Source organism: Sylvia atricapilla, chromosome 7, assembly GCF_009819655.1.
Source record: "Sylvia atricapilla isolate bSylAtr1 chromosome 7, bSylAtr1.pri, whole genome shotgun sequence".
NCBI lineage: Eukaryota > Metazoa > Chordata > Aves > Passeriformes > Sylviidae > Sylvia > Sylvia atricapilla.
In genome coordinates this window covers 7,578,298-7,704,310 of record NC_089146.1, presented here as the reverse complement: position 1 = coordinate 7,704,310, position 126,013 = coordinate 7,578,298, and the positions used below count along the sequence as shown (strand labels likewise).

At 39.6% G+C, this 126,013-nt stretch overlaps 5 protein-coding genes across 7 annotated transcripts; 3 read left to right on the top strand and 2 right to left on the bottom strand.

The window, feature by feature from the left end:
* Positions 1-10,618: 10,618 nt before the first annotated feature.
* Positions 10,619-16,759, top strand: MSTN (myostatin). Its single transcript, XM_066322524.1, has 3 exons — positions 10,619-11,095; positions 12,919-13,292; positions 15,375-16,759. Exons 1-3 carry the CDS (start codon positions 10,723-10,725, stop codon positions 15,753-15,755), a joined length of 1,128 nt encoding a protein of 375 aa, XP_066178621.1. The 5' UTR covers positions 10,619-10,722; the 3' UTR covers positions 15,756-16,759.
* Positions 16,760-49,139: 32,380 nt separating this feature from the next.
* Positions 49,140-93,712, bottom strand: PMS1 (PMS1 homolog 1, mismatch repair system component). Of its 2 annotated transcripts, XM_066322522.1 has the most exons (13): positions 93,656-93,712; positions 90,982-91,135; positions 87,085-87,267; positions 85,056-85,158; positions 83,771-83,934; positions 71,951-72,067; positions 68,123-68,245; positions 66,855-66,998; positions 64,768-65,663; positions 60,289-60,744; positions 59,618-59,748; positions 51,266-51,426; positions 49,140-49,515 (listed from the first exon to the last, which is right to left on the bottom strand). In XM_066322522.1, the coding sequence occupies exons 2-13, from the start codon at positions 91,111-91,113 to the stop codon at positions 49,324-49,326; spliced, it is 2,802 nt and encodes a 933-aa protein (XP_066178619.1). In that variant the 5' UTR covers positions 91,114-91,135; positions 93,656-93,712; the 3' UTR covers positions 49,140-49,323. The 2 variants fall into 2 exon arrangements, 1 of the variants encoding a protein (XP_066178619.1); XR_010743974.1 differs by lacking the exon at positions 59,618-59,748 and having other exon boundaries at positions 49,397-49,515.
* ORMDL1 (ORMDL sphingolipid biosynthesis regulator 1) lies at positions 93,604-100,189 on the top strand. The gene is made up of 5 exons (XM_066322523.1): positions 93,604-93,714; positions 93,943-94,005; positions 95,078-95,258; positions 97,646-97,797; positions 98,732-100,189. Exons 3-5 carry the CDS (start codon positions 95,085-95,087, stop codon positions 98,865-98,867), a joined length of 462 nt encoding a protein of 153 aa, XP_066178620.1. The 5' UTR covers positions 93,604-93,714; positions 93,943-94,005; positions 95,078-95,084; the 3' UTR covers positions 98,868-100,189.
* Positions 100,190-100,874: 685 nt separating this feature from the next.
* OSGEPL1 (O-sialoglycoprotein endopeptidase like 1) lies at positions 100,875-105,411 on the top strand. The gene is made up of 7 exons (XM_066322520.1): positions 100,875-101,207; positions 101,845-102,232; positions 103,099-103,303; positions 103,384-103,529; positions 104,079-104,209; positions 104,351-104,422; positions 105,274-105,411. The coding sequence occupies exons 1-7, from the start codon at positions 100,996-100,998 to the stop codon at positions 105,362-105,364; spliced, it is 1,245 nt and encodes a 414-aa protein (XP_066178617.1). The 5' UTR covers positions 100,875-100,995; the 3' UTR covers positions 105,365-105,411.
* Positions 105,412-105,668: 257 nt separating this feature from the next.
* LOC136363350 (asparagine synthetase domain-containing protein 1-like) lies at positions 105,669-112,717 on the bottom strand. Of its 2 annotated transcripts, none has more exons than XM_066322518.1 (4): positions 109,847-109,920; positions 107,716-109,272; positions 106,845-107,026; positions 105,669-105,991 (listed from the first exon to the last, which is right to left on the bottom strand). In XM_066322518.1, exons 2-4 carry the CDS (start codon positions 109,177-109,179, stop codon positions 105,730-105,732), a joined length of 1,908 nt encoding a protein of 635 aa, XP_066178615.1. In that variant the 5' UTR covers positions 109,180-109,272; positions 109,847-109,920; the 3' UTR covers positions 105,669-105,729. The 2 variants fall into 2 exon arrangements, with proteins under 2 accessions (XP_066178615.1, XP_066178616.1); XM_066322519.1 differs by lacking the exons at positions 105,669-105,991; positions 106,845-107,026 and adding exons at positions 110,436-110,489; positions 112,585-112,717 and having other exon boundaries at positions 109,067-109,272; positions 109,847-109,922.
* Positions 112,718-126,013: the final 13,296 nt, after the last annotated feature.

Here is a 126,013-nt window from a genome sequence, read left to right as displayed (position 1 = left end):
CCCCTTGAATCTGATGAAAAAGAAGCCCATAAATTTTAAGGAATTAGCAATTAGTAAGCCCAGAAATATAAACCAACTGAATGTTAATATTTAGGAACCTAAATGGCTCAATTAGATCCAAGAATACAACTCTGAGAGTTGGCAATGAGATATTGAAAAGATACTTGCATTAAATCTTTACAAAAGCAGAGAAACCTTACCAGGCTTGTTTCAATAGGAATGAAAGCAACTTGAATTCCTGGCTCCCAAGGATTTTATCAAACAGATGCAAAGCCTGCTCTGGAGGCATGAGACTCCTCAGATCCTCACAAGAGCTGCCCCAACCCCATTAGCTTTTTGGTTGATTACAACCCATTAAGAAGATTTGTGTTTTATTGTGGTCTTCTATTTAAACATCTGCTCTTACTCTATCCTTTGTAGAGTGCCAAAAGAGATTTTCCAGGAAAACCCGAAACCAAATCCACTCTATTTTATAATGGCTACTGCAACTGCCACGGAAATTTGTGAATGGAGTACCTGGATGCAAACTGAGATAGATATTTCCGCTGTGCTGTGGGGGGAAAATGAATCAGTGGAGATAAGATAAATTTCAGTTCTTTAGCCATGTCTCAGACCAACCTCCAGCACCAGCTGAGCTGAGCCAGTGCCAGTGTATTGGGGCAAGCTTGTTCCAGGTCCTCAGTTTTCCCCTTGCTTTTGGTTCCCTTCTTGACACTTCTCAGGAATAAAACATGTGAGGAAAGTGTCACTCAAGGCAAAACTGGAAAACATACTTGTCCTCAGAGGAAATCTGACTTCCCCCCAAGTTAAAGGCAAAATAATACACTGCAATCTCAATTCACTGCTAGAAGATGGAGAAATATTTGTCCAGCATCACCACAGCCTGCAGCTGGGAGAAGAGGAGCCACCATTCCCATGCTCCATAGCTGTTACTTCACAAACCAGAGAGCTGCAGAGTCCATGTTGATCTCCCCTTATCCTCAACAAATTTCCGGGATTGGGAATGCTTGTGTTGTGTGTTCTTGTGCTGTCTGCTTTTATACTGAAAGACAAACTCCATGGGGACAGTGCTGTGAGAAAACTGAAGTGGAAACACACCCCTGTACCATTGGCTGATTTTTCTTATTCTGTACAGAAAGAAGAAAGGTTTGGCCAGGTCACCAGGACCCTTCTCGTGTGAGGTCATCCTTTGTTGTGTTTCTGTTAAGGGTGTGGGGTCCCTGATTGCCTGCCCTTCCAGCACAGCCAGCCATGCTCTGGTCCCAGTGCCTGTTATTTTCCCAAGAAAGAAGGATATGGGAAAGGTTTACTGTGATTTATATGCTGCAGATGGCAAACACTTATTTGAGAGGGAAGAGGTGCATAAAGCATGACGGGTGTGTTGTAGAAATTGCATATTAATGCCAGTTCCCAAAGAGCAGCTCGACCCCAATGACTGACAGCTTAGGAAGATGGCTGTTTTCAGGAAGCAAAATCCTTTCCAAATGCTGCAAACACTCAGAGCATTCTGGGGCTCTAATCCTTTATATGCTAACTAAAAAGAACACACCTCTTACCTTGCTGTATGGAAAAAATACTGAGAGATGTGACTTCCTGTCTGCAAACCACAAATGATACCATTATACTGAAAACCACTTTTCAATTAGATTCTCACTAGAAAATAAAAATTAAATTTTATGCTATGCAATGGATTTTGCTGGTATTATCCTCCGAGTTTGTACTTGCTGCACTGTTCTGTTTCACTCTGGGCTAACACAGCTTGGGGGCATTCAAAGAGCTTCTTGAAACACAGAACATCATAATGCAAAACTAACATCCTTTCCCTTGTAATATGCTCATTTTAAAATTACTCACAGAAGAGGCTACAAAGTTGCCTACCAGCATTCTGCTTCTTGTTCTTCTTTATTAGTTGTAACTGGCTGAAAGAACATGAAATTTAGCCCTATACAGCAACGTTTAACTTAAAACCCCCCAAAACCTGTTAATCTGAGTTATTATTAAAAATTATTAGCTTATGTCAATATCAGGTGACTCTAAATGTTAGCCCAAAGTACAAGATGTTCATATCACCAAATAATTAGCATTTCTAGGTACAGTCTTCCTATATGAACTGTAAATACAAATTGCATACCATTCCAGATCCACACTGAAATAAGTAATTTCTTCACATTATTTTGATAAACCTTATTTCTTGTAAGAAACATACAGAATTGGTCAGGCAGGACAACTGTGGAAACTATTTTGTGCCATTATGAACCCCCAGCTAATGTCTGATTAAATTAGACTTGAATGTCTAATTAAACATATCTATATGGAATATATGTACACAAACCCTATAACTATAAATATACCAGCATAGTAACTTCTAACATCATTTAGGATCTACTGAAACAATTTCTCTCTACCAAGTTATTATGGGGATGCTAAAATTTATGCTTTCTCAGAGTTACTCATATAAATTATTAGATACATCAATTAAAGTTTAGAATTAGCAAAGCAGGCAACTGCACAATTCAATAGTTCTTCATTAATTTTCCTTTGTTCTAGAGGCTTTGGACAAAATGACAAAATGCTTCCATTTCTTAATGTTGAGCTACTTCAGTAAATTGTAGAAAGTATAATAAAGTAATTTGATGTAGTCAATTTTATTTCCTTTTTGCATTGCATTCCTAATTGTACTATCAATCGCTTTTATTAGTATGCTCTGGAAAGCTTTAAGTTGGTCAAGTGGTTATATTTTTAATTGATCATAACCTCGGCTTCTTGCGCAGCAAGTCTTTTTTTCTTCTCAAAACTTCAGAAGCAGTTGTGAAGTTCCTCAGATTTATGTACTGGGAAAACCCTGGTACAAAGTTCACACAACATAAAAAAAGCTTTGTGTAGTTATCACAAAGTCAGTACCAAACAAATAACTCTGTATCTATTAATCTGGGTATCCATGGAATATTTCTCTCCGTTAACTCTTCCAGATCTACTCACTAAAAGCCACTCTCCAGCCTTCATTCTGCTAGGATATCTTAAAACTAAACTTTGAAGCAACAGCCACTGTAACAATTTCAGATTTCCTATGTGAATTCTGATTTGTATGCATCCTTTCAGTCATTTGCATCGCCAACAGAGAATATAAAATCTTTGTGTGATTTCCATGAGTGTAGGCATATAGCCATGGATACAGTGAGAGTTGGGCTCTTTGCTATGAGGGGTTAATTCTTAAGTAGTTTTAAACTGCAGAATGGTTGAGGGGGTTTGAAAGTCTGTTACTGAAGGTAAAACCCCCAAACAGTCAATTCCCTTGTGGTTTATCTTTGTTTCCTAACAACCAGTAGGCTAATGCTGCCAACAAGCAGGCTGATGGGAGAGAAAAACTTGAAATCCCAAGGATAAAAAACAAAACCCAAAAGCAAATTTGTACATTTTTAAAGCATAAGCCTTTAAAATTGTTAGGAATTGGAAGTGTCTGCTAGAACAGCCAGAGAAAATTCCCAAGAGAAAAGGGCAGAAAAGCAAAAGCTTTAGCCAGTATAGGCAGCTTTTCTTCAGTTGATACTCTTATGTGATCCTTCCTAATGGAGCTCACAAATAGGGAACATCTTTGCTGCATCAGCAGGGAGTGAACAACAAATAAGATATAAATAAAGGAGGGAGAGTAAATAGTGAGTTTCTTCTTGGATGCCCTTTAAACAGTTGTACCAGTTATGTGAAAATCTTCAAAGGCGCCTAATTTATTACAAAAAATTAGCATTTATGTCCTTTTCCTCCAAATGAAAATCAAATACATCAAGAAATTTTACACAGTCTCTGATCTGCTCTTTATCTTCCGAAACCCTAAAGCAGCTTATGTGATTTCCTGTCTCTGCATTATTTTGTAGAGGCGTTTTCATAAATACCTGATTCTTCAGCGTCTTACTTTAAAAGAAGCATCTTCCTCAGAAATCACAGTCTTTTGTGCCTGCTTTTCCCTATAATACACATATGACATTAAATGACTTTGTAGGGTTATACATTTGTAATATGTTACACTTCATCATAAAACAGATGATTCACTTTTTTCTATAGGGTTATTAAAAATTTACGTTACCAGAGGTTTTAATGTCAGGGTTGAATCGGGTAGCCAAGCTATAAGTCATAAATTTGACCTCTGCTGATGAATATGCCAGATTCAAAGGCTTTCTTGGATGAATGCAGATCTGAGTGTTGCTTGATTTCTTGGAGAATGTTACCACCACTTTTCATTCAATCCTAGTGGCAGTTGCCTCAAATTAGCCTGTCTAAAGCTGACCAGCACATCAGGAAGGAAAGAAGCTTAATTTTGCCATGATTTTACCTTATTGATAGAATTCACCTTCCTCAAAGGTCTTTGTTATGAGCCAGAAGGGCTGATTGACAGAGCTTTAAAGCAGAGTTGAAGGGAGAGGGGATAATGTCAGGATTGGCCATGACAAGCTGTGGGATGACATGCCAGGGTTAAAGGAATGGGATGCAAACGAGAGCCCTGAGCTGATGGCTCCAAGACACACTGGCTGTGCTGGAGCACACTTGAACTCTATGGAGATGAGCCAGGGGACTGTGAGGAGATCAGAGCCAAGATGGAAACACCAGAGAGTTATAATCGCTATGTATTAATTAAAAAAGAAGAAGAAAAATAAGGGGAAAAGAAAAAAAAAAAAAAAAGGAAAGGAAAAAGAAACAGGAAAAGGAAAGAGACTCTTCAGAGCTGCGGCCCTCGCTTCCCAGCAGATGCTGTTCCAGAAGAACCCAGCAGAGGACAGGCCACTCACACAAAATCACTGACCTCCTGGGGTGAAAATCCACTTCGAAGAGCTGTGCCTCGGAGAAAATACAAGCATTCTTGTAGCTAGTGATGCTGAGACAAAGTATTTTGGTATTTCAAACACTTTGATTGTGAAAATGCACAAGTGAAACCTCTCCAAGCACAGTAACAACTCTTGAGAGGAATCCAAGGTTTCCCATCCGCGATGCAGCAGCTGATGCAGCTATTTTAAAAGACATTGAAGATGAAAGTCAGGATGAATGTCAGGAATTTTAGATAAAACCAGAAAACCTGAAACTGTAAAGAAAATAAATAAAAGACAGCATCCTTTAAGAAGGGCAGAACTCTTAGAATTAAGTAGATATTTAACAGGGCTCTTTTACAAGATATATGTTAAGATAGATAGACACCATAGTAAAGGCTGCAGAATAAAATCCTGAATACAAAAGAACTCAGAAAAACTGGAAGCTTTCACTATAGCTGCATTCTTCCTTTAAAGTTCTTGATCTACTTTATATACTTCCCCATCTGCTTCTAGGTTTAATTTCAACTATTTTATCTCTGGAGCACGATGTACTGGAACACGCAGGACAGGAAAAAGCAACAGGGCATTTTTGGCCTAATTCCACAATTATGCACAGCAACACAAAAGCTGCAGGCAGGAGAGAGATGGCCAAAAGCTGAAGGTAATCCTATACAACTTCCCCAAAACCTACATGCAGCAGCATCTCTTGGGCAAGCCAAGGGGTCCATCATGGGCTGAAATGGGCACAGCAGCCCTTTGCCTCCAGATTTACCAGTTTCCCACATTTTATCCATTGCACAATTGCACATCGTGGCTTGTGAGACACTCCTTAGCAGGCAGGACTCACTAGTGCAACACCCATAGCTCCTGAGTGGAGGAAATCATCTGCCAGAGGGATATTTTGTCCTGGTACTCAAACTACAGACCCAAGTACACCTCAGGGGTGACCACTCAAAACCCCAAATTGCTTAATGTCTTGGTCTTCCTGGGAAAGCTACCTGCCAGCAGGGGGTTGAGAAGGAGTTGCAGGATACTCCATCCAGATGACAGTCTACCAAGGCATCCATACCCTGAGCCACACCTGCTCTTCTCCTGTGTGAAATAGGAGATCTAGAACTCAGAACTGGTAAAACCAAGGTGGATTTCTTTCTTGGTAAGCTGAGGGAATTAAATATTCATACCATCAATATCTATGAAGTTGACTTCCAGTAGCTGATAGAAGCAGAATGTTTAGAAGGTTACCTATGACTACTTTTTTAGGGGAAAAAAAAGTATAGCAAAAACCAAAGTTTTTCAGGCCATTTGTTTCAGAGCTCTCATGTTCAAGAACTCACACGAGTTACAGATTTCATATTTTAATTCATGGTAACAACTTTAAAAGTAGTTCTGTTTGCCTTACAGTAGATGCATTTACATAATGCAATTGCAATGATGTTTCCATTGGCATTTTGTTATTCCAAGAGTTCTTTCTAGGTGTTTTATAGATAAGGCCTTATATCTGCTTTGTGGTTCAAAGTAATGCATTTATCTTATGATTCAGGTGGCTAAGAGAAAGCACCTCACAGTTAAGCACTTGAAACACCCTACTTCCAATACATTTTATGACGTCTGAATTTTTCTATTCAAATTTAACTGTTCCAAACAAACAAACAAAAAAAACCTTAACAAACATTATCCCAGGTTATAGCAGCAAAGAGAGAGATGAGTCTAGTAAAAAAATTTAAAATGGAGTTTCTATTAATTTCATTTTGCTATTTTTGAATTTGGGCTTTGTGCTGACAAAAGTAAGAGAAAAGCTTACTCAATCAGTAAGTACCTTCCTCAGCAGCTCAGAAGGAATGTTATCTCTTCCTTATAAGCAAACCAGGGAGAAAAGCCAACTGGTTCAGAGGTAGGACTTGACACCAATGTAAACAGCAGTCACAAATTTACACTGCAACACCTGCTTTGTTTCTTCCAGTTCTACCTTCTGAGGTGAATCCATTATGAGAACTATTTCATTTAACTTAAACAACAGAATAAAGAAAAGTGAAATTCTGGTCCTGCAGGCTGTAAGGAAGTGTTTGAAAATGTAGCTTACAGCAGGACGAAGTCATCCAGTTGCTGGCAGGGTTATAACCCGTGTCCCTTTCCTCCCCTGCCAGGAAAGCAGCTCCTTCATACTCCTGCAACTCTCCCTTTTCTCAGAAATGTCCTGGTTGCCTTCCACGTCCGTTTGGTCCTCCCCCAAGACAAGCTGAGCTCTCAGCCTGCTGTCCCTGCGCGCTGCTGGCCGGGCAGGGGTGACAGGCTGGGGATGCTCCAGGGCAAGCGGCGTGCTGAGTGCTGCCGAGGGAGCACGAGCTCTCTGCCTAACGAGAGCCTGCCAAAAAGGATGGGTAATGCTTGGGCTCTGCTCGCCTTCTCCTCAGGGAGGGCATTAGTAATCTCCTTTCCCTCTGTACAGTCACTGTTTTTCCTTAGAACTTGCAGTTACAGCATGTCTTTGAGACCACTTTATCAAATTTGTAGGGGTGGGTTTGGTTTCTTTTCTCTTTTTTTAAAAAAACACTTTCTTAAGGTTTTCCAAAAGCTCGTGGTGGAAGGGGGAGAGTAGAGGAGAAGTTGCCAGGTAGACAGATGTATGCCTTTTTCCTTTACAAAGGAACATTCTTGCAGTGCTTGATTTTGGGGGCCTGAGCCATGATCTTCGCATAGTCAGGATTGGGAATACTATTCACTATTGGCAGGCACAACGGGTAGAATGACACAAATCCCAAAGATCATATTAAAATGCCATAAAGTTCAGTAAGATGTGCATTTCATTTTTAACTCTTCTTTAGTTTTGCTAGCGACAATGTGTTAGGGTTTTGTTGTTTTGGGGTTTTTTTTAGGATAGCTTTTTGCCAAATAAATTTTTTTAACAACTTTTACCTGGTCTCTTCATCACTTTTTTTTTCCTCTTCTATCACCCACTTCTGTAGTCATCACTTTTCATCACTTGTGGTCATCACAGTTTTTCCAAAAACACTACAATGCAAGTCAGTCAGAAAAATAAATCACACATTCTATTATTACCAAATAAATTAGATCCTTCAATAGCTCCTGATCAAGTTCAACTCTTCTTGCTCTTTCTTAAATTCTTGCAATTTCAGACAAAAAAGAATATGCCAGCAACCAGAAAAGATGAAAAGTATTCTACTAACAGCCTGGAGTTATTCAGAGCACATATGAAATGCATTTTATGAGGGAAATGGAAAAAAATATTGCTTCTTTTATGCAGCTGCTGGTGAATTCTGGGGTGCTTTTGTCACCCGCAGTCCCAGTGTCACCACTCCAGCTGCTCTTGCTGTCTCCTAAACAGCGGTGCTCAGCAGGGTCTGTTTGCCACCACATGTCACCTGAGAGCAAGCTGAGCCCTTGCTCAGAGCTCTCTGGGGTTTTGGGCTTACAGGAGAGGGCCTTGGTCCTGCAGCCATAAATAAATGCTGCACACAAGGGAGCAAAGGGACTCTTGCAGATTAATGGACTCTCAGCAAAAGATTGGGAAGAGAACCTTGAATCCCTGCTGGCCACCAGAGCAGGAGGACTTGCAGGAGCAGATGAGGTCCCAGCGTGGCTGCAGAGCACAGCCCAAGAGGATCACGGTGCTGAGGCACTGCTTTGCTGAGCACCTCTCTTGCCCCACTCCCTCTGGAGTGGCTTTTAGCCATGGTCTGACAGAAAATTTAATTACTTTCATATCAATGACTACATGATTATTTCCATCATTATTGATGGGTCATTATCTTAAACTGTTTCTAGTGTGAAACCTGGTACCTGTCAAAGTTTCCAATTGGGGTAGATTCCCTTCCATAGCCACAGAGCTATGTTTAGTTTAAAAAAAAGAAATAGTTTTTATGAAATTAACTGTAGAAACAGGAAACAACCTCCAACTTAAACCCTCCCCCCCAAATTCACTAACAGAAAGCTTTTCAAAAAGATTCTAACATGAATCACCCTTTGCATATTCCACAAAAAAGCATTTCTAGCACTTGAAATGCACTAAGAGTCTGTTTTAAAGATGTTATAGGCATGGCAGGCAGTCTGCACTGCAAACTCCTGACTTCTTGCTCCAATGAACCACAGCCCATCTGTGTTACCACATGTTGAGAGTAGCTGCATCAGTCTCTCAGTAAAAATCAAATGCTCAGGAGCTAAACTGCTTGCTTTAAACATGGGTTTTGGTTAAAATCAGAATATCAGGGTCTGACCCTAAAGCTAAATGCCTGGAATGTGTGAGCATGATACATCTATCACTTGCATCAACTTTACATCAGAGCAGGATGATCAATTTCTATTGAATACTTGTGATTTATGTCACTGGTTATGAGCTGAATATTAGGCTCAGTTCTGTGGTATACAGTGAATTTGCATGCCCTGGAGAGGTGATACAAAAAGAGTATGAATGACCAGGAAAAAAAATTTGAGAGCTCTGTCCACATCTTTACTTATACCAACATTTTTCCTACATGAACACATGAAAAACACCTTGTTGAACATATTTTTAGGTGTACTCAGAATGGGAAAAGAAAAGAAACTCTGTGAGAAACTGAAAACTCAGTTCTAACTTAGGAAAACTTTGGCATATTGCATGAAATTCCAGGATTTCCCTTTGCTGTAATACACAGATTCCAAATATACAAATATATACAATATATACCAATTCCAGGGTTTTTGATTTTAAGATCAAACATAAGATTTTAAAAGCCATAACCTATACAATCACAGACAGATGTATCTCATGCAGATAAAACTATAAAAGAACTATATTTTAAACTATATTAAAACTATATTTTTTAACATATAAGCAGGACATAAGAGAATTTCTAAGTATTTGAGTAGAAAGTAAAAAGCACAGAGATATCACTTATGTTGTCATAATACAGAGACATTTTGAAGAGAAATAAAAGGTTACATAGAAAAAGAGGATAGATATACAGCCGAGATTTAAACACTTTAAGTCTTTTAATGCCTTCATTAATAATGAAAAAAGAAAGTTGAACTATTCCTGTATAATACTAGAGTGAGTAGCTAAAGATATTCCTTAAAAATACCTTTGTTACTAAAGATATTTAATTTACTGCCCAGGATTCTGGTGACAGCGTGAAGAGGGGACAGACTCATTTTTCATTACTGCCTGTTAATTCAGTGCAGGATTTGTTCTGTGGATTTTGACATATGCGAAAGGGGCAAACAAATAAGACAGTCATTTGCACAATGTCAGATATGCACAAAACCTCCAATACTGCTTTAGCTAGTGTCTAGGAAAGCCCAGTAAGGTTTTCTGAAATAAAAACTGCTGAATATGTATTAGTTGCTGAACAACATAAATCAATACTCTTTGCAATCCATTTCTAAAGTATTATTTTCCTGCCTGCTAAAAAGTAACCCCTCGGGATTTCCTTTTAATTAGAACAAACTTTCAAGTCAGAAAGATTGGGAGAAGCCTAAAGCAAGTTTAGAGCAAGGTTTCTCTTGATTCATAGTACAAGTACACAGTTGGTATAATATTTAAGAATGACAGTGCTGTCTTTCAGTACTGCTGCCCACAATGCTTGGAAATATATCCTTTCAGAATGTGAAGGCATATCCTCTGTGAAGTACCCAGATAAATCAGTTCACCCTTGGCTGTAACTAAACGCTGTCTAGTGACTTGTGATCGACAGGGCTTTACCCTCTGACAGCCAGATTCATTGTTGGGACAGCAACCAATCGTCGGGTTTGACGACATGAGCCTAATCAAAGTTGGAGTATAAAAAGCCCCCTTGGAATATATAAGGTACACCAGTGTGGCAAGCTGTCTCTCAGATTGCATTTGCTTTCACGGATCTGTTTAGTGCTGAAACGGGAAGGGGGAGGGGGAAAAAAAAAAAGAAGGGAAAAGTGCTGCACTGAATGTGAGATCATGCAAAAGCTAGCGCTCTATGCTTCTATTTACCTGTTCATGCTGATTTCAGTTGATCCGGTTGCTCTTGATGACAGTAGTCAGCCCGCAGAGAACGCTGAGAAGGATGGACTGTGCAATGCTTGTACGTGGAGACAGAATACAAAATCTTCCAGAATAGAAGCCATAAAAATTCAAATCCTCAGCAAACTGCGTCTGGAACAAGCTCCTAACATTAGCAGGGATGTTATTAAACAACTTTTACCCAAGGCTCCTCCACTGCAGGAACTGATTGATCAGTATGATGTGCAGAGAGATGACAGTAGCGATGGCTCTTTGGAAGATGATGACTATCATGCCACCACCGAAACGATTATCACAATGCCTACAGAGTGTAAGTAACCCCGCTTCTTTCGCCTCCCACTGCCCCTTCGAGAGAGTTGTCTCCCTGCTGTAGAGCCACACAACTCCTCCTCAGGCTCTCCCAACAGGCTGCTGGCTGAAGTCTGCTGGAGGGAGGGAGGAGAGAGTTATTTCTAAAGAATTTGAGCCAGGTTCAGATGACCGTGTGGCGATCCTTTGTTTTACTGTTTGGTTTTCGGCTCCTTATAATGTGTGTGTGCCCTGTAGCACTCAGGATTTGCCCATTGCATTAGAAAGCAAAGGGAGACCTGCAGTTTAGTCAACTTCGTTATCTGCAGCACTCGGGGCATTTCCTCACGCAAATATAAAGTACAAGTGCAGATAATGAGAGAACTATATTTTTGTGAGGGAGGTTTCACTGGCCAGTATTTTTAGAAGCAATAGAAATCAACAGAAATGCAGCTTAGAGCACTACATCTACCTAACTGTAACATGCTACAGCAAGTGCAAGTAGAGAGTTAAATTCTTGCCTTTTGCTGATCCCATAAACTAGCACCGCCCACCTCAGAGTTAAAACTATATATTTAAAGCAAATATGTGTGTAACAGATTAAATGTAAAAATGTCCGTGCTACAGCAATCAGCTCACGTAGCCGTGCCAAGGAAGAATGAAGGCATTTACTGAATGAGCAGATTCTGAGTTATCTTCTGAGTGCTAAACATCTGCTATGGCTCCTATCAAGTATCTTTTGCACAGCTAATACTGTAGTATCTTATGTTCTTCATCAGCTAAAGTATTTGACTATGGCAGCTGTTTTTTTAAATAACACTTATGAATATGATGTCAAAAAGGAAAAATATGACAGGGCATATAAGACATGTTAGCAGTTACAGATATTGTCATGATATGCAGACTAGAATAATATCAGCTGCTCTCACCAGCTAAAAATCAACCCACAGAGGAAAAAGCAAAATTTTCAGTGACTTTTTCAACTTAGTAATTATTAAGATGGGCACTTAATAGCGTTGTTTTACTGCAGCCTTATCACAAAGCTGAGGTCTGCCTGCGTTTTTATTCCAGACTTCTATGTTCAAGGCTTTATAACTCTTTTTAATCAAACTGCTACATAGTTACAGTGACAGAAGAAAAGTCGTTGTACTTCATTGCTCTGAGTTTGTTTCCTACTTCTTATAGAAAGCCCTTGAGCTATTTTAAATGCACTAAAGAGACAGGTATCTTAAGTGATGAGATTTATGAACGTTAAAGCCCTGCACCATTTAGGATTAGTACTACCCATTTTATCCTGGCATGGAAAGATATTGCCATGACTAGGTATGACAGCTGCATCGTAGGCTACAGGAAGGAGGAATGCAGCACTGCACGTGACTTTCCTCTAATATTATTCAAATGAAAACAAAATGATCCTTATATTAATCCCCTCAATTATTTTCTTCCCACTGAGAAAAGCAATGTGTTTGTGCAGTTTGCCCAGGGCTGTATGGTCTGCAGCAGGCTGAGGCTTTGGAGTAAATTAGAAATAGCTGGATCACCACACACGTGTTGAGTCAGCTTATGCAAAGTTGCTATTCTGAATGCTTTATGAAGGTCCTCAGGAGGTGACCAGCAGAAGTGAATTAGTAGTAGGTGACAGAACAGTAATTTTGTGGACATCCAATTAAGTTGCTGTAGAGTGTAAACCATAGATAATGAATTAAGTTAAACACACTTTGTTATTGGTACTCTTTATAACATATTGTAATATTTTCTATGCAGTTTGAAAAAAAAAAGTCAGGTTTATATACGCATTTTTTCTTGTTCCCTGTTCAGTAATCTGTTCTTTCCATTCATTTATAGCTGATTTTCTTGTACAAATGGAGGGAAAACCAAAATGTTGCTTCTTTAAGTTTAGCTCTAAAATACAATATAACAAAGTAGTAAAGGCACAATTGTGGATATACTTGAGGCAAGTCCAAAAACCTACAACGGTGTTTGTGCAGATCCTGAGACTTATTAAACCCATGAAAGATGGTACAAGATATACTGGAATTCGATCTTTGAAACTTGACATGAACCCAGGCACCGGTATTTGGCAGAGTATTGATGTGAAGACAGTGTTGCAAAACTGGCTCAAACAGCCCGAATCCAATTTAGGCATCGAAATAAAAGCTTTTGATGAGAACGGACGGAATCTTGCTGTAACTTTCCCAGGACCGGGGGAAGACGGATTGGTAAGTCTATTTAGAAAAATCCCATTTGATTGAAAAGCATTTAAGCTCTTTTTTAAGGATAAAATGGATGCATTGTTTATGGAATTGAAGATAAAAGCTCTTACCCAATTCCTCAATTCTTTGCTATCTGATCATGCCAAAACTCAACAGCTTTCCTCTGCCTCAATTTCCCTATGTAAAAATGGAGAGAAATTGCAGTATTTCAGAGAGACATTGTGAGGCATTAACTAGAAAAGCTTTTGGCAATTACTGATGGATAATACTATCAAAGTAACATAGTTTTCAATTTTGAGAGCAAATATTGCTTAACAAGCAGCTATTTCACATAAAATTAAAGTCTATAGATTCTTTCACTAGTTAGGAAAGATGCCTCCAATATTTCTGAGAAGGTAAGGGAGTTCCTACACACTCTCTATGCATGCATTTTCTATTAACGACAACAAAAATTGTCTCTTTATGAAGGTGAGAACAGATCTTCTGCATAATGTTAAGATCCTTACCTTTCTGCATCTGGTAGAGTGTTTCATTCTACCTATTAGAAATGTCTAAATAGAGAAATTCTGCTTGATACAATAAATGAGTCATGATGATAAGAGCGAGCACAAAATAACTGTCTGGTTTGTTCTTATAAAAATAGATGAACAAATTACATCTGAAGTGTACCTACAAGTACACCTGAAGGAAACCTGAAGTGAAACTACAGCATTTCCCTTGCTATTTGTTCCTGTAAATCACTAATTGTTAACAACCTATACAAATTTCTGAATTTATCACAACCAAATGATGCCTCCTTTTGAATAAAGTATGAAGAATATTATTCTACTTTTACTTCTATGTAGTAGATTAATCTCTTGATCACAGAAACATAGAAATACTTAGGTTGGAAAAGACGATTGTGTCCTACCATATTTATGCAACATTTAACTTCAGAGCAGTATAATATAATTTAAAAGTGCCTAAAAGAAAAGCTCTGTGATATCTTGTCTGTACATCCAAAATAAATGTGGATCTCCTGTATTTGAAACAGGCAAACTGGATATCATGATCAGGACTGTCCTCACCACCTCCATCCATTGAAATGATGATACATAGAGATAAACCACGGCTATCATCATCCATAAATAAACATTTCCGTGGCAGAAGCAGGGTTAGAGGCACAGCTGATAATGGGAGAGGAAGTCTCTTCTCTCCTCCCTCCAGCTCCTCCTCCCAGTACAGGGGTACTCCTCTCAGCAAACACCTCCCCATATAATTTGCCTTTGGAAAGGGCACTTCCAGCAGCTCCGCAGCTCACAGGTATCTGGGGAGAGGGAAACCTGTGTAACAAAGTTAGCTGGGCTGTTACTCCTGAGGAATGGTCTCCATGGGATGGACCCATCAGTGCCAAACCCACACACGGGGCAGAAATCAGTGTGTGGAAGGGAGCAACTTGGGGAACTTTTTCAAACTTGAGATTGTGAAGGTTGCAATTTCCTCCTAGTCTTGGTGACTGTGGAAACACACCTTCGGTAGGAGGCATGTGGCTCAGAGATCTGGTGAATGTACATTCCTGGCCACAGGACTCTTCCAGGAGTCAAAATATTTAGCTGCCCCTCCAAATTCATTTAGCGATAGAGTTATTCAAGCATGACAGCAATAGAGGAACAATTTTGTCCTCCTTGGTCAAGACAAAAAATTTTCCTGGATATCCAGAAAGCCTGAATTCAGTATGATTTTAATGAAGGGAATTTCAGAAGGATTCACAAAAGCTCTTATTAAAAGAAACAGACAAACAAAATCCACATCAAAAGTAAAACTTCAGCATTCTCCAAATTTCTGAAATGTTCTTATAGCAGTTAAAGAATGCTAGCACTGAGACAATGGTGATTTCAGGGACAAATATTCAGGTCTTAAAGCTCTATATAGAGAAACAGCAGGGAAATGCAGAAATAACTATAACAGAATTGTTGGTCAAATTTTGTTTGCAAACTTCATTTCAGAATATTAATTTGATACATCTACATCTGAAATATTGCTTGCATGTTTTTAGTGAACTTGGGCTTACCTCAGAAATGATTCCAGTTCCTTCTCCTCTCCTCACAGAACCCATTTTTAGAGGTCAGAGTTACAGACACACCAAAACGGTCCCGCAGAGATTTTGGTCTTGACTGTGATGAGCACTCGACCGAATCCCGATGTTGCCGCTACCCGCTGACGGTGGATTTCGAAGCTTTCGGATGGGATTGGATTATCGCTCCTAAAAGATACAAAGCCAATTATTGCTCCGGAGAATGTGAATTTGTGTTTTTACAAAAGTACCCTCACACCCACCTCGTGCACCAAGCCAACCCCAGAGGCTCGGCGGGCCCTTGCTGCACGCCCACCAAGATGTCCCCCATCAATATGCTGTACTTCAACGGCAAAGAACAAATCATCTACGGCAAGATACCGGCCATGGTTGTAGATCGCTGCGGGTGCTCATGAGATCCTCGTTGGATCCACTGCTTCACAAAGTGTGGAAGCTACCAAAAAGGAAAAAAAAGAAAAGGAAAAAAAAAATAAAAAAGGAGAGAGAAAAAAATAGAAAAAGTTATACCCCCTCGCCAGTCTTTCAAACTGTGAAGTTACGTACACAAGGCATTGCCGACCTCCTGTGCGCTACCGGCACCAGCTACAGAACGTGAACTAAAGGACAACCTGATGGCTGCTTGTGAGCCAGCAAAAGAGGAAAGCTACAATCAAAATCAAAGGATTTAATCCACCAAGTTCTTACATTATGAGGGAATCAATATTCAGTCACTTGGATGCAAATTTATATGCAGGTTTCAGTACACACTGGTAATCAAAAGCTCCTTCTCACCTGAGGACAGGAGGAGCAAGCTTTTAGGTTCCTTTCCTCACAGCTTCACTTAATACCATATTTACAGGAACATATATACTGGTAACATATACGCCACTACACAATACCACCAGAATCATCCTTAAACACTTGAATATATAGTGCAGACTTGTGAAATGTATTAGAGGAAATTCCACATAAACGGACAAACCCTGAAATTAGGGATGGCATAGTGTATTTAGTGTGTTTCCATTCCTTTTTCTCATTAGTATGTTAGCAATCAATGGCAATGGTGCTACGTAAGCAGGCTGAGTAAATAGAAAGATAGTTATATAAGTGAAAGAATTTAGGCTTAATAATGAATTTGCCCTATCCTCAGGTACATTATTCAACATTCGCAAGAAATAGATATTTTTTAAATGAAAAGGAATAGTTTTCTAGGCATAGAAAAACAGAAGGCAGCAGAGAAATCCAACATTCAAATTGCAATCCCACATTTTAACCTGCCTTTGCAACATTACCATTTGCACTATGGTAAACCAATGCAAATAGTTGGTTGCTACAGATATTGTTTAAAAACCACTTTGATATAACTGACTTGTGTAATATGTATGCATCAATATTTTGTAAATAAATGTTTATTTTTTAATCACTGTTGGTATACGTTCATCACAAGAAAAGAATGACTTTAACCTGTATTTTAGTTTAATAAACAAACCCCAATATACTCTTCATAATATAATTTTCTGGATTTTAAGACAAATAATATGTAGGAACAATGCAACAAAGTAAACCATATGTTGAGAATTATTCTACATTTTATATGTTTTTTACATTGGTATGAGCCATTTAGGATAAATGATGGCTGTTGACATGTTTATAAGGTTCTTTGGGTTACTGTTTTTATGGTCATTTTGATCTGCAACTGAATTTCCATATTTTAAATGTTATGTTCATAAATAATGATGATACCACAAAAGATTGCTATTAAATGCATTTTATTATATTTAAAAGTTTGCAGCAAAGTATTTTCTGTATTTGAGTAAACATAGTACATGGATTTCCACACAAATTCTGTACATTTTCCTTATAGTAAAAAATTGTTAATTGAAATTAAAAAGATCTATTTACTATAAAGTCCATTTTATTTCACATGTGAAATAGAGCTGATAAACCAGGTGTTTGTTAAGGCAACACAATTACTGTGTTAAAACATCTTCATGTTAGTATGATGCACGTTTTTGTTATATTTCAGGATTCACTTTTGAATTTTCCGTTGTGTAAAACCACCCTAAAATTGCAAAACTGCTTGATTTTCTTTCCCTTCCTCTTTTATATATTTTCTGCCTTGGTGGTAAATATTTTGTATTGATTTTTTTTTTTTTTTTTACTTTTTTAAAAATTTGTATGTAAGGACATTAAAACTTAAAGTTTGAGCAATGAGGTTTGAAATTTAAAAGCAAACAGATTTTCTGCAATTTCTTTTGAGTGATTAGGAGTTCTGCTAAAGCTGTGTCCGAGCATCAAGCAGATGTTCAGCTTCTCCCGATGCAGTTCACCAGAGCAGGTCCCTGGGGCCCTTAAATACACTTTCAATTTGGTTTCCCACAAAACACCATCAGACTAAATAAAAATCTAAAAACTTTTGGAATACAGACTTCCAGTGAAGCCACAAGAATTTAAAGTACAACACAGTTCTCCTCCTAACCAAAGTTACAGAATTAAGGGAGAAATCCTCTTTTTGTTGAAGCCAATGGTAAAACTCCCACTGGCTTTAACAGAGACCAACATTTTGCCCTTTGACTTTTAACTCGTGACATTCAGGCACCAAGCAGTGCCATCCTGCTCATGTGAACTATCAATAGCATCTCCTTGCGTGAGGCTCTTAAACCATTCAGAGACTTCCAATTAACTTCCATATACCCCGTAGCTAAGCATTACTGCTTTAATTGGGCCAGTTCATATAGCAACAGCTGCAGAGATGCAGCAGCGTGGATTTTGCAGTTGATAGGGAACAAAACATATTCCCAGTCTGCACCAAAGTCCAGTTACAGCACCTGCAGGATTATTTTTAGCCATGATAGGTAAAATAAAGCTAATGCAAATCCATTTACTCCCACACAAATTACATCATTGGCTACCTGGTAATAATTGTACCCTGCAGAAAGGCAGTGCAAAAGTGATGGAATTTTTTATTCCTGGAATCAATTAAAACAAAAATTAAACCAAGAAAATAAGTAATACAGATTCCAAAAGGTGTCTACTCCAACCGGCATCCCATCTTGACACTCAGACAAATTTTATTCCATGTAGATTTTATGTAGTATGTGTCTTTTCTATTTTGTCAAACTTGAAATTATCACAGAGCAATTATGGCTCCTGTGATTTAATATTGACCTTAAGATCAGTGGCTACTCATGGAACATGCTGTGGGCTTTGATCTTGTTGATTTTAGCTACTGAATAGTTGATTATTAATGTGTTTACTGGCAATCAATTTAAGATGTCAATGGTTCCTTTTGTTCTTATTGTTACATCCTTATGTTTACAAGGCTCTGAGAGACTTCAGCAGCATTTATGACTACCTCACTGTTAAGCTGTGTATTCAGAACAATGAAAATAGCCAATGAGGGATGATATGTGAGAAACAGCATCATTTCCCTTCCTGGCATCCTAAGAATCCCAACTGAAACGAACCACGTAGAATCCAGCATTCCAAGGCAGTGTCCAAGTGCCCCAAGACACGTGCACACCTGCAGCAGGGCAGTCTCTCATCTCTCTACTGCTTCAGTTCTTCCTCTTGGCTCTACTGCCCAGCTCTTTCCCTCCCAACATGAGCCAGTCCTTTTCCAGTGCTGCTCTGCCTGTACCTCCTACCTAACTTCAGTTACCTGTAACTCAAGAAGCATTTTCCTTCCTATTTCTCACAGCCTCTCCCATCCCATCCTTCCCCAGCACACTCTGGCCCTACAGCCCCTTAAGCGAGGGGAACAGCCCCCCTGCAGCGTACTGCCCTCCTGTCCCTAGAGCAGATCCAGTGCATCCTGCTTCTGCTGGAAGCTGTGGTTAGGGGAGAAACCTTCCAATATGCTCAACAGAGCCTGTGGGGAATTTAACAGCTGAACACAGAAGTCATCACCACTAAGCATAAATGCACTCCAATTTTTCAGAGATGGACTGTTTTGCTAAATATGAGCAGATTTCAAAGGAAGAACTACAGGCCAAATCCATTCATAGCTTTAGGTAGCTTTTCCTCAATTCTGTGAAGTCTAGGTTTGGGGTTTGTGGTTGTTCATTGGGGTTTCGGGGGTTTTTGAAGGATTTTTTTGGGTGGTTTCTTTTTTAATCAGCTCTTGGATGCGAATGACCTATTTTGGCTAAACATCTCAAAAAACAAATCTGCTTGAGATTAGGTTTGGACAGCTCAGTCCAGGCAGATAGATTTTGTTAAAGCTGCAGTAAAAGAAAACAGGTTACTATAATTTGAAGTACTGTATGGACAAACTTAATAACCAAAATATCCCCACCTTAACTTATAAATTTAATAAATTTCAATAAAATAATAAGGTCAGGAAACAGTACATTATGGGAGGCACAAGCTAGAATCTTTACAAACAATGCTGTACCTATGTACCTCAGCAAAATTGTCAGGAAAAACCTGAGCAATGTGTTTTAACTGACTCAAGTTAGCTCTGTGCTTCCACTTTAGCTTCCTCCCAACAATGTTAACTGCAGCAAGTAGATATCTATACACTGATTTAACACCAGCAATGAAACCAGTAATGCAACTGCATCTGCTTTTCTGTCAAGTCTTCCCCTGCAAGGAATAAGACTATGGCTTGAAATGCAAGTGAAACATGTTTGAATCCATAAAAATGTTAACAAACTCTGAACACTAAAGCTCCAATTCTCGGATTTAGTTTATAAAAGCCCTGACAAAATCCAAAGGAAAAAGTCAGGGCTACAGGCCAACTTCTGAATTTCAATAGGCAAGAAGTAGAGCTCTATTCACTCTTGGACACTTCTAAATAATCTCAGAAAAAGTGATAGTTCTAACATCTGTTGTAGTAATCTTGCAAAACAGAAAGAAATGGAGAAATGCAAATGTGTAGCTCATTCAACAGTGAAGAACTCAAATTAATTACTAGGTGTATTGATAAATTAAACAGAATTATTCTCCTTGGTGGCTAAACAGGGTGAATTTGAGGGATGAAGAACTACTGAACTGAGTATGGAATGAAAAAACTCTGTTTTTATTGCTCCAGAACATAGATGAGAACAAGTCATGAAGCCCTCTGTAGATGAGGTGTCAAGATCAGCAACGAGCTTTGCAGCATTTTGGGTGTAAGTCTGGCTGATTTTCATCAGCCTTAGTCACTAAGGCTCTTTGAGGAAAGAGAAAGGAAAGACTGTTCCTTTTCTTTACAAGTGGACACACCTCTCACACTATACATGCTTTCAAAACAGCGCTTTCAGAAAATATAAAATAGCTTAGTGTCCACGAGTCAGCTTGTGATCTTGAACTTGTGCTCTTAATTTAGAGGCTCTCTGTGTTCTAAATCTAATTATGAATCAAAAGCAATCCGTGGTCTTAAAAGCTGTTGCAGTTTCTCCCCATAGAAATGCCATTCACCTACAAGTCAATAACCAAGTTAGATTTTAAACCTTTTCCATTGTATTTATAATACTACCTCTGTACAAGTAAAGAGAATCCCTCAAGAGCTGAAAGTATTCAGCTGGAATAAATCCTACCTGTGGAAAGGCAGAGGAACAAGCCCTGGCTCAGCAGTTCCTTTCCTGTTACTCCTGATGAAGCCTGTATGTGAGATCTTGTTAGGATTTCATAACCTTTTCTGGTTAGCAAAGAGTAAAAATGTTTGGTTTTGGCATTATGTTCTATGTTTCACCAGTAAAATTACCAAGAGCACTTAAAGGTTATGATGGCATGAGAAGAATACCCGGGAAAGCATTATGGAGATATTACTTGGTAGACAGCTTCCACTAAACTTAAAAAAAAACAAAAAGCAGTTTGAGAGACAGCTGCAACACAAACAGGACAATAACACTGAAATCATGTAAGGTGTAACAGTCATTGTAAAGCAGTCATGTGTTAACAATGGTCTACTTTTATGCATTTCAAAGAGCTGAATACAATATAAAAAGTGAAACTTAAAGGAGTTAAATAATTTAAGGGATGTAACCAAGGCAGCAGGAAAGATTTTATCTTCCCAAATCCAGGATGATACTGAAGGCATTTACTAAACTTTTACTTCTTCTATCTTAAGAATGCTTAACCTGAAAAGGTCTGCTCTTTGCCGAAATTAAAAGATGTTTTACAGCAAATCTAACTTAAGTATAATCTGTTGCATCATAATTTGAATATGTAGCAATCCAAAATATAATTACTCATAACTTGACTAATAGCTAACAGTTAAGGTTCATGATTCATGCACTCTTTTTGCAGAAATCCTTACTAGTTTTTTACCTACGAGAGGAGCAATTATCTTCCCGACCAAGCCATAGTAGCAGGGAGGTAGAGCATGATTTCAGGGCACTTCGTGGCACCCAATTCGGCATTCCTAAACATCATACACAACAGCATGAAGAGCGAAGATTTTCTACATGCTTTAGCATCTGTGCATTTGCAGAGAAGGTTTATTCTGATTTCAGTCAAACAGCAATCTTCCCTCCTACTAACGTTTTCATCATCATTTCCCCCCGTTGTTATCCCTCAAATCCGGCAGTGCTGACATACGAAGCAGCAAGCTGAACACCTGGCTGTCACGCATTATGGCATCAGGTTGCAGCTTCGCCTCTCGCGCAGCGCCAGGTGGTCGGAGGAGTGGGAGGCACGTCAAACACATGCCTTGGGGCTGAGCTCAGCTGCCTACTGTATGCTGCTGTCATGTGGGAAAGCTCAGCCTAGGTGCTGCTCCACGGGAAAGTGCCCATTGCTTCGCTGCTGTAGGTGACACCGACCACAACGTGCTGCCGGCTGGCCAGAGCTCTCTGCTCGCTTGTGTTGCTACCTACCTTGGGGTGGGACAACAAATCCCACAGGATTTCAGTCATGATCACTATGTGCCCAGAGGTACTAAAGAACATGGGTTATGCTGAAAAACAGCAGCATGACTTCATCATTTTTGAGTCTTTTCCTTCTAGAAAGGAATTATTCTAAGAGCACCCTAAAACAGAGGTGTTCCTCTCATCATGTCATGAGATGTAGCTGCAGCATCAGATTTTTGAACTCTGACTTGCAATCAGATCTCACAGTCCTCACAAAACCATGTATCAACAGTCACCAACAAAACCTGATAAATCAAACCAATAATATTTATTTAACCTGGTTTTTGCTAGTATGGCATGTCCCTATTTTCAGTTATACCATTTGCCTACAGAGATAGAAAAGGCAGCTACTCAAAATATTTTCTTCTGAGGCCACTGTATTGTCTCTGAAACGGAAATAGTCTCAGGATACTTGCCTTACCTTTTTTTTTTTTACTAGCTTGTGACTTATTTATTAATCGATTTTTTTGTACTGTTGTATTTTCAGTTCTCCAACACCTTACCAAAACTGGGAATACTACTAAAGCATCCTCACAGAACTCTCCTCTGGTTTCTAAGAGCATCTTACTCTTCTTGTTCCCAAACAACTGTCTCAACTTTTCTTTTCAACAAGTGTAGATCTAGACTCAAGCTCTAGTTACCACAAAATTATTGTAAAAAATCTGACTATCACCTTAGGGATTAATTTACTAATTTATATTTTAAATTTTCTGTTTTAAAAACATTTAAAAAATTAGAAAAGGTATTTTTTAATAAAAGCACTTTTCCACCGTAACCGTATTTTTTAGCAGGGTATTACTCTGGAAATGGATCCTACACCAAGTGGTGCCTTTTACCACAACTTTTCTTTCATCACAGTCATAGCTCTAATGCCTAGCTTCTATCAGTGTACTTGTGTGAAGACTACTGGCCTTAACAAAATGCCTCAGAAATCTGTAGCTGTCCTTTCCTGCCCACTTTACACCCACTGCACTTGTACAAGACCTCGTCTGAACAGAGTTGTAGTAATTGCTACTACCACATGAACACAAATGACAATCCTCATGGATAAAACAAACCGTGTCTATGGAAGGCACAGTGCAATCCTCAGCACCCATTGTGACTAAACTTCAGGTCTTCAGCTGAAAAACAACTGAAAATTGGTTCCACAAATTTCTCTTGACTGTGATTAAGAAGGAGCTTAGTTACAACAAAATGCAATTACTCAGTTTTGGCCACGCAGCCTTCATGAGGCTTTTCCAGATCCGCTCCCACGGACCCTAATTCTGGTTTGGAAGCCAATTGTTCCTTGGCAGCGTTGCCATGGATCTCACTCAGAGATTTAGCAACACATTCTCCACCAGCTTACAGCAAACACCAATGTCTGCAGCTCACCCACAGCTTGCTTATACCACAATTTGGAAGTTATCCATGTTAGATCCTGCCCATTATACTAACAGGGAGGGTGGAATGCTGTGCCACATGAGACGGAGCTCTTGTAGCCGTACCTGACACTGCATTTTCACAACAAAAAGTGCCTAAACACAAAGCCATACATGGAAATAAACAAGCAGGAGGAATTATGATTTTCTAGGTATTTGCAGAGCCACTGGGATCAAACTGATATCCCTAGCAAGGGAGACATCATGGGTATCTGTTACAGAACATCTAACCAGGAAATCAGGAAGCCTCCTTTAAAGAACTAGATGAAACTTCACAATTCCACGTTAACATGGGGACTTTACCCACCCCCAGCACCTGTTGGAAAAGCAATGCAGCAGGGCACCAGCAATCCTAGAGATTTCTGGAGGGTGGTTGGGATGTGCTGCACAAGACACTTTTGACTGGCACTGCTACTCACACCTTGGTAAGAAGAACGTGACGACCCAGGGTAACTGTTTTGTCCCAACCCAAGCCATTCTGTGATTCTGTGACTGACAAAGTAGGACAAAGGAAATGAGGGAGGCAGAATAACAGAGGAGCAGCTTTGGCGAAAACAAGATTCTGTGGCATCAATAAGGAAATCAGAGTCAGGCACCTTGGATTGCTAATGTTTTCGATTATTGCTACAATGATGATGGAAAAGTAAGTGTTTACTGGATTTAAAAAGCCCCTATTCCACTGGTTCTCCTACTGCACAGAGGTGGCTCACTTTAAACTTGTATTCCATAGTGAAATACATTTCTGTTTGTCTTTCTCTTTGTTTGGGTTATTTTAAGTATGGGGAAGTCTTCTAAATTCTGTATTTCTTTTCTTCTGGATGAATGTACTCTCAAGCTTTAGGAGAACTCTCCTGATAAAGTACTACTACCTAATGTAGATAAATAATTAGATAGTACTTGGAGTGATGGGAGAACGTACAGTCTCATTCACCAGAGTGGAGGAGGAGTATCATTTTCGTGCTTTGTTCCAATTAATTATGAAATCTTCTCTCACTGTTCTTCAGTGGTGGAGATCATGAGACTCCCAACAAGCACCCCAACTCTGAGCTAGGTGGACTTCAGACAAAAAAAGTTACATAATTTTTTTTTGTAAAAATAATTGTGATTTTATGAATTTTAAAAATTATTTAACCTTTTCTATTAATGCTTGACCAGCGTGAATAAGTAGAAGAATTATTTGCATTATTGCTAAAAAAACTCACAGAAAAATTCTTTTTTTTCCCCTCTGCCCAGATGGTCATATTTAAGCAAACAGTAAAATTATGAATAAAACCCCCTTGGACTCAATAACAAAATCCTGGACTGGAATCTGAATTTCATGACCATTATTTTACAAGTGAGACAAAAGACTTAAATTCCAGATTTCAGTTGTGCTAAAATACTCAAGCAATCTTTATTCTATACATGTGGAAAGAATGTAAGAAAATACTGCCACTGTGATGGTTTGCTTTAACACACTCAGAGATTATTACAAATAAATGTATTTTATCGCAGGAATTTTTTGGGAATACCAGGAAACCCACATGAGCAAATGAATGAAAACACACAAACATTGATTTGGACTGCTATTCAGAAACCAGGAGCCTAGATTTCTGGTTGGATTTTTTGTGTATGTGTTCTTAGCCCCTTTTCCTTTGGCTATAACTGCTAACAACAAAGAAGTTCCACTCTCACTGATAGGAAGACAGTAGAATTTGGCTGCTCAAAGGCAAATTTTCAGTTGGACATTTTGAATGCTTTTTTATATTTCACAGATTTGCGTTTAAGGGATAATCTGACCGTGAATAAGCCTTTAGGTGAGAAAGTGCCTTTAACACACAGCTTTGACTTCAGCATTATTCCATAGTTTCATTCCTGCTTGAGAGTTCAACAGAGCAGGCTATAATTTATAGTAAATTACACTTAAGACTACAAAATTCTGACAGTTTTACTCCTGTGTTGTTCAATGCACAAAGTGACCCTATCATGAGGCTGTTGACCTGGCACCCTTGGGAAGCACAGCAGATTTTTCTCAGCTAATGCATGGCCTCACTCAGCAAGACAGGGCAGGCTTGCTCTAAAAAAGGGCAGCACAACAACCCCGTGTTCCTGTTACCCAAACTAATGCTACACAAATGCAGAAATGAGAAAGATCCATCAGCTGAAATAAGTGTTGGAAGAAAATTCTACCATGTATTTGTCCCTTACTACTAACATTTGCACCAAAACTGTTTAGCATATAGCAGAATGATTACTCCTTAATTAAAACCATAATTAGCTGTGTATTTCAAAAAACCTATTTTTCATATAATTGTGAGCATGAACTCTGACTGCCACAGACTGGGATACACAGGCACTCTCATAAAGGGATTCCCTGTTGTCTCCTGTGCCACTGCTCAAAAACCCCAGACTGTTTCCAGATGCTAAAAGCAGACTTCATGGCTTGTAGTAATCATAGAGCCACATGAAGTACCATACCAACAAACTGAAACATAATTTAAAAAAACCCCACGGATAATTTACCAATATTAATCCCTTTATTGGTAGTTAATCTCATAATTTCCACACTAAAACCAAAAAATATTAGATACATAGATTTTGATTTATAGAATATTTTTAGAATACTTTTATTTATAGAATATTAGAATATTTTTAAAGTACTTAACCAGAAAGTCCATCCTTCCTAAGTGTGTATTGTAAATACAAACATGCATCACCAATCAGAAGATGGAACTAACAAAAATAACCTTAATGAAAATTTGAAGCATAAAAGAGCTTCTGTATCCAGCTGAAGACTTCACAATGGAATTAGGACAATCCTACACTAATGGTAGAGTCACCGAATGATTTTTCCATTCGTCTTTTCAGGAAACCTGGTATGAAATGCTGAGATCTGGAAATGCACCTCTAGTAGCTGTTCCTAACCCCACCAGAAGAGTTATGAAGCTTGAAGCAGCAACCTTTCTGTTACCCTAATTCACACTTCAATTCCCAGTTATCTCCTAAAACAAAACTATGCAAAAGTCTACCTTCAAGACTAAATCAGAAAAACATTCAAAATGACCATGACTTTAGAATGGTGAAAGGTGGGTTAGAAGCTCCAGACTTGCTCTTTTGGGGTGACTGTGACACTGGGGGGACACAAACAGCCCATCTTCCTGCAATTTCTGGTAATACACCCAGTGTTTCCCTCAGTAATGTGATGAACTGACAGAAACCCTCATTGCCCACCCCCTTGAACAACTGGGGGAAAAGGCAGAGAAAATTGGGAAGAAAGTTGAGCCTGTGAAGAAGGAACGACGGGGGAAAGATGTTTTAAGGATTTGTGTTTATTTCTCATTACCCTATTCTGGCTTGATTGGCAATAAATTCAACTCATTTCCTCCAGTCCCATCTGTTTTGCCTGTTCTGTAATAGGTGAGTGAGATCTCCCTGCCTTTATGCCAACCTGAGCCTTTTACTTTATTTTCTCTCCCCTGTCCACATGAGGGGATACAGCGAATTTGGTGGGCACCCAACATCCAGCCAGGGGAAACCCACCACAGGTAAGCCACACACTCAGATGATTGAAAATTCTAGAGATATAAATATAAAATAATTTCTCCAACTCCAAATATGCACTACATATATGCTATAATATACACTATATGCACAATAGAGCATATATTAGACTTGTGAGCTTTGACAAGCTCTATCCTCCTGGATTAAATTAGGCTCCTTACTGAAGGCGCACACTCCTACAGCAGAAGGATCCTACACCACCAAACACCTTTGAGAAAAAAAGACATTTCCTACTGAATGAGAAGCTCAAAATATCTTAAACCTTTCAGCGAGGATACTCTAGTAATGGAAATACAGTTTGCTTTTGAAAGTACTATTCCAGAAGGTGAACTGACTTCAAAAGCAGTAGGAAACTGAAATGCCCTAAAACATTTTTTCCTCCTCCCTCCATCATCATTATAGTTTACAACAGTTTAAGTGTTCTGTAGAGCCAATGTATCAGTGTACAGTGGGGATCCTAGCTGCGGAAGTCCAAGGTCCAAACAAGTAACCTGAAATAAATCCTGGCAGGGGTAAGTCCTGTAGTGTACCTCGAAGTGATACATCTACTCTGAGCATAGCACTGGGAAGATTCCCCCAGGATTTGCTCTGTTTCCAAACACTCCTCTGTGATTTGGATAAAAAGCTGCCAAGGTGTTTCCTCGGAGATTTCACATCACCCCAAAAGAATGCTGTTGACACCTAATCTCACGGCACACAGCGCCAGACATTTTCCAATCTGTCCGTTTCTCTGAAGCTCTTTGTCATCAGGTGATTACCACCCTATATTCAACTGGAAATTCAATTTTCATCCCTAGAGCTGAAAACCTATCAGGTGATAAAAAACCCAACTCATTGGTTCAAGAACACGGTTGCAAGAGACTTAGTAATGGCAGAGAATTAGTGCTACTCATCAAGAAGACAAACTGCTAACACCTCTTCAGTATAAAACATTACCAGAGAGCCATTCCAGAATAACCTCCACACATGGACATTTGTTTTAAGGATAAAGAATATGTTAATGCTAGAAGAATTACTCCTTTCAAGTGTAACATACAGAAGAAAGGGAAGAATATCTAGCAAATATGAATTATTCCTTGATGGGACAAGGATGGATAGCACCATCACCTACCCTAGAACAGGCAGGCATGTTTTTGGACAGTTGCCGGCTTCTTAGCCTTCCTCCAGGACCTTCACTCAGCGTTTGGTAATTCTTGTCTTTCCACAAAGTGGTCGTATGTTGAGCACTGATGAACACTCAACACTGATTTGCTGCTTTTAGCTTTTCTTCATATAATACCTACTGAAATTATTCGAATATGGTTAACTTGGAAGACATTTGCATGGTTTTATCACTACAATCTGTGCATAATGAAAAAGTGACAGTAAAAAAACCAAACCACATCAGTTTTTACATCAGCAGCAGAAAAAAGCAGCTTCCCAAAATAAAATTACTTGAAAGAGAATGCAATTCTGCTCTGTAAGTACAAAACTCAAGTAAACACAATTTTCCCTCATCCTTCCAAAAGTCTGTTGAACAACACATAGAGGGGTACAAAGCAGAAACTTTAAGGATTCTTCAAAGATCCATGTATCCTTCTGAATCCTATTCCTGCAATGGGAAGCCTTCCTAGTGAAAGGAGACACCTGCTTTTCCATAGTGCACAGTTCCCCTATGGGCCATGAATAATCTGATACATTTCAGGAGTGGTTTTCATCCTTCTGAATCCAGTGGTAATCCTATTTAAAATACAGAATGGATTTTCCGAGGTAATAAATTATCTGTTATTAACATAAGGGTGTTTTTTTTTTTTTTTTTTACAAGTTTGGCTTTACAAAATTAAGTACAGCTTTCTAAATACCTGGATGATTGGTTGGTTGTATTTTGATATCCTGCTCTCTCAGATTGACATTCTACTATTCAAGCAGAAACACAACTCAGACAAGGCAGGATAATATCCTGCACTCTAAAGATGATGTTTATATTTCATATGTTGAACCAAACATTTAGAAACAGCTAAGAAACTAAAAACATGGGTGAAAAGCTAAACTACATTATACATTTAGCACTTGAACAGTCATCTGTTTCTCAGGTCAAAACGTCCAAGGCTAGAAGAAATATTTATTATTAGGAACTTTTCTTAGATGTTTAAACCAAGTGGTTCTGTTCAAGTTTGCTTATGTAAGCTATACTGAACTGAAAACAGTAATCCTCAGTTAGCCAGTGATTTTCTTGCTCTCTTGCTTTTCTTCTAGCCTCAGGAATATTACAATCTCTGCTGTTCACGTTCATTTAAGGCTTATACAAGCCCAGTCATAAAAACAGATGCTCTGAATATAAGGAAGTACAAAAAGCCCAAAACCCCAAGTCAACACCACGATCTCACCAAAACTGAAGACCTTTCGCATGAACCTAGCGAAGCCAAGAAATGCAGTTTGAAAACAAACTACTGCTAATTTTATAATTAGCTTTAGTCTAGCAACTGTCCCTATCTGTCCTATATTAGCGGCAGCACCCCTGGTGCAAGTTTATGTAGCACCTTCACCAGAGTCCTAGTGCTGTAAGAGCAACACAAAAATACAATCATGAGCTGCTTTCACACTGCCTCGGTGAGTGATCCACCCCCAAACTCCACTTGGCACAAGGCAGAGCAGCAGCAGCTGCAAATTCAAGGGTAGAACCTTTTATAGCTTTAGCTCAGTTTTAAACAGGTTTAAAAAAAATTACTTGAAAACTCCATCAGCAGCCCAGAGCTCTTCAGAGGGGTTTCCACCAATATACGTTATTCACAAACAAACAAAAAAGTAATTCTAGTTTTACAAAGCTTTTTGCAAAGTCTGTTTGATGAGTTTATTTTAGTATTATTTTTACATGGCCATGCTCATTTCAACCACACTGAATGGATAATGAAAATCACTCAATATCATTGCCTTTCAGCTGTAGTTCTAGCTGAAATATTAAGCTATCACATAACAGTGGCAGCTCTCCAGACAGGGGAAAAGAGTGTTTTGCACCTGTTTACAAATGCATTTAGGCATTATTCATCATTACCTTGAATCTACATCTGATTCAATGCACTCACTTTCCCTTATGCCTGCTTCAATGCCCCCTTACAGTCTTAGGTCTTCACTTTGTAAATAACAGGGAACCCCCAAAGGCCCTTGCCATTTTGCATTCCTGGACCAGGGTGGTGGGTTCACCCTGGTTGGATGCCAGGTGCCCACCAAATTTGCTCTCAGTCCCCTCCTCATCTGGACAGGGGAGAGAAAATGTAATACAAAATATAATTAAAGGTTCATTGTCTGAAAGGCAGGAAGAGATCACTCACCCATTGCTATTGCAGGCAAAACAGACAGGACTTGAGGAAATGAGTTGAATTTATCACCAACCAAATTAGAGTAGGACACTGCAGCACCCCCACTACTAGGACCTTGCCAAGCAAATCTAATCCTCTGTGATTCAAAGAACTCCTAATATGCATTCATTTAACACTTCCTTGAAGATTTTGGAAGTCACTCATCTGCTGGCATACACCAAACACACATAATCAAACTTCCCTTAGTTGCCCCTTTCCATCAGAAACCTCATCCCTGAGGATTGTTCTCTGCTACTGAACTTACACAGTGTCAGTAACTTACATAAGCATCGTTCCAAGTACAGGCATGAAGGCAAAGGATGGTCTTACTTCTGCCAACACTGACCAATCCCTCTTCTCGTTTTTAGTATCACAATTGCTTCAGGAATTTGAATCAGGCTTGAGCTGTTTTGACAGTGTTATGTAACTTGGGAATTGAAATCATAAGTACAAACCAAACATGGTGAAAAAATTTAGTTATTTTAAAGCCATGATATAACCTAAGGAACTACTGGGAAAATTTAAAACTGATATAGTTCCTTTGCTAAGCTTTATCCAAAATACTGACATCATTGCTAAGACAGAAAAAATATGAGAGGTTATTTGAGGAGCAAATTGGACCATAATGAAAATGCAGGAATTTCACCACCCAAGATTCTGATCAATTCCAGTCAGCATTTACCAACTATGATCAATCTATTTTCCCTTTATTTGTCAGAATATCTCCTGCCCTTAAGGGAAGTGCTATGAGAAAACCTAAGTGATTTATAGAGGAATAGGTCTTGAAAATGTTTTGCCCACATTGATCTGTATAAACTGCACATTTGCTAGATGCCTGCAATTAGATTTTCTTGGCATGAATATTCCTTTGGGTGTGACTGTAGCTTGTTTGCCCTCCCTATTGCTTTACAAGGGGTAGCAGAGCTTTAACTGTACTTCAGGAGGATTGGCTGGTTGGTGGTTTTGTTTTTAACAAGACAGATGCTTCAGACTTCAGAGTTTTTAACCTATCCTTATTCAGCTAATTGGGATGATGGGGCAGGGTGGGTGGCAGAGCAAGGATCATCACAAATATACACAAATTTACTTTAAAGGTATATACATGTTTCAGAATAAATGAAATTTATTCCCCATAGACTCTCATCTATGGGATTTAAAGGCATTCTACATTGAGCTTCAGACAAAACAGTGCAATTTGAAGACTGAAGAGAGCAGACTACAAATCCTTTCTACAGTTCTGCATCAACAGGTAAAATTTTCACGCATAAACCTGATTCTAAACAGCAACATACACAAAAAACTCCAAGGAACTGCTGAAGGGAAGCAGCATGGACTGTCTGAGCCTCAGAGGAACAGGACTTTAACACGTTCCTTGTTATTTGATAGCTAGTCTTAATATAGTTAGAAGAGTCTAACAGATGAAGGCTGACTTTATCAAGACAGGATTGGTAAAAATTATTACTTTTATGGAGTAGGCAAAAGACATGGAAATAAAAATTTTATTTTTCTCTACATTGAAACACAAAAATCTTTCCACACCACAAGCACAAAATTTAGCATAGTTCAGAATAAAACAGGGGTTTTGAGAAGGGGGGGAAAAATAGAAATAATTTGGTTACACTGAAAGCCTAAAACTATCTTTTACAGAAACTAGAGAACATACCCAAATCTTATCAGAACACATGATGTGAGATATTTTCCACCAGATCCTTTCCTTAACATCTTCTCCATTTGAGGCAATAGCCGTACAGAAGACTCCACTGATCTAAAATTTCCAGTAGTGGGTAGGTGGTATCTCAGTCCAGTTACACAACAGAAATGTGAGTCCTCAGAGGCTGCCAGACTCTGATGGAGCTGTGGCTCTCCAGAGCTGCCATCAGCAGCATCTGTAAAGGACAAGAACAGCAGGGACTCTGTCTTATACCTACACTGAGCAAAGGGTGAGAAAACCACCAGACCAGGCTGAATGGAAGATGAGAAAGTGTTCAGTGAACATTTCCTCTAAATGCTCTATGGGACAGAGCCTGAAGAGCTTGCAGTGCTAAAAAGGGATACAGTCCTAGTAAGGCAAGAACAGGATCATGAAGGACATGACGAGACCTGAGGGCAAGGCAGCCTATAATATCCTTTGCAGCTAATGAGCTTTTTGAACAAGTCACTTGGCCAGCTTAACTTCACAGACAATCAAAAGGAAAACCACCCACTCACCCCCTAAAAATGACAGCACTCAACAGTGGGAAAAGTTAACAGGAACATAGCAGGAGGTAATCCTGAATGGTAACATCTCCCATCAGCAAATCTCTTTAGGTGATTTTAGGAGCCCAGCAACTCTGCCAAGGCAAACAGGGAAGATGGTACAACCTAATACAGTTACAGGGGTCTGGTTTTGTTCCTGGCCACACATGAGCCACATGGCTGTAGCTTACACCCCTTCCCAGCCCCATAGGCTTCAGCTGAGGTCCCAGCTTGACTCCAGGCTGGCCAAGAGGGGGGAAAACCTCCCCAGTCTGTGTTCTGCTGTGCACTGGTCAGCACGAGAGCCAGAAGAGCCACAGGGGAGAGAGGGAGGTTGCTGCTCCCATTTCTGCAGTGAAGGCTTTGGCCCGTGGCCGCTGCTTGCCCTCAGTGGAAAGTTAAAGAGCCAGAGTGGGAAGAAACAGGAAGGTTTTGCATTATGCTATTATTTGCCATGCCAGCAACAGCCAAAACAGATTAGTCAGTGTCCAAATTCACGAGCATGTCCTTCAGAGCCAGCTTCCCAGTTGTTCACCATTTATCTACTCCACATCTCCTCCTAAGAGAGTGTTAACTGTTTCAAACCTTAAGTAAATCACCCTCAGATTATTTATCTCAATTTCAGTTAAAGTGAGTATTACTGGCATGGCTGGTTTCCCCAAGAGCACAACAAAATTTTTGTGTAAAAATCCACCTGTCTCCACAAACAAGTTAACAAATACTTGTAAAGAAATGGAATATAGAGCAGTCATTAAAGACAACATCCCATAATGATGATGAATTTTTGGAGAAGCTACAGATACTTCTACAGTTTCACTCTAATGAATTGCAATAATAATCTATTATTCTGGGTAGACTACACAATCTCCTAAATATGAGGAAGATGGGGCTGTGAGAAAATTCACTTTAATGCTTTTTTTGAAACTTCTCAAGTATGTTTCCTGCAATGACTAGGACACTAATACTGAAAACTATTAAACCCTCCCCCAATCAACCAACCAACACCAACCCCCAACCCAAAAAAACACTCCTTAATGCAGATTCACATGTTTTTGAACATATTTTAGAATATTTAATTATCAGACTGTGTCTTTAAATAAATAAAACCACAGAAGGAAATTTGAGTTTGGAGTACTAAAAAAGATACAGGTTGAGAAAGAAGAAAATGGTGTCAATGAAGAAAAAAGAAGAGAAAAAGAGAGAAGAAATAAGTAGGAGACTAGGTGAAATAGGAACAACCCTTTTTCTTTCAACCTTAGATATGAAAGCTTCTACTGAGTGCTATAAAACTGAATTTAGTGTGCAACGAAAAGGAATTTCTCATTAAAGTTAATTAGGCCAGAAAATGCAACGGGGAATGAAGCTGTAGATAGAGAGCTTAAAAAGAACAAGCAGACAGTTCTGGGTAACAAAAGAAAAAAGAAAGTAAAAAAATTATTAATGAGTAGGAGAAAAAAGGGCACATTCCTTCTTTACAGAGGTAGAGGATGCAAGAGGCAGGAACAGCCAACAGAGAGCAAAGGAGAGAATTTACTGGAGAAAAAAAAATGTGATAGCTTTGAGGGGCAAACCACAAACAGCATAGACAATTAAAAATGCAGAGACAATTATTAAATTGTTTTTCATATTAATTTCTGAAAAATTAAATTTGATACTTAATGGAAAACAGTTGCAGATGTCAAGAAAGGAAAAAAATATACAAACCATAAAAGAACTAGAAAGATCACAGATGCACAAAATGGCTTATGCATCTCTGCAATATCTTGCTGTGAGTCACCCTCCACCTTATTCTAACAGATTACCTAAAAACATGATTCAGTAAGTTAAATATTCCTCAGGTATTAAAATGCTTGGATTTCTTATTCTGCATGAAACTTTCCAGCAATTTGTGTCTCGTCTTGGCAACAGGACCTAGTACAAAACGTGAACGGATGCTGACTTGCCAAAGCTCTAAGAAATAAAATAACATAAACACTCTAGCTTTAGAGGATGTGAAGAGATGTGAGTGTTTGTGTGAAGAGTGAGTACAGAGCTCTTGTGCCTGTCAGGAGACCATGAGTGTGAAGAAAGCTATTTATACTCATTTACACAAAGTAACTAAAAATAACGAATTTCCTTCTGTAATATATTTACAAACTAAATGTACTTTTGAAGTGCCTCGGTAAGACCAACTAGAAAGTATCATGAGAGAAACGCTTCAGAACATGGCTGTATTTTATGGAAATATTTACTATCACATATTGCCGTTAGAAACACATTGATTACAGTAATACAACTATACAAATAGCTTATTTGCATTCTAAACGGCAATCTGTTTTTAAATAAGAATACATCTGAATAGAGTACAGGCAAGAGAATTAAATTTCTTATTCTAAGTTAAAATCAATTAAAGGCACGCTGAGTGGGATTACATAGGTAATCATAAGAACATCTGGCTATGTAGTTAGTGCAGGCTCCTTTTCTAAGCAACAAGCAGCAGAGCACATTGAGCTACATTTAGTGTCAAATATTTACATTTATTTCAACTTTTATCACAGATTGGAGAGGAAGATATGTTTGTCATAATGTAGTTTTTTCACTAAAACACAATGGCAGACCTTGCAAGGACATTTTAAGCTTCAGGCTTTCAAACTATCTGTATTGTATTAGACATGTATTTTAAATTTATTTATGTAAAGAAGAGCTTTTTCATTTGGTTTATTGGCTGTTTTTACTTTTTTAACCTTAGCAGCACCAGAAAATGGTTAATGCTGGGTCAGTGCAGATCTCCAAGCATCCTGACTCAGAAGACAACACAAAGAATCCCCTCAGAAGCTCAGGTAGCACATCACATTCACTTGTGTAGGCTCATACATTGATTTTTTCCCATCTGGGACTGGAAATACATTTCTTGTGCTACCAGAAAAGTCACCTGCAAAACCTTCAACTTGCCCTTCAGCATGGTGATTAGCTCACCTTCAGGCATGTCCCTTAATTAGTGAGGACATTATGGGGCACAAATCAACATTGTTCTTTTGTTTCTGTCTGCCAATGTTCTAGGAGAGAAATATCTGATATAAACAACCTTTTAGGCTGGTAGACCAGACTAAGTGACCTCCTGAAAGAAGTGTTCAGCACACTCAGCACCTGTACAAAGATTTCCTATGTAGTACAGTTAAGCTTAGTATGAGACACTCCAAGAGTGGAGAGAAACCAGTGTTAAACTAAACAGAAGGATGCCCCCCAGCCACACTTTACCCTATTTGCACGTATCTGACATGCAAATCCCATATTTAGATAAGACTGTATGTGAAGTCTCCGTATATTTGTCACATATAGATATTCCCCACTATCTTGTTGAACACTGAGTGCTAACGACATTTTCCTGCTTATAAGCAACACTGACATTTACACGAGTCTACTCATAATTATGATGTAATACCTTGATGAAAATTAGTGTCTTTATAATAAAAAGGTTTTCCTAGTATAAAGAGGGGTAGAAAAAGAATAGCTTTTAAAACAAGAGGTTTTAGTTACTGCTCTTAAGGTTAAAACAGAATCCCTAAGCAGGAGGAATATTGACTCTACATATATATATATATATACATATATATGTATATATACACACACATTTCAATTTGTACTTCAGTTGAGGCAAAAGTCACATTAGTCTTTTTATATAGTTTGTATTCTTCCTATTTTGTGACAAATGCTTTAGAAAAGCTTCCTATACTTTTAGCTTGATCTTTTACTTTTTTTATCTAAAAAACCTCTGAGAAGAAGTTCAACAAGGAATGAGAACAGTTGTTGATGCTTTCTCATTCCAGGTCTGTTGCACACAGTTCACACTCATTCAGGGCTCAGATTAACCCAGTTCATTTTAAACAGGAGATAATTAAAAAAAAAAATAAGCATCATAAATTACATTTCATCCAAAAGGCTCTTAAAATGCTTTATAGACTCTACACACAGATCACTCCATCAGTCACCGAAAGCAAGTACCTCTGGGATGAAATGCAACAACTGTTCCACGGGGCACGGCAGAGGAGAGGAAGTGAGGAATACCAGCACATCGAATTGCAATTGCAGGGGGAATTTAGGTAGGAAGAATGTAATTACCCCGTTTGGAGCCTGGCCAGACCACGGGGGTTAACATCTTATAAAGAGCCCTCTGAGAATTTTAACAACCCCTGGTGCTCAGGACCTTTAATTTATATTAGCCCTCAGGAGCAAGGCTAACTGCTCTGCTCAACTGGGTTTGTGCACTGCAGGAAATGGGGAAAATCAACTTCTAGCTGTTCTCTGCTTCCACCCAACTACTAAGCAGATTAATGCTACTTAGGCTGCAATTTCTCATGAAAATGCAGCAGAAGGCAACAGGAATAAAAGCTGCACAGAATCAGAGCTGTTCTTAATTGATATTTCAAAAGCCACAGAGGAAAAATATGTTTCCTACTCCAAAGTTCTAACTCCTCATACACAAAGCACTCAAGATCATCTCAGATGGTATAACAATAAATAAACATTATAAAAATACACAGCTTAGGAATATAGCATCAGAAACACCTATTCCCTCTCCAACATCAGCCTCTGAGAAAGAGCATGAAACTAAAGCACACGTAGTTTCTTAAATGAAACTTGTCAGTTGTCATCAACTATTCTAACTAATATATCTCATGCATGTACATTTTCATTTTTTAAGTGAAAGAAAATTAAAGGCAACAATGAAAATAAGAAAGATGAATAGGTAAAAAAATATAAGCATGCAGTTCATCATACTTTTTGTCACTGTCACCTTAAAGCAATTAAAAAAAAAAAAAGACTTGCTTCCAAGTTTCTTTCCTCTAAAATATCAAGTGAGGCTATAATGGAGCATGGCTTTTCACTCCCATTGAACCAAAAGCATTTGAAGCAAAGTCCAAGAGACTGCCAAATATGCTTTGAAATTTCTTACATTATGTATCCGTACCCCACAGAAGTGTCTTATTTCTTCAACTAGGTTACATACAGTTCAGAGTCATTTACCTTTTTTTATTGTAGTCTAATGTTATGTAGTGCAGACATTGTTACCTCACTGTTTTTAAACTTCTGAATGTCCACAGGGTTGCATTTCCTTTGCCTTCAGCTGATTTATTTTGTCCACTTCAGACATGCATAATAATAAAAGTATTGTGGTATTCTACATAATTTTCTCTTAAAGTCCCTTATTTGTTTTATCTTATAATGAGAAACTGAAAGAAGAAACAAGAGGCTTCTCCAAATCAAGCAAAGCAGAGCCTTTTGGCTTGTAAATATTCCTTGGGCACAGCAGAGATGCTGTATATCACATGGACAACACTATTGCTGCAGGAGCTTTGTGATTTATGCTAATTAGAAAAGCCACCTTGACGAACAGAAAACAAAGGGCAGAACAGTTCAGTGCTGATGCAGATTTCGAACATTAGGTTTAAGTTTCACAGGAAATACCGAAGACCAGTGGTTACAGGAATCTCACAATGCTGGAACATATCTGGGAGTCCTCGCTGGAGGAACGTCAGTCAGAGGCACAAATCATGAGTGATTTGCATCATGCAGTCTTATCCCAGGACTCATCAGCTCTGTGTGCTCTGGGGAAGAGTGGACAGCCCCTGCTTTTTTAAGAGCATTTACAGATCAGGACTTCTGTCTACAGAAAAACCTTTCAAAGAGCACATCCTTCAGTCTTTTATGTAAGCCCATCATGCAAGACTGCTCCATCTCCCTGCAGCTATAAGGGAAAACTTCTCTTGCTACAGGTGTTAATGTTCAAACAGTTCTCAGCACTGGATTGGTGTGCTCCTCCTCCCCAAACAGCTCTGCTGCATTTCTCAAGGTTAAAGTGCTTAGGAGCCTAATATATTTTGTGAGTCTCAAGATTACATGATCTTTTTTGAGTCCCTAAGAACTAGATTTTGAAAAGCATTTAGGCGCACAAAACTTCTCACATATGCTCATCCCTGACTTCTGAGCATTTGGGAAAACCCCAGTGCTGGTTTGGAATCGGTGTGTCCTTCCTATGTTCAAGGATGACCAAATCCAAAAGTGCAACCTTTGAAAGTCCATGAAAGGCAGAAATTTTTAATTCAAGAATTCAGAATGTGCTACAGAATACAGATCTGCTCTGAGTTCCGAGTTCATTCCATGGATATAGAAACTGATACAAATGGGTAGGTTACTTTTTTGGATGATATGTATGACTCTGACCATATAAAGAATTGGTTTAAGTTAAAAACTAATTCCTTTTCCATATCTACAATGTGGAGATCATGTCAACTTGTTGGCAATAAGAGCAAAAAGCAATGACTTGAGACATGGACTTATCCCTTTATAACGATCACACGGTGCCAAGTATCATGTACACAAATGAATCTCATATTTTCACTTTTTACTTGACTGAAGTGTCACAGACCATGGAGCAATTTTTGATCTCATGATTACTAGAAACTCTGCCCCTTCCAGCACCTCTAAGTAGGAGAGCTGTGGGCATACACATTGCTTTCAAGCAATGTGCCTCACCTTGAACATAGTAAATACTGCACAAACAATTAAAGTGCTACACATGTAATGACAAAAGGCAGAACACCCTGCAGACAACTCCAGGTTGGATTTAGGAGGAGTTCCAATTACGCTCCTGTGCAGAAAACAGCTACTAAGTGTTCCTCTGCACATGAAATGGATCATCAAAATGAAAATCAATTGAAAAATGCATCAAAACAAAAGAGGCTTAAACTGCAGAAATATCTATGCCATCGAAACATAAGTAAAATCTTTTTCCAAGCAACAACAATAAAAAAGGAGCACTTATGTGATTTGCAGGGTCAGCACTGCTAATTTATAGCAAGACCATGGTGAACTCTTTTGCGTGTCTCAAAATACATGCTATCCTACAGATGCAGCCCACTGTGTCACAGATGCTCAGTAATTAAACAACGTGGACAACTTCATGTAGTCGCTTGCTACGACCTATTGAAAAAATAACAAAACCCAGCAGTTTTTAGGCTTAATACAAGGTGCAGAAAAACAAGGAGTGTATTTTGTCCCATTGGTTCAGGGGAACAAAAGTGGCCATGTATCTTAACACCTGGGAAAAGTCAGGGCATGCACAGCTGGCCGCGAGCTGGTCACACATTCCTGAGGTTACAATTACAGCCAGTGTTCTCAAACCAGCCTCACTGACAAGCAGTTGCAGATGGCCAAAACGCTAATGTATGGAAAGAGCTTTACTCAGCAAAATCTTAGAAAAATAACGTATCAATAGGAGCACTTGTATCTGTATATGTAGCACTTTCTCAGTGATGTTTTCTTCAGTTAGCCCACAGGTCATGTCACAGAAACCCCTCAAAACAGGAAAACTTTTGTGTTGCACATCATATAGATCATCTGGTGCCAGCATATAACTTTCCCCTCAAGTAGAGTCCCCATGTAGTTAAAATGGGGCAACTCTATCAGTGTGTTCAGTTCCCAGATTTGCCAAGGGCCAGCCACACAGCCAGTCCTCTTCCCAACACCCCAGTTTGATGAGGGGACAAAGGAGATCATAAGCATCATTTGTGTACACAACCTCATACTTCTGACACTCAAATGAACAGCTACCAACATTGTAAAGAATGAAAACATGACGAAAAAAAGTACTAATTTTGTCTCCCTCTTCAGCACCTACTTAAAAATACACACCTACACGAAGGCTTCTCTGAGACTTACTGAAACAATTAGAATTCAAACATGATAAAAACTGAAAAGTTACCTGCTTAGATGTGAGAACCGAAAATGATGGTTTTTGTTGTTTTCAAAACCATCCTTACAGGACACTTCTTTAAGGATGGGGTGATCATACGATTGGGTGCAGTATTTTGTGATATTGAATGCATGGACACTCAATATAAAACAAATTACAACAGTTATTACTGTGTTAAAATACAGGAGGAAAAGGTATTATAAAAATAAAATATCTAATATGTTCTTAATTAGTAGTTTTCAAGCTCCTGGAGTGTTTGGCAAAATGTATACAAGAACTGATATAACAAAAATTACTAGACTTTTCATCAAACATGGCCAGAGCCAGCAATCAGGACAACAATAACAACTGAAATTCTTACTAGGGCATTGATGACTATTTGCCAAGTAAAAACCTTTTTCATAAGAAAAGAACTGCTATATTTTCCAGAACAGAATATGCAAAAATCTCACCAAAGTATAACATTTTTTCAATAAAAACTGCAAAAATTGCAAAATTTCTTTCAATAAAAACTGCAGTAGAAGAACAGATACACAAGAGTACTGCTTGTGCCTGCTGTTCCCTGAGCCCTGTGACTGTGATTAGTACAGGGCACCACATGAACATCCTTCTGCACATGATCAGCAAGACTAAAAGGTCACTATGGTTTTAATTTACTATTTGCTATAAAACTCGTATCTTAAACTGACTTTGCATATGTTTCTCAGTTATCACGCATACCTTGAAGTCAACAAATCAGAGGTTAGATTACAAATCACTCAGTGTACACTCGTATTAATATTCTGTCTCAAACCATCTGAGAGTAGAGAAGACCTCCCCAAACTTCTGGCTGGTCACTTTATCAGGCCTTACTCTGTACTCCCTGAGACAGGGATATCTCCCTCTCTGAAGGTTAGGGAATTTTGCCAGAGTAAAGAGTACAGGACCTGACCTCTTGAACAGCAATAGCCACATAGTTCTCTTAAAATTATTAACATTTGCACACAACAAAACCTCATTATTAAAAAAGATCTAAAATAAAGTAATAAGTGTGATACTCAATTTGGTAGGTTCCTGTTTGTGAAAATCCCGAAGTCTCCTAAAAGAGAATTAGTTGTGAGGTAAACTTGAACCTGAATATTCCCTTCTGCATATTGAGCTTTTCAAAGATTATTTTATTCAGCTTGTAACTACCAGCACAAATGCTGATTCTAAATATATCTGCTGAACTCTAAATGACTTCTGTTTATAGAAATAGGACATAACAAGCTATTAAATCTTCCTTACAACAAACTGCTATGCCAAAATACTTGCTCCAGATTTTTGAGCTACAGCTAAAAGACTTAGACTGGTAACCAGAAAAAAAGAGGCAAGAGAGTTATTGCACTATATATTGTCATTTAAACCTTTCTTTAGATGGACTTGATTTTAATTAGTTCTGCGTCTGCACAGACTTAAAAAAAAAAAAAAAAAAAAAAAAAAAGAAATCTCGTGGTGCTTGAAACCTTCATTACTTAATATGATTAAGGAATTTAACCCAATGCTTTGTTGCTATAGAGCACCTAAGTAAACTCAGAAGAATCAGGACACAACAATAATGAAAAGATGCATAATTTGTGATGACTTGGATTAATACAGAGTAAGAAATTATACAGAGGGCTCCACAAGAAGTTTGCAATGAGGCGAGAATTAACTGCACACACCCACTAAACATTAGGCTCATACTCATCGTAGTAAAAGTGTAAATCTGAATTGCAGCTTTTGGAGTTTTCACCCTTGTAAACTCTGCATCCCTCTCATTGCTGACTGAGCAGTTTCTTCAGCTTCCATAACCTACAAGTGGCTGGTGCACTATTAAGTATTTTCAGATTCTACAGTGAAGAGTATAAAACACTATTATTGTTAAAGGTCAGTATCCGTTTTATTGCTGTTACAGTTGATGTATAATCACAGTTGCCCATTTGCAAACATAGATCAAAACTGAAATTTCAAAGCCACATTTCCTAAAGGAGCTGGCAGCATTTTCAATTGCTCAAAGGTCATTGTATATAAAGCATAGAAGATATGGCTCTTCTAAATGGCAATGAGATCTGGGACAACAACTTTTAGAAAAGGGCACTTTGAAGCTCAATGTGAAGCTTTGGGGGAAGGTTCTCTAACTCTGTTGTGGGAGAAGTAAGAGCAAACTACCCTGATGAGGGAACAGTTTTCTACAGTTCCACTTGTCTTCGTAACTATTAAATGGTTCCTGTTCTAAATTATACACACTTAAGGTGTCAGGGAGCGTCAGAAACGTTAACTAACCAAATAATATTTCTACTCTGCCTGCTTAAGGGAAAAATAAGACCTCCAACAAAACATTCCTTTGAAGTAATCTATTTACTACTAGTCTGTTTTGGCGAAGTCCGACAAGAATCAAACCTAGATTTGCTCCTCACAAACTGAAATTATTTGCCTTTCAAAAACTATTTCATATGAAAAACTCAAATTATTTAAAAAATAATTTTCCTTTCAATTCTATTGAATTGAGATGACAGGAGTCTTAAATCTACTTAATGGACATGAGAGGGTTTCTCCCTACTCTCCCCTCACCTTTTTTTTTAATTGAGAAAATTAACTCTCTTACCTTTCACCAGGAACATATCTAATTTATCTAATATAAGCAGTATCAAGCTAATAAGAACAAAGGAATTTAATTATTAATTTTAAAATATTTTAATAAATATTAAAATTATCAATTTTAGTTATTATGTATAATAATAATTAAATTATTTTGTATAATTTTAGATAGTTTTACCTAAGCATCTTGAAATCCTCGAAAAATAGACTGCCTGACATGAAAATTAAGACCGAATCTTAGTTCTACCAATACAATTTTACTACTGCAATGACCTGACGAGCAAACACTCACACATAAATGCTTTATAAAGCATTCCTCTGTCAAAAATGCTTGCCCCTTGTGAATATAGTAATTTATCAGGCATTTCAAGTGCTGAAGCAAAAAATATCAGTATCTCAAATATGTAAAAAATGCGATGATTCAATTAATGCTGAGTTACTCCATGCATGAATGAACAATTTGACCTGGGCTTGAATACAGTATTTTTAATAACGCAGCTGCCATATTCGTTGGTCTCTGCATTTCCTGAAAACTAATCTGCCAAACAAGTCACAGAGCATGAATCTTCTGTGCTTCCGTTCTTCGAGGGTCAGTTAGTAATGCTCCACCACCGCACGTTAGCTCACTGAAACGCTACAGGCTTCAGAACACTGCCACATGCTGCAATTCTAAAATGAACACACACATTTTCTAGTTGAGGAACTCTTACTGCCACCTCTGAGCATCTGAGGGGCCACTACAGGTTTCTAGGAAACTTCAGGTCAGTTTAGACACGAATTTGTAAATGTTTTGAAATACTTGTTTTGGTACTGTTTTCTAAGTGCATTGTATTGTGCCTGCAGTTTTGACATATTTCCTTCCAAGAGACTGTCAGATGCATAGCTTCTCTTTCTTTCAAAACTGAGGCAGCACAACACATTGGAAAATAAATTGACTAACACCATTTTCACACAAACAAACAAACAAACAGAGCCTCTCCTGTACCACCTGACTGGTGCTATTCCAACCCAACTGCAGTTCATAGCCTGAGTATAATCCCAGAAAGCTTCACCTATAATCAACTTCACATGGAGATCATATAAAATGTGTGCTAGCCCCGGACTTTAAGAGCAATTTCCCACCCACTTCCCCACTTATAAATATAGCTTGTTTCATTTCAGGTGAAATTTCAAATACAGAAATAACCTTTGAGCAAAACCAAAATCAGGGTTACTTTGAGTAGTTCAGGCCAATAATCTGACCAAAAAAACCACTTAGATTGGGTTAATAAAAGATTACAATAACTTTAGATAAACACTTAAACTTCAGATAAAAAGTGATTAAAATTGTAAGTAAATATTCTTTAACTGCAGATGACAGCAGCATTACAGTTAATATTTAATCATGACATTGTGAGAATATTGAGTAGTGGAAGACAGGATTAACATATTGCTTTAAAACATTCCATTACTTTCTGCATCTGTTTACTGATAATAAAAGAAACAGCTGTTCTAAATGTAACATTAACAGGTGTAAACCATTCATTTGAGATTTTAAAACAATAATTCTCTTCTGTTTCCTCCTTAGCTATTCTGAAATGACATTACAAACACCCCTCTTATTAGCTTACACAATTAACTCGTAATTATTTAACCTCTCTGCATGTCCCCCAAAATGTATACATGTGGAGTTAGCTTCCTTCTCCTTTTGGGCAAAAGGCTCTGTTCTCCTGCACTGCACATCCTGAACTAATGCACCAGATGTGTCCCATAAAATGGTTGGTCACACTATTCAGCAGCTTTCCTTTAGCAACTGTTCTATATCAAATTTACTGTAAAAAAGCATCATAATTATGAAGTAACACTGTATCAAATTCACAGACTGAATATCTCACTATGTTCAGTTCAACTATGAATGATAATTGAGCTTGAAATTGTATATTTACTTTAAATAAGTCCTCCAAATCATCTGCAACAATGTGTGCTTAATTCGAAGCCATTAACAAAAGATTTAACATTTCCACATTTATACTCTCCATAATTTCAGATATGATACTCCATACTTATAGAGAAAGGGAGAGAGGGGAAAAAAATAAAAGCGAGTCCTGGTAGCCTTTCATTTGCAAAATTAAATGGATGTATCTGAAATTCCTTATAATTGCTAACCCATCCTGTTAAATGCTGGGTACAAACGAAACAAAATTCTCAAGAACACTTCAATATTCTATTGCAGCCAAAAAATAAATTCAGAATTATAAGTTTATTTAACAAAAGAAAAAAAAAAACCCAGTACAAAACCAAAAGCTGACCTGCTTTACAGAAGATAAAAACAAACTCTGATGACCAAATATTACAACCCTTTCAAAAACCTAAAAAGTTGTTTGTTGAAGTCAGTTTTCATTAAAGTAATACCACTAAGTTTGCAGGGGAAAAAAAGGAATTAAATCCTTGATACTAGGGAATGTTTGCTTGTGTAACTAAATAAAGTCCTGGGGAATATCGGTTTTACTGACAAATATTTTAAAAATTCCATATCAGAATATGGAAAAAGAGAAGAATCCATTCTAACAAATCCTAAATTTCATCATTTAGAATGTACTGTTACCAATGACTGCTAGGTGCTCCTGAAATAACTGCAATGTTCCTCTGGTTTTTGCTATAGTTCTCTGAACTATACTATTCATGATAAAGGGGAAGAAAACCAAACGAGCGGGAGTCCAAACTCCTTCACATACACCCACTGGTTAACTGAAACAAAAACTTACCTTAGTAAGATTCCTACTACATTCAGAGAAGACACATGTAAAAGGCACTACCTCCATTTCACGTTTATACCGATAGTTACATGCGAGGAAATTTTTTTAAATGAGATTTCCCTGTGTTTTTAAAGATAAATTGAAATTCAGAGGTTTTTCCATGAAAGGAATGTGGAACCTCTCAGAATTTAGGTGAAGAAGACACCAGAGCTGCAAAGACACTACCAGAACCAAAACTGCCCCAACCAATCAATCCTCTGAAAAATGCAAAGCTACGTACAACCAAAAGGCTTTGGAAATTGAACTGTGAGATCATGCTTTAGTCTGGAAAGCTCCTGACTCTCCCCTAGGGAGCACTACTACCTGCACTAGGTATATTTTAGGAAAGCAAGCATGCACACCACGGAGAGCAAGGTAAGCAATAACGCTTTGACCTGCTGGAGACACAAAGCAAGGAAGGAATGATGCTCATCCATTGAGCCCCAGCCCTCAATTCAAGGCATATCTGTACAAAACCGAAATGCCAGCAGAGGGCAGTGCAAATCCGAGAAGTCCCTGGAATGCCCCAGCCCGGCCACTCGTGGGGCAGCAGCCGCGTGGGGGACAAGGGGGCTGCCACTCGCTGGCCGCTGGGACATGCCCTGCTCCGCAGCTCTTCCTCTGTGGGAAGAGGTCAAGGACAGCTGTATCCAACTCCACCCAACATTGCACATTTCAGGTTTTCTTCTTCCTTTCCAGTAAACTGCCCACGGAGCTGGGGACAGACTGACTGCAGGCAGAGACAGCCTTTGTGTGCTTTCCCGAGAGCCTTGTGAGGTTCACCGTGTAGCAGCACCCCGTGCTGATGCAATGGCAAAAACTGATGCGCCTACCCTCTCCAGAACTCCTACTTCAGGCACACCATTTAACTTCTTCAAACTTGTAAACCTAGAACTGGGGTACTTCTATTGTTTAAACAAAGCACATAAAATGGATACATCACTAGAGGCATCAGTGAAAACATCTCCAGAAACAGAACATTTCTTTTAGTTCACACTGGATAAAGCAAGGAGAGACCTCCACCTGGTCCTATCTAAAGGACCTCCCATCAGCAGAACACAAGTCTAGCTCCCAATTTCAGCTTGCAGTCCCAACCATGCGTACTGTGGTGGGGAGACACCCACACTTAAAGCTCCAAAGCCATGCTCCAGCACTTGCTGCTGGCACCCAGCCATACAACAGCCCCCAGTATCCCCCAGAGACAGAAAACAAACTGTATGTACATGTACCTAAGGAAGAAATCCAGAGCAGTTCTCTGAGGTGTAAGTCCAGCAAACGTAGCTAGGAAAGAAGGGAAGACTCAGCTCTCGATTGCCTAACCTGGTGCACCTGCACCCATCGAAAATCCTGACGCTAATTTGCTTCCATAGCAACTAAACCTGCCCTGGCACCTGTGAATACCAATTGCCAATCATGTTTTGTTTTCAGTTTAGGGCCTGAACTTGTCATCTTGATGTAGACTCAAGTGTTACCAGAGATATTAGCACTAGCTTCAGTATAATTAGGATACAGCTATCTTACCTTTTGGAAAAGAACCAGCAATTATTAATCTCATTACATACCATTATGTTTTACTCCAAACTGACTGAAAGTGGTGCACACATTAATTTAATTTCCAACAACCTTACTCAGGAGATAAACTTCCATTCTGCAGCTTGCTTCTAGCTTTTCTCAGTGCAACGGCACCTCTCTAAACTCAGAAATTGTATTCCAACAAGAATAAAAATAAACAAACTAGAACCTTCTGTATCCCATTCAAGGCTGGGATCCTGTTTCCCCATCAGAGCCAAAGGTCACGTCTCCTTCCTCTGTCTCCATCCACCTTGTCACTTCGATTCTAAAAATTCACATCTTCTGCACCGAGTGACATTTAGAGCCAAGTGTCCAGTTTGCAAGTGACATTCTCATTTTGTGCCTTGCTACCATTAAACTTGGAAAGATATCCTGCTTGTGCCCTCTGATCATCCTTGCTCTTTATGAAAAGGACAAACTTACTTTAATGACATAAAGAAATCAGCATAAAATCGCAGAATAGTTTGAGTAGTACTTTTTAAAGGTCATCTAGTTCAACTCCCCTGCAGAGAACAGTGATATCTTCACTAAATCCAGTTGCCTCATCCAACTTGACCTTGACATTGAGTATTTCCATACATGGGGCATCTACTGCCTGACTGGGTAACCTGTTCTAGTGTTTTACCACCATCATTGTAAAAAATTTCTTTCTTATACCTAATCTAGATCGATCCTCCTTCAGTTTAAACCAATTACCTCTTGTTCTGCTGCAACAGGCTCTGTGAAAAAGATAATCATTGCCTTTCAGGTCAGAATTTATATGTTATGATGTATGGCTGTGATGTGATTTCTTAAATTAGTTCACCAGTTCAGCATCAGTGATTTACATACTCAAACACTACCTTTGCTTGTCTGGTCCAACACTCCTGTCCACAAACTAACTTGCAGATGGGCCTTTCAGCAACCTTCAACCATTTACCCAGCAGCCACTGCAAAGCCAGGTCCTACCACCACATTTCCACAGTGCCTAGGTTCCCAAACAACAGCTGGGGATGGGAAGGAATTTTCAGGTGAGCTTGAAAATTTAAAGCATACTCTTCCAGAGACAAGGCATCTGCTGTGCACAGAAGGCCTAGGGGGGTAGGTTTACAGAAGTAGGCCACTACTTGAAATAGAGAAGTAAACATTGTGTTCTGGTAGAAAGAGAATGAACCAGTTTACCAAAATCAGTAGCTCTCTATATAGCAGACTATGCCCTAGTTATGCCACAAGCTTTCTGAGGGAGGACAGTTTATGTTTCCCACCCCCAAACAGTTGTTGTAGAGAGCTGCACCAATAAATATCCATGGGCACCTGATTTCAGTGCTAACCTGTGCTCCTGTGACTCACATCCATTCTGCTTGCAAGTAACTGGCCAGTTTTTGTTGATCTGTACTTCTTAAACTTCTGTACGGTACTTCAAAGAATCACACTTCTACAAGGGTAGAATTTTTGGAGATTGGATAGTAGGACTGTCAATACTAATTTACATGACCTAAGAATTTCCAAATAAAAATACGACTACTCTAGCTATAATAACTGCACATGGCAATGCCATATTTAAATACTTACAGCTATCTGGCATTCCTTTGAAAATTAACAGCTGATGTCCTTAGTATAATAAACTTTGCCATGTTCTGTTGAAAGCAACTTCTAACCACTTCACATCTAAAAAATTCTGACATACTGGTATTTCTTAAACCTGCAGCAATAAGAGAAGGAGGAAATCAGTTGAGAACATTTCTTTAATAAATTCTTCTTAAAAAAATAGTGGCGAGTTGTTTCTCTACAGTATTTATTTCCAGTTTTCAAATAGCATTTTTATTTAAATAAAGTCTATAGGAGGTGAACATGTAACAGTGAAAACTCATTATAGAAAAGCTTTGCACAAAACATACTGAAATTACAGAGTAGTGATCAAAATTAAGCAAGAGAAGTATGACCCCAAACAAAATGTTCCATTTACTGAATAATTTCCATGGAGTTGTGCTTGTCAACTTCTGGAATATCTGTTAAGTGATGAAAAAAAGGTCGACCATGAACACAGCCTTTATTTTCCTTTCCAAGCTGTTGCTTCATCCTGTAAATTGTGTTTTGCACATCTTCTTTTGACAAATGTAAGGGCAGCTGCCGAGCTAAACGTACTGCTTCTCCCTGTGGAAAGGAAAAACAAAACCAAAACCCCAATAGTTTTAAAGTACCACTTTTTAGCACATTAGCCTAGGGCCACCAGAAAGCAGGAATTAAGCACTTACTACTTAAAGGTCATCCTTTTCTTCTGCTAAATATTCCAAATCTCAGAAATCTAAATATAACTTTAAACATATCTTACTGTTCAGTTCATGACATTTCTACAATGGAGGCATGTACACACAGCCCCCTGGTTATGTCTGCACTCTTTTAGCCTACTTTTTCAAGATGCTTTGTGTTTCTGATTTCCTGATGTCACCAGCATCAGCTGTACATGTTTACCAGTTCACAAGACACATTTCACTCCACAAACTTTAGAAGTACCATAAATTTATTCAAGCAGTCACTAAGTAAAATCTGAAAAATACTACAGCAAAACTTCATAGAATTATCCATATTTACTATGGTCTATTGCATCCACTGAACATTAGGAAGAAGTGACTGCTAAAGCACCCACCCTCAAAGAACTAAGGAACTTCAAAACAAAGTTTTGTTTCCTCCTCCAAGATGGGCCTTCCTGTCACTGCCTTTTCTTCTGTACTTGTCATGTAGCCTAGACAGAAATGTGTATGGCACACGAGCTCCCTTCACACTGCACAAACCTGAGCATCATTCAAAATGATTTAATCTAAATCATCTCATTTTTTTTGTCTAAGATTTTCTCCCACTTCTCCACGTGGGAAAAGATCATTGTGGACTGTTTTATACCCTGGCAAGCTTCTGCTTCAACCATTATCCTGCATCTATTGATGCAGAAGCTGCAGCAAAAGCTGCAGACATGCTGCATGCTCAAACATGAAATGAATCATTAAAGTTGTGATTCTGAACATGAAAGTGAATGGCATTTCCAGTTTTTACCTCCCAGAAAGATCAAAAAATTCAGTGCTTATTTCTAAATAACTGTTTTTAGAGCTGTCTGGGTTTTTTTACAAACCATTCCTGTCTCAACGCTGAACTTATCCCTTCTTTAAGCTTCTTTTCTTAGTGCATGAGAGTGGTTCAGTAGTACATAACAGAACCACTTGCTGCAAAGGCAGCTTACTACTCCCAAAAGACAGGGGAAGATTTGTGTAACAATGCTTAAAAGATAAAACACATACCCTGTGTAAGTATGTACCTAGGTCCTAGTTTGAAGTAACCACATTCAGGAAGGCATGTTATAAATGCTTAAATATGAAGAGACTTCACATATATTTTGGTAATCTTTTTGAAGAGAATTGGTATTAGAGAGCATTAGTCAAACTGCTGGACAAGAAGTGATTACTACTGCTGGTTACTCCAGCTTTAACTAGTACCACATCTATTAGTTGTCTCTGAAACTTCAGGCCATTGCTGTCTCTGGATGGACAATTTATTTATTTGCACAGAAAATACTAACATGAGTCACTGCCATTTTGTGGCAGTTTTGTATCCTAACATGGAGAAATGCCTTTCTAGTCTGAAAAGTGCCTTATAGAGGAAACACTTGGTGAACATCAGCTTTTGGCACATGTTATATCACACTGTGTAACTACTTTTGGGCGTATTTGATGGAAGTATTTTGGTAAGGAATACACAACTCAGAGAGGATATGATACTCTCTTTCTCAAGAGTAACTCCTGTTTAGAACACAATGAAATTAATTAAAACACAAAGGTGAAGAACAATTTTCAAGCTGTTTCAAGAATTATTGCAAGTTCAGCTGGCTAATACTAAAAGAAAGCTTCCGTCTCACCTCCAAGTAATTTATCACTTTGAGAGGCCTACATTCATATACTTCCTTTGCATTTCTGTTAACTACTGCATGCAGAATTTCTTTCAAATCAGAAATTCCATAATATGGCAGACAATTTGCCATCCCTTCTACTTCCAGATGATTTTCTGTAGCCGAAACACCTGAAAATACAAAAACAAAATGGTAATTCATGCACTGCTGTAATTTCTATTCTATAACAATTCACAGAAAATTAAACTGATGCAAAGTCATTTAGTACTTTAGTCCAGTACAATTAGGAAACTTTTTTGTTCCTCCCTTGGAATGAAAAGCATTTATTTGCACAATGTTTCATTATGATGATGTGTGTTTATTCACATCACAAATGTCTCAGCTTACATTAATCCAAATCCTAGCTGGCACTGTTTAATGCTTAAAACATTTGCAGCATTCCCAGTCTTGAGCACAGCTTTAATTAAAGCTTCTGTGACTTTAATTAAACATACATAAAATTAAAGTTGAAGTTGGCAATAAAAAAAACTTAAAACAGTGTTGGCACTATTTCCTATGTAACTGGTTTAAACATCTGTAGAGTTCAAATGTTATCCTAACGAATTCAGATTCTACTGAAATAAAAAGCAGTTTCTTCTACAACATCTGAAGAAAAACTCAAACCCATAAAATTAAAGGCTCTGTGACTGACTTCCTATTATCATTCATATAGTATCACTGCTGGAGCAGGTAACATTCTGAGTAGGAATAATGAATAAAAAATTAAACAGCCCTTCTAACAGAGTATCTATTCAAGCACTGAGGTCTATATGATTTCCCTTCTTATTCACATTACAGGAAAAAAATCTGATTGAAGTTGTTCCTGTACAGCAACTTTTTTTCCACTCCCAGTTAGAAGCAAATTCTCTGGTGGTTAGGAGTTCTCTGGTGATCACACATTCTCATTCAGTCCTTCAGATTATCCTGTCATTCATGTTGGGTACACAGAAACAGCCCAATCTGCACAACTACCTTCCCTTTTCCTCCACTACAAGTCTAAAGGGTACAAATTTAGACACAGATAGCATAGAAAAATTGAACTACTAATGAAAATAAATCCACTCCCGTGTAATGGCTCCAGGTAGGATAAATTATCTTCAGCTCAAGTCACAACGGTTTTTGTAAAGTCAAAAGAGCTGGAGACAAATAGATTGCTCCAAGGTACATTGCACTAAAAAACTGTCACAAGGGATAATTCCTGCTCCTAATCCAAACAACAACATGAGACATTTCAGAAGAGAAAACAGATATGCAACATAAGTCAGCAAAACACACTTTCATTAGCTGTTAGAAGGAAGCTGCAGTTATCCATGTCTAGGCACAGTTTATTTGGCAATCATTAAATAAGAGCACAGGTGAGCAGGATAACTGTGAAGGTTGAAACTTTTCCTAAATATGGGTGTGTCACTGGGTAAATAATGTTCTTGGGCCTTTTTAAGCTTCATGGCATGAGATACTTTGACTAGTGGAAATTTGATATAGGGAACAGCCCCTCATCCCCTCTTCCCCTGAAACTCACATAACCTTCTTCCAGCTGTGCATTAAACTCTGCCTGCCTGTCCCTAATTGTGGCCAGCCAGCAGAGAGATATTTTTATATAATACTGTAAACTTGTGTTCCAATTCATCTTAAAGCAAAATGTTACATTATATGAAAGTTTGCCAGATATAAAGGTGAGAAAAGATGATGTACTATGTTAATATTTCCCCATGGGCAAGCCTGTCAGTAAGGGACAGGAGGAAAAGATAAAGTCTCTCTTTAAAATCTCCTTCAGCTCTTTTCTCTTAATTTTTGTTCTATTTTTGATTTAATTACAGATTAGATTTGAAGAACTATTCCAGACTATTGGATTATGCCGCTTTCTCTCTAAAATTAGAACTTAATCTGTTTCAATAATTACCCCTTTATTTGTTACCAAAGACAGAACACAAAATTTTTAAAGTTTCAAATATTTAAACATTCAGTTTAAAACCTTATATTTCCTGTACTTCCTTTTAAAATTTTATGACAGTGAGGTTCTGGATTTGCAAAACATTTCCTCCTATACTCTTCAGCTTCACCAATAGCCATTGTTCCATCTGCAAATTCTGACAGCCAGATTTGACTTCACCATTTTCCTCTCTCATCTGAAAGTCAGAGTGGGCTTGAGAGAGTTTAACATAAGAACAAACAGCACAAACCCTGGCTAAGGGAGGTTTATTTAACTGGTATTTGTTTGTGTGCCATTCTCCTTTTCTGCTAACCTTCTTTAAACTGCAAAGTAGCCCAGTTGCATGCTGATTAACAAGTATTTATCTGCAAGTCTCTGCAGAACTCTGATATTGGCAACACTTGATGATATAAGCAGATGTCCAAGCCTCAGTGTACTTGTAAATTTTTTACAAAATAAATACTAAGACTTTTGAGTATTCAAACAGCAGTCCTTAAACAGTTGCCATAGTAGTTTCTCTGAAATACTTTGCAACTTCCAAGGAAAGTTATTTCCATGAAGAAATAAACTAGCTTTCAAATGAGTAAAAATGTGGATTTCTCACTGTTACAAATTTCCCCTTTCTCCTCCTAAACTAAGTATTTACAATCCTCTTTGGATAACTCCTTCTTGATGGCCAGGAAAAACTGTTCCCTTCCAGCTGCCACCTAGATTAGGTGACACTATAACACTGTCTGTCTCCCAGTCTATGGTCAAAATCAAACTGAAAATCAATTGCAGCATGGTTTTCCACTGGTGGGTTACAAGAGCTGAGGCAGTTTATATCACCAAGAACAAAGGGTTATTTACCTATCACTGCTCTTTGAGGCCTTATAAACACATTCCTTGTACACACTCATGTTGACTACATGAGGCAGACAATTCCACCGTAAAAGCCTGCCTTGGAGCATGGCCCAAGACCTAGTATTGATACAATACCAGCTAAGGTGTGATCCTTGGTCTCAGTTCCTCTCCAGGCAAGAACTCCCATCTCTCTCTAGGCTTTTCCCAAAGGCAAACAGACAGATGTGCAGTGAAGGCACATATAATAAACACATCTTAAGAAGAACTGGACAGAAAGTAATCCATCTTACTTCTTGAAATGTTCCCTGCACGTAGGGGTCACTGTGAGCAAACAAATGCCTGGCAGGTCCCAGAACACCGAGTATTAAGTAATTTGCTTTATTAAGTAAAAGCAAACAGACTGCTCTCCCAAAGGTAGCATCACTTGAAACCTCAGTAAGGCCAGAACATGAGGGGGTGGGAGGGCAGTGGAAGACAGACTGGAGCTCAGCGTCACAGCTTTGCAAATTACAACAACTGGCACATTCCACAAAGAAACTATTGATTTTGCCTAACTGACACACTGACAGCAAGAAGTGTTTTCTTGGCTATTTCACAACATGTTTTTCACTGTGAGCTATCCAGAGAAAAATCTAGTTGAAAACTCCTTAGACGGATGAGCAATCCTGATGAACAGGGAGACAATACAAAGATCTTAGCCTACCAAAAACATGAAGCAGATGGAGCACTTCCAAAATCTAGGATACTTGGAATAACTTTGTCTGCAGTCATATAGAGTCTCTGAAGAGAGTAAAGGTAGATTACCTTTCTGTCTCCTAGCAAGAACACATTCAAAAGGCAGACTTATCCTCAAATGAAACAATAGGCAAGTAAGGCCTCCAACTCCCATACACTTGCAAAAATTAACATTCAAAGGTGCATTTGTGAAAATACAGATGTTTAAGCAGTTTTCCCACCAAAATGGCAGAACAAGAACAAAACTCCATGTGGAGCTGAGTTCTTTGTCAGGAAAAAAAACCTGCTAATTAGGCCTTTCAAAAACTTACTACGAACAGTGTATCCAAGTGCCATGTGTTGCAGAGGGGTTCAGAGCAAGGCCTGTGAGGAAGATTCCTGGTAAATTATCAGAGTAAATAAAGCTCAGAACCACTCCACTAGCTAAAAGGTACCAGCCATTAAAGAACAGTTATATTTCTACGAATTCCAAGCATTGCAAGAGAATTACATTCAATTTCTGAGTATCAATCCCAAGATTAATGCATGACTCATCTTTTATCCTATGAATGACACTGTCCCTAATGTCATCCACATAAGGAAAAAATTAATATTTCATGGGTGGTATTTTTTTCAAGTAAGAAACCACAAGAATGAAAATCTTCATTAAAAGACTCTCTGTGCCACAAGTTTCCAGAAGCTAAGATTCTGAACTGCAAAGAAGTATTTTTAAAATAGATCAGTTGAGATGCAAGCATAATGCAACACAGGAATTACTGGTCACCTTCCAAATTAAGGCAGTTGCTCAGGGTTTTTTTAAATAAATAAGCAGTCAGTTCTGTAAAACATCCCAACAGAATGAATCTACGGTTCTAAATTTAAATTTAAATGGTTACAGTCATTTAGGAAGCTGTCCTAACGGGGTGCACAATACCCCATTAGGTAAGAGGCAAGAGGGCCAGTGTTCCAAATCAGTGTCTGGGTACTATGAGTAGATTTAATATGTGGTAATGAGCAGCAATACTCTGGATCCTTCTCTTCTTCTTTGGTAGAACTTTGGTAGAACATAGAGTATCTATAGAGATTTAAACAAATAATCAGTGCAACCTACTAGACTGACAGTCCTCTTCAGAGACCAGACCACCATGGGTCAAGGAAAGCCTCCTCTATGACTAAAACAGCTGAATGTCCAAATAGAGCAGCAAAATTTTCTTTGCTCTTCTTTTGGGAGGTATCTTAGAGCTGGATGGCATTACAGACTTATTTGCATGGATCACCAGAAAGGCTTGCTGTAAAGGTAGTTTTGCAAGAAGAAATTACCAGAAATACCACTTGCATGTTGAAATTAAAATATTAAGAAATCAATCAACCAATCAATCAACAAATTTGCTTGTGAAGTAAGCTATCTCTCTGTCAGAAAAAGTAAACTTTCTGCTACAGAAAATGAAACTCTTCATTCAGGATGAAAAAGGAAGCCATGCATATTAGCAAGTGCTAGTAAGTGTCTACTAATGAAATTAGTCAGCAGTCAGAAAGGAATACCTGTTATGACTATATCAGGGCTGAAGGCCCAGAGGAAAACACAGACTTCTGAATGTGCTGCAGCAGACCCTGACAGAGAGAGCTGATAGTTCAGTTCAGTTAAGAAACAGCAAATACTAGGACTGATCCAATTAATCCAAAAAGTTAGGAAAAAATTAGTTACAAAGGTCATGTGCACAGAGAATGGGGTTCTGGTGTGCTCCTATGGATAATGCTAAGGAGAAACTCTCCAGTTACCATGGGTTAACAGCACATTTCCATTCTAGGGCCTCTCCACAGCAAGCTGTGACTTTATCATCCACCAGGCAAAGTAGGAACCTCTGGCCCAAAAAATTAACAATATATCCTAAAAAACAAAACTTTTCTGAAGGAAATTTTAGTTCAAAAACATCAGAATGCCTCCCTTTCAGGATGTGTCTGAATTTCCAAAATCCCACAAAAATAGACACTAAATACAGACAGTGAAAGAAAGTAATGCTTCTATAATGGATTGTGAAAGATGCTTTAAGAAACAAACTGGTTCTCTCAAAGCTGAGAAATCCTGCAGAATACTCAGGTCTAAGTGGGACAAATCACTCCTGGTATGCAGGTCCCTTTCTGTAAAGATTATACAAGAACCTATGAATTAATTAACCCTAAACTTCACAGTGAAATTCCCAGAGAAGGCACACTAGAAATGTTAAGAACTAATATCCGTGTCTAAAACTCAACTCTAATAAGTATTTGTAGAAGATAGTGTATTTCAGGGGCAAGTTTAAGAAATAGAGGAGAAATTGATTAAGTAGAAACCCTTGGGTCAGTTGGAAAAAAGCTAAGAGAAATTCCATTTGTTTGCTGATATTTCTACCTTCATCTACCTTCATCTACCTACAGCTCTTTTAATAAAAGAGGCTGTAACTGCTATAATGTCATCAGCAGAAGCTTCTAAACATGACTGACAAGACTCAGATGTTACTAGCTTTTCACTCAAGTAGTTAAAATAGAAGAGTAGGACAAAAGACTGAATTAAATGGCCATTCTTTACTGGGCAACTCCTATGATTCATCAACCTCCAGAGTGCTACAAAGCACTTTCACTAACTGTAAACCAAACAGAACAGTTTCCTTGAGATTTCATTGTCTTAAATTTACATCTTAGGAACAGAGGATGGGAAGACTACTTCCCAGCTACTGTGTCAAGTGTTTTGCTATTATAGTGTCACAATGTTGCTCTTCAACTAACCAAGCTGTCTTAATCAAAAGTAGTTTTCCATTTGGTTTTGGCCAAATTAGCCAATTTTGTTCACAGTAGCTAGTATGGGGCTGTTTTGGATTTGTGCAGGAAACAGTGCTGGTAACACAGGGAAGTTTTTGTTGCACTGAGCAGGGCTTACACAGCATCAAGGCCCTTTCTGCTCCTCCCTCCACCCCACCAGTGAGAAGGCTGGAGGTGCACAAGGACCTGGAGGGGACACAGCTGGGCAGCTGACCCCAGCCCACCAAAGGGACGCTCCTGACCACGTGGCAGCAGGCTCAGCACATAGAGCTGGGGCAAGGAGAAGGAAGTGGGGTGCAGTGATGATGTTTGTCCTCCCAAATCAACATTACATGGCATGCAGCCCAGCTTTTCTGGGAACAGCTTAACACCTGCTTGCCCAAGGGAAACACTGAAATAATCCCTTTTTAAATTTCATTTCTGTACACAACTTCTGCTTTACCTGTTAAACTGTATTTATAAGCCAACCCACAAGTTTTCTCACTTCTACCCTTCAAATTCTCTTCCCTATCCCACTGAGTGGGGAGTGAATGAGTGGCTGTGTGGGGCTGAGCTGCTGGCTGAGGTTAAACCATGACACATCTGCAGTACTACAAGATTGGTCAAAAACTCTTTTTTGTTGCTTAGAAATAAACTAGAAAGTAAACTCTTCACTCAGGATAAAAAACTAATTGTCTTCAAATTTTCACATTCAATTTATTCACATCTAGTTTACACTAACTAGATTTTGAGCAAACTTAGAAAATCAGGAGGTAAAAAAAAAAGTTGGTGAGCAAAACTGCTAAGCCACAATCCCTCTTTCCATATTTGCCTAGGGACGTATCATACACCTCCTCAGCTTTTGATCTGCTTATCTGAACAAACCATGGAAGAGCTGCCTCTTACAGTACATGCTTCATTTCCCTATTCATTCATTCCATGATTATTATCATGATTATTACCAACACCTCTTCTACTAAGGTGTTGGTATTTTTGTAGAGACTTAGTCAAGTCGCTGCTGTGCATGACTTAGTAAGGAAAACAGCTTTGGCTCTGCTCTTCACAAGAGCCAGCCTCAGAGTGAAGGAGTTGGTCTATATCCCCTTTTTGTACCTACCCTTAAAAGATCCCATATGTTACAGTACATCTGTCATCACTGTACATATGTGGGGATCTGTAACACATGAAGCTATAGCATTTCTAACAGCTCTTATGGCCAATCTTTTCCCTGAGCTGTCAGCTAGGTGCTACCCCCAAAGACGTTTGCTTTTCTTAGAATTCTGCTATAGAATTTGTGATTTGCAGAACCAACACTGGGTCAACCCCTGTGTTTCCAACACATCCCTAGAAATCGTTCTTCAGAAAGATGTAAAAACATTTGAGCTCTCTTGACAAAGTAAAAGAATCTTACATGAAAAGTATTTATTCTGTGATCAACAGAGAGTATACTAAAATACTGAGAAGTATACTCCTTCAAAATATATTCAGATCAAACTCTGAGAAAAGGTGTGGTGATCCTTTGACCATGTCTTTGCTGGCCCCTTTGGGCTCTAGGTTGCAATTCTAATAGAAAAGCACAACACTAACCAGGATCCAGCTCCTTACTGAACCTCCTCAACTGCTCAGCAATACAGTAGTCGTCAGCTAACTTGCAGAAGGTGCCTGGGCTAAGGAATTTTTAGTTTAATCTAAATTATGTCAGAATGGGAATTAATGATATAGGCATTGAACATTTTGAGAAAAGAAGAAAGCAGTAAGGAAAACATGGACATCAGAGCATTTTTTGAAATACTGTTAAAGTTTTCTGTTCAGTCATCAGTTTCCATTACTCAATGGTTTGTGTGAAAGACTGCAGATTGCATTCTTTCCCAAGAAACAAAATTTCAGCGTTAGGGAAAGCAGAATTCTAGTGTTTTAAAAGAGAAGGTGATGCAGAATAACATGATCCACATTAACAATAATTTCAATCATTAAATGGGAACAGGAATTAAATTAAAAAGGAATTAAATTAAATAAGAAACATGCTCCAGTGCAACTAATAGATTTTAAAACCATCATACCTTCTATCACTTTTATCTGGAATCCATTTGCTACAAGCCTTGGATCTGACAAATAACCTGATCCATGGAAACTCTGGTAATTCTTCTGCATTTTATAAAGAGCAGCCATATACTGAGATCCACCAATAAGACTGGAAAAAAAATATCCCCGAAGTGTTAAAAATCAACATTCCTTATGTGAAAATTACAAGTGTGCAAAAACCACAGAAAACGGTAGCAAGTGATAAGGAGTGACCAAGATTTTTATAAGTATTTTTGAAAAGCAGTTTGTTTAAAGAAACAAAATGAGAACTACTCACTTCTCTTAGTGAGAGACTGAACTTAGCCATACAGTAATAATTCCATCAGCCATTTCCTAATTCTTGGGAGAAAGTCAGCTACAGTGAAGTTATGAAAATGTGGAGCATTTAGTTTTCTTCTGGGGGAGGAAATTTATATTTTCTGCACTACCAATGAAACTGGTCAAAAATCATACTTACTTCAACTAGAATAAGATCAAGTGTGCTCATTACTTCAAGATGAAGTATAAAACCCAAACATCTGTTTTAATAGATAAGTGACTGCACAAATAAGCACAGCATTAACAAACTGGGCCTTGCCAGAGTTTACTGTAAATAATTATCAAATGATGTTTCAAGTAACATACACGATTTTGCTCAATAGTACTATACCTGTCTGTTAAAACAATTGGATTGTCCAGTCTCTCTACTGGAAGCTTATGGTTCACCAATAATCTCTTACAGAGCAGGGCCTCCTCCAATCTGTATGGATTCAGCAACTTTACATTTTTTTCAGTAGCAAGTATCCAGACATCAGGAAAACTCTGACGACGGATAAGGAAAAGCTCCTGCTCATCTGAAACATTTCTCGCTTGTCTCTGAAGGTGACGTCTACAGCAACTCAAAGAAAAAGGCACTGTCACGATTTTCACAGGCTGCTCCACTTTCCCCTTCTTTTCAATCTGGTTGTGAAATATCTTGTCAAGCTTCTGCTGGTCAGATGCAGAACTCTTCAGCTTGGGTTTGTGTTTGTCTGCCTCCTTTGCTGGTCGGTGCATTGGCTGTGCACTGGCTTTCTTGACCTCTCTGTTGTACCGCTCCTGGTCCTTAGTGGCTTTCATTTCATAACTTAAAGGAGAAAACAAATCAGTAACATCAGCAGATAAAAAAAGCTCCAGACCCCAACCCCAAACACACTAAAGCAGAAGGAAAGATAACCAATTCAACAGCCAAGAATCACATACATGGTCCATTCAAGTACCCACATAATTATGCTGCTCACTGTGATGGAGGTGGTGACTGCGCCTTTATTACAACACACTTTGAACAAAAGCTGGAAACTTTCCTTCAAGACAGCCAGCAAAATCTCAGTTACTGTAAGGGGGAAGACCTATTACTGTAAGGAACAGAGCACATCATATAAAGATCTACAGCAAGGTTCTTTTCACCTCAGTCCCTTGTTTAATTTGCAATTAAATACAGTGTTTTGGAAGGAGTTTTTTTGTCACAGGCATATGCAGCTCAATTCACAAAGCAGTTTAAGCTTCTAGAGCTCTACAGCCTTGCAGGGGACGTCATCGGGCTGGCAGGACTTTAGAGTTGGAATAAATTCCCAAGGCCCAGGTCTTACTTAATAAAAGTGTATTTGATTTCAAATGGCCTAAAATTAGCCATATAAAGTGTAAGAATACAGAATATGTGCGATTATCACAGAATTCTGAAAGCAATAATCAGTCTTACATTTTTCAAAAACAGTCAATAAAAAACTACTCCTAAATGCCATCTAAATGGCTAAAACATTACTACACATTAAACCTCTAAAATATGAATGGATTCTTAATGAGTTTATAAATGTCAGGGAGATAACTAAACTGTTATAGGTCCCAGGTTTATGCTTATCTACTGCATATGAATTTTATTTTTCTGAAAGCAAAGGGTTTGATTTGTTGAACTCCATCTTTTTGCTCTTATTTGATATTCTGAATTCTACAAGGTAATTCAAACCAGTCTAATCTTCAATTAAAACAAAACCAAAAAAAAGTAGTACTATCATATGTTAGTATTGGAAATAAGTGTTTTAGCTGGTCATATTTATTTATTGCTACTTGCTGGAACAGTTTGATTCAATTATGTGTATGCACGCTGGAAAATTAAGGTCAACAAAAGGGTCACCATTTGCAATTAATTATGATGTGCTAGCATTCACATATGGTACCAATATTTAGTTAACTAAAAAAGTCAGCTTAAATAGTTTCTTGCAATAAATCACGTCCTAGAAAATACGGAGCAAACATTAAGATAAAAAACATCTGCTCCTTTTAAAATGAATGGATGAAATCACTTGAACAGAATTTTTTTAATCCCAAATTCATTTACAGCTTTGACCAGATCGATAAATACTTTGTTTTGACTAGACCTAACTGTGATGCAGAAAAACACTTAAGTATGAGAAGTGAGCCTTCAGTGATCACTGATAATCTAAAATGAAAGCATTTTCAAACTAAGTCCAACATGCCTGTCAGTTTAGGCTACCACAAAAAAATTCTAGTCTTACCAACTTTGATTGTGAGCATCTTCCCAATTCATACACATCAGTTTCAGTGATTTGCCCAGAACCAAAGAAAAACTGCAGATTTACAAACTGTGGGGGAATACCTCTGCCTTTCTGAAAATCCTTCCACAGAGGATATATATAATCAACAAGTGCTACAAGAACAGCATTTCTCTGCTTTATGAATTAAGACTGCAAATTCAGGATCTTTTTCTGATGCTACAAAACCTAAAGTCAAGAAAATTTGCAAAACTGGATCTAAGCAGAGAGTGGAACACTGGAATGAAGACTAGTTTCAAAGGCAGCTTTGGTTTAACTAGAAAAATGGACCCATGATATATTCTTTCCCCCTTGCAATGTAAACTCAAACAAAATAACCAGCATACTAAAAAAGCCCTTTTAATATATATCTCTCAGCCCCTATAAGACAAATAATCTGAATTTGAGTATTTGTTGCAAACTCTGACAGCAAAGACCATGCTACCTGAAAAAAATGTTTCTCCCAAGGTACAAATCTACTCGTGAAAATTTACTGCAGAGTGCTGACAAGGTGATTTGTTAGTTCCATGACAACGTGTGTAACTTTGAACCTTTCCTACACCTTCAGGGTAACTACTCCTGCCACTGTTTATGGCACTTGGAGGGATTTCTCCCACTCCTACCTGAGCCTGATGGGCAGGAAACATTAAGGCCAGGAACACATGCAAGCTCTATTAAGCAAGAACTGAGTGAGTGCAAGGAATGAAATCCTTTGCAAAGCAGGGGGATATGTGATGCTGCCAGCATGGACATGCACGGAGCTCTCCTCCTCTATTATAACCTAAAGACCGTAACATTTGACATTCCGGTTGTGTAATAAATGCTGGCTTGTTTTGAAAAGGCCATCCTGTGTCACTACAAGACATCTGGTGCTTGTACTACTCCCAAAAGGGATTTAAATTAATTTAGACCCGATGGAGGGGCCACAGAGAGAAACAGAGATGCTGAAAGCATGCACACCCATTGCACAAGGCAGGAGTTTATCACAGAAGGATGGAGGAGTGGAGCCCGGGAATTGTGGGGTTGTGCCAGCAAGGATGCATGAAGCAGAGCTGTGGGACTCGGCTGCCCTGATGTATTTACGTTTGTTGTTACCTCTAGGTGGCCCAATTTACCCAGAGTACCTGGAGGCAAGACTTGTGCTCTCTGCCACAAGTCCTTCTGGATGTGGCTGCTCTGCAGGAAAAGTTGTCTGTGTTTCTATTTTATATGTCTGTGTTTCAATTCCTATTTGCTATTCTCTGAGGCAATTTCAAGATCATAAATGTGGAAAGGTAAACCAAAGCTGTTATCTGTAGATACAACTAGTGATGAATTCTTCATTTCCTTCAACAGCCATGGGATTCAATCTTACATATAAGGAAAAAATATATATACACTGTGTATAATCTACTGCATTCAATCCTACATATAAGGAAAACTTGATTACCAGAGAGGTCACCTTCCTGAACTAATGCAAAGTTAATCTGTAGGCACACTCTTTAACATAACAGTTGTGCCAGGAAAGCAACCATGAAATCTCAAAAGCTAAAGTAGAGCAAATTAAAATTTTCTGAAACAGCTGGCAGAACCTTTTGTTTCATTTCATTAAAAGCATTAATATAATTGGAGTAGATTTCTACTATTATATTAATATTTCTGCTTATGCAGAGATGGACAAAACACCTTCTTACATGTATGGGTTTATGACCATGGCATGTTGCTTGCATAGTAAACTTGAAATTAGGTAAACCAGAAGCTAGGTGAAAAGTTTACACTTAACTCTGACATAGCTGATATTCAGAACAATGCAGATGTCTTATTAAACTATTTCTTTCAGATGAATTTCAAAACCTTACTAACAATTCATTTTAGAAAAAGATGGAATTTAGCTATTATGGTTGCAACCTAGGAAGAGATTTGGTCTTGTTTGAAACAGATTAAAATTTAGATTGTGCTACAGTCAACCAGCACTGGAATAGCTGTTCAGGTAATTCTTTGTTCAGGTAATTACTTGTTCAGCTGAACAAGTAATTCTTTGTATCATTTGACTGGGTTTTGCAAATAAAATTCTGAGGTAGCCTAGGTTGGGATACAAATGAAATTTAGAGGAATGGAATTTATCCAGTGTTCGAGTACCAAAGTTCCCAAGAGAGAATTCTCACTTCATAGTAATGAAAGCTGAAAAACCTCTGAATAACTCTACAGTGCCTCATCCATCACCATGCTGGTTTTCAAGGACACTGCACTGGGAGTGATACAGTAAAGGCTGCCCCTAGAAGTTTGTAGGATTTAAACAGCCACTTTCCTGCCTGTTATCTTAAATAACTATTCAGCAAAACTACTGCTGTCCCTAATCTAACTGCTGCACAGCACAGGGGCAAAATGAGTAATTCCAACCAGCAGTGCACAACTGCACACAGCAAAACACAACAACTCACAACACTGATTCTGATCTTGAGAAGTCAAAAATCATTATCTATTTTTTCATAAATAACTGGAACATAGCAATTTTTTAAACTCATTGCAAGTGACTCTTTGGTAGCTTCCAGATTCAGAAGCAAGACACAGCCTGAACTTACTTCTGTTTTTCCTCTTCATTCAAATTCTTCCACTGCTCTTCAATTGTCAGCAGGATGTCATTCATGCTGGTCTTTGGATTATCATTTATCAATTTTGGACGACATTCATGTGTGAAAAATTCAAACGCAGACTTTGGTTTCTTTATTATTCTGCTATTAATTAAGTCATAAGCTGTCACATGTCCAAATTTTTCACTTATCAGATTTTTTTTCTTTATGCTTTGATTTGAGCTTTGTGAATCACTGCTTTTTTCACCTGTGTATTCATTTTGCTTTTTAGTTGCCCCTCCAACTTCAGGAATCAAAATTTTAACAGGTTCCAGCTTGTCTCCTAGACTGTCTTTAAATGCACTTCCCGTACTCCAACTATCAGCAGAGATTTCAGGTAAGTCCTTAGGGACTAAGGCTTCCTCATTTTTATCTATTTTGTCAATATTATCAGAACTCAACAGATGCTCATGGGCTTTTTTAGACTCAGGGTCCACAGGAACACTCTTACTTTGAGTATCAGCCATATTCTGTCCATTCTGTTCCTCCTCACGCAATAAATTTAAGGAACTGTCTGGAAAGGCATCACTCCTAGAAACCTCTCTTTTGTCCAGGCGACTGCGTACATTATCACCACTAAATGTCTGATGATTTAAGCAGATCTCAGCGTTTTTTCCTGCTTGACAGTTTTGCACATCACTGCTGAGTGAAAGGAATGAAGTATGAGCATGTAGCTCATCATTTCCAGATGGTCCCATCTCATTATGAGCCACATCTGTTTGGTCTGTTCTGTGAACAAACGTGTCTTCTGAGGTAACATCTGTTTTATTACTTTCACCAGGGACTGCAGCAGGTAGTGGCCCATACAGTGATTTCAACACATTTTCAACTGCAAGTAAGACAGATTCCTGGAAAAAAAATAAAAAAAAGGAAGAAAATATACACACACAAGTGCACCTGAAAATGTGACTGCCAGATACCAAGAATACAGAACAATATGCAAAGTGCTCTTATTTAGAATAATTTTTAGAATAATCTGGGCATATTATTGCATTTCAGTTGTTCACACATTCCAAAAGACTCTGGACTGGACACTTTCAGCCTCAGATGTTTTGTGACATGTATTCTGGCTTCACTAGTTTACTCTGATATCACAAAACCAATGAAATGCTTTCTTCATAAAAGGGTTTTGACTTCCTAAACCAGTATCAGGCACAGTTATTGCTATCTAATATGGAGTTAGAAGTTTACAGCCAAAACAGGTGCATCAGTAACATCCAATTTCATGTGAGTGTGCTTGTGTAGGTGCTTTTATAGCGCATGTTTCCAAACCAACTTTGTACCAAGTGATGGAAATGAGCAAGATAAAAAACCCAATACCCTAAAAATTAAATCTAAAAAAGAAAAAAAAAGACAAGAAAATAACCTCCAACCCTTTTTCTCATGCCAAAGGAAAACCAGGTCCAATGTAAAAATGCTGTATTAATATTCAGAAGTGACCCTTAAGAGGCAGTACATTTACAGAGTAACACAGACAAATACAGGTTTTTTGAAGAAGAGGACTGGCGTGACTACCTATATTGACTTTGAATAAGCATATTAATAACCATCAATGCAATCTTTCTAATTTCTGTGGCACTTAATTAATGCCATTAACAACCTATACACATAATATACAGTGCTTTGATAAAAAGTAACTCCCCTCCTGCCTGCCCTCACCTTAATGGTGGTGTTTAAATAGTGATTACTTGGTTTAAATATGAAGTTAAGCATGAGGTTTATATGTGGCCACAATGCAATTCCACTTAGCTTCTTTCACTGTAAAGCCATTTGAAACCAAAGTGGTACATGCATATATATCTGACAGCATCAAAATCTTTTAAATTAACTGGGAAACTAAATTTGAAAAATCCCCCAGTCAGCCTGTTCAGTATTTTTTGATCAAAACAGTGCTCCGACAAAGGCAAGCTGTCATGTAACTAAAAAAACCCCCCAAACCCAGTGACAGTGTTAATGTTTGAACATTCTGGTAGTCCCAAGGCCCTTATTATGCTTATATAAAGACTGACAACTCAAAAACACAGTAAAACCTTAATTACCTTATCATGCAGCAAAACTTGTGTTTTATCAGGTGTTATATTCACATCCACAGCAGAGGCAGGTACAGTAATACTCAAAAAGAAAACAGGATATAAACGAGTACAGTCCTTTTGTGTCACCTGACTGTAGTATTGTCGAATTAACTAGAGTTTGATTTAATAAAGAGACGTCAGTAAAGGCAAGAAAATAGACAAAAATGCAGAGAAACAAAATCTGACATTATAAAAGCATAACTGGTTTGCTAGTTTTGTTGGTTTTTGAAGTTAAAGACATGCTTAAAAGGTCCTCAAATACACGTATGGCAGAATAATCACCAAAAGGGCAGTTCCTGGTACCTTCCATGCCTTTGTAGCATGGAGGTAAAAGTGGTATATAACCTATTCTCCATGCAGGGCACTGTATTTTTACTTTGTATGCTGAATCCCACCTTGAATCCAGGCTTCCCTGCTCTCATTAACGAATCATCTCTGTCATGGTATTCAAGCTAAGCTTTGAACTCTCAGAAGAACCAGGCACATCAAATAATGCACAGAGATGGAGTACCCTTACTCAGCACTTAACCTACCAACATAAGTTCAGGGTTTACATCTATAAAGCTTTGCCTGCCAATTGAGAACAACTATTGTGTCCACTTTAAAACCTGCAGGAACACTCTGGCATGAGCATGATTTTCTTCCCTGGCAATGACAAGGATTAGGACAGCAAGGCTGCTCCAAGTGAAGTGCTGCAAGGTTCAGTAGTGAGAGAAACCCAAGAGTATCAAATTCTGCCTAGCTGTAGCCTATGCTGCTGCACTATCACTTTCATTTCTACCTAATGCACACACAAATTTAAAGGGAAAGCATGGGTGTTTGCTTGATAAGCCCACAGCTGGAAGGTGAGACAAAATCAAAACTTTTATACAGAAGAATTCTCTTATAAGAAACTGCATGAAGCTCCCTTATGGGAAATTGCACAGCTAAATTCTACAGGCTAATACAAAGAATCAATTATTCTGGTGTCTCGCATAGAGCATCTGAAATTAATTTTGTTGAACAGTCAAAACCACAACCTCAAGCTCTGTGGTCTGACTGCAGCAAATAGAATAGAACTGAGGCACCAGCAGTGTCAGACTTGTGGAAGGGCTTTCTGTTGCAAATGCTAGTATTTCCACCTATAATACTCTCAATTATTTCATGGGTGGAAAAAGGTTGTAAGTTGTTTAGGTGTCTCTGTCCTCAAAGAAATCGCATTTCTATTCCTTGAATTAAAAGCTAGAGGATGTTACCTTCAGTATTTCCTTCTGAAGAACTGGACGATTATTTATAAAAATGAAACTCCTTTCTGAACTTGAAAGGCTTGTCAAAGAACTGTCTGACTCAGCTTTTGGGAGAAATCCAGAAAGATTTATCTGCAAGGATAAAACAAACACAGTGCAAAAGTCTTTTAAAGAATCCCAAACGTTTTTTTACAGAGGTGAGATAGTAAAACAAAACTGTACAGGAGTCATTCAAATGCATGCACAGCTTCCTGACAGTTACAATATACAAAGATAAAGGCAGTTAGAGGAAAAAAAAGAGGCTGAGAAAGATGGGTTTGTGTCTATTTCCCTTGATCAATTTATTGACATATTTCCCATTTGGACTGCTGGTTGCAGCAGGATGCTGCCTGGAGCTGAAGCTGTGGAGAGCCAGGCCAGCAGCTCTTGGCTTGCTGACTGTGGGGTTGCCAGTGTAAAAGCCCTATCCAAAGGCACACAGGTTGCTGCTCAACCTGGCCAGGGCAGCAGAGAACCACCCCTAAAGGGAAAGCCCAAAACACAATCCCTCCCTTTCTACATACAGAGCACCTTAAATAGCCTGTCAGAGGGCATTTATTCAGGGCACCTAAATTTACCTACGCCACCTGTATCCAAATCATCTGACTCTCAAGAGTGCTGAGCACCCACGATTCACAGGCTGCAGCAGAACCTGTGAGCAGAGCACTGCCAAGGAGCCTTGGAAACAACACATGATTTGTGTACCTAACATGAACTCCAAGTTTTAGGATTTTTCTGTTAAGACTCTTTAACAGGTTTTTCAGGTCAAAATAAGGTCGATGACACGTGCTGCTCATCCCATCTCTTCCCCCTCTCCCCACTAAGCAACTTGCAAACTGTTGGATGGATTTCAAATCAATCTGATAAAGAAACAGAAATCCCAAAGATGTCTTTCCACAATTCCTGTGATAACTGACAGCTGCTTGGAGAGAACAGCCTCAAGATAATGACCTTACTAAAGAAAAGGCAATTGTAACTTTCCAAAAGCCAGGAACCAGCAGAATGCAAGAACTGACATCCTGAGCAGCCCACATCCTGCCCCACACATTGCCCTCCACCACATGCCCAAACTAACAGGTGAAAGAACACTGGGGCAGCATCAAGATGGAGATTTTGGAGATATGAGTAAGTCTGGAGAATGTTCTGGTAGCAGGGTGGATCACTGAACACAGAAATGAGTCCTCATAAGCTCTGCTTTTGGCAGAACCCCTTGTATTTGCTAAAATCCAAATTATCATGCATTTGAAATGGAATTTAAGATCCATGGGATTTGGCCTATCCTTCCCATTCATCTACGTCATGCAGCTATGTGCTCATGTGCTCCCTTATTCCCTCTTGACCTTGTACCAAGCATTCTGTGCTAAAGCTGGCGTGTTCTGGTCAGCAACGTTGCACAGAACCAAACACCACTGGTCAAATTAAAGAGGTGTCAAGTATCTGTTGGATGATTATCAGAAAACAACATGCAGCACTTCTAGATTTTATTCTGCAACTTTAGCACATCCTCCCTCAGTGTTCCTTCTCTACGCTTCATGCTCTAATTCACAAATATTTGTACAAGTCTCTCACTTCAAACAATATTTTTATATACAGAAAACATTAAAGCAAAACCAAAAGTCTCTAAATAACCCATTTAACAAGCTGCCAGATTTAGAAACGGCTCACTGCTGTTACTATTTACAGCCATGTAGAATATCAGTATGCTCATTAAAAGTTACCTACAATTTATAATACTAGTCTTAATTGAATTTTCATATATGAAAGTATATGAAGTATGAAGACAAAATTACAGAGACTGAAAAATATTAATGAAACTTTGATTTCATACTAGATCAACTGTTTTCAAAATTAATACTTTAAGAAAAACCACTGCTTATATATGCATTAAAATATATCTGTGATGGGTGGACAGCAGAATGCCATTCTTTTAAATTTATCTTTCTCCCAGTGGCACATGTAGCTGCTAAACTTACCCTCTGTAAGAAAAGAAGCCACCAGGAAAATTTCCTGTGTGAAAGTTTTCAGCCCAAATAAATCTATCCATTTACAAGACAGGGGATCCAAAAAGTGTAAGTACTGTCTTGTACTTGTAGAAAGTTGTGTCAGTTATTTATTTTCTCAGTTTTCTTTTTATTTTACAAATAGCTCCTAAGTTTGCAAGCTTCAAAGCTAATCTGAAATGTGTTCCTGTTTCCTCCATCTCCATAATGGAGATGCTTCCAAGAAGGCCAGTCTTTAAAACCCCTGATCACTTGCTGAAGAGGTTTTAACTCCACAGTAAGAAAGAGCAAGATTAGTTTTGTCTTCAGAGTAGACTTTGCAGCAGAGGAGCATGAAGCTACACAATGAACAAGCAGGAGCTAAAAGAATTAGAGCTACTCTCTGGTCTCTAGAGCAAATGAGACACAAGACCGAGTAGGAAGGAAAAAAGCAGTACATGCCTTGCCCATAAATACCTGTTCCAATACCTGCACACAAGGGAGGAAAAAATTATTACACAGGCAATTTAACTCTGTCACTTCGTAGTGTTTGGCTGCCTAGTTTAGAAATGTCCACAGTTTCTGAACGTCCACATTATGCATGGATCACTCATACACCTATAAATGATGCACATGGTATTTTACACACTATTTAGAGACAGAGAGAGAGATGGAATGTTCCCCAACTTCTATTCAAGGAATATGGATGCCTCACGATATAGCAGAGAAGTAATGTGAGAACCTAAGTGCCTCCTCCAAGCTAGTCCCTTCTAAATACCCCCTTATCTTCCCTTTGGAGCCCCCTGCACTTATCCTGGGGGCACATCTAAGCTGCATTCAGGTAAGAATAGCTCTGGATGTTCTGTTCAGACATAAACAACTAAACTTTGTAAAGTACACGAAGTGACTTTGCTTTGCTCCCCCTCATTTTACTGCATGTATAAAAGCATTCTGGCAAACTCAACATTTAAGTCTGAATAATGCTATTATTAAGCTGTACATATAAACAGTGAGACTTTAAAGTCTGAATAATATTATTAAGCACCATGCTGAATGCAGCATTGGTAAGTTGTGTCTAAGAGCCATTGTGACTTTACAATGATTCATCTCATCCTGTCTAGGTTTATTACTATGTGATACAGGAAAATTCAGCTTAGAAGGTTCCAAGGCAGCAAGATTCCCCTTTAACAAAAATGTCTCCAACAAAAATGGAAGCAGAGTAAAACACTTCTGAAAACATTCGACAAAGGAGGGTATCATGGGGAATTCCCTCCTTTTCAGTAGTGGCAAAAGAAGCCAAGAACACAGAATTTTTTTGGAAACTAGAAAGTGTTTTGCTGAAATACATGTTTGGTGGAAATCTGCATAACTTGCTCTTCTAAATAAGTGTTACTTCAGCTGTTCAGGTGCCCCCCACTGAAACTGAAAGGATACTCTTTAGAATACAAGGCTAAGAGGCCACGAAGATGAGAACCATCTAAATGCTTAGATATTAATCAGAGCACAACCTGCCTATGGGCCAGGAATCCCAACTAAGACAGCTCTGAGCAATCAGCAATTCTGCATTTGTCATCACAACTGTTTTTACTGCCATCTGATCAGTGCCACATGAGTCCTGACGAGATGATTCTTGGAGTGGATTTTCAATCACCAAACCAATTAATTTTACGGAGAGGACAGTAATAGAATCAAATGCATTAATCAGATGTCAATCGGGAGATGCATTTTCTTTTTCCAAGTCTCCTTCTTTTTGAATATTCTTCAGCTCTCTTGGTTGACAGATCTGAAGTGAATCTGGGAGAAGGAAGTTTAAACTCACCTCAGGATATTCGCAGCAGTGTTGAAAAGGTACCATACTGCTCATAACGGCTGTTCCCAGAACTGACATACAGGCCATTTTGTGATCTGATACCCTGGTCTTCTGCCAAATAACTGCCTGAAACAAATGGCACAGAGTCAAATTTTTGACATTATATTTGTTGAACTCATGTCATGTCTATGAACATGCATATGCAACTGCACACACACTGTATATGTAACATTCTGTACCTTGACCCTCTGAAAATCACAACTTTCAGTGTTAACAGATTCGGTATGGTACCTTTTGACACGTCTTCTCACACTATATTATTTATTTAGACACACAGCAATCGGAAAACTAAGAAAAGCTTGTATTCATGCGTATTTTGTGGCTATTCTGGACTCCTGTACCTGAGGGCAACTGTTAAAGCCAAATCAATACAGACATTACTTCTCCTCCTAGATATACAGCAGTGGGCTTTGTGCTTTTCCTGAGCAGTTAAAGTGAGGGTTTATGACACGTCTCTCACAGGCTGGTCAATATTTGAAGGTGGGCACTGCAATGCTTAAGTTACCTATACCAAAGAGGTTGTTCTGGTACAGATCAGGCTATTACCTGATAGCTAATAGCTTTCCATCCATAGCTCTCACTGGGATACTCTAGGTCTATGACAAGCCTGCCATTTAGAAAGAAAAGCAGTTTCTAAGGAACTATATATTAGGAAAGCAGTTATTTCTCCAATGACAACTTTGTACAAGTTAGAAGGATGAAGGACCATCTGCTGCATTAGCTACATGTCATGAAATATTATTACAAAGAGATAATAAATACAGTAAGGCAATATGAACTACAACCTGCAAAAGAAGTTACTTGTCAAGTCCACTTATGCATACAGAAGGTATTAGCTACTTCGGGATGTGAAATTTTGTCTATCACTAATTAGAAGTTCTCTGCCAAATAGTCACAAATTTAATTCTGAATCTGCTGACTTTTACTGCTGTGTACCAACAATAAAAATATTATCCTTAGTTATATTATCCTTCTAGGCAACTGAGACTTCCATACACAGGTCTGCCACAGCTCTGCCACTGTTAGCTGCCTGAGTGTTCAATGTGCAACCTTTACACACAAAAGGAAAAATAATGCAGCATGTTGCATTTTAAACTAGATGTTACAGTGCTGTTAAAATTTATGCTTTCAGTAGGTACTAGGTGTCCAGTAAATTCAAATGTAAACTAGTAAATTCAAAATGAGCTCACAGTATTAAAGCACAGGCTGTTAAGTGAAAGGATGGTGAGAGACCAAAAAATACACATGCCCTCATCTCAAGAAATGCTATACATAGCCTTAAAATTCCACCTGTTCAGTGGAATATTTGCTGTCCTTCAGGGGTGAATTCCACAGAAGAACACGGTTCTCCGGGAACATGATATTCCCATCCTACAGGACAGGTGGAATTGTAAAGCTTTGATACTGTTGACCCTAAAGTATTTCCTGAATCTTTAATTTTCCAGTTTCACCTACATTCTGTAGCATTTGTGAAATGGGGCTTTTTAGTCCTGTCCGAATGGAATTCATCTCCTATAGAGCAGCTTGACAGCCCTTTGCACATGCTGTATCACAGCTTGGTTATTCTACAGCAACGTGAACCCCTCAAACATGAAACACAATTTACATTGGGGAGACAGTGAGCAGAAAAAGGGGAGAAGGAGAAATGAGTAAGCAGAGCCATGGGCTGGGTGTCCACAGCTCTGGCAGGGAGTCCCCCCATGCTCCAGAGGAGGCAGAGGTGAAATACAGCCTGGGGCTGCCTCTCAGCCTCTCTCCTCTACACCTGCTCTAAGCCTCCTCAAAGACATTCTGGAGTGATGAAAGAATCTGTCCTCTTCTTTATAGCTCCTCTTATAAAACATATCCTGTACTGCTTCTATTTTAAAATTGATTACTTAAAATGGAAACAGAAAGTGCCAAGTGATTTTTTTCTTTACTGGATATATTTTAAATTAAATGCATGTGACCAAACTAAGAAAGACACTTGTTACATGACTAATATAAACATCATGCTGTTTATTTTCGTGTATCCTAGTGTGATGCTGCAGGTACAGATATAAATCTTAGCTGCTGATTAATGCAAGGTTATTAACTTGCATTAATTCTAGCTTGACCTGCTAGAATGGCTGATACTCAGAACTGTGAAAAGATCACTTCATAAGGTGGTTTTAAGAAAGCTGTGGAAAACGAAAACTTATTAAATGCAAACTTGTTAAAAGTAGACACTGTAATAGGTTTAGATTAGTTTTTTAAATAGTCTTATACTCACCAGATATTTATACTCAGTAGTATAGACAGAATTTTAGGAAATAGTTACCACTGTAGGTTAAATTAAACCCACAAACTAAAGAGGCCAAGCAACTCCTAAATTGCACACTATACAAAGACAGAATAGAGTGTGTATTCATTTTTAGCCCTGATGGCACATTATGAAGCAACAATATAGGAAGAGCTGGTAATTTACAGAAAATTATTTTTCTAGATTCCCCAGATGTATCAACAGGCATTAAAAAAATCCGAGAAACAATGCCTCTTACATTTCATTTATTTTGGAAAGCATTGCCATGAGGTTCCTGCAATACCCTATTTTTTTAACCTTGCTTATACCCTTTAGTTTAGCTAAAAATACACCCCTCACACACCCCCCATATTTTTTTCTAGGTCATATAAAGCGGGTGTCTAGGATGAGCCAAGGAAGAATCTGACTCTAGTCAGTATGATGACGCTGCAGAAACAGCCTACTCAAAGATATATTATTACATATGGCCCATCTTAGGCTCTGCAAGAGCTAGCCAAATATATTCCACCTCTCTGTTTCATTGAAGGGGATTGCACGATCCAGATCTTACAAAATGTCATAAGCATATAAAATCTATTGCACATATGCAGAAGATAATGATGTGTCTATTTCTCCACCCCATGCAGCTCTAGAACACAAGGCTGTTTTGGTGGAGGATGACAATGTACATTCCAACCTAGATGATTCTGTGACTCCACACACATACAGACTAGGCATCTGTTATTTCAGGATGAACACATACAGTGCAGAAAGATTCCCTGAAAAATGTGTCAAGTGTGGAGAAAGAGTGTGCAACCTCTTCCCATTGGGGTCCCTACTATACAGAACTAGAGAGAATTAAGAGCTGCTCAGTATTTCTTTCTTCAAAGACCCCAAGGAGGAACACAGAACAAAAAAAAGCAGCTGCTCTGCATCCTTAACTATCCTTCCTATTTTAGAATTTCTGTCAGGAGCTACAGTGTTTTGGAATCCCAGATAAAAGGAAAATCTCAATTAGAGCTGGGACCGGATGCTGTTCCTGACTGTGGCTACTTCAGCACAATTATGATGCTATGAGCTAAACTGACTCCTTCCATTTACCTTATTAGTACATAATGGCAGTGCACTTAAGACTTTCAGTACCCAAACCCCACCTATTTTCTTTATTTATTTCATGACAGTCATATTATTCACCCTGCAATAAAGTTTGAGGGTGTAAAAGTCTAGTTGAGCAAGCAGTTGTACGTGAGCTATAGGCTGGTAACAAACTTGAGTTAGCTCTTCAGAAGAGAACTGCATTTCACAATCTCTCTAGCTTTGTGCTACGTGCTTCAAAAATCCTGCCACCCTGGCATCTGATATCTTACTGCAGATAACTCTTTGGGCCAGTAAGTTCCTTAGCTTCTTGACTTAAAGCCTAATAGCTTATTAGGCTTCAATTAAAAGCATTGCTGCCTACCTCTTAAGAGAGTAAATAAAGAGGAACAAAACTAGGCAGCAATATCCCAAGTTTGAATTAAGCCCAAGGGAAACAAAACCACATCATCCAGTACAATGTCTATAACCTCTTCATTTTAATGATGCACAGACACCTTGCTCCAAGGGCTGGCACATTCTCCGCAGCGGAAGAAAACCTATCTGCTAAGATCAAAACTGATCAATATGAGGTCTTCACTACATTCTTTAGAATGCCAGCCTTGAAAAGTGCTGCCGTTTTTTTAGCTCCACGCCTCAACTGGTGTCCTGCTTTAAAACCAATGGTAAGTTACCTTACTAAAAGGGAACTCTTACATAAACTGCCCTTGAAAAGAACAATCACAACAGTGTTTCAATTTAGCTTATAAAAAAATTAAGCAACTGATCAATTATTTTCCTAGATATTTTATACTCATCCCTAAGGAATCAGTAGCTGCCTCCATTCTGTACGTGATGCTGGGACCATTACCACAGGATATGTCCTACAGAGAAACTCAAGGCACCACTTTTCCACTCATCAGATACAGCTACAATACCTGTCTACCTCATGGGCATTGGAGCTATCAAGGGGATTTGTTGAAAGACAGTCATGTTCCACAGCACTGTTCATTCTACAAATTCCAGAGTATTCTTTACTCAGATTTCCCTTTCACGACACAAGAGAACCCTCTCAATGGAAAATAATTTCTTGAGCATGGCACAGTGGAGAAATTCTTGGATTTGGGAGTTAGGAGCTAAGTTAGGAGAGGAGCTAACCGATATTACAAGGAGCCAAGGATCTTTATCTTTGAAGACATCTGTCTTCAAAGCCTTTCGAGAATTCCAAAGACTACCGAGAGTCATATCCTTTTTGATTGCTTTAATCAGACATGTTCAGCCACGTGTGTTCAGAGAACCTGATCTCTTTGATAACCAGGAGACCCACCTAGTGGAGGAGAGGAAGGCTCCAGATGTAACCTAAACTTCAGTAAAGTCCTGGGCACTGTCTCCCACAGCATGCTCCTCGAGAAACTGAAAGCCCATGGCTTGGACAGGTGCAGTCTTTTTGTATGTACTCTGTCTGGATGGCCAAGCCCAGAGAATGGTGGTGAACTGAATGAAATACAGTCGGCAACTGGTCACTATGTGTTCTCCAGGGCTCAGTATCAGTGCCAGGCCATTTTAACATCCTTCCCAATGATCTAGAGAAGGGGACTGAGTGCACCCTCAGTGAGTTTGCAGGCAACATCAAGTTGGGTGGGTGTAGCGGAGTTTCTAAGAGATGGAGGACATGATTTGTATTTGGAGTGAGGTGTGAGCAATTCCAGACTGGGCCCTTTGGCCTGTGGGGCCTGTGGGCTCCTTGGGTCTGCGGGACCTGTGGGCTTTTGTGGCACAGTAGAAATTCAGGTTGTGGCGCAGCAAAAATTCACTTCTCTTTCTTTAGGTATTTCGGGTACTAACGGGTGTTCACATGTAGATGTATAGTGCTAATACAGTAGCCACCTTAAGGTGGCAAACACGTACATTCTTTGTGTGCCTTGTAATATCAATAAAGTTGTAAGGGGATAAATATGGACGCACAAACAATAAACGTCAGTACGACATTTGTCACTGCATCAGTGTGGATGTGTCATAGCTCGGTCCGACCTCTCAAAGGGACCCTAACTTTAGGTGGGAGTGCTGATCTGCTACAGGGCAGGAAGGCTCTACAGAGGGATCTGGACAGGCTGAATTGATGGGTCAAGGCCAGTGGTGTGAAGTTCAACAAGATGAAGTGCCACATCCTGAGCTTGAACCACAACAACCCCCTGCAGCACTACAGGCTGGGAGAAGAGTGGCTGTGAAGGTGCCCACTGGAAAAGGACCTGGGGTGCTGGTTGACTGCAGCTGAACATGAGCCAGCCTGTGCCCAGGTGGCCAAGAAGACCAATGGCATCCTGCCTTCTATGAGGAACAGTGTAGCGAGCAGGACCAGGGCAGTGATTGTCTTTCTGTACTGAGCACTGGTGAGGCCACACTCCAAGCCCTGTGTGCAGTCTTGGGCCCCTCACTACAAAAATGACATGGAGGTGCTGGAGCGTGTCCTGAGAAGGACAATGGAGCTAGAACACAAGTGTGATGAGAAGAGCCTGAGAGGGCTGGGGCTGTTTAGCCTGGAGAAAAGAAGGCACAGAAGAGATCTTACCGCTCACTACCCCACGGGAGGTCATAGCCAGGTAGGGGTCAGGCTCTTCTCCCAGGCAACCAGCAATGGGACAAGGGGAAATGGCCTCAAGGTGCACCAGGATGGTCCAAGTCAGGTGTTAGGAAAAATTTCCTCAGTGGCTAAGTATTGAAACAGGCTCCCCTGGGAAGCGGTAGAGAATATCACCCTCCCTGGAAATGTTCAAACACTGAGCAGATGTGGCACTTCACAACGTCATTTAGTGGCCATGGTGGTATTTGGTTAAAGGTTGGACCTGATGCTCTTGGAGGTGTTTTCCAACCTTTATGATTCTCTGATTCTATGAAAAGGTTCTTTCCCCCAGGAGGTAGCTGGGCACTGAAACAGAGTGCCCAGGCCTGTGGTCACAGCACCAAACATGACAGAGCTCCAGAAGCATCTGGACAACGCTCTCAGGCACATGGTGGGATCCTTGGAGCACCCTGTGCAGGGTCAGCAATTGGATTCAATGATCCCTGTGGGTCCCTTCCAACTCAAGATATTCTAAGATTCTATCAAATTCCACTTCCCCAGCAGGAGGAAAAAATAAATAAATAAAGCCTCCTAAACAATCAAACTACTGCCAAAACCCAGTTTTCAATCCAAAATTGTGATTCAGAAAATGTACAACACAGTGAAACTCTATTTAAATAAAGGGAGGTTTAAAAGCCTTTTGTAAACCAGCAGTTAACAAAAGTAACATATATAACAGTGACAAAGTACACTGCTAAAGAAGAGGGAAATTCCCATGCAGCTTTGGAAACATCCTTTTTTCCACTAACCTTTTTAAGCTGACAGTGTGAGTGCAAAAGCTTTGCAAAGGCACATCTTGGATTCTGCAACACACACTGCATATGTGAAATAGTAATTGTTTTGAGATTTTAGACATATACTGTGCTGTCATTTGAAAAAAGTGATGGATGAGAAACTGGAAACCTCAAGGAATTAGTAATAGGATATAAAGCATTTCACCTCTGGGTCACCAGTTCAAATTCAACCAGGTTGGTAGTGACCAAAAGTAGTTACCATCTGGCAGCTGTTCTCTGGCTGATGTAAATTGAGTTGAGGGTCTCAGCGCATTTCCTAGTGGACAGGTGTCCTCAGCACAAAAAAACACCATAATTAACTCTCTGTTTGGCTTTTTCAGCAAAGCCACTGAACAACGAATAGAAGCAAAGACTGAGCTGTATTCCAGGTTAGCATGGAAGCATGTTGGCTGCAGAGTACTGCAGATTCTTAATCATAATTCCTCTCTATATTTTAAGACTCACAGATTTGGGAGGAATTTCATTCATCATCATTACATTACACAGCATAGCCTTTCCAAATCAAGACAGAGTTTGTGTGCTGCTATTTCTGCTCAATTCAGATTTCTTTTCAACATGCAGCTACAGCAGAGTTTGGAATCACAATGAATAAATGCAAGGTATATTGACATTAATTAAAATGGTAAATTTACCCTAACACACTCAATCTCAGGAAATCCACACTTATAACAGAGGACAGAGACACAGAATAAACCCTTGGATTTAGATTATTTCATATAAACTGTTGGTTAAGATTATGCAACTTTGGAAAATAGAGGAGACCTACTGCAAAGAAAACATAAAGATGGCATCCTTTAAGTCCACACCACCAACAAAAGGGGTTTTGGGGAAGAATACTACCCACGGTTATTACCAGACTTTTTAAGTGGACTTTGCATCCAAAAGTTCCGACTCGTGACTCTCTTAAGAAACAAACAAGAAACAGTTCTAGGCAGAACTGTGTGTGACCAAGCTTCAAAATGTTATGTGTGAAAAACACTGGAAAAAAATATTCACTTGTGCCAAGTTTTCCTCAACAGGAACTGGAAAATTTACTGAACCTACTTATGGCCCATCTGTACTTTGCACAAGACATGGGACCAGTTTGCACAGTATGACCTCCTGATAGGCACCATCTAAAGCATCTGTTGCTGAAATTGGCTCTATAATATCTAGTATTGTTAAAATAGGCACAGTTACTGGGTGTCCTGGCTCATTTTGGCGTTTGTGGAATAAAGGCAGTTGAAACAGAATTAAAGCATTCCATATCATCACTCTTAGAAAACAGAAGGGTATTTCTTCAACATCAGTGGTTTGTAGAGGCTGAGTCGACGGCTACTGGTATTACACAGAGAAAAGTGTAAAATCTGCAGTTGCAGAGAAGAGCTGGAATTACTAAAAGCTGTTTTACCACCTTAGGTAAAACAGAGTCAGAGCTCACAGATTGTTAGAACACAGCATTTGGGGCTGAAGGGTTTGAGGCAGTTTAAGCAGTAGCTGACTTTGAAATGTTCTTAACACGCCTTCAGATAACATTAACTTTAAATAAACTTGCTGAATACTCATGTAAATTATTTCCATTTGGCTGTCTCATTATTCAATATGCTTTCAAGGAACATGGTGATGAAAGAAGAAAAATACCTCTTTCTAACATAACCATACTGGCAAGAGGATCAACATTATCAGTATTCAAAGAATGTCTTGGCAGGATAAACCTTCATAAAAAAGAAGGAGCACTAGCTAATCCAAGTTGTCAAAATAGCAATAGTACTTCAAGGGTTGATCTGCAAAGTGATTCATTATTTATTGCTAATGCAAACAAAACATTCTGAGCAGAAAGAGCAATCGAGTGTTTCCTATCTCGGAAAGACACTGATGGAGAGTCCACAATAAATAAATCTGAGGAGGACTAGAGAATATCTATTTTCTCTACCCACTAAAAATCAATGAAAGGCTGGAAGAGGATTGTCTGATTTCTTTTCTGTGAAGAACTACACTTAATGGCAATCAGTATTTCCCAAGCTAACACAGACATGAAATGTAGGAAGAAGAAAAAAATTCTGGAAATTTCATTGAAAAGCATAAGACACACACCTTTTGAAAAAACCCAGTTAAACCTGGTGGAAATTCAAGATGCAATGTAGCATGCATCCTTAAACCATCTATACTTCAACAGCCCCATGAGAGGCCTCACTTGCCAAAATAAGTTTCTGCTGCAATCAATCAGGTAACCATTTTCAGATGCCTAACCTCAGATACTCTATGACTGCTTCAGCCTTACCACATTCTTCCCCAGTAAAGCCTTTCACAGAATCTGTGCTTTCACAGAATGGTTTGGCTTGAAAGGGACCTTGCAGATCAGCTGCTACAAACTCCCCAGACATGGGCACCTTTCTCAAGACCAGTTGCTCAAACCCCATCCAAGCCACCGTTCCCTTTCAACTTTATATAAAATACAGAACTTTAAAAACTAGGAGGATTTGGTTTTTCTGGGAGGGTTGTTTTTGGTTTTGTTTTCTGGTGTGGCTTTTTTTTTTTTAAACTGCTGGTTTTGTAATTTATTTAGAAAACTTCCTTGAAATACATTTTCATTTACACTTTTTTCACTTACTATCTTTTCTAGTCTTTCAATACATCTTTCCTTGTCTCCTTCTGTAATAGCTGATCTCTGCTATCTTCTTGCTCTTTTAAGCCCCGGAACCTGATCATACTCCCAACATGCATCTTCTTCCATTGCAACAGAAAGTACTGGCTCAGCCTCAAGAATTTGGGGTTCTAAGAAGTCCTCTGAATAATGGCATATACAATTTATCTTTTAAATTACTCATAATCTGTGAGCTACATAACAAATAAAGCTATTCTAATGAGCTGATTCTTTCTCCTAGTACATTTCTAACAAAAATATAACAGACACACACACACAAAAAATCACCAACAACACTACTCAGCAGAGTATTACTATAGCACAAATAGGCTGTAGTGTCTGTATAGCAAAAACATCCTCCTGATCCAAACTAATAATTGTAATGACAACAATATTTAGCATATAAAGGCAAAAGAAATAAAGAATATTCATATTCTGTGATAAAACAAATCACCATTGACCTACTGCAAGTTACTACACACCAGAAATTCAGAATTTCAAATTTTTAAAGGGTGTGATACATCAAGTGACTTTTTGTTTTGCACAGAATGCCAATGGCAGTACAAAGACAGGAATCTGAATTCAATTTCTTTAAAGTTCAGTTCAGTTTTTAACTTTAAAGCATCTCCACATGCATAGAGACAGACTACACTCTGTCTACTTAAGCCTTTAATTTTCCTGTGCCAGCAACAGCTACTGAGCGACCTCTTGTGATGAAATGTTTGAGCACTTTCTCATTTCCTTTTTAAAAAAGATAAATTAAACTAACAAAAGGCTGGCAGTGCAAAATGAAGAGTACAAAAAATCTCTGTCATTACAATTAATAAAACTTTTTAACCTATTCCTATAACCCCTCAAATTGTGTTTTGAAGAATGTACCTCTGAAGCTAGTGACAGAAGCGCAAGAAAAACCCCCAATGTGCAATGGCAACTATCATGCCACCCTTCACAACATTTTTGCAGGAACTGTTGAGAAGAATATATATGATCACCTTCTTGTACCTTACTGCCACTGTATTAAAATAAGGAGAGAAAAAAACACCCCAAGATCAAGTCTGATCAAAGGAATGAAATCAAAATACTGTAAGGAAAACAGCATTTGTGACTTGTTGGAGAGGGCAAAATCAAACCACCAAGAAGACAAAATTAGTTTTATTAACCAACATTTAAGGCCAGTATTGTGAACCACTGGTAGATATATCGAGAAACCCAAGACAATCTTGGAAGCAGATACACCCCTGAGATATCTGGTTTCAATTTCTCAGTGACCTCAATGAAATAAGACTGCAAATAGCTACTCTTTTCTCAGCCTTGAAATACTAATTCTGTAGCCAGCTTTAGTTTTTCACAGCATCTAACCAGTGATGTTTAAAAATACATAAACACAATCAAAGCATGTTAAACAAGTCCAGGAAAAGAAGGGAAGTCTGTTGTCATCTCAGAAAAGCACACAGTGCCTTTTCCTACTCCCACTGAAAAGGAACTGAAGTGTTTGATCGATGGGGTAACTGATCAAGCCTCAATGAGCATGAGAAATATCAACAAACAGCATTATTTCAGAACAGACACTGAACTGCTGAAGGATCTGGCCACGAGATGTCACTCTCTGCTTTGTGGCAACTCGGAAATTCATTAGCACAGCTTCCCCCTCCGAGGTGTAAAAAGCAGGGGTACAGCCAATGAAATTTGCTATGTTAAATTTGGGTCAGGTGAAGGTGAACTGCTGAACATGTCATTTCTGTAGCTGTGATGCAGAGTTACCATTCAGCATCCAGTGAAGTCAGAGCAACCTCCAAGTAACCTCTGCATTCATCCTCCCCAGTCTAAACCAAGAGCAACCAGCCCTGTCATTATACGTTACTGTCCTTACACCAATGACACAAGTTGTTTTGAACTTTCCAGCCTTATTAAATAAAATCATTGTCATGTATTGAGCTCTTACGACTCAGAATACAGCAAGCTGCCTGTGTCAACTATAGCTTCTGTCCAGGTGGACAGCCTAAAATAGTAAGTTTTGCAAATTTATTTAGGTGGCTTTGGTTAACACTTCATCAGGTCCCGTGGTCTAATTTCTCACTTCTTTGTTTGCAAAACATCACCACCATCTTTACTAACCACAAGCATGTAAAATAATTTTTATATTTCATATATCTAACGAGGAATCTGTTGCAAGAGACCAAAAACACCTGAGCCTGAGTTTTAGGAGTTTAACATCAAAATGTGTAGCCATTATGAATATACACTTATGAAAGGAAAAAGTAAGTGGAAGTCCAAAACAAAGCTATGATGAAAGAAAAACTTTAGTGATGAAAGATTTATGTAAGTACTACGTGAACTTAACAGATTCATCAGAAACTGATCCTTTAGACAGCTGACAGAAAAAAAACCTCATTATTACCTTATTATGCGTTAATGTTATCCTCAGGTCTGGTTTTATGATACCATATGCTGTCAGTAGATCTTGGACTTTTTTCAGTTCTTCCTTACATTTTCTATTTGTCGAGTAAAACTGCTTTCTTACAGGAAGATTCTTAAACAGATTTAGGACTGTTACTGTAGTACCTGCAAGCAGGTGATAAAAAATAAAGTAGAAATTACACTGAAAGCAAATCACTGACTGGACATTGAGGAAACTATTTTTACTTAAACAGACATGTTTGTATGCTGCTGCACTAAATCAGGTTATTAGCATGAGAAGAAATATACCAAATTAGCAATCACCCCCCCACAAGGTATCTCAAGAATTTTGATTCTTCTGCTTTATTTCGAGTTATGACTGCAGCAATAAGCTTTCTTTCATACACACTAACAATAGCAAGAATCAGCACTAAATAAAGCTGAAGACTCTCTCAACGCACAAGTGAGCCTTCATTAACAAAATGATTAATTAACAGACTAGAATCTAATCACACATATCTGGAGGCAAATGAACACTGTGCCTCATTAAGGGCCTTCACAAGCATTTGCTACAGGGTAGTACCTTAAGTGCCAAATATCTCTGCTCAAGGTACAGTACACAGTAGGAGGAGGAATATTCATCTGCCAACACAAGCACATAAATTCCTTGCCCATGAGGATATTACAAAGCATTAAATATGTCAGAGAATTCAACAATTTCAATCAAAGACAAGGCATTGCAACCTGCAGGCTTTCTGGCTGTGGGAAATACTATACAGGCTAAATCTTAAAAATAATCCTGACTAAAAATTAGGTACACACCCTTCCTGCAGGTTAGAAGGAAGTGTGACTTTGCCTGGTCCCACAGCCATGCTGCTTCCAGCAATCCCTATGTATGGCAGCAGGGCAACTCTTCCTCCTTTATGCAAGGATTTTGCTACATACAGAAACATTTCTTTGGTCCTGAAGAAATATTTCATATACTTATACAGACTTAGGGCATTTAATTTTTACAGGTTTTATTTCCACTGTCAGCTTAAAGAAGTGAGTCAGAGAAGGAAAAACTAGTTTATAATTACAATCTAGAACAACTTTGAAGACATATCATTTCTTATGCCATGACAACACATTCTCAACTGACAGACACAAGGCAAGAAACGTTTACAGCTGCAAAGATTTCATACTCAGCCTTTAAGTACCCAACAGGTATTTCAACATCAGATAGAGCCTCAGAGAAACACAAAATACATCTGTCACCTTGCAATAACACAATAGTGGTAGCCTACCTTGCCCAAGATGGGAAGGCTTTTTAGAGGTTACATGCCCGCTGCTATCCAAAGCATACTGCATGCTGAAATCATCAGCAGCTGTCTTTGTTGTGACCAAAACCTGAAGAGAGTGATTAAAAAAAACCCTACATTAATCAGGGATAGACAAAGTTCAGAATTAGCTTAAATAAGCTTTAATACCTCACTCACCACTCTGTTACTTTAGTGACCATAATTACATTTAATTAGTTTATAAAATTTTTCTTCAACAGGTATTTCTTACAGGCACAGAAACATTACGCATTATTTTGCATGTTTCCTGTGTTTAACTAAAAGCATTTCTATCACACTAGAGTCACAAGGCACAGCACTTCCTGCTAACTACATACAACACACTGCTCTATTTTCTATTCTAGCACAGATTAAATAAACTTTATCAACTGACAGTTCTGCATTTTTACTTTCAGTGAGACAAACTATGACAACTTAAATTCATGTGAGATTCCACAAATTTAAAGACTACTCTCAAACAAACAATATATTATCTTTCCACACCTAAACATAGCTGGAAATCAGTCACAGCAAGTTTTGTAAGCTATTAAGGTAATACACAGATTGCTTTAGCAAGAGCAGTCATAAATCAGAGTTCAGGTTCCAGCATTGTGAATAACAGAACCACTGCCTTTTAACCACCTGAAAGACAAAGTTTAACACACATACAGAGTTTCAGGATATTTTGGTTTATTTTAGTCTCACATGAATCATTCAGCATTCAGTCATGTCCCTGGAGAGAAAAACAATAATTGATTAACTGGAAATTACAGTATTGCAGACCTACTTAAGGGCCAATAGCAAAGTACCTCCAAACTGAAATTTCAGGGGGCAATTTGGGTAGGCAGAACACAGTTAATGCCAGGAGTGCTAATTAACATAATTACTGATAGAAGGAGCAAAACCTGTTAAAGCACTTCATACACTCAGGACTCCTCCCACCTCTTATGAAATGTACCACATTAGAAGCTCTGAACAGATTGCATTCTGCTCTGAGAGCTCATTAGAAGGAACCAATGATTGAGGTCTGTCATCATCTATCAAAACACCAACACTTCTGAAAGCATCTTTGGAAATCTCCATCCAAATACACAACCCACTCCTGCTTAGTGCAATGTGAACACAGCCAGTACCCAGGAGTGAAGCTGTAACACCATCTCTCCTGACCTCAACAGCTGATGGTTCCAACCAGACACAGACACTGGTTCCTCCCTGCATGATCCAATCCTCAGCAGACTTAAATCTAAAACCTGTCCTTGGTGCAGCATGAATTCAGAAAGGGAGAGCACAAGAGATCTGGCAGATCTCTGCTGTGCCATTAGCAGCCTGAACATTTTTCAGATGGTCTTGAGCAAACGTATTTATTTTTAGCCAACAAGTTAGTCGCAAATATTAGTACACTGCCAATCCTCTTAACACAAACATACAGGCTCAGACTCAGATAGGTCAGGTAGCCGGTTCCTGTTTACTCATAGGGACAAAGTTTGTGCAATTGCAGTCACATACATGTCAAAGAGCAATAAGGAGCCCAGCAAGATCCCATGACTGCTGATCACCTAGATAACAAGGCAGAAATCGTTACTGGAATGGTGGCTATGTGGGCCATCAGTTCCCTGAAACTACTTCTCCTGGCCATCACCTCCTGCTCCTCCCCTGATTTACCCTAACCCAAGCAGCAAAGCCAGCCATGCTCTTCGACATCATACTCCCTGATACAAAAGGAAAGAGACTACAACACAATCTGTCTGTTACCTGTTCTGACTGAACAAAATAAACAGAGCACTGCTGTGACCTGTGTGACAGAAAGGCAGGACTGACACAAAGAAGAAATTCAGATGACGTGGGTTCTGAGACTCAGGAGAAAGGCAGCATACACAAGCACATGCCTGGCAAGTCGCTGGAACATTTAAACTTTGCACAGAATAAAACTTTCATGAACACATACAGACAACAAAAATTGTAGCACAAAGGCTACACATTTATAGCAAGTGCTCACCTCTGCTATGCTGCAAATCGATCCCAAAGCTTCCCCACGGAAACCATAAGTTGTCAGCCTTTCAAGGTCCTCAGAAGAGCTGATTTTTGAGGTGTAGTGTTTAATTGCCATGACTGGAACATCGTCAACCTTGATTCCACTGCCATTGTCTCTCACTTCTATTTTGCTAAACCCGTAATTCTCCTAAAAAAAAAGAACAAAACACAAAGGAGCAGTAAAACCACCAAATTAATTAAGATGTAAGTTTGAAGCAGCTAATGTTACAGCTTCTAACTATCCATACAGAGGTGGAAGTTTTGCTCATTTGGAGGAGCTGAGCAACCATTAAATGTCTCTGTTTAGGGGAAAAAAAAAAAAAAAAAAAAAAAAAAAAAAAAAAGAAAAAAAAAAAAAAAGGAAAAATATACCATGTTAGGATAACAGTGATGGTTTCTCCAGTTAAATAACATAATTCATATCCTGTGATTTGGGAACAGCCAAACCTAAGCTCAAAAGGAGACCTATAGCTGGAAAGCTGAAGGTTTTTTTGTCTCTTTTCACCTCTCTTAACTACTTGGTATCAATTTTTTTGAAGTCACTTGAACGCAGATCTGCATCCACTGGATTCAGCAGACCCTCACTTCATACCATTTTCAGTTTCAGTTTTGATTGATGCAATTCCACTACATTTTGCAAGTTCTGTTTTCCAAGTTCAATATACAGAAGCTGAAATTCTAATGGGGGGGGAAGGCATGAATGGTAAGGCTAATAAAAAACCTTGCAAAGAGATACAGTACTTTGCAAAAAGAAGTAAAGGGTCCTAGAGGCTCTTTTAAAACAGCCTTCAAGGAAGCAAAGTTCAATCTTTGTGATTCACCTTTATGTACATTCAATGCATATTTTACTGAATCCCAGTTTAAATATGTCATTCCAGTAAACAACAGCATAAATAGGGTAAAACTCAGAAACCCAGATATTTACAACAGCTAAATAAAAGATGAAATTTATGTTCTGTAACATCTCAAACAAGTGCACCAAAAAATTCTTCTTTCCAGCTACACTACAGTCTGCACAAGTGAGCAGCACCCAGAAGAATCACAAGCCAGGAGGAGAAAGTAATCAGAGCTGTAGGATCACTAACTAAGCTTCTGTCACAGAAGCAAGACTGGCTCTTTGAAAAGATTATGATGCAACACACAAAAAATGTGCTGTAGTGTGCAATACATCTAGGTGACCTTAAAACTAGTTTTGCTTAGAAAAAAAAAATCTTAAAAACAGCAGCTGCCACCACTTATGCTAGACAGAGTATGGGATGGTTGATTACTGAAAGCAGGTTGATTAAACAGAACAAACTTTGCTGTCCTATCTGGGCCTATCCTGAAAAATTATAATGTACTCACAAGGTTATTTCTTGAAGTAAAAAAATGATGCAATCAAAACCAAAAGAAACATATCTAGAGAAACCATCTGTATTCACACATAATCTGCTTTAGGAAACACCAAAAGCCTCTAGGTAGGCTCAGAACCACAATACACAAAACGCAACAGAAATATGGGTACATTTCACTTCCTGTTGTAGTGAATGGTGTCAAAGCTGTCTTCAGGTGAAAAGCAATGCTGTTGCTCATGTTTGAGCCACCCTCCTAATGGGCAGCAAAACAGAACTAAGCAATACACCTCGGCTGAGCACAAAAACACATAAGGAAACAGAGGCAGGAAACCCTCTACCTTGCTGCTGTATATGCAAATGAAAGGTTTGAGAATCTTTCAGTGAGCCCCTATTTTCCATGCTAATTTTTACTCTCAGACTAGTTAGCTGTTTAAGAAAAGTGAGATTTATCTTGACTCAAAATCTTATATGAACGATTCTCTATTTCTCTTCTAATCTTATTAATTTTTACTTGTGCATGTTTTATATAAATATCACAGTGCTTAAACTTTGTATTTTGTAACACCTTCCTCATGAGCAGAATCTTACCAAGGTTATGAACCCATGAACTGTTTAAGCTGCTCTGCCATGTCACTGATGCCAATCAGTATGATTCAGCTTTGATACACAGTGCAAAGATGCCAAATAACATCACCTATGGGTGTTTGGTCAGTCAGACATAAACACCAGCCAAAGCTTCCCACTACAGCTCTCCACTGCCACAACTCTTATCTGAGACCCAGTCCACCTTCAGGTTAATTCCTCTCTGCCTGTCAAGAAGTAATAGTTATCTTGGTTCAGGCAAATTGGATAAACTGTGCTCTCCTATTCCATTTGAAAAAGATTAAAACAATGAAAATGCTGAAGTTTCAGGCAAAACCCATCAAGCTGTAAAATGGACTTTCAAAGTTTCTTGTCTCTGTTATGCTTTGAACTAATCCAGAATTAATATGGTCATTGACCTCTATTACATGGTCAGAGTTATTTTAATTTCCCATTTAAAAATACCAGAAAAAAAATCCATATCCATTGTTTTACAGTATTACTGTCTAGAGTTGTGCAGAGTGCAGGTTTTCTCTTTTCCCCTAGTACCCATGGAAGAATAATCATCAAATCTCTTTCAATCGCTGACAACTCGTGTAAAGCCAGGTTTGATTGTTTGGAACTACAGTGCTTTGGGTTGGGCTGGGCTGACACAAGAATGTAAGAGTACTGTAGATAACTCAAGCACTGGAAACGGTTAAAAATGCTCTTTTTAATCGATTTGGGACACAGCTGGTTACTGTGCTGTGAAACCCACACTGGTTAGAGGCTCTCCCCTCTGCAAGGTTTGTTCCAGCCACTCTGGAACACTTCAAAACCTCTCTGTTCACTTCCTGCAGTTACTGCTCAGCTGCCAGGATCTGATCCCAGTACCCTTAACCCCACTGTGCACACACTGCTCACTTTGGAGTTACTCATGAAGCAAGATACTCTGCAATCTAAATGTTGAGAAGACAGAGATTATGAGAAACCACAACAAAGACAGAACATCTTCATGTCACTCAGAGCAGTAACAAACATGTTCCTTGGCATCTACAGGAAAGCATTCTCAGGTGGAAAAACTCTATAACTCATTCAGAAAATATAGCAGACATGGACAAAGAAACAAGGAGAAACTAAGCTGCCCTCCTAGTTGAGAGCATTTGTCTAATGCTTCATTCAAGAATATCCTATACATTCACTGTTATTTGCAGAAAGGAAATTGGATACAGTTCTGAAGACATACATTTATACAGGACACGACAACACTTCTTTCCTACTAAGCAGGTGATACTGCTACTATACAGCTGCTGACAAAACACTGCAAAAGCAGAAACACGACAGCAAGAGAAGCTGACCACTTACCCATTTTACCCAATTTGTTGGGAAGAAAAGCTCAAATTCTTTTTTAAAAGTAGTATTTCCTATTGTCAGAAACCAGCCTTGAGTGACAGGTCAACTTTTTTGAACAGTTTATAAAGAGTTAGAAGTATCCAGAGTTCACCATGCTAATTAGAGGTGGTGATTTGAATAACGAAAATATCTTTTGTTTTTTTGTAATCAAACTTTTCCATTGTCTCCATTTTTACACTTATTACAGTACTTTGCAATGAGCATTAAGTATGTCAGCCTAACAGCAAAAATAGTCCAACATCTTCTAAAACAGGCTATTAGTCAGAAAATGTAAATTTTAAGGAGGAAAAGGAGGATTAAGAAAGCTGACAGTTTTTTCCCTAAGATACACTCAGAAGCACAAATAGGCTTTGCTAGTTCAAAGCATAAAGCACTCAAAAACACAAATAGAAACTGATTCGGTACCACTTTTACTTAAGGTTAAAAAAAAAAAAAAGTATAAATATAATCATCACCATTCCCCAAACCACAATAGCCTAAAAAACACATTTACAGTGAAACAGCTTTCCTTGCATCTTATATCATATCCAATTCTTTTTGAGAGAAAGACTTACCAATTTAACATCAATGCCTGTAGCACTGGCATCCAAGGAATTTTCTATCAGCTCCTTCACCACGCTGACAACTGAAGTAATCACCTGAGAACTTGAAAGGAGACGAATTGTCTCCCCAGGCAGCTGTTTCATGGTGGAATAAGATTCAGGGATGCTGCACAGAAAAATATCAGGAAAAAAAAAGTAAAAGGAACACTACAATTACACATTTCTAAGAAACTATTTCATGGGAACTTTTAAATGTAGAAAAACACAACATTACGGCTGGAAAGTGAAATGTTCAAGTTACAGTAGGACTCAGCTTCCTCTGCAGTCAGTATGTGCTGGGAGAGAAATGGGGAGGCAACACAGTGGTGCTGAGGAAAAGCCATATTCAATGGCAATGGGATCTATTGGCAAAAACGAAAACCAAACCCAAAAAAGCTTTCCATCAGTCTTGCCTCTCTGATCTGATGTACTGTGCGCCCTCAGGCAGGTAATTTTCTTTCTATGTCACTCTATCTCTCACTTGAAAATGAAGATGCCTTATAAACCAGTGGAGATTTCTTTTTGTTAATTATTGGAAATGCAAAAGGTTATAAAATTCTTGCTATGTTATAGAGACATTCTCCCATGAAGAGACTGTACACGGATCTGTGAATTTTAGCATGCATTTCTGTTTCAGTACCTACACTGACACAAACAGCAAAGCCCCAGGAAAACTATTTTGCTGATCCTTGTAGGCTGCCGCAAAAGAATTCAACCACAGTTTTACATGCATATGAAAAAGGCAAGGAAAAAAGCAGTGCTAGGCAGCACTCTGCACTTCAAGAATGGTTCACACAATCTTCTCTTCTCTGGGTTATGTTACATAATGCTATTTATCTGAAAGGCAAACAATCTTGAGAGTCCTGGCTTCCCCACTGATTTCGTCCAGGGTATCTGCTGAAGAGCCCAGACTGCACACTCAGCACCTGTCCCAAGGATATGAGCACACGTGGAGGAATGGAACAAACCCAGACTTCCTCCTGACACAGGCAGGACCTGGTCAGGGATTGCAGCCAACATCCCTAAGCACCACTGCCCTGCAGGGTATATGCAGCTCATACAACAACTACAGGACATTTCTCTGCCTCAACATCCTTCTAAAGACAGCTACTCTTTAAACATAAAAGACAAAGCAAAAATGTGGTTACTTGGGCTGGAGGGGGCGGAAGTGCAGTGTTATGAAATACAAGCAGCACCGAAACTTTTCTAGGAAAAGCCACAAAGGGGTTTTCTCTTTATTATTGTTATTTACATTGCAAAGGGAGTTTGCCTTTCAAATGTGGTAAAAGGATGGGACACATCGTTTTCCCACCAACCGGAAAACAAGAGGAGCAGGAGAAAAGGTGCGCTGCTGAAGACAAACCCATGTTAGTACCACATATATGTGTTCAGAGAGGCAGGTTTTGAAGCATTCACACACTGCACAGGACTCCTGTGCCAAGTGCTTCATGATTTACTCGGGCAGTGAATCAGATAGGAGCTGGATGTCTCTCCATCAAAAGACAGTGACTAAGATATGGGAGGATCTTAAAACAGAATCGCTGCAGCCCTCAAAGACAAATTTTCTGTGAGTAATTTCTATCTACTGACTGATGCAGGCAGTCTGGGAAATGAACCCGCTGTTGCTGTGCCCTGCGCTGGATACAAACTGAGGGACGAAACGCTGGCCCCATCTCAGAACGCCTGGTGGGAGGCACAGAGGACCTCTGGGACGTCCTACCCATGGAAAGGCATCCAACCTGTCATGGCTTATAGCTAAAAGACACGTATTTCACCTCAAGCCACCCTACTACTGTAATCCTGCATGGACAGATGCGCTGCAACTGCGCCCTGTGGGACAGCACAGCATTTTCTGCGTGGAACCCGCATCATTAATCTAACCCTTGGATCCCTCTACCGCAATTCCGACAGGCCAGCAACTGCGATTCTACACACCCCCAGCTAAACGGGGAATAAACTCTCCCTAAACTTCACGGCTCCGGCCACACCAGGAACCACACTAGGAACCACTCCCCCTCCGAGCACCGCCTTCCTCAGGGCCCTCCCCAGCACGCACTGAGGCGATTCTTAGGTTTACGCAACGAAAAACGGGCCAAAAGCTGCAGATAAACCCTGCGGCCCTCGAGTTCGCCCCGAACCCCACGAACCGTCCGCAGTTCCCGGTTCTCGGCGCGAGAGGCGGGGCGCGGTTCCCGCTCTGCGAGGCGCCCGCCGCTCCCCGGGGCCTGCCCGCCGCTCCCCGGGGCCTGCCCGCCGCTCCCCGGGGCCTGCCCGCCGCTCCCCGGGGCCTGCCCGCCGCTCCCCGGGGCCTGCCCGGCCCGTGCCCGGGGCCTGCCCGCCGCTCCCCGGGGCCTGCCCGCCGCTCCCCGGGGCCTGCCCGGCCGCTCCCCGGGGCCTGCCCGGCCGCTCCCCGGGGCCTGCCCGGCCGCTCCCCGGGGCCTGCCCGGCCCAGCCGCCCGCGGGAAGCGGCGCCCCGGCCCCGGCGCGGCCTCAGCGAGGCGGCGGCGCTTCCCGCCCGCTGCCGCTGCCGCCCCGCGGCTGCGCTACCTGCGCTCCCGCCCCGCGCCCGTGGGCGGTGCGGACGGCGCGGCCCGGCCCCTCGGCTCCCCTCCCGACCGGCCCTGCCCACGGGCACTGCGGGCTTTACCTGCGGCCGGCGCCCGGCGCTCCGCTCCGGCTCCTCGGCGGCCGCGGGGCTGCGGAAAGGTGGGGCCCGGCGGGGGGCGGAGGGACGGGCGGCCGGGGCCGCCTGCGCGCCGGGGCTGCGGAGAAGGCCACGGGCTCGGGCGGCCGCGGGGCAGCGGCGGGGCCGCGGCCGGCACGGGAGGCATGGCAGAGGAAACGCGGCGGTGCGGCGAGCTGCCCCTGCGATCGGGCCGGGATTGTGGGCCGGGATGGCGAGGGATGGTGGGTCACGGCAAGATGTCTGTCTAGGTACTGGCTCGGCGGGTGCTGCATCCCAGGGGGAGAGGAACAGGCTCGCGTCGCCCATCCCAGGTAATGTGTGCCCTGCAAGTGGAATGCTTTGCGACAGGCACTGGCTGGGGTTGGCAGTGCCCCGGTTCGGGTTTCGGTTCAGCCTGTCTATTTTTACTCTACTGCTGTTCGTATTGCAGAATACTCCGCTGTTTTATATTTATTTTATACTCTATACCTCACTAAGTGTCAGAAACAAACTTCCTACCAAAAGCAAGCTTGCTTTTGCTGGTTAAACAGTGCTTTTGTATTCTGATTCGGACGATTGCTAAAAAAGAACTTCATCCCGCTCCCATAAATGAATATCTGTAGTCCCAGAAATCACGTGAGTGTGAAGTAAGCAATAATTTAGGTGCTGTTTTTTTTTTTAATTATTATTACAAATTTTACTGCAATAGGACGAGAGTGGCACTGTAGGTATGTTCTGTCAATTTCCAGGATATATCAGCATATGAAATTATCTGGTGTATCTCTGCATGTGTCTATTGCTTAGAAAACTTTAGAACCTGTTCCATCTTTAAAAGATGGAAATGTCGGTCTGGAAAGTGACAGATGGGGAGGGGAGGAAATCTGCACTTTGCTTCAAGAAAAAGAGGGGTAGATTGCTCCTTCATTGTTCTTTCTAAAAGTAGGTGGCTGGGCAGTTGGTATATGCAGAATCCTTCACTAACCATTACATGAACAAGAAAGAGGAGGAAGATTGTCTGATGTGGGAAGTGGAAAAGAACTCTGGATATAGTCATGAATGGAGAAACTTAATTCAGAGTATAAAAGTTATTAGCTCGGTTTCTTACGGCTTTGCAACTTTAGCTTCTGACATCAGAGCTTACTATTTTATTTTAAATATCCCTTCTGTAGCAGACTTGTTTCATTTGTTTGGATTTGTTTTAAACAAACAGTTCCCAACTGTCCCTTTGTTCTGGTTTCTCTATAAACCATAGTTTGAAGATCTTGAGGTACATCCTGGTTTATGCACTGTGCTCTCTCCAGACCTGCTTCCTTTAAAGCAGCTTTTTCCCACATTTGAAAATTGCATATGTTAAGTACTCCTCTGTAAGAGTACTCTCAGTCTTCAAACAGATCTGTTTTATAGGGTAAAAATGAACGTAGGAGTTGCCCACAGCGAGGTAAATCCAAACACTCGGGTGATGAACAGCCGTGGAATGTGGCTGACATACGCGCTCGGAGTCGGCATGCTGCACATTGTCCTGCTCAGCATTCCCTTCTTCAGTGTCCCTGTCGCCTGGACCTTAACCAATGTCATTCACAACCTGGTGAGTACCTTCTCTTGGAACACAATTTCAAAAGATGTTGTTCATATGTACTTATTTTCAGTAGCAAGGGAAGAGGAAAGTAGCCAGTCTGTGTGGACAGTGAAATCCTGCTGTCCAAAACACCACCTCTCCTTGGCCTATCCACAAATGATTGGTTGTTTTGGGCAGGAGGAGTCATACACAACCACTTTCAGTTTAAGCATGAAAGACACGAAATATTCTTGATGTAGTTATGTATTCTTTTAAACGGCCTTTAATTAGGCTGGACGGTTGCAGACATAAAATCATCGTGCCAGCCAATGTTCACAGTGTTCTGTATATTATTAAGAGACCTGTGCTGAATCCATAAACTATCATGTTTTTAATTCTTGGACACTATCTACTAATTTTTCCACATAAATCTGTTAGGATCTCAAAATGTTTAATTTTAGCACTTACCTATTTCCTTTAAGAGAAATATTTGTATTCTATTTCTTTCATTCTAGTTTGGATTTCTGGCCAAGCTACATAACTCAGAATGACTTCAGCATACGATGTTGTCACCATACATGACATTAGAGAAATCTTGCTTGAAAGCAGTGGGGAAAACTGAACTACTCTGACCCTAGCCCTGAAACCATTTGTTATTCAGAGGGTTGTGATTTGCATGATGACTTTTGTATGCAAAAGGTTTTGTGAGCTGCTTTCTGCTCCTCTCCCCAGGATGCTATAATTTTCTTGTTATCACTTAACGTAGTGCAGCTATCTATAGTGGTCCTGCCATGCTTAGAGAAAAGAGGGCCATAACCCAGCAATTTACATCATACTTGAGGTTTGCTAGCTCAGCTTTCTAACATTACAAGCAAAGAAGACTTGACAAAAAGATAGCTCCTTCCTGATTTAGAAAAATGATAGTTCACTGAGGATGGACACTGTCCTCCTGAATGTAAAGTTTTAATTTTTATTTGAGCTTTTTGGTTTTGTAGATAGGTTTAAAACTACTGGTGGAATTGCAACTGTCACTAGAGCGTTTTATGTGTTATCTTTGACAGCATCAGACATGTCTGACTTCAGAAGATGTTGGCAGAGACAAGTATTACTAAATATTTTCCACATGCCTTACTGAACTCATTGCAAGTAGCTGTAATGACAACAGGGATGAGAGCATGCACTGGCAAGTAGTTTTGTAGTGGAACATTAGAAGATGAGTATAAATTGCACTGTTGGATATTTCAGAATTTAAATGGCACTTCTTTTGGAAACAAATTCTCAAATGGTTTGACAAAAAAAAAAAATCCTGGATTTCCACTGATAGAAAACTCTTGGCTAACCTTGAAAGCATTTTTGGTGGTTCGTTGTGCAAGTACCACTGGGAAATGAAATGTGGAGTAAGCGTTTGGACCTGTCCTGAAAGTGCCTTTATGGTTATTAAAACTGAGACACTGCAGACGTCACGAATCAAAACATTAATTAAACAAATCAATTGTCCTAGGTTCACAGGGCTCTGGTCTAGAGACTGTTCCAAAGAAAGGTGGAAGGAGACATGAAGTGATTTGCTGAGATTTCACCTCCATTATAAGATTTTGGAAGAAGTGTGATTTTGTTTCTATATAAAGCTTTCTATAAAAGTTTTTTGTATGTGCATAAGAGAGAGAAAGAAATCTTTGACATTGTCTCGTAGAGACTCTTCCTTGGAGTTGGTGTGGTCTCTTTGACAGAAAATAAGTGGTTTTAAAACAGGAAGAGGGTGTACTCCCCTATTTGAAACCAAGAGGCCCAAATTGTCTTTCAGAACAAACCAGACATGGCATGTTCCCATCCAACAGGAACAGCCACAAGGAAAGTTCAGCATGTTTAAGGGGAAGCAGCAGCAAAGAGGTGGACAGATGGTATTCAGCAGAATGCTTAGTCAGCTTCTAAGTATTTGAAGCTGTTAAGGGGCTGAGAAAGCTTTCAGGAGTTGTGTGAAATTGTCAGTGTTTGTAGTTAGATTTTTGCTTTGTGCACACTCTACTGATCACCCTGTTAACACCGTGCTGGTGGAGAGGGGCTACAAATCAGCAGCCCCACACTTGTTACAGTGCTTGTTAAAATTCCGTTGAATTCATGGAACTTTTGCCTTCTACTTGTAGAAGGCAAGGGAATGGATTTGATGTCACACAGACTTGGGCTTTAATTCTGACTCTGCCAATGACTGCACAATCTCAGGCAAATCACTTCTTGTCTCTTCCTTCCTCTTCAATAATTTGTCGTTACAGGCTAGCAGCTCTTCTGGGTGAGAATTCACTCATTTGGTCTTTTTTTTTTTTTTCTTTTTTTTTTTTTATTTTATAATGCATTGAACAATGTAACAGTTATTTTAAAATATTACTAAAAGTGCCTCTGTATTCACTTTTTATTTTCCTCAGGGAATGTATGTGTTTTTGCATGCAGTAAAGGGAACTCCTTTTGAAACACCTGATCAGGGCAAAGCTAGGCTACTAACACACTGGGAACAACTGGATTATGGAGTACAATTCACATCTTCAAGGAAGTTCTTCACAATCTCTCCTATAATTCTGTGAGTTCAAAACTGTGTTATAGATCAATTGACACATAAACCCATGATTTCAAAAGCTGCAACATAATGGGTTGCAGTTTACAGTCTAAAAGGATTTTCTGTCTTTTTTTCTTGTTTATTTCTACATCACAGCTGTAGGGAGTATTTATTTCCAGGCTTATGTAATCAACAAATTTTCTTCTGCTTTTGATACTTCACATACTGAAGTCAAAGTTTGTAAACAGTTATTAATGGGGCAGGTTTTAAAGATTAGAAATTTCATGATGAAAATTTACTGTTAACTCTTGATGTTCTTTAAGAGATTGTGAAATCATAAATATTGAAAATCTAAATTAATTGCTTTTGTGACAGCATTTATTAACCATTTTGCAACTGGTGAGTGTCAGTCCTCAGTGAATGGGATCTGGTGTCAGTTTGCTTTGTACATATTGTCTGCTATTTACACTATGCAAATGGCTTAGGAAATCTATACACCTGTCTCTGGTGACAAAATTGTGGTTGTGTAACTAAGAAAAATCAGATACATATTGAATATTCGACTCTGAAAGTCTCTCTGTTTGTCCCTGAAGAAAATTTATGTGTCCACTTATATGCAGAGTGAGAGGGGAGGGAAGATCTTTCATCATGATTGAAAGTTGGCTCATAAAGGACAGAAACTGAGAAAATATATAAAACTCCTCAAGGTGGAGAGAAGTGCTAGAAGGAAACAGTAGACTAAGAGTTGCTTTTTAGCACCTTGAGAGGTACAGGAAGATGAGACTTAGACCATAATTTTGCTGTAGATACTCGAGAACCTCAGGTGAGATATTTAATACAGATATAGATGTTAGTCAGTAAAACCTTACTAATCACTAGAGTGCTTCTTTTAACTGTGTTTTGTATGTGTTTTAGACAAGGCTGCCATCAGCTAAGCTCGCTCCCTTTCCTCCTGCAGGTACTTCCTGACGAGTTTCTATACAAAGTATGATCCCACACACTTTATCCTCAACACAGCCTCTTTGCTGACCGTGCTTATCCCCAAGCTGCCACAGTTGCATGGGGTTCGAATCTTTGGCATCAATAAATATTAAGCAGAAGGTTCAACACTGGCTGCCCCTGACATGGCTACTGCTGCTCCCCAGGTGAAGGAAACGAGTAGTCTGCTGTGCTGAGTATCTCATGGCAGTCAGGGAGAGGTGCTTTTTTGTCTGAGATACAATTCCTGCTTCCTGCAGCATTGTCTGGGATGAAAATCGACTTTATAAGAAGATGCCTTCAGATACTTCAATGTGGACTGGAAATGTATAAAAGAAGGATTTCCATGAAGAGCTGGGCAGGCCCAGCTCTAAAGGCTAATCCCCACTAAGACTGTACGTGTGGCTGATGCAAGTGGCTTGTAAGGAAGGTGCAAGTAACAGCTGAAATGGAGAGCAGAGTTCCACAAATACCCATCATCCATAATGCAGGCGGTAACTTGACATAGAAATCCAGAATCCTCGATGCCAAGGACTGGTGAGGCCACATTCTTAGATTAAAAGAAATTAGGTAGATTCTGCTGTAATGGACTGTAAAGTGGTTGTGCTTGTTTTTGCATTGTAGAAGCTTGTCCCACAGTAAGTACTGTGACAGCAAGCATAAATTGATGGTATAATTCCTGCCTTCTCTGTTCTTGTGATTGTTTTTAAGTTTTTTTTTTTGGTCACAATAACTGAAGAAAGTCCTTAACTGCCAGCTCAGGGGATTTCCATGTCAGCTCAGTGGCTCAGTTTTTGTAGGCTTTTACAAGTTGCCACTGTTGTGTTTATTTCATTTTGCTTACCAGAATACTGGCTTTTTCTATGTGTAAATGGGACATCCTGAACAATTGCAATTTCTTTTCAGGTGTGGATTTTTGACTGTTTTCTCTGATATTCACTGATGGGTTATTTTTCAGTAGCTGAGAGGCCTGTGAGGTGGTGGGGAAAGGGTTGCTTGCTGTCACAGGAGAAGCTGCTCTGTTACAGAGCAAGTGTCAGGACACGTAAAGGAAGCTGTGTAGGTTGTAAGCTAGAATAAAAGCTGAACTAGAAGTAGGTGAGTAGGCAAATCACATGGACTAACTATGCTTTTGCAGAAAAAGGTATAGATAACTTGCATGTCTTGGAAATGGGGAGGAATGGTGTGTTTTAGGGGTACTATGTAGTACGGGGTAATCTTGTATATTTTCAGCTCTAGAATTAGAGTGAAGGAGGTACATCTACTGCTCTGAGCACTTATTTCTCTGTCGTGGAAAAAGGATGAAGTCAGAAGTCTGCTGTGTGTCTGCCAGCCAAAACCAGCTCAGATTTAACAGAAGACTCCATTTAAGACTTGAGTTATATTTTGGTTGCAGTGACAGCCAGTGAGCTGGAAAAAAAATTAAAAATATAAAAAGCCCACAGCGGTGTACTTATTATTTTTTTTTTCTACAGTAATTTTCTGGCTATTTACTTTATCGATAAAGATGCTGTTAAAAAAAGGACAACAAGTTACGAATTTTCTTTAGCAGTCGGAAGTAATTCTGTGTGTTGTTTGCACAGAAAGCGGTAACTGATTTTTAACTAATGGCCATCACAGGGCCGTGCTGCCTTTGACAGTCGCTGCCGAGGGGCAGGGGCCGCCAGGCCCGGCCGGAATTCGGGGCCGGGTGTCTGGGGGCGGCCGGCCCCGGCCCGCGGCGTGCGGAAGGCTCCGGGGCGCTGTCCGCACGGCGGCTGCGCGGGCGCGGAGCCCCGCCCGTGTCGCGGCGGCGGGGCTCGGGGATCGCCGCCGCGGGACAGCGCCGGCGTGCCGCCGCTCGGGCAGGGCGGAGCCGCGGGGCCGGGGCCGCTCGCCCTGGCCGGGGCGGGACGAGGATCCGCGGCGATGGGGCCGGGCCCGTGAGCGGCAGAGCGGCCGGGCCTGCCGTGCCCTGCCCGCGCAGCAGCGCTCTCCCGCGGGCGCCTCTGCTGCGGGCCGCAGGCGCGCTCTGACCTTAGGGCTGCAAGAGGCCCGCCAGCGAGCCGAGTGAGGAGTTCTCGTCACAAGTAATTCAGGTACCACCCAGCTCTTTTATCCTAGGGTCTTAAATGTCTTGTGTGGCCATTCGCGACTTTAGAAGCTCTTCAGAAAAGCAGAGCAGAACACGTGCTTGAAAGCCCTCCAGTAATAATAAACTATCCAGTTCTCTCCTAGACATAGCCACCAGGTAGATTATACACAATGCACAGCATTGCCAACAGCGTTTTGCGGTCATTGAAGCACGGCCGAGCTGCGTGGCTGAGGAGCAGCTCGGCTCGCTCTGGAAAGCAGCGTTCTCGCAGGCTGGTTTTGGGAATAGAGACGAGCTGTGACGACACCGGCGCTGCTGTGGTGGATGAAGCTGGCTGTGTTCTGGGAGAAGCACTGCACTGTCAGAAGGAAGTTCATTTACAGTAAGAACAGACTTCTCTCAAGGCTTCTGCCTTAATAACAATTTTATTGTTACTGTTACTTATAGTATAATCCACATAAAAGTCTTCCCTGTCCAGTAAAGAACTCAGTAGTGGTGGATAGGTGTGAAAATGTATCGCTTGGGCCACAACACATACTGCCTGAAATAGTACTAAAGAGGAGGAAAGAAATGCCATGCATTTAACAAGTTTCCTTTAAAATTTTCTTTCAAAGACAGACAGACTGCTTCTCTAGCTTGAATAAAAGGTGAAACCATTGCTACTGCTAAAATCACCAAATGTCCTGTTTTTTAAAGGGAAATTAATCAAATATACACATTGGTGGTTAAGAACATGAGAAGACAAGTGAGGGGTTGTGAATATTAAGTTACAATGTTTTGGAACAGTGTTGAGATACATTTAAAAAGCATTTGTACCAAAAAAGGGCAAGTTACATCCTTTTCTGGCCTTCCACTGACGATTATGTTGTCTTCAGTGCCCTCGACACTAAACAGGCATTTGAGAATGCACTAAGGAAACAGGCAGGATACGATGAGGTTAAGAGGTGCCTGAGAACTATTTTTAGGGCATTCTATCTGTTATGAACTACCAATTCATTGTAATTCCTTGGTTTTACTAGAACAGGCGGAATAATTCCCGTGGTGGCACAGCAGCTCCACAGAGAGAACATCGAGCGGGTGGTCGAAGAGGCCCTTTGTGCCAGCGGCGTTTCCGTGGCCGAGCTCTCGGCTGTGGCCACCACAGTGAAGCCTGGGCTCGCTCTGAGCCTGGGCGTGGGGCTGCACTACAGCCTGAGCCTGGTCAACAGGCACCAGAAGCCCTTCATCCCCATCCACCACATGGAGGCTCACGCACTGACCATCAGGCTCACACATCACCTGGACTTTCCCTTCTTAGTTCTCCTCATCTCTGGAGGCCATTGTCTCTTGGCAGTAGCACAAGGAGTTTCAGATTTCCTCCTGCTTGGACAGTCCATCGACATTGCACCAGGTGACATGCTGGATAAGGTAGAATTTCCCTTCCTTGCCTTTCCTTAGTTGTTTTCTTCTTTTTATTGCATTTATACAAAATAATGGTAGTAGTATCATCAGCCTAAGGACAGCAATTCAATGAAATACAAGTTTTATGTAACTTTTTTTTTCTATTTTGAAGCGCCATAGATCAAATATACATAAGACGGTTAAAAATGTATACAAAACATCAATTGTAACATATGTACATTAATTATATTTTAGCAAATAGACAACATAACCAAAACTGGTGTTGGATGTTTCGTCAACACTGATTACACAAAGAAGTTGTATTAATTAGAGAAGACTTACAGAAGTATTTTATAGAGGTATCATTATGCTGTCAGGTTAAAAACAATGCATGTTAAAACATTTCTTACCAATTTTAGTTTTTAGAGTTTGAAAAGCACAGTTTGGCCTTCAGAATTTTAAGTTTTCTGGGTCCCAGAGTACAGTTGGTAAAATTGGTCACTCATGGCTTTGTTTGCAGACACTGTTTTAAACAGCATTCGTGGATATCATGGAATCGAGATTTTCAAAAGTTGAAACCAACTTTATTCCTGTGTATCTGATAATAGAGTATGGCAGTCCGTGTGTTTCCTATAGCTTAAAAATAGAGTAATAAATATTTCCTGCAAAATTGGTTGATCCTTACATTTGCCCAGATTGTTCTAGAATTGCATTTCTAAATACTCCAAGAAAAAAAATACCCTGCTAGGCTGGAGTTATGTCTTACCCTTACCATGCACTGCTTGTAAGTGGATTGGATTTTTTTGATGTCAGATTTTACTCTGTGGACTACAGTACAGTGATGCTGTTCCAGGATGAACTGATTCCAAATCTGCTGCTTGTCATCTCCTTAGGTGGCACGAAGACTGTCTCTAAGAAAGCACCCAGAGTGCCACGGCATGGCTGGGGGAAAGGCCATAGAGCACTTGGCTCAGACTGGGAACCAGGAGCTGCTCACCCTCCGACTGCCCATGCAGCAGTATCGCAACTGCAACTTCTCTTTCTCTGGACTTCAAAACCTTGTCCATAATGCCATTGGACAGAAAGAAAAAGAAGAAGGTATTTTTAGGCAGTCAGATACAAACTGAGCTTTTGATGACCTGCACTGAGGAGCCCCCTTTGATGATATACTTTTGTAGGTATTCAGGAAGGTGAGATCCTGTCCTGTGTTAAGGATGTTGCTGCTGCCGTACAGCATGCAGTGGCTGTTCATATTATCCAGAGGACATATCGAGCCATGCTCTTCTGCATCAAAACCAGCATATTACCAAAAAATGCCACTTTGGTGGGTATAATTTTTTGCCTTTTTCTTATCTGACTCTGTAACATAATTTTAAGATTCAGCTGTCTTGTACTTTCTACCTTGACATATGAGGAAGATCTCAGGATATATTGTATTGTTAAAATACAAGAATATTGAAGTAACAGTCATATAAGTATTTTGCTGGGTTTTAAGCTAGAGAGAGATTTTTCTTATTATCTAATCTGACCTCCTGATTTCACCTCGTGCTCCCCAATACTTGATGGCTGTTTTAGTTACAGTAGAACCATAGACTGGTTTAGCTTGGAAAGGACCTTAAAGATCATCCAGTTCCAACCCTCCTGCCATGGGTAGGGACACCTTCCATTAGACTGTCATGCTTTAGGAATGTCTTTTTGCATAATAAGCTCCTTTAGCATACTCTTTCCTGGTATGTTTTAGTCTTCAAATGCAGCATTTATTGCTGTCTTTAGAACTTCAATTGATAACCCTTTTTTAAACATGATGCTACTTGTGTGTGACCCATCAGTACTTTTGAGTTAATGCCTTTTTTCTTTTTGAAATGCTGTCAAGGTTGTATCAGGAGGAGTTGCAAGTAATCAGTATATCCGAAAAGCTCTACAGAATCTGGCAGATGCAAATGATTTTGCTTTGCTGTGTCCTCCTCCAAGACTCTGCACTGATAATGGTGTTATGATTGCATGGTAAGAGCTGTTCTCTTTAAACAACATTGCACAGGAGCACATGCAAAGGTGACATGAGAGTCAAGAACCTCTTTTTTTCTGCTGACTGATGTGCTCATGTGCAGAGTTGTGACATTTCTGTGTAATTGCTTTGTTGCTCAGGAATGGCATTGAAAGGTTACGTGCAGGACTGGGGGTCCTACACAGTACCGCTGGCATCCGCTACGAGCCAAGGTAAGTGACATGGCCAGTCTCTTCCCTCACTGCTCACTGGAAAAGGGCAGTGAAAGGCGAAAAGGTCACATGAAAAACAGGCAGAAGCTGCTGAGGAGTCTCTCTGCAGCGCGTACCAATTTTAGAAGTTACTTTCCAAGGCAGTTTTAAATACATATGATTGTGGCTGGCATTTAAGTTTGTTTTGGCTCAGAAACTTAATTTACCATACATCACAGCAGTTCTATGTGTTTTCCTACTATGAGTGTTGTAGATGTTAGGCTCAAGACCAAACAAAATGCAGATATTTCAAAAGTACCAACTGGTGTTAAAACTTTGGATTTTTTCAGGTTTTTTTTCCCTTTTCAGAAAAACAGATTTGGATGGTCTCAATACAATAAAAAATTGTGTTACAATTTTCACATGAAAAAATTATAAAATACTCTACTTCAAAAACTATTTGCTGTATATATTTCAGTGAAAAAAACCCTGAGTTTTACTTGCTGTAGACAATACATTATTTAAGATTATCATAGGAGATATCTGTGAATCTGTAGCATGTTTTGCATTCATCAGAAAGACATAAAATGAATTATCAACTAAAATCAGAATCTAAATAAAACAACCGCCCCAGAAGATGGCTTTGAAATCACAGCTGCGTTTCTAGAGTCTGGAATGGCTACAAATGCAAATATTTCCTCATTCTAATGATGCTTCCAGGTACAGCTTCAGGTAGGCTATTTTAAGAGTAGTCTTAGAAGTGCAGGGAATATACCAAAAGACTTTGACTCTTGTGCTAATTGTAGAAAAAGTCTGTGTGACATGGCAATGACGATGTTAATTTTTAACAAATACATAATTTTGTTTTCTAGAGCTCCCCTGGGAATTGATATTTCAAAAAGAGTTGAAGAAGATTCCATCAAGGTGCCAGGATTAAAAAAGATAAGATGTTTGGCATCTTAAAGTGTAACTTAATAAAATAAATACAACTATAAATTGTTCAATGAAAACTGTTTTAATGTTGTTATGTTTAGTGACAATTCTTGGATTAGAAGTGTTGAAAATCACCTGTCAGTGAACAAATGCTGTGTTGCTATCACCAAAGTGATTGCAGTGCCTATTCCAAACTAAGCATTCTCAGTAGTAAAACAAACTTAAAAGCACAGGATCCATTCATAGGGTTCCTCATACATGCACACATGTACAACTCTGATTATTAATAATTATATCCAAGCATAAAAAAAAACCCCAGACCAAACATTCTGAGAAAAGTCAAAAGATTTACTGACTTTGCTTATAGAGTAAGTGCAACATTTTGAGATACAGCTCTATAATTCATCTACTGAAAGTAACTTCAGCCTGCTGCACGTGTCAGATGCCTTTTCAATGCTGCTCTCTAGTTTTGCAATCCGAGATCCGAACTGCACCGCCCTTTTTGGCAGAACAGCTGAGGCTGTCAGGCCCAGCTCCGTGGCTGCAAGGCGCAGGAGCAGCTTCTCGCCAATTCCTCGAGGTAAAGTCAAATCGGCTTTTTCTGAGACGGGCAGAGAATTGAGGAATGAAACAACATCTTCATCAAGAAAAGGAAACCTGAAAGAGAGGTTGATGAAGGGAAAGACCTTTTTTTAAAATTCCATAGGAATAGTCTTGGTTTTCCCCTTTACCACATGCAAAGACTGTGTGAAACTACACTGCAACTTTGAAATGAAAAATTTACACAACAAATGCTGGTATCATTCTGAATTTCAGGCATTCATACTAATCATGTGCATGGTTAAGAGCACTGCACACCCACCACTGCAGCTGTTCTTGTGCTGAGCTGAAAATGTGCAACTAAGAACAGATTTGGAAAAACACCGGCACAAAGATCACATGAACAAACCTTTCATGCACCTGAGTGGCCTCTGCTCCTGGACAACACCTAAGGAATTTTTTTCAAGTTGATGGTAGCATGGAGGAAGTAGACACAAATAAAATTACTCTTCACCTTTTCAGATTTAACAGCCAGGAAATGTGGTGGACATTGACTATGCCTTTACTGCATGGATAGGAATACAGAGTTTCTGTTACACTGTCATTCTCCAAAGATACTTCCCAAAGGTCCACACCAGAACACTGCAAAGTTCTGCAAAAGACTGTTCAGCTTAAAATGATAAAACCAGCTTGAATTTGCCTATTTTAACATCTGTTGCTGCTTCTTAAAACTTCCTAGATGGAAATCAAGTTGCTAAATTTCCTTAAGTAAACTCTTTCACAATATACTACAGACCACTTTTTTAAAGAGCAAAATCAAAAACTGCACAACACGGTACACATTAACAAAACTGCAGCATAACTGGAGACAATAAAACACAAAGAAGTTTCAATTAACATTTTGTTAGGGTTGTTAAAAACTGCATCTAACCAGCAAAACCAGTTTTGCTTCATGTTAAAACAGTAATACCTGGCTTCTTTTCTGTGATCACCGATGATCCTGTCATCTCTACCAAGATTTCGAGAAGAAATGCGACCTAACTCCATTTCAAGTTCCTTATTGAGACCCTCTAAGCCATCTTTTCTGAAGCAAACACGATGTCGAGAATACCCAGCAAGCTGCTCATCTGCTCCAATTCCTGTAAGCACAACCTGAGGAGATAGAATGTAAGAAATCTTAGTATCTGTGCAAGTTAATATGTAGCAGACCTGAAATGTTTAACTACATCTTAAGCAGAAAATTTTCAATATGCATCTTTTAAAGATATTACCTACCAGGATGGGCTGTGCCTTACACATTTACAAAGCCTGAAACAATTCCCAGTAAAGTCACAGGTAACTTTAATTCAGCTACCTGAATGTACACCCAGAGTGCTATTCATTTACCAGCTACTGGGTTAGTAACAATTACATCACACAAAGTAAAAATGGTTTGTTTACACTACTCAGTAAGTACAGTAAAATGTTTTATCAAAATAAAACACTGCATCTGGCCCATTACCGTGCCTTCAACAGCTAAAATTAAACAGTTCATTCTTTCCTACACAAACCACCAGGAACAGAGAAGTGAAAAATCAGAATTAAAAAATGATAGACGTTATATTTTTCTGACTCATTGCATATCCAAGTTCAGTGAAAAGCCATGCACATTACATGACAAAAGAACTGTGATTTTCAACTCTAGAATTACACGAATATTTTAATTATAGAATATTCTGCATTCTGACGGTACATTTCAGAATCCTTATGAATAGCAAAGATCCCAGCTGATTTCTGAATCAACAAAACTGTTTTTACATTCAGAAGTCAAACACAAGGCAGAAAACAAAACAAAACAGTACCTTTGCAGGACTTCTATATGGTTTCAATTCTCCTTGGTTACTAATGAAACCCTCTCCTCTGGAAGCAAACCAAATGGCACAGCCAATACTGTCATCCAAGACTGTATCCAGTGGATAGATTAAGTGATTAATACATTGTTTTCTCATTTTTTTCAATTCCTCTAGTGTAACATTAATTTCCACAAAGTTCCAGGTTCTTGAAGGGTTAATGGCTTCTAATTCCTTTAGTCCTGCCCTACCAGTGATTCTGTCAGGAACATCAAAGCAAGATACACGAGTACCAGTGTCAGCATCAAGATCGTGACAGCTTTCTTGAGGACAAAGCAAATCAAGCTGTACTTCATGTCTTTTAGTGGTACCCCTGTGCTTAGCTTGTTCTTTCATCACGAAAGCTACATTGAGAAGATCAATTGGCTCCTCCAAAGGCACGTGTTTATCAGCCAAGGCTGCAATAACCATAGAATCAATGCCACCAGAAAAGAGCACTGCAACATGTGCTTTCTTATGAGACATGCTTGGAACTTCTCTTGTTTTCTGATCTGGATCTCTAAAGAGACACAGGACTCGTCTCTTGACTGCTTCATTTAAAACATCAATGAATTGACAGGCTAATTTTTTCTTGTATTCCTCTGCAAGAAATTCTTGAAGGGTTTCTACAGAAACTACACAGTTAATGTTGCTAAAATTAGAGCCTGAACATGCTTTAGAAACTGTTTTATTTAAGGGGGTAACTGGTGCTCTAAGACACAGCTTTGATTCATTCACCACGAGACGTATGTGGTTTGGTAAGTCTTTCGACATTTGGTCAAGAACATTAATCCATGTTTCTTCTACTGCTTTCTCTCTGCAGCTGTACGTCCATGGAAACAATATTAAAGACAAAGATTTAGTGGTTGCACAAGCTTTGAGATCGATTTTGAAAATCCCAGATGCTGGGACTTCTTGCCACTGGTTGCCTGATTGAGAACAGCCGCTTACAGACGTGAGACAGAGAGCGCTGTCACCCTCAGAGCTGAACTGCCAAAGCAAACTACGGCGGCCAAAGTAATCTCTGCCAAACCATAAACTGTGCCTGGCTGCTTCGTAATAAATAAAAGACCAGGGACCTCGAAGGGATGAGAAGAGTGACAGAATGTCCACGTCACTGCTGCATAAAGCCAGCTGATGAAACATTACTTCAGTGTCATTCTCTAGATTTCCTACGTGCACTCCACCGAAAATTTCTCCATTCCAAAGAAAAACGTTGTTATTGGCATCTTCCAGAGGCTGGGGAGTCACCAGTCCCCTCAAGTGAAGTACATGGCCTGAAAACAGACATTCATAAGAGAGATCAGACACAGTTTTTATCAACTGTTGGCTACTGTCTGGTCCTCTTCTTCTCAGATGGCAGAGGATGTCTTCACTGAGGAAATCATGAATGGCATGCTGGCTGCACAGGGTAACAACACAGCAAATACCACACATTGCAACAGGGAATTCACATGAACTACTTCTTGATTTTAGCCTTTTCTGAATTTTCCAGCTCCTGATGTGCCTTCTTTAATTCATCTAATGTATCTGTGTAAGAGAATATGACAGAAATAATCAGTTTCATAAACAGGAAAGTTTATGCATAGATAAGTTTAAGAGTGTATCTACGAAATCAGTAATTCCAGCCACTTGTTCAATTAAAGTGATAAACATAAACCACTAATTAAACACAGTGCTATGTTTGTGTTCCATCATTACTAACACAAGATATATAAGCTTGCTGTAGCATATTCCTCTTTATTTGTACAAAGATGATTTTTTTTCCAAAGAAAGCCACAGGGCAATAAGGAAATGGGCAACTCCTGCCTATATAATCAATATGACTTCAACATTTGTAGTAAGAAAAGAGAACTGACAATTTAAATGGCAGAGCAATTAACCCAAATCAGAGCAAAGTAGCAATTGTTTGCTCCAGAAAATTAAATTTATACTTCTAAATTTACACTTTTCTAATGCATCATCACCTCCATTCTCCATTCTCCTGTTACTTTGTATTTGACACACTGCTGCGATTTTCTCATTTTAATATACCTTTGAAATCACCTACAAATACAGCTTTTAAACAGTAACTATTTGAGATACTTTTACACTGCAAACTTACTTTTGCACTGAGACAGCATTTCTGTCCGGTCGGCAAGGAAGAATATGTTGCTATTGGGTTGCTGCTTATAAACTCTCTGCAAAACAAAACCCACACTGTATTAAGTCAAAGCAGCAGATTCTGGAACCACACGGCAGCAGAAGCTGGTGTGGGTCCAAAGAGACACTCCTGGTATAAAAGTGAAGGGGTTAAGCTCTGCCCTGCCAACATCAGCATTCTAATGCTGCACCATCAAAAGCATTTAATGCTCAACTTAAGAAAATTCTGAATTTCTCTTTCCCTCATCCACATTCCATTTTAAACAAATGCACAGAAAAAGTAAGAATGCCTCATGAATCCTTGCAATTGGCTCAAACATCTTAATGATTAACTCAAAACATAAAAAAAGGAGAAAACCCAACATTGCACAAGTATACATAATCAAATTGTTTGCAGGACAAATTATTCTGAGCACAGCAGACCCCATGTTCATTAAAATCTGTAACAACAAATTAAAGACAGCACGCTCTGATTTTGTTGCCTCTCTTGTCTCTTATGTTTATTTCTCTGCTAAAATGAAATAGTTAAAAGCAAATTTGTAAAACCTTACCCGGTTCTTCTTCAAATTAGAAAGCTCATCGACTGCAATCTTCTGCTCTTTAATCTGAAAGGCAAAAGATGCATTTGTATTTAATGATAAAAACATGACATCATATTATAATCCCAGTGGTGAGCATGTCTACTGATATTTTAAGAGAGCTACATACACGTATAGCTGCTATTCTCCAAATGAATCACTGAAGACAAAGCAAGTATAAAAATTACACACTTAATTTCTCTAGAAACAGCTATTTTGTATGCATTGGTATTTCTCCTACTGTCAAAAGCCTCTGGGAAGTCAGAGTACCTATAACTGTTTATAATCAGAGAGCACATTTTTCCTCCTCAGAAGAGAACATGTACACAACTAATATAGCATCAAATAACTTCAAAAAATTAGCATAATATCAAGGATACACTTTATAATTGTAGGTATGCTCCAGATTCAAAATGAAATTAATGTAAATCCAAATACTCTAGAACTGTATTAGGAGCAATGGGAGCCTTTCTTACTGCTCTGGATTTTTACATTATCTTCCTTAGTGGGATTTACCACTCTGTTCTGCACTGATAGATGTGGCAGATATTCCCATTTTCTTTTACAACAGCAGCTATGAATGCTAAAGAGTAATCAGAAGAACTGTTGCAAAAGCCAGAAACTGAAATAGAATCTGTTCAGAGGGCACAATGCTTTTTGTTAGAAGCAAACAACATGGGTTCCTCTGCTCTTCCTTTGTGTCTCCTGGAACTGGTGCAAGAGTAGGAAGCTGCCACAGAGTGAGGTCAGCCAAAGTGAAATATGGCACACTGAAAGTACAACTCTTCCAGCAGCTACATCCATCTCTTGTATCTACAACACCAAAAAGGCAAAGCAGCAGAGACATCCCCTGCTAAGGACTAAACCAGCCACTTAGGCACAACAGAAGTGACAACCTGTAGTTCTGTGATGTCCCATCTTTGCAGCTTCCAGGCAATCAAAAACATCACAGTCTCTATACAACATGGCCATGCAGGAGTAATTTTTTCATATAATCACATAATGCTAAGGGGTTGGAAGGGACTTTAAAGATCATCTAGTCCCAACCTGCCCCCTGCCATGGGCAGGGACACATCCCACTAGACCTGGCTGCTCCAGGCCTTATCCAACCTGGCCTTGAACACTTCCAGGGCTAGGGCATCCACAACTTCTTGGGGCAACCTGTGCCAGTGCCTCACCATTCTCACAGCAAAGAATTTCTGCCTAGTATCTAACCCATATTTGCCCTCTTTCAACTTGTACACATTACTCGTCTTACCACTACAGTTCCTGACAAAGAGGCCCTTCTCTGGCTTCCCTGTAGGCCCCACTGGGATACTGGAAGGTTCTTTGGAGTGGCAGATTGCACACTGAACAAAGCTCCTCACACCAGGGAAGAGGCAGCAGATACATGAGGAGCACCACCTTCTAGGCTCAAATCCTCTGGGACATTTTGGACAGATTAAGCTGAACCAGATACTAGAAGGAAGCCATTTGAGAAACAGCTGAGGGTACTTGGCTTGTCCGGCCTGGAGGAGATGGAGAGGAGACCTCACAGCAGTCTACAAGTTCCTTACAAGGGGCAGACACTGATCTCTTCTCCCTGGTGACCAGTGACAGTACCACAGGGAATGGCCTGGAGCTGGGTCAGGGGCTGTTTCGGTCGGATACCAGGAAAAGATTCTTCACCCAAAGGGTGGTTGGGCACTGAACTCCCCAGGGAAAGTGGTAACAGCACCAGCCTGACAGAGGTCAAACAGCTTTTGGATAATGCATTCAGGCACGTGGTGTGATTCTTGGGGTGTCCTGTGCAGCGCAGGAGTTAGTCTCTGGGGGGGTCTCTTGAAACTCACGACAGCCTGAGATTCTATGAGAAAAACATCACTGCGCCACAGGTGACTTTCAAGCTCTACCTGAAGCAGTAAGACCCAAAATGCCAATCTGACAAGCGAGCCATTAGCGAGGCACGGGCTCGCTAAATGCAGGACGCTCTCGGGGCCCGAGGGCACAGGAGCCTCGGTCCCTGACAGCACCAGCATTCCTCTTCCTCACGCTGCTCGCACCCGAGGCGACGGGCTCCGGGGGCCGCCCGCGCCTCGGCCCGGACCCCGGCACAGGGCCCCGCGGGGCCGCCTCCGCTCACCCGCCGGCTCAGCTCCTCCTTCTGGCGCAGCTCCGCGCTCTCCCCATCCTCAGGCCACGGCGGGCGGCCGGACATCGTCCCGGCGGGCACCGGCCGCTCTCAGCCGACGGCGGCGACAGCCCCACACACTCACACGTACACCCACCTCAGCCAGTCGCGCCGGAGCGCATGCGCGCGGGCGGGGCCACGCAGAACACCACCAATGAGCAGGCGCGGCCGAGCACGCGCCCGACGGAGAACCAATCAGCAGGCGCGGCCGAGCACGCGCGGGGTCGCGGGCCGGATGGCGCGAATCCTGAGGGGGCTCGCGCCCCCGCCCGGGGGAAGGCGGCACTGCACCGGCTGGTCCCGGGCAGGACCGAGCCCCTGGGAGCCGTGTCCCTGAGGGCATCGGGATAGGCCCTAGGCGGAGATGATGTTTGGAATGAGGCTTGGAAACTGGGCTCCTCGTGTCGGAACAGCTGGAAAAGGAAAGGAGCGGCTTGGTGTGGTGTGACCCCGGGCTGCTGTCGGGCAGCGGGCTCTCAAACCCCTTTAAGCGATTTGTTTAAAGGTATTCCACAAGAGATACGAATCACACAGTATTTACAGATATTAGGATCGATGTTTCATTATGTTCATAATTAGGACATGTTTCTACAAGAAAGACAGAGAGAGACATATTAGAGGGCATGTAGTGACAGGATAAGGGGCAATGGACTCAAACTGACAGAGGGCAGGTTTAGATTAGATACTTGATGGAAATTGTTTACACGAGGATGTGAGACACTCGCACAAGTTTCCCAGAGAAGCTGTGGCAGCTCCATCCTTGCAAGTGTTCAAGGCCAGGTTGTACAGGACTCTGAGACACCTAATCCTTGATTAGTCTAATCCTTGCCCATGGCAGGGGGTTGAAATGAGATGATCTTTAAGGTCCCTTACAACCCAAATCATTTTAGGAGTCTATGATATTTATTATTATATAAGATGGATGTTTAAGACCATCCACCTAAGATTATCTTAACATTTCTCTGTCTCTTCCATTCTGCTATAGATATGTCACAGTGATGCATATGTCTACCTGTCTTTAAAAATACATAATCTGATTTTTATCTCTTTCCTTCTTTTTAAACATCATATAATTATTCTAAACATTCAAGAGTAATCCAGATTTACAGACTGCTAGTGACTGCTCAATTGCAGGATTTTATGAGATTTCTATCTCACTTGTAGTCCTTGTGGTACTGACTGCAGTGCAAATATAGTTCAAATATTCATGGACCATTTGAAATATTTGCAACTTTAGTAAGAGAGGTAGGAGTGTTGACTTTTTTTGCTTTAATCTCACATAATCATACATATTATATCTTTTGATAATACTTAATGTTTGTGAGCAGGATTGCACTTTGCTTGTATCCATGAGCTTGGTTGGAATGTCTGTGATGTTGATCAAAATTCTTGATAGTGATATAGGAAGAATTAGGATTTTGGCTCCTAGTAGGAGGATGAAGAAAGACAATTTGGCTATAAGAATATTTGGCAATACACTAACCTGCAAAAGCTGTGCTTATTTGCTTTTAACAGGAAGAGAAACTGAGGTTACACTTTCCTGAAAGGTCAGTCTTGCTCTTCCCTCCACCTTTGAGCACACACTTGGCCTGCAGCCTCCCTCCCCATGGCTGTGTGGTGGGACAGGTGAGGGAGCTGCCCTGTTTTCTCTGCAGTGCACAGCACTGCTATGATCCTGGCAGTCCCAAAGCAGAGCAGCTGAAGCTGCTGGGGACTTCTTGCCCAGGGGATGGAGTGGTTCTGGGGCTTATCCTTTGAATTCCTGAAGAAGTACACATATCTGGATCACGCAGATCAGTTTTGGTGCTCAGTGTCCTTTGTAGTTTGTCACTGTTGTTCTGTTGAATAATTTGCTTAATCTGAGTGACTCCCAGCCCTCTGCTGCTCAAGTGTTTTTTGTTGTTGTTGTTAATATGTTACAAAGGTTGGTGATCAAGTAACACAGTAGTCAAAGTATAATTTCTGCACTGATTACCCTTTTTATGTTCAGTAATAAATGCAGTTAATGTTTACTAATCAAAAATCCATTGCTCAGTGTTACTGATTGTTTCCAAAGAGTGATCATAATGGTTTTGAGGCATAATAGCAAATGTGGAATGGTTTTAACTTCTGGTCTTACCACAAACTGATGATTCTTCTACCGATAAGGAGTGGGCTTTTGATAAGTGCTTTAAAAAATGAATTAATTCCTGTGACAAGATCACTCCTGAAATTACATTTGTACCCACAATAAGAGCAGCTGTGTTTGCAACTCAGCAAAGGAAGAGGCTGGCACCTTTTCACTCCCAGTGCAGAGTGGTGTCATCTCCATTCCAGCTCATTTCAGGGCTGCTGCAGTTGTGGTGTTGGGATGTGCCTGCATTTTATTCCTGAAAGCTGGGGAGGGCACTTAGAGCCCATCTCCCTGACAGATAAGTGAGCAATGTCATTCAGTGACACATCTCTGGTCGTTGTGCTTGTGTCTGTGCACTTGTGCCAGCTCTGGTGCACTAAACTATTTTTCTTTTTACTAGCATAAACTATTTCTAGAGGTTAATAATGCCTGAAACAGTGTTACTAAAGTACAAAGTCTTTTAAAGCCTTCACCTTTTTAGTATCTGGCATTTTTAAAAATATAAAAAATAACACAAATTACCCAACAAGTCATGGAAGCAGCTAAAAACCAGAAGTAGTTGCTGATTCCAGGAAGTCTTTGAAGTTGCCATCGCCTGTTAGCAAATGCATGGCCCAAACAGTGACCTTTAAATAACCAAGCTCCAAAAGGCTGCTGTTAAAGCCACGCAGAAGAGGGGAGGCCATCCTTGTGACAACACTGCCAAGTCTTGAGAACCACTGTCCGTGGTGTTGGCAGTGCATTTGTGTTGGAGGATTTGACAGCTGTGAGAGGACAGGGCAGGACTGATTCTGCCTTGGAGGCTTAGCAGCCTCAAAGTTTCCCTGGTTTTTTGCTGTGGCTGGAATTCCACATGTCCTCGGTTCTGTATCTCTCAGCTGACACTTGGTGACATGTTAAGGCACCGTAATCGGTTGTGGGTTCAAGTCTGAGTGGTTTATGAGGTTCAGCTGTTAGTGACTGATCTGAGGAAACCCGTCGTGCTTTAGAAGAGCCGGTCACAGAGCTCCTCGGAGGGGAATAGTGCCAGGGCAATTGTAGCTCTGGCGTTGGCCACAAGAGAGCAAGCTGAAACTGTGCTGGCTGCTCAGAGACAGACAAGGAAAGAGTGAGGCCATCCATGTAAGACAGGTGGATGAGGTCTCTAGAAGGGGAGAGCACAGTCAGAGGACATTGCATTATGCAGTTTTTTGTCTGTTTTGGAACATCCTCAGTTCTGATCCTGGGTTATTTTGTATTCAGATGCTGTAGCATCATAATCCACGTAAGTAGATTCTGAGATGTAACATCAACCTCTCTGTTAATTTCACAGTTGAACCTGTATTTCAACGATTTGCTAATATATATCAGTCTAATTTATATCAGTCCACGAAAATTCAAATTGTTGAAATTAGCTGGGTTTGCCCCTTCTGCTAATTTGTCTGAGACATCAGGATTTGAAAGCAGTTAGGTTAATTTACACAGCGAGGAATCTGTGTATATATATACACTGGAATCTAGGCAAAATTGTGGTTTGTTTCCTTAGGTTAAGTACCTAGATTGTCAGTTACACAAGAAACCTTGCAAAGTCTATCATCATTCTACTTAAAAAGTCCTGTCACTGGATGTAAAACAAGAAGTCTGAGCAGTTTTATGGTCCTGAAGTACAGTCAGTTTTTTCAGCACAGCAGTTTACTTCCGACTGTTAAAGCAATCTGTTAAATCTTCACTGTTAAAGCAATCTGAGAACTTATTTGCACAAAAATTCTGTGTAGTTCACAAGCATAAAATTACTAATTTTGTAATTAAAAGCAGAATTTCATCACTTTCACATAGAGGATTTTAAGGCTGTTTTCAAAATAGCTGAGAACTTTCATCCGTTTCTCATTGATTTTTACAATCTGATTGCATACCTCAAAGCTTCTAAAAATGCTGAATCAAACAGCTTATTTGTAAAATACTCCCAGCAGCCTTTCATCTGATGATTTAAATAAGAGAAGATTTAAAAGTGGACTTTTCCAAGTCCACTGTGTTCTTCTTCAATGTAAAACTGAAGTAACTTTAATGAACACAAGAACCTTTCTCCAGGTCTTGCATTGCTGTAGTTGAGAAGGTTTGACCTTTAATTTTCGTAATTTTTTCCTTCCTTAGTGCAGAACAATTTGCTGTGCACTTTGTTGGACTTTAAAAGAGAGTTGAGTGCTAGTTTCACTTAGAAATGCAGAACTAAAAGATTTGGGTTTGTCTGATGCAGGGCAGTCCCTCACAAGCTCTGAATAACCAACACACAGGTTTACTGCAGGAACTGCTTTGAATATGGGATCGGAGTTCCAGATACTCACTTTGAGCAATGAATGTTTAGGGATCTTAAAAGATCAAGTGCTCTGTCTAACAAAACAAACATTTTGTTTGCAGTGTGAAGATAGCAGCCTGGTGCCTGAGTGCTGGAAGCTCTTCTGTTGGTGCCACCAAAGAGGAGGTGTTTGAGAGGCTTAGAACTGCTCAGGAACATTGGATAGGCAGAGGCCTCCTTTGGATTATCTTGGATTGGATATCCTGATATAAAATCAGATTAGTGCCAATACTTCTGCCTAATGAGAAAAGAAAGAGAGAACTGCACCAAAAACACTCTGAGTGGAGAGTCAACCTGCCCAGTAAGTCTGATTTTTGGAAGCTGAGTTAGGAAATCTGGAGAAGACTGGAGGGATAATTATGGGCTTGCTTCTCTTTTCTGTTGGGAGTGCCTCCATGACAGTAAGTACTGTGTTTAATACTATGTACAAGTGATATTTTCTGGAAGATAAGATCCAGAGGCTGGTTTTGGAGGCTGGATTGTTTGGCCGGCCTGGGCTGAAGGTATGGAAGTGGCAGCCTGCTTTTGCTCCCATGATATGGGTCGCCTGGAATCAGGGACTTGGTAATTTCAGGTGAGGTAGGTTACAGCCCCATAAAGCACGTTCCATAGGCACACAACAGACACCTCAGTGAGAGCTGGGACAGAACAAAACATGTCTGAGCAAGCTGGAGAAAGGGGGAAATGCAGAATACCTTTGCAAGGCTCTTTGAGGCAAGAGTGAAGGGCAGCTGTTTGCTCTAAGATGCCCAGGTGGATTAGGATCTTGCTTAGGCTGTTTTATTACATGTGTTTCTCTCATGTACCTTTTGTGCCTTTGTTCTTACTGTCACAAACATTTGCACTTGGCCCCTGCTACTGGGCAAACAGAGCCACTAGAGATGTTGTTTTTCCACGTCTGGAGATGGGAGTTATTTGAAAGAAAACACTAAGGTGTTCAAATTCTAATGTGCCAGAGGCCATGTTATCAAACAGCTTGTTTGGCTTCATTTATTTTTAAACTTCATTCTTTCTGTCTTAGGCTGTGCTGAGGCCTTCCCATTTATGCCATTACCCACTGTCCTTACTCCTCTTCAATTCCCTTTGTATTTTTTTTTCTCTCTTCTCCAAGTTTTGGTACAACTCAGCCTGCACACATGGCAAAACAACCTGGGACCCAAAGAAACGGAACCCTTTGTAGAACTTTCAGTCTTGAGGGTGATACTTGTTCTCAGTCCTTTTATGATGAATGTGATACATAGTGCTTTTGGGTCCCCAGGACTCAAAATGCCCGAGTGAGATTAATGAAAACAGAGAGGAAATCTAAGCCAAAGCTGTGTGAGTTGGCAGGGTGAGGAACAGAACTTGGAGGTCCTGGCTTTTATTCACATTCCACCTTCAAACATTAGTATTTCCATGTTTAAATCACTATTTCCATATTTAAAATTGGGCTATTTTTGCTTTATGAAGTCACAGTCAGAAAACTACTCATTGCAGAAATATTCACTGCACTGAATTGCAAGTGTGTATCTATTATAATTTTATCAGTTTTTATGTTGACTGTTTTAAACCTTCATGCTTGCTTGGCCACCAAGACCCTTCATCTCAGTAGCTGGAAAGAAAATATTCTGATCAAGTTCTTCTGGAGCAGCAGACTAAGCATTGCACAGGTAGGTGGCCTCTGACAGAAAAGCTCACAGAAAAGAGTTCATGAAACATTTATTTTGGTTATCACAGAACAAAACATTTCTATCTGTCATGTTGACATAAAATTTAAAAAGGCAAAATTCCCCGATTGCAAGTTGCTGTGCCTTAAGCTTTACTATGATTGTCATCTTATTTCAAGTCTAAACATCGCTGAGGTGTAGCTGTTTTCCCCAAATACTCTCCTGTGAAACTCCATCACTGATCCTATGCCCTTTCCCACTTTACCACAGTTTTTGGAGTAACTACAGCTGTTGCAGTTAAGGAAGAAGGGCCCATGGCAGCACAAAAGGGCAGGCTGTAACTGCTGTGAGGTGTAAGAATCTCATGGTTTAGGTAGTGTAACAGTCCTCAAAATATTTCCTTCTCTTTCAAGGCAGAACCACTAGAACCGAGAAACCAGTAATGAAAATGCTGGTAGGCTTTGAATGTTTGCCTTATTTGTATCTGATGCAGTTACTTGTAATGCAGTAATGCTGTCTACATTCCTGGTATTTCAGTGCTGATTTTTAAAACATTAATCCATAATTTGGAGAAAAAATAACCACAAGGGAGGGAGAGATATCACTGAATATTTAGCAAAACTCCAGGAATTATGCAACAAATAAAATTATGTGTAGGGACATCCGTAGATGGCAGAGACAAGGTACTCTGAAGACCTGAGATATTCTAGAAACACGTGGTTTTATTGCAAGGGTCGTCGGTAAAGAGGGCCTGCTTTCAGCCACCAGCCTTGGCTGAAACAAAGCCCTTGAAGGGAGAGAGAGAGAGAGAGAGGGTGTGAGGTAAGGGAGGTAAAAAAGCGAGTACCGGGGTCAGGGCGGGAGGAGAGAGAGAGGTAGAAGAAGCAGAGGGAGAGAGCAGGCAAAGAGAAGGGGCGAAGAGGCAAGAGCGCAGACAGAAGAGAAGAGATGAAAAAGTAAGAGTGTAAGAGAGTAAGAGTGTGAGGACCTTGTTAAAAAACATTATATCTCCTTTTGTGATGAATATTCTAATTTACAGTGACCAACTGGCGTAAGATACAAAACCTACAAACTTTGCATGCAGCCTATGAGAACTACTAAATTACCATATCATCCTATATTCTAAACTCTAAAGACTACTCTTCTTACCTACTTTTTCCTTGATGCTTTGGCAGGGTGGAGACAGACTGCATTCTTGGGTCCTTTTGTTTTCTGTCCTTCAACCTATCTCCAGTTAATCACTGTCTTCCTGCCTGCCATGCCTACATCTCAAAGCTGGCCTTCATTTCTATTTCACTCAAAGACTTTATATCTCCAGTATTTCTTACCAGACAATCATATCCATAAGCCTTTCCTGTCCCATCTTTCCCAACAATGATGTATTTTAATTGTTGACTATTTAGCAAAACTTTGCCCACAGCTCTGAATTTAACAGTAATTTAGGTAATAGAATTAAGGTCTTTCTGCCATTGACATAGATTTTCACATGTGAGAGAGGTAGCCTAGATAAATCATGCAATTTTGTAACACTTAACATTTGAGTAACATCCTTTTTATTAATATTCTGACATTTCTTACAGAAAGGTGCTGGTATTTAGCACTTCAGAAATCAGTACAGTAGCTGTCCAGAAAACAAAACAACCCCAAACTAGCACTAGCTATCTGTAAATTAATATCTCAGTCTACACACAATGTTAGTTCAGTAAATACTGTTAAAGCAAACTTTTAAAACCTTTATACAAGGTTATGAATATGACAGTATTAGTGTAACTGGACAGATTTACTGAGTAGTGACCTTGGTTAGCAGTGAAAGTCAGAAATAAAAATACTGAATTTAGAATAAACAAGCTTCACCAAATTTTGCTTATAGGTCTCAACAGGTTGAAGTGACAGTCCTGTCAGCATCAGTTTACATGGCATAAAGGACAAAAATTTACAGTGGCCATTAGTAAAATGGTAAAATTGCAGCAACTTGGGCAACATGTGATTACATTTGATTCTCTGCAGGCCAGAATAAACAGAGAGGCACCACAATAAATTGTAATGAAGGAACATACAATTTTGTAATGATTCCAGTCCAAACGGATGAACGTTCTCTCTAAAGAAGGGAAAACAGACAACTATTTTTTACTTTGTATCTTCTTAACCTCCTCTGCTCTTTCCATCTTCAATGAAATCTTGAAAAATCATTATCCAGGAGATCATGAATTGGTCAAAATCCTCTTATGGACAGTTTTCAGAGCTCAAAAGAGAATTCAAAATTTAAAGCCACTTTTAGATACAGAGTATGGTTAAGACTGAACTGCAGGGGTTCATGAGTTCTCTGTCCTGGTAGGAAAAAACCCTGCATCTGAGCTCCTGAGCAGTGGTGTCACAGGCTCTGCTTGGCTTAATGGTAAGCAGAGTTAAAGTGATAAATCTGTCACAACTGTTCTAGCACTTATACAGTAATCAGCACAATTAAAGTAGGGCAGGTTTGGCCAACGCCTGCTGAAAAAGCCTCATAGTCCTTGCAACTATCAGATTTACTGTATTACCTACACAGCTACTGCAGAGATTACATTAAGGTATCTGATTTAAGATTGTATTAACTGGAAGGAGGTCATGATCTCTTAAAAAAATCAGAGGAAGACAATAATTGTTTTTGTTTTTTTTTAATTTTACTTTTTATCGGAAGTATTTAATTGACTTTTAGTCCTCTGTTTAGTAAGTCCACTGTATACAGCCTAACATATTGTTTGTTCCTGAAATGGATGCAACACCTCCTCAGCTGCATACAGAGCCTTTGGAAATATATTTGGCTAAGAAATGAAGGCTCTAGCATTCAGTTACTGTTCATGTAACTTACACTTGTTTGTTTACTGTGTTTCCCACAAAGTGTTGCCAGGAGACTTTGCCAGGCTTGTTTTCAATCATGCACTAAACTAGACTCCAGCAGACTTCATGCTTCCTCCATTAGTGCTCTGCCTTGGTCTTTTTAATAAAACAGCTTACACCTCGGAGAATAAAATATATTATTTGAATGGCCGAAAAACTGGAAAATTTTGTTCAGAGATGGGAAATTAAATGCATTTCTTGTTCTGAGTAAGAACTGTAAAAAGGATTTATTTTTTGTTTATTCTCATCTTTAGTATTTTAAACTGTAATAAAGTCATTATCGCCTTATTATAGAAATTGGATGTGTGATCTGCATCTTGCTTGTTTAAATGAATAGTACTCTGCAAAGCCAAATTCTGCTGCTTTCCTCTTATAGATAATTTGAATCAAATGACTTGATTACAAAGCAAGATGAGCAAGGTTTAGCTGGTGAAGCACTATTTGGGTTATTGCATTCTTCTTGCAGAGAATTTAAGCAGCACAGTCTTGAACACCTTGCTGCTGGAGGGTTTTTCTTAGATATAATCAAACTTCAGGTCTCACAGGTATAACACATATATACCTCACAGTATAAATTTAACTGCGTGGAAGTTTGTGAATACAGAAATACAAGTTTATATATACGCAAATAAGCCTACCCTATCAGGTAAAAATCCTTGACATTCTATTTATTGTTACTAGCATTTCTTTTTATTGCAGAATTCTATGTTTCATATGTATTTATGTTGTCAAATAAGGACAAACACAGAAGCATTGTAAGCACTTAAAACCCCTTGCAAACAAATAATAATAATTATAATAAACCACCTAGAGAAAACAGAAAGAATTTTAAATAACTTTATACCTTAAGAGATGCTGTTCTTGCTCCATATCTGATCTGTCTTGCCTACCAATACTCAACTTTGTCTTGGGCTTGATGACCTATGAGGATTGCCAGATGCTGTTTTGAAAAGGATTTTTAGGTCATCATGGATAACTCAAATAATAGTTTTTCAAGTTTACAGAAGTCGTTAAAACCTAAACTCGGGTGACTTAACACTTGGACAAAATTAAAATCCATACAAACAGAACAGCAAAGGGGAACATTTCAGATGTAATGAATCAGACCTACATATGCAATTGATACCACTGCAGTCTGCTGTTTTCTTTCAGGCACTACTCCACTCCAAAACCATGCAGGATATCTTAGTATTTATCTTGGCAAGCATATTCAGTATTAAATTCACCTCAATATATTATCTTGACAGTATAGTCAGTGTTCAGGCTGCGTTTAAATTTTCAAAACTGAAGGAATTTTTCTTTGACCAGGCTGCGTCATGCACGTAGCTGATGAAGAAAGCTGAACATCTGACTCTAGTTACTGAACAATTCAGTTTCTAGCCATTGCAAGGTTTGAGTGTGCCTCATATTCTGATGCTGAGAGCAAAGCTGAGGAGACTGAGGGTAAAGGTTTTGTGTTTTAACAGGTAGATAGGGAAGTGATTTGGGGGGCTGGAGGAAGAGAAGGTTTGTAGTATTCAGCCTCTTCCCAGCAGAGCTTCTAATGACAGGTTGCACCATCTATTCTGTCTACATATCTAGCCCTATGCAGAACAAAAATGAGGAAATACTTGCTAGATGATTGGAAAGATGTTTGCCAACAGTGTTGACATTAGTTACCTTTCTGATCTGACACTTCTCTGATACTGTGTGTTTGACATGTGGGAGAATTATTTACAACTCAATCAAAACTGGAAAAATGGTTGAAAGAGACATCCAACTAACAGAGATTGTTGGCTCTTTTAAATCTAATTTTATAACAGGAAAAGCACTGTTGGTGGGGTATTAATACATTTAGAACTGAAAATATTTATGTTGCCCATGGTTGGTAAGTAAAATGTAATCCCCTAGAAAATTCCTAGTTTTAAAATGCTGAATTTTATTTTCATAGAATATTTTTGTGAGAAATAAGGGTTTTGGTTTTTTTTGGTCATAGAGTATAGTTCAATAGGGAGAGTGAAATCTCATGCTTCACTAATTGTCAGAAGGGAATTAATTTAAACCCTTTACTTTCCTGTAGTTGTGTGTGCAGAAGGAACAGTGAGTTGCACAGCTACTGAAATCTGCTTTGTAGTACTGGCTGTTGTAAGGCAGGCCAGAATGTCAGGAACTTATAAGATTCACCTACTGCAGGGCCAAATGTTCCTGTTAAGAATTGAACAGCAGCATCAGAAGACACAGTATCTTGCACTTGTACCAACTACTGCTGGCTGTTCAGTGTTCAAGCAATTGCACAAATGCCAGTTGTCCTGTATCAGGAGATGGGCAGTTGGCAATGCTAAGCTTTGGTTATCATCTTTACTTTTGATGCTTTCACTGTGCTAATTAGCATGGCTTATTAAAAACAACTGGATTCTCTGAGGTTTGTTGCATTTGCTTTTTAGCATTAGAACATTGTTTTTTCCACTGAAGCATTTACTAGAGTTTTTACTGAGATACAGCTACAGGGAATTCTGCTTAGACATTAACACAAATAATTTTTCATGGCTTTTCTCACTAGTTCATCTTTAAAAGTAATTTTGCAATGTATTTGTAGCTAGTAAATAGGTATTTTTGCAAGGGTTTATTTATTATACATCTGTCAATTTCTGATTTTCAGAACAGAGCTCATGCATAGCAAAATTATTTAGCAGCATTTTATTGTTTAATTCTTTATGGTTTGTTACTCATCAGTGTTTTGTGTGTTTGGATCAAGTAGCTCTGTGTCACTGCCTGTGAAGCATCTTCTGTATGACCTGATAGGTGAAATATTTCTGGTAAACTCAGTTAGCTCTGGTTAATTCATGTTCCATATGTTACTGTGATTTGATGTTAGACTGTACTTTCAGTTCTTCATATTTGAAAGTCATTAAGCATCCTTCCTGCTTGACTTCAGTGCCATTGCTTCATGTGTTTATTTGCTTATTGTTTAATTGTAAAATAAAACTTTACTTCTGAGGATATTTAAAAGTAATCACCCACTCTTCACTAGGTATGAAGTAATCTCCGTTTCCTGGCCTTAATTGTTGCATAACACTGCAATGCACAGTGGTGGAACAGCTGCAACATCCTGACTGAAAATGCTGCATTATGTCTGAGGAGGGAGTGTGGTGTAATCAGGCTAATATTCTGTCCTTGAGCACCCTGCACTGCCTACAGAATAATACAAAACATGCCAACTTCAGACAGGAAGGATTATTCATTGGAGGAAATTTCCTGGCTAACCCAGCCAGGTTTAGAGTGGACATCATGAAAGGCTCTTACTAGGCAGTAGCTTTGTCTAGCAAGCTGTTTTCCTGCAAACAGAGATTTGATGAAAGATCAGAGTGCCACACCCTGTGCATAGGTGTGGGAAGAACATTTATCATTGTTTGGTTTGGTACCCAAATGACGTTGCTGATTTTTGATTTGCTGAGGTGATGAACAGCCTGACCTCTGTCTCAGAGGGCACAAAGGCATACCTCAAAATTAATAAATATCTTTATCATGGAGTATCTTGCTGTCCTTTTCTATTTCCCTTATGATTTAACTGCTTCTTCCACAGCTGTTGCTCTCATTTTGACTCCCTGTGGTTCTCAGGGTGCAAAATATACAGCCATGTACTCCAATTACTAATAGTTATGTTTTGTTGATTTTGGCAGGAATGCTTGTACAGCTGCTTCTTTTCTTTCATAAAACATGCCTGGGACTGAAATCTTTGTTCTGATGACAATGAGAATACTTTCAGCTTGTACAGAAGTCAGGTGGTTCTCCTAAAAGCACTACACTAGAGCCTTTTAGCCTACAGATTTCAAATATCCCAGTTGTGAGACTGCTCATAACATGGCCATCCTCTAATGCTTTAGGATCCCCGGAACGAAGGTGGGGGGTTAACTTTGTAGCGCAGCATCATCTTCCTTGACTTCTATTCTCCTCACAATGCCACAGCCCATACTGTATGAACTAGGTAAAAAAAACTTTCAGCAAATTATACCTCCTTAGCAGAATAAAAAATTCTAAGGTGTCACTATCGGATGAACCAGGAACAGATATAGGCAATATTTGGCAACTGGAAGCATTAATTAATTTCTCAAATAAGATAAGATACAGATGTTGACAGAGAAGCAGTGGAACGGGTTGTTCAGGTAGATTTTGCAGTCTCCAGCCTTGGAACTGGATAAAGCTTTGAGTAACCTGATCTCATAGCTGCTTGGAGCAGGAGAATAGGGAAGATACCTTCTGAGCTCTCTTCAAATATGAATTGTCCTAGTATTGAAATTTTTTGAGATGGAGAAAAGCTTGAACGTGTCTAGCATCTCACAAGGTCCATAAAAAGCCTAATGTATACCAGCAAAATCTTCCTTTAATAGGTGGCCCTTCTTTCCAATGAGCCTACTCACATCTCCTGCTTCTGCA

What these genes read in the sequence shown, in the direction of transcription:
- MSTN (XM_066322524.1), top strand. Translation starts at nt 10,723, where the DNA reads ATGCAAAAGCTAGCGCTCTATGCTTCTATTTACCTGTTCATGCTGATT. An exon ending in TATCACAATGCCTACAGAGT is followed by an intron (nt 11,096 to 12,918) that starts GTAAGTAACCCC and finishes ATTCATTTATAG; the next exon opens with CTGATTTTCTTGTACAAATG. An exon ending in GACCGGGGGAAGACGGATTG is followed by an intron (nt 13,293 to 15,374) that starts GTAAGTCTATTT and finishes CTCTCCTCACAG; the next exon opens with AACCCATTTTTAGAGGTCAG.
- PMS1 (XM_066322522.1), bottom strand. Translation starts at nt 91,113, where the DNA reads ATGAAACAGCTGCCTGGGGAGACAATTCGTCTCCTTTCAAGTTCTCAG. An exon ending in TTCAGAAGGAAATACTGAAG is followed by an intron (nt 66,999 to 68,122) that starts GTAACATCCTCT and finishes ATCAAACTCTAG; the next exon opens with TTAATTCGACAATACTACAG. An exon ending in AATGAAGAGGAAAAACAGAA is followed by an intron (nt 60,745 to 64,767) that starts GTAAGTTCAGGC and finishes TTCTCCTTTAAG; the next exon opens with TTATGAAATGAAAGCCACTA.
- ORMDL1 (XM_066322523.1), top strand. Translation starts at nt 95,085, where the DNA reads ATGAACGTAGGAGTTGCCCACAGCGAGGTAAATCCAAACACTCGGGTG. An exon ending in CCAATGTCATTCACAACCTG is followed by an intron (nt 95,259 to 97,645) that starts GTGAGTACCTTC and finishes TATTTTCCTCAG; the next exon opens with GGAATGTATGTGTTTTTGCA. An exon ending in ACAATCTCTCCTATAATTCT is followed by an intron (nt 97,798 to 98,731) that starts GTGAGTTCAAAA and finishes TTCCTCCTGCAG; the next exon opens with GTACTTCCTGACGAGTTTCT.
- OSGEPL1 (XM_066322520.1), top strand. Translation starts at nt 100,996, where the DNA reads ATGCACAGCATTGCCAACAGCGTTTTGCGGTCATTGAAGCACGGCCGA. An exon ending in AATGGTGTTATGATTGCATG is followed by an intron (nt 104,210 to 104,350) that starts GTAAGAGCTGTT and finishes TTTGTTGCTCAG; the next exon opens with GAATGGCATTGAAAGGTTAC. An exon ending in GGCATCCGCTACGAGCCAAG is followed by an intron (nt 104,423 to 105,273) that starts GTAAGTGACATG and finishes TTTGTTTTCTAG; the next exon opens with AGCTCCCCTGGGAATTGATA.
- LOC136363350 (XM_066322518.1), bottom strand. Translation starts at nt 109,179, where the DNA reads ATGTGTGGTATTTGCTGTGTTGTTACCCTGTGCAGCCAGCATGCCATT. An exon ending in CATATAGAAGTCCTGCAAAG is followed by an intron (nt 107,027 to 107,715) that starts GTACTGTTTTGT and finishes CTATCTCCTCAG; the next exon opens with GTTGTGCTTACAGGAATTGG. An exon ending in GATCACAGAAAAGAAGCCAG is followed by an intron (nt 105,992 to 106,844) that starts GTATTACTGTTT and finishes CCTCTCTTTCAG; the next exon opens with GTTTCCTTTTCTTGATGAAG.